Source organism: Ambystoma mexicanum, chromosome 2q (genome assembly GCF_040938575.1).
Source record: "Ambystoma mexicanum isolate Mex_15411 chromosome 2q, UKY_AmexF1_1, whole genome shotgun sequence".
Lineage (NCBI taxonomy): Eukaryota > Metazoa > Chordata > Amphibia > Caudata > Ambystomatidae > Ambystoma > Ambystoma mexicanum.
This window is the reverse complement of record NC_090924.1, coordinates 641142558-641286736: the sequence shown is the minus strand read 5'-3', so window position 1 is coordinate 641286736 and position 144179 is coordinate 641142558. Positions and strand designations below refer to the sequence as shown.

Sequence of the window (144179 nt, the reverse complement as noted above, 5' to 3'; positions counted from 1 at the left end):
TGGATGCATGATAGTACATTCAAGGGACGGGTGACATGTTACGATTTGCGTCAAATCAATGAATTGTGTATGAAAGTTATCCTGTAATACAGCCGGCTACGCTACACAGGTTTTGCTTTGGTTACCAAAACATAGATTGCATAGACAAATGTATGATATAGTTCCATCTTTCTCACGCTTTTATGTAAAGTAATTTTCTAATGATGTGGACCTTTTTTTGTAACAGAATTTCCAAAAATGCCTGCATGTACGGTTTACGGTTGCCGTTCTAAGACCCATAACAATTCTAAAGGCACTATAATGCATGTATTCCCGAGGAAAATAGATCTAATAAGAGAATGGGTCAGATATTGCGGATTTGCGCCGGAAGAGCTTGAAAGTAGAGCCCATGATGTCTTGGGGGACTTGAGGGGTGATCGATTCCGCATCTGCAGCCTGCACTTTGCCACAAATATGTCTGACCAATCGCAGTACACAAAGAACCATCGACTCAGAACGTCTCATAAATTGCTTGCAAATGCAATTCCGACTCTATTCATGCACACGCGGCCTCAGGTTAGTCACGGTTCCTGATTTAGCTGTAGGCCATGGGGTACTGAACAGGTAACTACTTGGACGGATTGGTGTTTTAGGTGTATATGATCCTTATACTACTTTTCATATTTACAAGATTGTATTGCTTTATAACTAAACCCCATTTTGCTATACACCTGTCCTTGGTTTTAGGAGCATCATAGAAAATGATTTATGGGCACAGATAACTATGCTATAGTGCCCTTAGAAATAAGCATAATTTTTTCATGATCGGTTGCTCTACATGTCAATTTTTTAGGTTAGAATTTCCAAATCAAATCTAATTTTCCCTTTATAACTCTATGACAATGTACTGAATATTAAAGAGCAAGATTCTGCATCCATATCTTTCCCTGAGTCAACAACAACTTTGAGCGCGTATCAGGTAGTTTTATTTAGCTATTCAGTTCCAGAAATGTTTTATGCATGGAATTTGAGATAATATGATAAAGTTTACGTATCCTGTTTGTTTACATAATGTTTTGGTTATGGGTTTTTATTGATATGTACCATTGTCTGCATCCCATTGTGTGTGTTCAATTTCACTTTTTTCATCCATATTAAAACAAGTACTGTGTTACAGGGTGGTGCTTGTATTTCTACTACAATTACATCATCTTTTCAAGCTGATCCAGAGCCTGAGGTATGCGTACTGACCGTTCCCTTGAATGAATGAAAGAAAGTATATCATACATCTGATACTATTAGACAGTGACATTATTATAAACGAGCATCTTTTGCAAAACACTTGAGTGTAATATTACAATCAATGGGTTTCGCACAGTGATCTCTGATCGAGTACACTAGCCAACAATCAGGTGCAATTCGAAATGTATATTTTGACTAAATGACGTACACAGTGTACGAGGGTATCTATGTAAGCCGTGTGTGCAAGGAAATCATTTGATTTCAAATATGATTTACTTTTTTTAAAAAAATATTCTATTCTAGAACGGGAAATAGAAGAGGAGGCACGTGGATCCGAGGTGGTCGAACAACTTGCTGGTGCAGTCGTTGCAGTGAAGAAAACAATTTCAAAGAAAATCAGGAAATCAAGGGTAACTAGCAAACAAGTGCAATTACAAACCTTTTGGGCAGGTGTCTTCATAACATGCTTTATTTTAAATCTAATTTACTATATACTGCATGTTGGTTTTACATTGAACATGTTTTTGCAACTCATCTCTTAGATGCCCAGAAGTACACAAACTTTGATGACACAGACAGCTACTGAAGCCAGAGATGCTGCTTGCCAAACCGATTTCACCATGGAGCAACTATTATTTGAGGCGCAGTGTGTTCAACTGAATAAGCAGACTCGAGATGCTTATGCCCAATGGCCAGAAAATAAATTGAATGTGACCAGAGAAGCCAGCAAAGTGTTGTTGGACCATTGCTATAATGCGAGAACTCCATAAGATGTAGACGAAACTGAGTATAATGTTGATGCTTATGAATTACTCGCAGACCACTTGACACAAACAATCGACGTTGATGTTTTCTCCTATTCCTGTTCAAATAACACAAGCTGAATTAACAGAGACTATAGCCTCAACACAATTGACCGAGGAACTTGCCATCTCGAGTACAGTGCGTCCTGTTCGGCTGATATGTCCACCACAGTTGAGTCACAAACCACATTCACGTAGGACGATAGTCTAATACAGGATCCCAAATACATTGTATTCGACAGCTGCCTGATGGAAATAATACTGATGCTGAAATGTGTTCCTCCAGTGAGGGGGAAGGAGGGAGTATGCGGGAAGCCATTGTTGAATGTGACTCGTGTATCACAAAGCACTAAATTGAAAATACAAGCCACCTGTGAACTGCTCCATGCAAAATTTTCATGGTCCGCTTAACAGATGCCGGGGAAAGTGGCAGCTGGAAATCTACTGTGTGCAGCAGATTTACTTTTCAGTGGCTCTACTTTTAATAAGTTGTCCAGTTTCTGTCAATTTGTGGGACTCCAGTTCGTTTCTAAAATGCAGTACTACAAATATCAACGTGAATATTTATTCCCTGCTATTAGTGAAGCATGGAAAGTTGAACATATGCCAATTGCAAGGACATTCTCTGACAAACGGTTCAGGCTAGCTGGCGAGGGACAGTGTGACGGCCACGGATTTTCAGCAAAGTACTGTACAAACCACTTTCAGGACAATGCCATGGGGAAACATGGTTTCATCAAATCCCTGGAATATCTCCAATCAAGGGGAATACAAATTGACCTCATAGCCACGGACAGACATGTTTCAACAGCCAAGACCATTAGAGAGCAGTTTCCAAATATTCACCATCAATTTGATGTATGGCACGTTGCCAAATCAATCAATAAAAAAATCTCAGCTGCAGGAAAAAAAAAAAGGTTCTAAAAATATTTTACAGTGGTCCCAGTCTTTCAGCAACCATCTTTGGTGGAGCTCCAAAACTTGTGGTGGGTCTGTGGAAATTCTACAAGAAAAAAGGCGGTCACTAATGCACCACTGTTCCAACGTTGACTCTTGGACAGAAAACCAACATTTCCACCAATGTACACATGGACCTTTGTCGCTGGAGCAGGAACGCAAGAAGAAGTGGTTGATTCCATCTTCACCTCCACACAAAGCTCTTGAGAAGATTTTGTTTGATAAAACTCTATCAAGAGATCTGAAGGGACTCACAGAATTCTGTAATACGGGAGATTTGGAGGTGTTCGACAATATGTGTCTAAAGTACAGGCCCAAGTGATTTCATTTTGGCATAGACGGGATACAATATAGGACATTACTAGCAGTATTAGCGCATAACAAGGACGTAGGGCATGAACAATCGAGGACTGCAGGAAACTTTGGGATGCTTTGTTACACAATGGGCTTTACGAAAAGAAGCAAAAAATCGGTGGTCAAGCCAATATACCAGGAAATGGAATTTGATTTTGTGAAAGATATAATTATGACTGTCTTGGACATACATACTCATGGAATCGCGCACAATTTAGTTCTGAGGACACATACATTGCCACAAAACATTGCAAAGGTGCCCTGTCCACCTAAAGCAGAGCTCGTGGAACAGTTCTCTTCCCGCTTCAAATGATTACCATCTATTTCTTTGTTCAACAATGTTTATATAAAGTGTCCAAATAAAGCGCCCAATTTGTCTTTTGAAATCTATCCTCTTCGTAAAAAATGTTTTCAACAAGTGCCTTTTTGAGAATGCCATACAATGTAACACTGTGCTTTCACACTTCCCAGTTCCATCGAGCTATTGTGGAACCTTCACAGATCATGGGAAGGTCAAATGGATAACAGCATGAAAGCAACTTTGGGATTCTGCAGTTGCCTTACCAAACACTTGCCTAAATAGCTGAATAACTACCCGTCCCACAAATGGAATGTGACCTATCACACAGGTTAGATAAGATAATCGACACACAATAACTACTGACTGAAAGCAAAACAGCGCATCAAAGGGGGTTGTTGGTGATAAATAGCTGCATTTTGATATCTGTGTTCATGGGGCCATGTGTGGGGGGGTCATTGCTAATGTAAGGAAAGAGTGGGTCGGTTGAACCCCCATCCCCCTCCCACATTCCACACGAAAGTGACACCTTGCTTTTGCACTCGTGGGGGACGCCTCCTTTGCTGTTCTATAGCCATGGCGAAGAAGGCCCTGACATAAGCAGAGGTGGTGCTATTGCTAGACACACTTGGATTCCATTTTGTGTTCCCTCGACCCCAACTTTGGACTAGGCCGCATTCTGGCATTGCAAAGTTTCCCCTCCCCCTCGGCAGCGATGCGCACAGTGAGAACTGACAGCCCCCACCTTTTTCCTCCTGCGCCTGTGCCTCTCAAAAGCCCTTTCTCATGGATGTGCTAAGACAAGATGTTGCGAACAAAGAATGCATTCATTTCATGCTTCCTCTGAGATCACTATCCTGTGTGTGATAGGGCCAAACCATGACTTGTAGTTGTCCATCGATCTCAACAAATGTGCTCCTGGACCTCTCACCCTGCTGCTGGAAAATTACTGCTTGTTCGACCTTGTGCCCCTCCAAAGCTATTCTTTTGATGTACCAGTAGTGTGACCCTTCCTTGCTGACCACCCCAGAGTGCCTCCTAATAGAACAAGACCCCAGTCACAGTATATACTGTCCTAAACTAACATGTGTCACTCCACCCCCTTTATCGCTCTGATGTGCCAGACCTGTCAGCTATCAATCCCAACCCCTGCACGTTACCTCAGGGGCAAGACCCCCCCACACCCTTCCAAAGTGGGATAGTACAAACACACATGTTCAATTTTTAGGCCTCTAATATATACTTAAAAGGTGTAGTGATGATCATTATGTAATGCATGTCTAGGATAAGTGTGTAGATCAGTGTGGGGAGTGAGCGCCTTCACTATAGGATGTCTTATCACAGGGGCCGATCTTTGATTTGCAGCCCTCGGAGTCTTACGATTTCAAACGCAGTGGGGGTAGGCGTCAGCGTTACCGGAATATATGACCAACACAGAATAGGTATATGGGGGGTGAGGTTGAGGTGGTGCGGGGTTAGGGTCTGGAAACCAGATGCGTTCAAGGAGAACTGGGGTCATGGGTTCAGGGAACCGCGGCCTGGCAGGAGGGGGTTGCAGCAGGGCTTGCTCACACATTCTCGTACAAGCACATTTTGTCAGGGCTTGAGACTCGCTCCTTGCGAAAAAAGTTTACGTGATTTGTCGTGAGAACAGGAGACGGGCTGAGCTGACGGGTGGTGTGGGCTGGCTGTGGGAGTCGCTGAGAGAGTGAGAAGTTCTCCAGAGGAACATTACAAATAAGGCTTTTGGAAGTAAACCAACTGTAACTGTTTTCATTAAAAAAAAAAAAATACGAGGAATTTAGTGCGGCATTGGTGGATGGCAGCAAACAATTCATTTGTTTTTCAAAAATATTTCTAATGCCACTATGGTCTGAAGGGCTATTCGCTCGCATTCGGAGCAAAGGTCAGCAGCTTTGATTTTTGCTTGCGAGCTGAGCAAACCCACGCATTGTACACAGTATAAGGTTCAATTGTTTTTTGACCTTGAAAGAAAGGGAGGATTCCGAAAGGAATGAATGAAGGGAGGGGTGTAATACCACCAAATATGATAAGGTTCACCATTCCAAAACAGGACAAAGGAACATGGTTTAATTTTATGAAAATGTATTGATCTGAACAGAGTCTCTGCGTTACGCCGGGAGAATTGAAATGCTGAATATTATGTAAGTTTTACTGTAGTCTATTTTATAGACCAACAAGACAACGTATCATTAGCCAACCGTAATTGCTGGCTTACATTGTACTGTGTTGTTCTTTTCGGCATATTGCAACAACACGCAAATACAACCTGGGTGTGTACTTGTCTTTGTCCCGGGCACATGGGCAGTCCAGCATCAAAATGCATGTAGTCCAAAACTGGGTTCCCCCAGGTTCTACAAACGCCAAATTCTACGCTAATATTTAGTTAAAATGCCATCCATGTGTTCTTCGAATTGTACCGTCAGCTTCCGCATCCCAATTCGAGTTGAACATACTCCATAGCACTAACCTCAGAAGAAAATTGTAGACTACTTTCCACCTTATTTTCTCTGTTCATCATTTTCACACGGTGCAGACTAGATGGGTAAAATGATAAATTGTAATGAAGATCGGTTACTGAGACACATTTCTGTTATGTTAGAACTACATCCTGCCTTTCTGCGATTGTCATTGATTCCAGATACCAAATGACAGGTTTTTTAACAGGCAGCTGCAGATACACTTAAATGGCTGGATCACCATGATGCTCTTGTGGGACGATCGCCATGGGCCGATATGCCCTTATGTGGTAACAGCGATAAGGAGCAACCTGACATCATTTAAGGTGGCCTAGCGCCACGCTGATACCTAAGCCTTGCGATTCACGGTGCGTCCAATGCACTTTTTATACCGAAAAGGAATACTGTGTGACTCACGATAAACATTTGTGGATAGAGAATAAAGAAAAAAATACCCATTTACCCATTTGCTTGAATATGGCAATCGACGGATGTTCTCGGAGCATTTATTGTGAAATAAAAGTACTTTACAAATTGTAGAGTTTTGCTATTTCCTTTAAAAGTATAGTTTTATATTCAAAATTGGGACGAGCTGTGTTGTGAGATGATGTGTGTTGATATTACGAGTTCTGCGTCAACACGTAGGTGATGGCTGGGTGCGTTTGGCTACGCTGCTCAGTAACCTCATGGAGATAGGCGGAGAATATCACTAGGTTTGGTGATGTCAGCCTCAGGGGCGGGGGATACAATTTAGTGCCGCCAGGGCAGTTCATTTTAGGGCGTTGCGGCAACGGATAAGATTAGCACAAAATGGCCGTGCCCTGCTGCCTGATTTTGCATGTGTAAAAGAGGAAAACTACAGTAAGGTGCATAGGAAATGTTTGTACGATCAATAAATATATGCTTAAAAACACATGCCCGAACATTCGGGACAATAATATTTTTGAGCGCACTATTCCTTTAAATACATCCACTTATAAGATGGCAAATACATTGGAACAATAAATGCAAATACAAAGTTTCGGCATGTGAGTTATCAAAAGCTCCATCTAATAAGAAATTGCTGCATAAAGTGACTCTACACAGGAGCCGTTTGTTGAGTATTTACAGTTAATTGCATGGGAAGTTGGGAATGTTTTTGGAAAAGCAACAGAGGAAGACAGCCTCTACAACAGTAGCAACAAGAGTAAAACCAAACTGTGGCTCTCAGCTCAAGACATCCGAGCTTCCTGAGACGCTGCACCTTGATGCTACTTGCGTGCTAGCACTCTGATTGCTTCACTGTATTTCTTTTTTCTTGTATATAATGTTGTAACCTTGACTGTTTTAGACCACACACGTATTTATTGTAATTTTGCATCATATAGCATGTCTGCTCACATCCTAGTATGTATTTTCCTGTTCACTGTATGTATATCATTTTTGACATGTAACTCGAGATATGCACCCAGGAGAGGGCGCTAGAAAGCTCTCCAAGATGGCGGCCTCCCTGTGAGCTCCGTGAAGCTCCCCCGAGATCCTGATCAATCGCAGCCATCGTGATGGTGATATGAAGCCCTAACGCCAGCAACATTTAGACGAAGCGTTTACGAACCCAAATCTGCATTTGATCTGCTTGTTATCTAACGCCTCGCCTCTAAACGCACGGCGGAAAGGACCCCCCCCTCCTCTTGCAGGCCTGAAGACGCGGCCTCTGCTCGGGCGTGGAGGGCCGGGGGCGCAGAAGGCAGCCAGCTGGGAGGAGCCTGCCTCCCGATAGCAACATCCGAGCGGCACCCACTTCAGGATAAGATCCGAGACCGCTGGATGGGCCCCGCGGTTACCGCTGCAGCCGGTGCGGCCAGAGAAGAACGAGCGGCCCAACACCAGCACCAGGAAGAACGTAGAGGCAACCGGCAGCGACCCGCAGGAGCCCAGGTACGAGCGTCCTGCGCACCCCTAAACCTCCTACACACGCACGGCAGGCAGGCTGAATATCCCGATCTCCCCCATGCGACAAGCAAGCAAGCGACACGAGTCTCGAGGCTGCATCGGCCCGGAAGCCCGTTCCCTAAGAACAGGAGAGCTGCGGAGGGGGTCCCAAGGCGTGACACCGGTGCGCACCTCGGAGGGGGCAGCGAGGAATACTCGGCAGCGAGCGGCTCCCCCGGACTCAAGCAACGAAATACAGTGGGGAGGCCTGGTGGCCCTCGAGTTCTGAATATCCTACAGAGGTACTATATACAGTCTTGAGTCCTGAAAATCTGCCACAACGCCTCCGGGGACACAGCCCGCCCTATCCACAACAGGAATGGGGAAAACCCATAGATCACAGAGAAAGCTGACCTTTGAAAGCTGCTCCTCCACCAAAACGGGGCCCCTCCAACAGTAGATCGCAATCCCCCACCCAGGACCCACCGCATGATGGAGAAGCGATGCAGGACTTTGACATCAGGGACATATTACTCGATCTTAAAGCCGGCATAGGTGGCCTGGGAAGCAAACTGGATACACTCTCCTCCAAAGTAGACCAGCTCCAACACCGGTTGGACAAGCACGTTGACCGCTGGATGCAGTCGAGCAGAGGGTCTCCGACCTTGACGACATGGCGTCAGCCCTGACGACCAGAGTGTCCTTACTCGAGACACAAATGAGTGGTAATGGCCAAACGAGGACTTGGAAGGTCGCTCCCGGCGCAATAACATAAGGATTGTCAGAGTCAGGGAGCACCAACCGACTTCCAAGATGGAGGACCACGTGGAGAAGATCTGCACTGACTTGTTTGGCCCTGAGATCCTGTCCAAGCTTTTTGTAGTTGAAAGGGCCCGCAGAATCCCCAACTCAAGACCTATCCCGGGAGCGAACCCGCGTCCCATCATAGCTAAGCTACTAAACTATAAGGATCGAGACACAATCCTCAGGGCCGCAAGGGACAAAGGGGACCTACTGTACAAGGCAGACAAGATACAGTTCTTCCCTGACTTTTCGCAAGCAGTCCAGGCACAGAGACGGTCGTTCACAGCTGTGAAACGCAGGCTGCAAGAAAACCAAATCCAATATTCGATGCTATTCCCGGCGAAACTTCCAATTCGAGGGAAAAACTCAGTTTTTTAGCACGCCTGAAGAAACAAGCGACTACCTGGATCGCGCTGGCTGCAGACCAGCCCAAAATAATGGTCTCCCACAAAGGGGACACCGAACAAGAAGAGAACCGCCATAACGTTACCTCCGGATGCAAAAACTAATCAAAGGCTTCCATTTTTCCATCGACGCAATACATTCACCATCACGAAATAAAAGCGTAACAGTGGGAGGGAGCAAACCTCCTCTTGGAGGGCTACCAGAGCCCCTTGCACAGCAATGTTGACAGTTTGTTTTATTTGGGACTGTTCATCGTGGGCCAGTTGGGGGTTGCTCATTCAAGGGAGGGATAGGAGTTCAGTGCGGCCGCCTTATAACCCGCACTCCCATTCCACAACAATCCGCTACACGAAGCAGTCCGATTAGAAGCCAGTCACTCATACGGATCAAGCCATCAGTCACAATATCCGGACCTGTCAAACATGAATTCACCGGATCTCTCTGGTGACAGTGCCAACACTTAAAGTCGCCACCTGGAACATCCGTGGGGGCAACCAGCCAGCGAAAGCAAGGAGAATCTTCCAGTACCTCTGCAGACACAAAATCAACATTGCCATACTGCAGGAAACCCACCTCTTGCCACAGTCGGAACTGCACTGGGCCAAATCCTGGGGCTGTCACAGGTATTTCTCATCGTACTCTTCCTATGCCAGGGGAGTCGCAATCTTAATAGACAGGAGAACGAACTTTAGTGTAATTGACTCGCAGAAAGACTCTGAGGGGAGAGCTCTGCTGGTGAGGGGGATAATCGCAGGAAAGGAAGTAATAATTGTGAACTCCTACGCACCAAATACTGACAGCCCAAACAACTTTAACTGGGTGATGTCCCAACTAGGAGAGACCAAGGCAGCAACCATTATATGGGGAGCGGACCTTAACACGCCAATTGATCCCAGACTTGATAAATCCCACAACACAGCGGGCAATCCGTCCAAAGCGAGCGCTCAAGTTCGGGAGATCTGCCAGACTTTTGGCCTATCCGACACCTGGAGGCACCACAACTGAGACGCGAAGGACTACACATTTTACTCCGCCGTCCATAACACTAGCTCCCGGATTGATTACATCTTGGCGTCCACCCACAGCCCATTCGAATGGGGGACGAGTCAAATTTTGCCACGCACCTTGTCTGACCACTCAATGGTCACTCTCGAGGTCTCCCTAGCGAACAAAGCATTTCCCGGCCTTAACTGGAGATTCAAACCAGGCACACTCGCCGATGCAGTTTTCTCAGATGAACTGCGCAAAGAAATAACGGCCTTCATCGAGACAAACAAAGGCTCTGTTGACTCGCCCAGTACCATCTGGGAAGCTCTAAAGTGCTTCGTCCGTGGCATATGCCTAGCTAAAGAAAATGGCTTACTAAAACGGATCCGCAAAGAGTTATCGGACAGTGAACAACGTCTAAAGACACTAGAGCTCCAGGTCCTCACCACCCCAAACCCGCACACCCAAGCCAAACTAAAGGAAGAACTTCTGAAGTTCAAGGAAACGGCCGAACGAGAGATAAAATTCTTGGGTCGCGGTCGCCAGGTCCGACAATATGGGGAAGGACAGAAACCAGGCGCTTTGTTAGCCCGGCTGCTGTCGATGGATAGAACCCCGACTTGAGTTGAATGTGTTAAAGACGATCAAGGGCAGCGAGTGTACACTGAGGAGGACATTGCTCTCACGTTTCGGAACTTCTATCAGTAACTGTACAGCTCCACAGGTATCTCAGATCCCAATATATAAGAGTATCTCGACGACACCCAGTTGTACTGGGTGGAGGCAGACCTGCGAGAACCTCTGAATGCACCGCTGACTGAGGAGGAAATTCTGGAAGCAATAAAATCCCTCCCAAACTCGAAAGCACCAGGCCCAGATGGGCTCATTGGAGAGTTCTACAAAGCCCACGCGTCCAACCTCGCCCCACTCCTGCTTCTCGTTTATGAAGAAGCAATCGAACGTGGAAGCCTTCCCCCACACTGCGCGAAGCCAACGTTATGGTGCTGCACAAAGCCGGCAAACCCACAGATGACTGCACATCCTACAGGCCGATCTCCTTAATCAACCTGGACAATAAAATCCTAGCCAAAATACTTGCATCAAGGCTCCTCACTCTCATGCCGGCTCTGGTGATTGAAGACCAAGCCAGATTCATCCCAGGTCACAGCACCACATACGGCATCAGGAGACTGTTCGGGGTCATCGAGGCCGCAGATCCAACGCTACAAGCAATTGCGGTAATGCTCGACGCCGAGAAGGCGTTTGACTCTGTAGAATGGCCATTCATGATGGCGGCGCTTAGGCAAATGGGCTTCGGCAGTTTCTTTATCAAGTTAGTATTTCTGCTATATAACGACCCACGGTTATATGTCACTATAGGAAACACTAGATCCACAAGCATATCATTAGAGCGGGGAACACAACAAGTTTGCCCGCTTTCGGCCCCCATATTCGCCCTTATCATGAAACCCCTGGCATCAAGATTACGAGAAAACCACCTGCACCAAGGTATTAAACTGGGCCCCCACAGGTTGATTGTCTCTCTCTATGCTGATGACGTTGTATTGTTCGTCAGTGACCCCCAAAAGAATCTTAACCATGTAATGCGCGAAGTGATAAGATTTGGCCAAATGTCAGGTCTCAAAATTAATCATTCCAAATAGGTAGTATTCCACTTGACTCCCAATACAACTGAATTTATTGATGGTCATGGTTTTAAATGGGAGCACTCAAAGGTGCGCTATTTGGGTATTTACATGTCACATAACCATCATGAGATCTATAAAGATAATTATGTTGCCACGTTAAACTCCCTGCAGGAACGCATACACAGGTGGAAATCGCTACCACTAACGCTTTGGGGTAGATCGTCCTTGACTAAAATGGTCGTTCTTCCTAAGCTTCTCTATCTATTCATAAACATCCCACTACTCCTACCAAAATCCTTTCTCCAGAAAGTCAAGTTGGCATTCCTAGAGCGAATTTTGGTGGGTAAACCGGCTCGTGTCGCATACAACACACTAGTTCTACCGAGGTGGAAAGGAAGTCTAGCGCTCCCAGACATAGTAAAATACTATTGGGCGGCCCAGGCTAAGTTCCTGAGCTTCTGGTATATGACTCACTTTGTTCGCCCACACGTGCAGGTGGAACGAGCCCTGGCCTCACCCGACTTACTAAGTGCCATCATCATAAGTCAGATCCCAGTTCCATACAGCACGCTTAACACAGTCTTGTCTACATATGCAATCTGGAAAAAGATGGCGGCCAAATACGGTGTAGACGTGAGATTCTCCCCGCTATCACCTATCAGATTTATTCCTGGCATCCCCCTCACAAATGAAAAAGTATTCCTTATATGGGCTGACAAGGTTGATGTCCACTCCTTCGGAGACCTGTTCCCAGAGGGCACCTTTTTAACCCCACAAATGGCCAAAGATAGGGGCGGTGACACTTCCCTGGATGTATTCCTTTACTTTAGACTACGCCACACCTTACACAAAATATTCCCCTCATTTCCCAAACAACCCCTTACATGGGAGTTATTGCATAACACGATTCAGGCGCAGGGGGAAGGGAGGTTAGTCTCGTTGCTATATAAATCCCTGGTGGTCGATATTGGGAAACCCAACCCTAAAACACAGCTAAAATGGCAAACTGCCATTCAGGAGACAATACCCACGGACGACTGGTCCTATATCCTATGTCAAACTCAAAAGGTCGCACTAAACACTAGCAATAAACTAATACAATTCAATTTTGCACACCAAACATATTATACCCCAGTTAAAAAACACAAGCTTCACCCAGAAACATCGCCCCAATGCGATAGATGCGTGGCGGCCCAGGCGGACTTCCTCCACCTAGCATGGGACTGTCCTAGAATAAGACGTTTCTGGAACTCGGTTTTGCAAACAATTGCCGACATCATAAGCGAACAGGTGACCCCACTACCACTGGGGCCCCTACTGGGTCTCACTAAATACCTTCAACCCGCAGCACGTAAATTAGCATCCCTTCTTCTGGTGCTGGCCCGAAGGAGGATCGCCATGCCATGGAGCCGAAGCCCACTACCTAAAATCGAAGACTGGAAAAAAGATATAACATACTGCCAGGACGTGGAAAACAAATTTATAAGAACCCTACCATTGCATGCACGCCCCCCCAACATCTGGGGACCATATATTGCATACCTGCTAAATTGTAATGAATCTTCTGACTCCAATTCAACTAGTACCTGAAAGGAGATTATGGAACTGAGATCCTCAACACTCCACGGAATTTTTAATTTATCAGACTATGATGAAAGACTGTTTCGGCCTTTTTTCGTTTTGTGGGGGTGGGAGGGGAGGCGGCCTTGAAAGGGAACTCGAGATTGGGTAATGTGATATTTTTCTTCCTTCTACCTTCCCTTCATTTCCTCTCATGCCCCCCTCTTTTTCCCTCTTCCCTTTTGCCCTTTTTAATGGTTTCGACAGAGCACCATGTTGGTGTGGTTGTATTCAAAATTCAAAATTAAAGTTTAAAAAAAAAAAAGTCCTCTCCAGATGGAGTGCGAAGACAGGCCATCATGATCAATGGCAATCCGGTTTTGTCAAGGGTATTGGCACTTCCGTTAAAACATTTTAATAAACCTTCTGAAAGCCAAAGTAGAAAAGAGTAAAGGGCAAAAAGTATACTCGGCTTTCATTGACTTGTCAAAAGCTTTTGACCTAATCAGAAGACCCAAGCTATGGTCAAAACCTGAGGACTGGAGATGTCCAAATGTGATCTTAAATAATGTCAAAGACATCCACCAGGACACATCAATTAAAGTTAAATTAGACAAATCAGGCCTACTCACAGAAGCCATCCCGATAAAAAAATCAGTGTGAAACAAGGATGTCCTTTAGCACCCAAACTTTTCAACTTGTTTTTTATCAGCCATTGAAGACCGTTTTCTGCAAACACGCTCATTTCCTCCCAGGATATCGGATACTCCCATTGGGAGATTACTCTACGTTGATGATATTGTCATCATTGACCAGACTCCAATAGGGCTGCAGAGTCAGCTGGATGGTCTCCAATTATATCTGGAATCTAATCATTTAATCAATCTGGCCATGTCACAGATAATGGTTTTTAGAGCATTTGAAAAGGTACGAGGTAGGCTGAGGCCCTCTTGGTTCCTAAAGGGACAAAGGATCAGCGTAGAAAGACATTTACTTACCTGGGAGTCTGTGCCAACACCAGTAGGTGTGAAGCCCCACGGATTGCCATAATGCGAAAAAAAACAAAATCTGGCTGCACAAGGAAAGATTTTATTGAAAATATATTGTCGGTTTTTATTAATCCCTCTAATATTTTATCGATCAAAAGTTGTGCCAATCCTGACGTATGGCGCAGAAACATCTCATGTTAGCGGATGACATATGGCCACGCCTCGAAGGAATTCTTTGGAGAACAGTATTGGGATTGCCAAAAAAGCATCCCGATTCATATAGTGAGATCATTTGCATTAACCTCCCTTAAAGCAACTGCCATTTGCAAATTGCTTTCTCTTTACTGCAAATGCCTTGAAGAATCCCCAAAAGGAGGTTTCCAACTCCTAAGAAAGGCAATGATCAATCCAAGAGAAAAACCTTAGAGTGGCAAGTCATCTGTCAAACGATTATAATCGACCTAAACGAGACATATGAATCATTGGTCTGTGATCCTGGGACGATCAAGAAGAAGCTTTACACCAAAGATTGGATTGAGACGCTTGTCACTATTCACAACTATAAATACTGTGAAGATTTTTAGTTTGGGTCTCGAAAGTTAAATGTGCTTTCTCGGTACATCCAAATCTTCCCAAAATGGTTTCTGAGATAGCAATAAATGCACTTCAGCTTCAATATTCTCCCGACAAACCAGCTGTTAAGCAAAAGGAAGGGAAGGCAGAGTGATTCCTCCTGTAGACTGCCATCAAGAAAATGTTGATAAATCTCTCAAACATTTAGTAATGATGTGTCCTGAAATAAAAGCTGAAAAAAATCAGGAAATGGGAGCTATAATCACAAGATACGGAGCAATGTCAGTGAACGACTGGTGCAAGATCTAAATAGAAGGAGAGAAAACTCACATCAGCCTGGCCTTGACTACATTTTTGCTGTTCATTTTTGCAAAGTTAGAAACATCTACAACCGAGGTCTTGAAATATAATAGCGACAAGCCAAACAACGCTGTTCAGTGCAGAAGAGGACACCAGTTCCAAATATAATACTTGGATGGATTGTAAAATGTAGATAGGATCCAACTATACCAACGATAGTTTCCGTTTGATTACTGCCTTCTCTTTTTTTTCTTGCTTAACCTTGAACTGTGAATAGTGTTATTGGAGGACTTTTTGATTCTTCATTCACCATTTTAACATATTGTGTGTGAACTGTTTCTCTGTTTTTTTTTTCTTTGTGTACTGGTTGGCAGAGAGGAGATTTGAGCCCACTTGGCTAAAGGTTTTCTAATTTTGAGCCAATAAATAAATAAAACAAAAAAAGATATGCGCCCAGATACCTTTGCGACAGGCGCACTATACAAATAAACAAAATACAAATACAAACAGGAGAATAGCTTATTGGCATTATACCTGGATATAACTGATGGCATTCCTCTTTAAGAAGGCCTTTTCCTGAGGGAGCTGAATACAGAAGCCCTTCTCAAGATATAACCAGATTGGATTAAAGGGATTTGGGAGCAAGGGGCAGGCAGAAAGGAAGAGCTACCTGTCTTGGGCCTTTAATAGACAAACCAAAACGGAGTACAATAGCCCCACTGAATTCAGATACATGTCCCAAGAATTAAGACTTAATCAAATCCCAGATAGCAATTGAAAGCATTTTGGGGGAACACTGCTTACAAGCCGTGCCACTAAATGGAGACAGGGTGTTTAAAAGTATTTTTGTGGAATTATATTAGAAAGAAAAAGCCCTAGAATCTATAATGTGCACAGTAACCAAGTATTCATTTATTACCCGAGTTTTCACAGCATCAATCTGGGAATACAGGTCTGTAACCACGGTGTACAGCGTTACTCTCAGATTTTCAGGGATTGATATATGTCTTGACCTGGGAAAGCCATAGAATGCATACAAAGAAAAAAAATGAATAGAGCTTCCTAGCCATCAAAATGGAATAGGAAGGAGGTTATTTCTTCCCATTCAAACTCAAGAAAAACATGTCAATTTATATAACAAATACACATTTTCCAAATAACCCTGCATGGAAATAGAATTTGCCTTAAGTGGACTCCTAATGACAAAGTTAACTTATGATTTATTTTCTATTTCAATTTTATAATTTTCTGATTGTGTGACCCATTAAAACATGAAGATATTTTGCCCTTCAAAAATAGTTTGTCGTCAACTTAAGTCTGCTCAATATGAATAGTCTAATTAACCCTATGAAACACCCTTTTAGCTATGTCCAAGCTAAACAACAATGATATCCAACGTATTTTTTTAATTTAAGGAATTTTATGTTAAAACAATATTTTACTCTGATTTCAACACTTGCTGATTTCTCAGAGAAAATTAAGTGAATTGCATTACTGTAAAGTGTGCTCAAAAGACACTTTTGTGTTTTCTCTCAATATGATGCCGGAATAACATTCTTATGTTTACATTGCAGACAATTTTATTCTTTTGACTAGAATAGTTATTCAGATTTGCTTTTACATTACATATGTATTTATGTGTTCATTGTGAATGTAAAAATTAGCTAAATAATGGCAGGCAGGTTGTATTTCCTTTCGGTAGGCAAGCTGCCTGCATTTATGTGGAATTTTGAGTGCGTCTTCCTAAAAAGTGAAAGTGAGGGACCACCTTTTATATCTTGATTTATTAGTTCACATAAAACAGAACATTCAGATTAAAAGCAGTATGTCTCTTGTCTCAGATTTTGGGGTGGGATTGTCATGGTGTGGGAATTAAATCAAGGACATTTCTCAGCAAAAGGACTAAAGGCCTCATCAGGAGTTGGGCTGTATCCCGGTCGTAAATCCACCGGAATAACACCCGATGCAAGTCCCCATTTTGTTTGAGTCCATAGGTCTTAGTGGGGCATTTTTGGCACAATTAGTGCTGCAGTAATTGCATCGAAAATAGGTGGAAAGTCAGCGCATTCACCTCCAGCTTTGAGCTGGAGGTGAAGCTTCTGACTTTCCATCAAACCCTTGATTGGGCAGTGTGGTAATGTAGCCGTGAAGCTATTACTGCTGCATTTTTACTGCACCGTCCAACTTCTGATGAGGCCCTAAATCTTTACAATGCAGATATATTCCACAGATTAAAAAATCACAATCCTGTGCTTATAGAAGCACATTCTGCGCAAGGCAAACTGGAAATTCAGCCCACCTGGTGCTACTAGTAACTTTATTAGTGTTTTAAAATGAAAGCTTGTTAATGAGGCCCACTATAGATGTACACCTGATGAAGGGGTCGTCAGGTCAGGTCAATCAGAGCCCAATTTCACTTTCATTCAGCCTCACGAGCATAGCAGCAGATGCTGATCCGTGAACAGCTAGCTAGGACAAGGTCTGACTTACTGAACTGACAACAGGAATATTTGTTTGTAAGTAGTATCATGTTTCAAATTATATTTGACAAAAAATGCTATATTGTGTAACATAACTTTTCGGTTATATGTGTTTTTATCAAAGTAAAATTCAGAGTGGTAAGTTTTGCCAAGGTAGAAAATATCTAAACAATACTGATTAGTTTACATTTTTTTATTTGGGGGTTCCCCCCCACAAACCCCTCATTTTCTTACACTTTTATTCCCATTCCCACCTACATATATATATATATATATATATATACTTATTTAAAATGTTTGAACATTTTTCGATATTTTTTACTTAGGTAAAACTTACCACTCAATTTGTTTCGGTAAAATGACTGGGTAAGAACTTTTCTCCCTGCTGCTGCCTCCACATCTTCCTGACTGTTTTTGTCAGCATGCACATGGTGCAATGATAAAAAGATGCAGCAGCATTTGGCACCATTTTACAGCTATTCAATTAATTCTGCCACTTCACAGCTGGTACATTTCAGTACACATTTTCAGAAATGTGCTCCTTTTGAGATTTACAAGAAAGACAATACTGTTTTACAGTAATACCAACTTCATAAGTGAAATCTAACTGCATAGACACTAAAGAATGTATTATTTTAGGTCTATTTTATTTATTTATACTTGAACTTGGGTTTGTTTGCCATGTACTAAACCTTAATGCCTTGAACTGGTTGTCTCGTTTGTTACGGTCATTAAGAGTAAAGCAGCATCAAAGCGTATTAATTCCTGATGGTATTGGGTGCAACCGATGGATAGGGTTTCGGTGTGAAGAGAAATCAGGCCTGAAATAAAAGATGACCAATCCATAGATAAAGGGGGTTCAGACTTGGATTTTGGTCTCATGGGTATGTGCTTTCTATGAGCAAGGGAAATTTCTATAACGTTTCCTGTTGCCACACTATCAATAAGAGCCAGGACTACTTCCAATTTCCTGGTCTCCAAAGATAGGTCTACTGAAATATAGAAAGGAGTAGCTTGACTAGACAAGATAGGGCATAAGGTTTTGAGGGAATCTATATGATATTCACTTGCAGGTACTCTGCCTCACTGAAAGGTGGCGTTTCCTTTACCCAATGGAGAGAGGGTCTACAGAAATCTTTTCTCCATCATCCGCCCCTCGTTTCGTTATCCCTTTGATCTACCCTAATCACAAGGGCAATTTACTCCAGGAGAGTGTCTGGTGGAGCTACTACTTGACTAAGTGCATTGAAATATAGTCCAAAGGCTTCTAAGAAGCCAGCATAATCCTGTAGCAGCGGGCTATTCTCATCTACATAAGGAGTGGCCCAAGCAAGGTCTGTCTTTTCTAGCTTAAATAATATGAAGGAAACTTTGGCATGGTCAGCGGCATAGAATTGTGGTCTATTCAAGTAATGCATCTGACAATGGGTTAAAAAGGCCTCAAAGTCTCTAGAATCACCCCCATCTTTGAGTGGCATGGGGGAAGGGACACTCTTTACAGGACTAGGTGGTTGTAAGATGGCAGGGGTAAGAATGGTGCGAGAATCAGACCGGATGTAGCCCCGGTTGCAAGACCAGTACCGCCTAATCCTCAGGGACTGCCTTCTGGATTTAAAGCTTTGGCTAGCTAGTCTACTGTCCCTTGCAATGCAGACATAGAGTGAAAGAGTATGGCATTTTCTTGCCGGAAAGTAGCTATTTTCTTATTCTATTAGACCTTTCTACTGCCTTTGACACCGTTGATCACTTACTCTTGCTAGCCTCCCTTTCATCTTTTGGTTTTATCCGGTTCTGTTCTCACCTGGTTCAAATCTTACTTGTCCCAACAGACATTCTCTGTTTCTTATGGTGGGACAACTTCTGATCCCCATTCTCTTGCTCATGGTTTCCCACAAGGATCGGTTTTGGTACCTTTTCTCTTCTCTCTCTATACTTCTCTTCGCAAGTGATTTCTTCCTATGGTCTATCCCACCATTTCTATGCTGATGACACCCAGCTTTTTCTTTCCTTCTATTCATTCTCATCTGACATTTATACTCGGCTGTCTTCATGCTTATCGGCCATCAAATAATGGATGTCCTCCCATTACCTCACACTTAACACTCCAAAAACTGAAATACTCTTTTTCCCTCCCCTATCCCTCCTCCATTTATTTCACTTCCCCCTTCTCAACTTCCCACTGTATCTATTGCCCGAAATCTGGGACTCGATTTGACTCTGCCCTATCATTTAAACATCACATTTCTATCTCCGGTCGTGCTTGCCGCTATCATCTATTTATTATTTCCAAAGTTAACTCTTTCTTAACTTTTGATGCAACTAAACTACTTATATCTTCACCAATTTGTTCACGTCTCTTCTATTGTTCCACTACACTTTTCGGCCTCCCAACCTCTCTACTTGCTCCCCTAAAATCTGTTTTCAATGCTGCTATTCGGGTACTCTTCCGTCCGACCTTACGTGACTCTATATCCTCAGATCGTCTCACTCTTGGTTGGCTTCCTTTCCTTGCACAGCTCAAATTTTACTTTCTATCCCTTGTCTTTAAATCTCTCTACGGTCTTACCCCAGATTACCTCTCCTCATTGGTCTCATTCTATACTCCCCCTCGCTCTAGCTTTCAGTTTCGTCTTGTAGTACCAGCCCCCCTCTGTGCCCAATCACGATTTTGCACATTTGTTCACCTTGCCCCCCTTCATTGGAATGTTCTTCCTCTTTCTTTACGCTCTATCACTACCTTTTCTTTATTCCGCAAATCGTTAAAATGTAATCTGATCCAGCAGGGTTGATCTCAGGCTCCTTTTGTCAAGCTTTCATTTGTTTACTATTGTGCCTTTTCTATATTGTTGCTATGTTGAGCGCTTTGGGTTAAGGCACTATATAAGTCCCAAATAAATACAAATAAATTAAAAAAATACAAATAGTTCTACCTGAAGTTTCTGGACTGATGGGTCTTTAAGTAATGCCTCCATGGCTCAGGAGGTAAAGGGGGTTCTCAAAATCTGTCAGTCTAATTGAACTCTTCCAGGCGGAAAGGAGATTCCTCGGGAGCCACAGACCTAAGACCCTCCAACCTCAAAGGATATGGCCAGCCGGCTGACTATAGCAACACAGCAGAGCAGATCCCCGAAGGCAGCAGTGCTACTTGACACACACCCTTTCCTAAAATGGAAATTCCAGGGCACACAGGAGCTGTAGTAAGGGAGACAAGAATATGTATAAGTAATGTAGAAAAGTAAAGGACAAACTAGCAGCACTAATTAAGATTCTTATGTGGGTGCTAAGTGTGCCCAGCCTTGAACCTGGGGTCTGGCAAGTTACAGAGATATGTAGACAGCTAAACATAAAAAACATAGGGGGTCATTACGAGTTTGGAGGTAGCCATGGCTATTCGCACCATGGCTGCCTCCAAACCCGGGTAAGGTCTGGCAGAATGGGGACTTACCGGGACATTCCGACCTATGCAGACACGGTAAGTCCCCATTCAGTTGACCATTCCCCATTCCCATTTGAGCCCCCATAGGGCTCAATGGGAATGGGGAAGGTGCTAATAACGGGCCCGCAATTTGCGGGCCCGTTATTATTAGCTCCAAGGTCCCTTAACGGGACCCGCAGAGAACGGCTTGTCAGACCAGCCGTTCCTGCTGGGACCCGCTAAGGGACCTTGGAATAGGGCGGTAAGGGTTACCGGCACCAGCATCATTACCGGTGACCCTTACCGGCCAACTCGTAATGACCCCCATAGACTTGCCTCATGACATCAAAAGGGCAGAAAACTCAAGAAACAAATGTGGATAATTACCAAAGGAGTCTTCTAACAGACAGAAAATCAGGACAAAGAAGAATGGTCTTTGCGTCTGATACTTGGAGAAACTGGATGTACATGGAGTCCAGGTCATGTGACCAATGAAAGAACGGATCACCACTGCTGTGATGCTTCTTTCCCAGCGTGTCTGACTCCGCCTCTCTTCCCTGTGTCCATCACAGTGCGTGTCGACACAGACTAGAGGAAAGGACCCACATGCGTCACCACGCACCGCGTCACAGCAAGGAAACTCGGAAGTTCCATGCTACAGAGACTTTCGTGGCTTTGCGACGAGGGAGTGGCTCACTATGCCCCCAATCTCCAGGGCAAACGGTGTGTTCTAGCCGAGCGGGGATAAAGGGGGTCTCTGCTCGTCTCTGGGGTCCAGGACCCCTAACAGTAGCCTGCTGATGCACATGCTGGCTGAAGTTAGACACTCACTGGCACTTTGTGTCTTGGGGAGAGATGGTTTGAAAGAGGCAGAGATGAACGTGGAGAGTGCCTCTGACTGGAAAGCTAGTGCTGCACTGCTGGTCACTGTTATGGCAGTGATATTGGAACAGTCAGTAGGAGAGCCAATGAGTTAAGCACTCGCTTCAGAAATCTGGCTGCAGGTTTCAATCCCCGTAGAGCCAACTCAGCCCCTCATCATTTCACAGTTGATAAAATGGGAATCAAAAGGTTGTGTGATAAAAATCATGACATGGCACACCAACTCAGTCATATGAAATAACCTGTGGACCTGGATAGGTTTTACCTTTTTTGGGGTCACAAGAGGATAAATATTCCATGCTAACCTTTGACTGAATGAACAATGACTGAAAAAAGCAACAACGGCAAAAAGTAATGTTGTGCAATTTATGAACAACAAAACGTTGCTTTATTTTACCCCTGCAAAATGAAAAAGGCATGTAACACTAGAATTGTAGCTGCTTTATAAGTTTCAAATTATGGAAGATCGTAGCCAAACTTTCGACTTGTACAGGAAACTATATACATTTAGTTTACACAGTGCTTGCTTTCTCAATCTTATACTGTCAAAGCACTAGAAAGAACAGGTCGCTTGCCCATCTCACATTTAGACATTTCTTTCCAACTCAAAAGGCATTCCTTTTCATCTCAAATGGCTACATGCCTCTATCTAGGAGCAAACAGCAATGCTGCTTCGGTGTGTGAAACCCAGCTTTGTTTTCTTCAGCAGTACAGCACTTTGCCCTATTTCCTCTATTTCTCCTGTTCCTGGCATTTGATGTTTTCTGATGTTCTTCTTAACTGCATACCACTTGCAATGCCTTTGTGCTTCTTTTTCCATCTGGCCAAGTCCATTCAGGGTACACCTAGAGTGAGGACTCCTTACTGTGAATGTATTACATGTAATCAGTGGGGGGTGGGGATATTTTATTGGAGGGTGTAAATATTTACAAATATGCACCATTGACCAAACATAGCAAGGGTTTCCCAACCAAATCAGGATATCTTGTGTGGTGTTTTCCTCTCTATTTGACAGCATATGTCACAATCACCTAGTCCATGGAATAATGAAGCATACAATCATGTACTACCAGGTGTTTTGTCTGAATTTGTTGCAGAGGGCCTGTGTGACATCATTAATCCAAGATGGCCACTGTTACGGATACTTATTTCGTTTTTGAGCTGTAACTGCTTTCAAGGTGGTTCTATGAAAAACTTGCCAACTAGGTTTTTTTGTTAAACATGATCAAATGAATAGAAACACACGCATGCATGCACACCGTACCAGCTGTCTGATTGACATGGAAGTGTACACATAGAAGAATATTGATTATCTGCCTTCTCCTACCCAAATTTAATGGCTCTGGGAGATTTGGGTGTGTTGATTATCACGTCACCACGATCTTGTTGGCAGCAGACGTTCACTTTGCATCTCTTTTTTTGGGAATATCCACCAGCTCATTTGACCAATGTCTGAAATCGTCGTTCCTGGTGAGTAGACTTCACAAATTAATCGCTCTCTATAAATCTTTCATCTTTCTTCTTAAATTCTTCTAGATATCCACGTCTTCCCAAGCTTCAAGGATTTCTTTTTCTGAAGTCTTGAAAAGTTTCCAGAAAGATAGTTTTTCTTTCTTCATAAAGCACATGGTAACATCACACCATCAAAGAGCATGAATGCCTAGTAATGCCTGCACTTTTCTAAGCCATGAGCAGGAGCACACACGTGTGAGATCTATAAATCTTGTATTTTATTGTTTTTTTATTTACATTTGTTTTAAAACAAATATCAAGATGTCACACTTTCCACTTCTATATAAATGTGAAAACCACAAGTTATTTAATAATTTACAAAAAAATTACTTTCTTTTAAAATACAGAATCTAAAAATGTTATGGTTGCTAAAACCAGTGGGACTGTTTCTCTACTTATTAAAATAATCCACCATTCTTCTGGGTTATAGTGCTACATTTTGCCAAGAAGGTCCCAACATGCGTAGTTCTTAAAAACGTTAGTCCTGCACAAAACAACAGAATATGGTATAATGTTTTCTTTTGCTTTTCTATCATTGCAGTATCTACACGAAGTATTTTGGCGCTGTCCCTGACTGGCGAGCTAATGCCTCTTTTGTTGGGAATAGACTCATCCGTAGTTTAAGAAACTGGTTTCTGTAGTAACTATTCAGAAATGTGCCCAGGTATCTGGGCACTGAGCCATACGATCTAACTGCATGCTACAAATAATAGAAAAGTTTAACCTAGTTTGCTTCATCCTGCGTACATATCCAGTCTTGTTTCCACAATTTCACCTTAACCATATCTGGGTTTGTGATCAGGTCGGCCTACGTAACACATAATTTAGCCAACAATCCTTTGCAGGGCTTCCCCTACTCCACTAGGATCCCTTCTATAGCACTGTCTTATGCACTTTTCATGATTTGGAACATCGGTAAAGATTTGCCTAGTAAACACTTTCGATACAGAAGCAATGTTTGGCGTATAACCTGGATTGGAATTGACCTTGGCAATCCAAGGACCTTCTTCCAGAACATACCTTCCAGAATGGGCCATAGGACATATGGTAGAAACAACAAAGATTCAGTTCTGTAAGTCAATACTGCAACCACTTTTAATTTATAAAACTGCAGTTGCGGCAGAGCGCAGAATTTCCTGTGCAGTATTCCACCCTGAGTGGCCAGATTTTTTGCTTTCGTTCTCAAGGCTTTCACACTCTGAGTGTCGTCCAAGCTTGTATTCACACATGTGCCCAGGTATTTGAACGTTTCTACTCGCTCCATCGTCTCCTTCCTTGATTGAAGAATAAGCACTTTCAATTTGTATTTTTCATATTTAAAGTTATATTCCGATGGATTACAGTAGATGACATCATATTATAAGTGCAGACACTCAAATCCAGGGACTAGTCTAGGAAACATGCAGTAAAGAGATGCAGTTAAACAATCCACCTTCACCTATACATGAAAATGACACCAACACCCATGTAATGATTCGACTCTGAACAACAAAAATAAAAGAAAACACAATCCAAACAAAATCAATAAGGTAAGTAATAGCGTTGAGACACAAAAACCCATCTGAACTTCTTTTTACTTTTTAACCCTTCAGACCCAGATCCCTCCCTCCCCACCCCCATGGTGCAAGGGAACCAACCACACCTAGGAAAATATAGTATTCAAAAGCTCAAACTGGACCATTACCATAGATGTTTACATTAATTCACATTAATTGCCCGGTTACTATTAAAACATCAAGCACTCCACAGGGTCAGGACACAAGGGAGGTCAACAGAACACTCTTACCAGGCCCCGACTAGAGTGCTACAAACATTATACTCTGCTCTGAGGGGGCCCTGTTAAATTCAAACATGCCTGATGATTGTAATAAGTAAAAAATGGCAGCCACTCCAATTCCCCATTTTTATGTGACTCAAATAAGATCGCTGCAAGGCTCCCCATCTCATAAATATCATGTGCTTTCTGCAACCATTCCCTATGTGTGGGGGAGGGGGATCGAGGTTGTTTAGAATATGTTGTTATACATGCCCTAGCCACTAGAAATAAATTGGCCACCATGTGAGGAATTCTAGTATATGTCTCCATCATCCAGCAGCCGAAAAAGAAGTAACAGGGGAGTTGGTGGCCTCTCAATTCCATCCACAGCCTTAACCCATGCCAGGACCTCCCTCCAAAAAGCCCGGATTGCCGGACAATTCCACCAGACATGCCAGTAAGTGCCAACATTGCCACATAACCTCCAACACCAAGGACTAGATCCCGGGAACATCTTCGAGAGCCTGACCAGCAAAAACTGCCAACGCTGGAATAATCTGTAGCCATGCATCTTGTATTGCAAAGCAATCGAGGTGGACCAAAAATCACTTTAGATTTTAACACATGACGCCAAGCCGTTATTCTGGACATACTCATTCAATGTATCAAGCAGGCGCTGTAATCCAATTGCTGTTTGGTGCAAAAGACCAAATCATTGGCATACAACATCCATCTTATCAGCCTCCCTTCTATTCGCGGTGGGAAGCATCTCGCCTGTCCTAAAGTGTCTCCCGCATCTGAGATACAAAGATTAAACAATGCATACGCTAAAGGGCAACCCTGGTTTAAACCCTTTACTGTAGGTATCTCTCCTCAGAGTTCAATATCACTCTCAGGGAGGTTGCAGTGTATAGAGCGTTGTTGCATCCAGTAGATCTCTAGGGCAGTTCCACTTTACATTTTGGCCCATAATAGCAGCGAATCAATGCTGTCAAACACTTGTTACAAGTCCACGAAAGCCAAGAATATTTTTGACTTCTTTTCCAGGGCTCTGCCCTTAAATATATTAAGGAAGAAAAGTTTTACGATTGTCCCCAATCCCTTGACAAAACCTGTCTGAAAGATGTCACTCCCTTTAGTTGACTCAATCCAGTCTGTGTGTCACATTAAAAAGGACGTAAATATTTTTCCAGCTACATCCAAAAGGGCAATAGGGCGGTAGCTTTTAGGATCCTCCCTAATGCCCTTACTAATTATCGGGAAGATAATGGCCACCCTCCAGGATGGTGGTATGTCCCTGTTCTTCACAACATGCTCAAATAGGAACCATAGAAAGTATGTCCAGAGCTCTGGGTCCTCTTTTAGCATTGCATTTGTCAGTCCATCTGGACCCGGCGCTTGGGAAGCACTGGCTGTCTTGATTAGCTACATAACGTCCTCCCTCTCATGGGGGATAGACCATTCTCTTGCAGCCCAGGTTTCTTCCCCATGGATTAACACATGCATCTTCTATTAGTTCTAACTCCTGTGACAAACACGCTGTCAGATGGGAAATAGAAAGACCACCAAAGTGAAAGGACAAAAACATGGGTATCAGGTGAAAATAATGGGAGGGTAATAGCATAACGACGTGATACATAAAGGGAGTGAAGAATTTTTTTTGTCTGCCTCCTCATGTGTGCTTTCAATGTCTCCAACATAATTTCCATCTGATGACTTGGCTTCATAATAATCTTGCTAGAGCCTGTTTCTTTTGAGTAATATTAACCACACCACCAAGTACTTTCATTGCCCTGTTTTGATGTTCCAGAGATTCATCTGAACCTAAAGCACAAAAGTGTACTTTTGTCTTGCTTACTACCCAATTGCTTTTCTGAAACTCACTCCACAGGTTCGGGTGTTTGCTTTAAAGCTGTTTCATTTCTGCTGTTCCATGATATCATACTTGCGTAGTTTATCACATCACGGGCGACAACTTATTTAACAAACTCTTCATGTGATGAAAGGTGTAAATCACAGTTTGCCGTTTGGACGGAACTGATAAATAAAAGGATTGTGTCCACCATATGAATGTACTGAAGAGCGACTCTAAGTGTTGTTTTTTCTTGAGATTCTTTAGCCTCAAAGGCTTCCATTTTGGTTATCACATTACATTTTGCCAGAATGTAATTAGGGACTGATTTTGTTTCTTGTTAATCATCCACTTGTAAACATTTAAGTAACTCCTTAAGCTCGGGTTCCAGCATTTCCTTAATTTCAACATACTCTTTCTAGAATTCATCAATGATTATTATAATTATAATTGTTCTTTTATAACACGCTTAATACCAGAGATTGGTTTCTCTATACGTGGGATCGGGATTCAAACCTGTGATGTGCTGCTTTGTTTTGCTTCCAAGACAAACGCAATTCCCATGAGCTATCCCCCTCACCAATTATAGATTTGAAAAGTGCAAAGCATTAGTGAAGTGTGGGCTTTAACCTCTCTCCTTTTGCACTTCCCTGATAGAATCTTCGACACAACATTTGCATCATAAAGTATATTTAAGGTGGCCTCAATGCCGGTACCATCCAAGAAAGAACCAATAGCTCGAAGCATCACCATTATTATATGTAGCTCACGTGGGCTAAGCATCCAGTTCTTTGACAAGTCTTTTTTTAGCCATAGTTAATTTTAAAACAGGCTTGTAAAAGTCAAGATCAATGTTACAAAAGTTTTTTATTTGGGGTTGACAACAGATGTTATTTTCTCCAACTTCTTCATGTGTGTGTGTGTGTGTGTGCATTAGGAGTACACAGACTCTGGGCGTTCATCAGGCTTAGTTTCTTCAGTAAGACTACAATGGGTCTCATTCTAAGTTTGCCTGCCATGGCCGCTGTGCCCGACAGGTATGACCCTGCCTGGCGCAGTGGCCACGGTACGCAAACACTTCACGGAAGCGCCGGCACCGTTAGAAACGGTGTCAGCGCTTCCATGTCCTTCTTACGGGACTCTATGGGAATGGGGATGGGGATTTCCAATTTACCAGCACCTGACTTCCCGGGCCGTCGAACCCGTAAAAAGCTGCTGGCACCAGGAAGTCAGGCACCGGTAAATTATAATGAGTCCAGCAGCAACCCGCCGGTAGCACCGGCAGGGACACCGCCGGACTCGTAATGAAGCCCAAGGTGTATCCAGCAACTCCTCATTGAAACATTCTTGAAAATCACTCAATGGCAAATCTTCCGCCATCATCCAAAGTAGGTCCTCAAACCTGTTGGAATCTAAAATAACCTTAATCCTCTCTGTATATTCAGTTAATTGACTGCTTACAGAATTCCTTGGTCTACACACTTTGTGAATGTTGTAAGACATGCCCTCGACAGGGGTTTAAGAATCTTCTGCAGTGATTGAAGTGATGAGGCTCCTGATATTTCAATTGGGCTTAAGACATCTGACTCCTCCTTCTCCTGATACACAACCATAACTGTACTGTGCAAAGTTCCTTTACCATACAGAGTATCCTCAAGGAAGTCAATGTTATCAGCAGCACCATAGAAAAATCTGCCTCCGATCAAATCTGAGGAAACGTAAAATCCACCACTCTCAATCAATGCATTTTGTCACCTCTGTGTCTCAAGCTCAAGGGCTCTGTTGTAATCTATAGAAGCTCCAATGCGATGCAGAAATTGAATGATTAATCTGCTGTGGGTAGCTGTGTGGTAGAAGTGATCACGTAGGAAGCTTGTTGTGGTGATAGCATTTCATATGAAAACATCTCTGACAATTTATGAGCCCTGTTCATTACATTGGTATCCCGGTTTTCTGAATTACTTTTCATATCCATCTGTCCTTACCACAACTTCCTTTGGAATAACATCTGCCAAATTCACTTCTTCAAAACTTCCAGTGAATTTCCATTATTCACAAGTTAGTACGGCCCTCTGTAAAATTGTACCTGATTCAAGAAGGGTTCCCATATTTTTCTCATTTCCTCAAATTATTCTTCTGCATGAGAGCAACATCTGCTGTTACTTTCAGTGAGACTCGTTGTGGTTCATTTACCCTTTTGGGATAACTAAAAATAACGCCAATACATTCAAGCTCTTCTTCCATGAAACCTTTGATTTTTATTGTTTTCATCTGTCCTTCTAAACCATTGTTAGCTGCAAATTTCCAATAAAGCTTTTCAATTTCCCCCACTGTTACGTTGCCTTCAAGGAGAAAATCATTGATTGAAGATACAAATTCAATAGTTGTTGCATCGTAAGAGGGGGAATTTGGCAGCATCTTTCCGCTTAGTGTAGGCTTGCATCGTAAGACATTCACTACATGTGTGTTCCAACATAACTTATGATATGCAATTTCCTTTGCATGATGGTTTCCAGGATCTGTACAACCGCTAAAACGAATCTTCAATGTATCATTGTTAGACATTTCTACTGCTCTCTTCAAATGCATTTGCCTGCTGAATCAGTTGCTATCAAATATAATTGATTTCTTCTTTTTCCTTATTTATTGCAAAGGAAACATTTATTTCTATCATAGATAGGTATGTTTGATTGTATAGTGTAGCTTTGTTCTACTTCTTCCTCTTCTTCATGGCTGGAGATGACAGCTTTGGCTCACATAACTGCTCTCCATACAATATATTGCTTCAATCCATGTTTGCCTTATGAGTATATTGCTCGTAGCATTCCAAATGCTGTGATGCTTTTTCATTTTTCAGTTCTTCAGGTGTTAAGTTGCCTAATCGTAGACATATGTCCAAGTATTCGCTATTGTTCAACTCGGCTCTCTTCTTAATACACTCTAAAACCTTTTCATAACATTTTGGAATAGCCTGGGGGGATTTCTTTCTTTGTTGACATAAGATACACAAGAAAAAGTCTGCTATCCATTTTCTTTTTTGGCTGATGGTGGAAGTTCTACTGTTAAATGACTTCCGAAATCTGGAGATAGCAACATTTTCAAAACATTGATTTTACTGGAAGATAGAATTATATTTTACGCTTCAACTGCTCTTAAATAATTGTAAACTTTTCTTGCCAATTACCACAACCTGTAACAAATTAGAAAGAAAAAATGTTAGAAATCATGAAAAACTAACTGCGAACAGAAACTTATAAACAATAAGAGATATCAAATTATTTTATGGACTTTCTTTATTCAGTTTTTATGCTGAACAATAAAGGTCAATAGAAAATATTTGATAGGACCACTCAGAAAGGAGTTTATTTATTTATTGTTTGCTTGTTAGCTGCTTATACAATAAGAAAATACTGTTTCGAAGCACCCACAGGGCAGGAAGTGAGCAAGGTTGGGAGAATAGATTAAAAACACAATATTTAAGAGTAGTGGAGGGAAAAGGGTACAAGGGATGAATTTACCATGCCTTGTGAGTATTCAGAACGTTCAAGTGCAGCAAGGAAGAGGGATGATGGGGTAAGAGCTCAGGAGTTCGACCTCTTGGGTGAGCCACAGATGACGTGATAGGAATGTTGAGTGCTATACGGATGTTGAGTGCTATACGGACTGGAACCACGGAAGATGTAAGTGTGAATCTCCAGGGTGGAGAGAGGGCAGATGCAAGCACTGTGGATAGACAGAAGCTGGACAAAATTGGTATGGGAGGATGCATAATGGCCCAGGGCACCAATTCAGCAACTGTGGGATTAGCAGAGGAGAGAAGGAAGGAAGGAGGAGGAAAAGAGGAAAGTATTAAGGAGCTTCCGGAATTTGAGAAGATCCTGCTCAAGACGCAAGGGGGGTGGAGGCTATTCCATGAGTGAGCCCACTGAGGAAAGTGAGCGACCCCCGCCCTCTGTTATAGATCAAATTCTGATTTATAAATTGTAGCAGCGGCCATCTTGGATCAATGATGTCACACAGGCACTCTGACACAAATTCAGACAAAACACCTGTTAATACATGATTAAATGCTTAATTTGCAATGCACACACAGTATTCATAACTTCCCTTCATTCAAAATCCCACATAATTACGTATGGCCCTCAATTACTCGTAATTTTTTTAAAGTAATGAGTTAACATGGCATTTTTACAGGACACCTTTTCTGAAAAATTGAGTAAGAAACCATAAAAGTGAAAATATGCTTGCTATGGTAACACATGAAGAAATACAGTAGCTGTCAGGTCACCAACAGTACTCCCAACCCTACAGATAAGGGGTCTATCAGTAACTTTAAAAATACTCCCAACAAAAAAATAGGAATCAGAAACATGGAACATTGTGCCCCTGCTTTCACCCACAAAGCTCCATAGATATGTTTGGACCCATACTGCATGTAGTAACACAGGAAGAAACTATTATAACCACCTTATTGGAAGAAGTAAACATGTATCTTTTAACATGCATGAATAACTAGATGCAAAGAAAGAATTATTACAAAAACATTTCCGTTTCCAGTTAAAACATATTTTTACTTGCATATAAAATACTCCAATTGGGAATTGGAATGACATTTTTACTCCCTACAAAATCATTTTACTCCCAAAAAAAATAGGGAGTAAAATACCCCAACTTCCAAATTGTATCTGGAGCACTGAGTACACCAGACCATTTTTCAATGCCTTTTCTTGATGCCTTTGCCCACAATAAATGCAAGTATTCTGTCAGTGCAAGAAGACATATTCATGCTGGCTGAGCGCACTAACACAAGTATTACCGTTGTAAGCAAACAGTGGTGATTCTGATTGTAGAAAATATATGCCAGCATTTTCACATCAGAGCACACTCATGTTGGCTTTGACGAAATGCAAGTTATGCCACTGTAAAAAGACATGTTGATACTGGCGGAGGCCAAATAAGAACACATTTGTGTTGACTTTGCCTATAATGCCACTGTGCTAAGAGAAGTACAAGCTGGTTTTGCCATTATATACCAATTTTCCCATGTAACAGCACACTCATGTCGGCTTTGTCCATAACGACACAGTACAGTGATGCATCTGTAAGAAGTCAAATCAATGCTGGCTGTGCCTTACATCCCCATGCCCAACACTGGCTCAACTGATCACCCTCAGTGGTTTGCACCAAGTTAGTATCACACATATGCACACATGTACACACACACACACACACATATAATCACACAGACACACCTTAACACAACACTTAAAAACAAATTTGTTGAAGCATGCCCCTTATCTGGACCCTCAGCTCTGCTCTGTCTTTCATGGACCCGCACACAAACATGAACCACGAACTAGAGTTGATTGACACTTTCCTCCCTGAGTTATGCCTCAAGTTTGGCCCAGAGAAAGACATGAACAGAGCCTCATGGCTTTTTATGGGCCTTGCTGTCTTGCACCAATTACTGGTTGAAATTACATGGGTATGAAAGTCTGCAGGGATTATCTATCTACAGAGAGTAAGAATTCAGTCTGTCATGCACAGTTCCCCTGAAATGAAGCAACATTGCAAGACAGGTTGAGTAACAAAGGCTGCACTTAAGCACTCAATGTCACCAACCACCACTACCTGCAATACATTTGCAGTAGTCAATAACAGTTAGAGTACTCCATGTGATGGACCTTAAGGACGCTGCCCGTCCAAGCCTCATTACATGAAGAGGAAGAAGCAGAATCGGCCCTGCATCGGCATCCGTCTCCCTCATCTCCAGGCACTGAGCCCGACCATCAGGGCATGAATAATCTCAATGAGCCCACAATACGCTAAGAAATGGCCGCCATTGTAAAGCTCTATGCTGGGGCTGAATGCGCCGACACTCTTGCCCTGACCACAGCATCTATGGCTGCCTTATCCAACCAGATGACTCCCCCTGCAACATCCTGAGTGGAAGCTAGCCGGCAGGTGATGCCGGCACTCACGAAGGACCTCAATTAAGGACCCTGCCTGTCGGAGCCGGGAGGTCGCCGAGAAGCCAACACCATGCCTTGCCGCCATTCTGAACTGTTGCCGGGTCCTCTCACTGAGACGCCACCTTATGCCCAGTAAGCTCTCATGTCCGACAGCTGTTGTAAAACTGTACTGCTCTGCTTGTATTACCCTACCCCCAACCACATATTTCCTCGCTCCACTTACGCAACCCCCCACGCTACCTCCCCGATTCGTACAAACTCCATCATGGGAACTACTTCCTCCGCCAGCTTCAGATACATTACCATTACTGGAACGGCCCACTGCTATCTACCCCCACCCTAACCTAGTACCTTACCGCCCCATTCACCCCATAGCCTGCCACCTCTTATAGAGACCCCAGGAAAATCACCCCCAATCAGCAGACTGGCCTCATTCCGACCCTGCCACTAAAATGCGCCCTTATCAATGCAAGGTCCATCTCCGCACACACCCTGGACATCAACGCATCACCACACTAAACATAACCATTTTAGCTACCTCGGAAACATTGCTGCACTGCGCATCTGGCCCTGCCTTATACTTTGCCATCCCACAAGGGTACACCATCCTATGATCGGACAGACCAAATGCCAGAGCTGGAGATGTGGCTCTCATTGTCAAGGACACACTGCCGATTAGAAAACAGAACTCCACCCCTTTTGATAATTACAACATCCTGTCTGCTAAACTGACCCTTTCGGACTCTGACACCATCATTCTCCACATTATGTAGCGTCCTCCAGGCCCAGCCCTTTCATTCGAGGAGAACCTCCTTCACACTTTAGGGGCCCATATTAAGCCCTCCACCAAATCGATCCTCTCAGGAGACTTCAACCTGGGTTACAAAGACCTTTAAGACCTTGCAGCTACCTCACTCTCAAACTCACTGAGCGCACTCGGCTTCCAGCAGCGCATCCGTAACCCCACACATACCAAAGGGCACAGCCTAGACTGGAATGCGGACCTTAACTGCCAGTTATCCATCCATTCCAACAGCCCCTGCTCGTGGTCGGATCACAACATTGTGCAGTTCTCCATTCCCCCCAGGGGACGAACTACATCAGATGCTGTTCCACTACCATCCACTCTCGCCCGTAGCACCAGAAACATCACTAAGGAACACCTTGCGCCCATAATCGCCACACTACTTCCCCCACCCCCACCTTTGCTAAGACCCGAACGCACTCGCTGCCCTGTATACCACAACTCTAACAGCAGCAGTTGACGCCATAGCCTCACTGAAACCTCACAAATTTAAGCCATCCTCGCACAGAAATTTCTGATTCACCCCAGAACTCCAAACACTCCGAGACAACAAATGCCCATCAGAAGCTAATTGGAAGAAAGAACCTTCCACATGCAAAAAACTACCGTTCACCGTAGCAGCAAAACATAACAAAAAAGACATCCTCTCAGCAAAAACCACACCCTATAATGACGGCATCGATAAGGCCAAATCCAACACCCAGGAGATATTCAACATTCTCAAGGAACTAGAAACACCTACCACCCCCCCAGTCACTATAACCGAAAATGAGACATGGTGTTTAAACATCCAAAATGCTATGCTCAACAAAATCGACGCCCTGCACACAAAAAGGTAGACTCCAACATATCCCTGGTCGAACCCGTGCCAGCTCCACCAACGACTCTACCCCCTCCCACCTACAGTCCGAATGACCTCCATATGTTTTACTTTACCGGCACCTCGGAAGACAAAGTTATTACCATCATAAAAGGCCTTAAACCTTCCCATTGTAAAGGAGATACCTCTCCAGCGAGCCTTATCAAAGACTGTTCTGGCATACTAGCACCCCTCATCACCTCCTTCATCAACGCATCCTTCGCCACAGACACAGCCCCTACTAACCTCAAAGAAGCCTGGGTGCTCCCTCTTATCAATAAACCCACCCTGGACCTGCCATCCCCACCAACTACCAACCAATCACAACTGTACCCTTCTTGCTAAAATTCTTGGACAGAGCAGCCTATCTGCAAATCCAAAAATATCTGAAAGCAAACCATATACTGGGCATATATGCCAGTCAGGGTTCCGCCCATATCATGGGACAGAGTCTGCTCTTCTGTATCTGAAGATCCAGATTGATGAAATACGAGAAGAAGGCAAGCCTGCCATGCTGCTACTCCTCGACCTATCAGCTACATTCAACCTAGTGGACAACGAAATCCTAGGCTGGCACCTTTTCCACTCAGCTAACTTTAACCGCGAGACTCATGCGAGTCTTCTCAGAGAACTCCAGTGCTCCCCCCAGCACCCATCACCTTTGCAGTGCCGCAAGGGTCCTGCGTATCACTAACCTTGTATAACATATTCACGATTCAACTATTTGCACTTCTAGATTCTATTGGTGTTACTTATCCAAGCTATGCGGACGACACGCAGATCCTTCTCCCACTCACTGGCAACTACACTACAGACGCCTCTTCCCTTACTTCTGTGTATTCAACCATCCAGTCCTGGATGGCCACTCACTGTCTCTGTCTGAATGATGAGAAGACCGAGATCCTCCTTGTGGGGACCCCCCACACAGTAATAAAAAAAGCTTTACCACCAATACTCCACTTTTAACACTGATGGCATCCTAGTCTCGGTCTCCCAATTTGTGAAAACACTTGCAGTGTACCTGGGCTCTACCCTTTCACAACATGTCAGTGCCATTGCCTCCTCCGCTGCCTACACTACTAAGTTAATCAATGTATCCATACCCTTCCTATCTCCTGAGAGCTGCCTTACCATAACCCGAGCAACTGTAGGTTTGCGGCTTGACTACTGTAACGCCCTCCACTCAGGTACTACAAACAACATTCAGAAATTGCAGGTGATTCAACCAACGCACTCACAGCAGCATTAAATATCCCCAAAATTGAACACATCATTGAAGCAAGAAAAAAAGGCCACTGGCTCCCCGTTCGTGAACGAATTCGCTTCAAAATCCTGCACATCACACACAAATGCTTGTCCAAAGGCGCCCCCTTTATCTATCCTATGAAGTCAGCAAAGTGTCCTCCCTCAAACTCCACATGGCGGCCTACATCCACCGAGACACCCAGCCCAAATTCAAACGGGTCAAAGTGGGAGGCTCCAGTTTCCCCGCCGTTGCAGCCAACCTTCTCCCACCCTCCTTGCGAGCAGAACAGTCATATTGGGCTTTTCCGGAGAGAGAGCTCTAAAAACATTGCTCTTCAACTGACCTCATCAGGCATTCATCAGCTCAAGAACTGTCCATCCTAGTACGCCGTACATTTATCATGCTTGTACTACCCTGAACGCTCTATACATGTAAAAATATATAAATAAACCTTGTACTTTTTCTGTCGATTTACAAATTAACTTTTGAACTTGTTCTGGCACTGATCCATGACTACACTGCTGAGGGTGGCTTGAAGGCTATCAACTGGCATCGGGCAAGCAACCGTTGACACCGTTGGCTTCCGAGCTACCTTTTGGCGACAGCTGCTTTAAAGGCAATACGCCAGATTGAGGAAACCCGTAGTTTCCAAAATGTGTGACTACTTAATGGGTGACTGTGTGCAAGAGTCTAAATCCAGGCAAATGAACCCTGATGAGCAATTACTGAACCGAACAATGCATAAATCCATTTGCAATTAAAGAGTAGTCGATAAACACCTACTTGGTTGAATGCCACATCCATATAAACACCCAAAAGCTTATCTAAAATCTCAACAACTAAATATCGCCTTTCACACTTAGTATAATCCCAATAGTCAAATTATAGTTGTGCCCAAAGTACCTTTACCAAATGAACAGCCAAACAAACAATTAACCAACATGCAAAAATGAACACATAGCTCACGCAAAGCAAAAGGGCCAGGAGCAATGAAACAGGGCTATATGTGGCTCTCTCGAGAGTACAGTACTGTATGTCTCTCTATCTAGGTACTACAAAGAGATCCTTGAATAAGCTCCAAGCAATCCAAAACTGAGCAATATAGATGGTGGATCGGTTAAATAAATCTGACCCTATGACTCAACCCTATCTTACATTTGTTTTACTGTCCATTGAGGACCAAATCTAAGCTCGGGTTCTTTTTCAGACTTGGAAGACGCTCAACAGATGTGCCCACTAGTAGTCTGTATTGCAGAGATATGCTCCTGCACACACACTAAGATCAAGGACAAAGAATCTGTTTTGGTGGGAAAATTCAACAGCACTCAGTATGGTAGAGAAAACAGCTGCATTCTGAGCGGCCATCAATGAGAAGTACTGCGCTCAGTAAATGTTAAAGAAATCATACACTAAAGCCTAGTCATTCCATTGAGGAATTCTGATTTACTGTAAGTTTCCCTCATTTTGCATCACAGGCCCGCCCACCTACCGATAGCGGACTAGCACGGACTGACAATGCCAAAAGTGTCACCCGATCAACCGTTCAGAGCCACAGACAACCACTACAACAGCAATGCTAAGACCTGGCTGAGGAAATTAGGAGAATAGCAGAAGTGCAGGGGATGAGATAACAGCTCAAAACCATTATAGTCAATGGACACTTCTTCAACAATCTCACCACTGCATCCATTTCCCTTGACTTGACTACAAGCATTATTAATCCTTGGTTACCGCCAGTGGCATAACCACACCTACATGTCCCACCCAAAGACTTTCCCAAAGCAGACAATACTTGCTCGACAACGGTCTATGCCAGCCCATCACTAGCTACCATCAAAGGGGTGGTCTGGACAGAATCCGCCTGTATCTTTTCCACTGACATGCTTGCTCCACATGCTAATTCCTGAACTGGCCCTGGAGGGCCTGAAGCATCAACTCCAGTGCCAACTGTGAAAGCCCTTGACCGAGGTGTAGTTGCACCAGACATGCCTGTCTTGTCTGAGCTGTTTTATCCCTGTATTTGCCATTGGACCCATGTTCTTCTGGCATGACCTGTTCGGCCGCCTGCTCAGCCAGTGTGTCAAATCTCATGAATTTAATATTTCTCCCTTTTGATATACTCCTGAGGCTCCCCACCTCAGCCATTACCTGGCCTCTGACCCTCAGATTTCCCATCACCATCATTGCCTCCCACCTCAAAAAAGACGTCATCTAAATTTGGGGCTCCTTGGATCCCTCAAACAGTATGCTCCCCAGCATGTCGAGGAGGATGTAACATTGTTGACACCACCACCATGCCTGTTGTTCTGGGCAAAGACAGTCCCAAATGGCGCAGCAGCCCCACCTACTTGTCCAACTCACACCTCCTATCCTGGAAGCATGTTGCTTATACTTCCATACAATTTGTCAACTCTCCAGTGATGCTTGGCATATCTTCTGTGCAATGAAGAACTTTCTCCGGGCCACCGTGCCAATTGGATGCGGGAGCGAGTACCTGGTGGCTCCAAATCTGTGCAGACGAGTGTGGAGATAGGAGGTTTAAATGCTTGGGACATGGGCTAAAGGGCTGCCATACTTCACAAAGGGCTCATCAGCACTTGCATTATTGCATCCCCCGAGGGGGGGAGAGAGTGGGAGAGAGAGGGAGAGAGTGGGAGAGAGCGAGAGAGAGTGGGGGAGAGAGAGAGTGGGAGAGAGAGAGAGAGAGAGAGAGGAGTGGGAGAGAGGGGGGGAGTGGGAGTGAAGGAGAGAGAGATGGAGAAGGAAAGAGAGGGAGAGAGAGAGGGGGAGAGAGAGAGAAAGCGTGCTCGCGCCCTTTGACTGGTCATTTCAGAGGGTGCCATCCACACCAGGCTTTGTGAATGCCCTATTGTTTTCTGGCGCGTGGTCTTCCCTTGTTCTTCGTCATTGTATTGATTTTCTATCCATCTGAGCCTGAAACCTTAGTGCTGCGCGATACTGCCACCATGTGTAGGTGTGTGCTGAGCACCGTGGTCACGTGGAAGTGTGTTACTCATTTTACACTTGTGCAGTGTGTTTTTTGGTTTTGTAGTTCCCCAAATTATTGTTTTGTCCCTATGTCCTGTTTTCAAAGTAACATTTTTAATTCCCTGTGCTTTATCGCTTTAACTGATAGCTAGAATTTTTTGGCTTTTATTTAAGACCTATGGTATATTTTTGGGCATGTATCGGTGGCCGTTATACCTGCTGCAGCTTCTATTTCATGATGTTGGACTATCGCTTTTATCATAAAGTAACAATATGGCTGCGTACAATATGGTTCAGGCTGCCTGACTGTGCAACGCATGCGTGCTGAACGGCCTAGTAGTGTCGGTTTTCATTCCACCATCTTAGATTTTTTGGCAAGCAATGTTCTTGAAGTAGTCAGAAAATCGTAGGCTCGGATTAAACATTCCCATTACTATCAAACACATTCCACGGCAGTGGAACAAATGACCATGTGCAATGCAGACTTGCCATTAAACATCAAAAGGCAGCTGGGAAACGAGGCGATGTTAACTTTGCTGAAATGGCGCCAGGTGTTAGATGGTCGCGTCTGGGAGGGCTGACTACAATCGCCCTCCAGTTGAAAAAATCCAGATCTTATTTTGCCCGGAGTGGATCAATTACCCAAAGTGAGTTATATGTTCACCCCGCGCCTTTCCCGTTACGCGGGAGGCAGAGGGCAAAACGTTAATCTATGTCACCTCTGCTCAGCTTGAGAGTGCAAGACCTGTGAATCATTCAGAGGAAACCGTGATTCACGTGCGTTCAGCAGCTCAAAAAGAGGCTTCACGTCTAGCAGGTCCACTGGCCCACGTGGCCAGGGCAACTCTGCCTCTCGACCTGAAAGAACTTCTTTTTTTATGTTAACCCACGGTCTTGTAGATTGAGAGGGTTGCGCGCCAGACTTGTCCACTCCCTTTATTTGCACGCCTCAAGTCTTGTAGTCTACAAATTCTCCTAAATTGTCCTAAACTGTGATTCAGGAAAACCGCCCATCCTGCCATTAAAGATTACCTATTGTAATGATATGATAGGAGTTTATTTATATAGCTCCTATACACAATGTGTTTTGAAAGCGGTTCACGATAAGGGAGGGAACAAGGGAAAATACAAAACATTCTTACAGGCCATGAACAACAAGAATGTGAAATTACCTATCGTACTTGGCCTGATGACATTTCAGATAGTGCAAGTGCTAGGAAGGAAATGGGAACAGACAGGCGACTACCGTACTAGGCCCAACGACATTTCTGGTAGAGCCGGAGAATTACACAAGGTGAGGGCGAGAGGAGGGAGAGGAACAAAACAAGCGACTATCGTACTAGGCCTGACAACATTTCTGGTAGAGCCGGAGAATTACAGGAGAGGAACAAAACAAGCGACTATCGTACTAGGCCTGACAACATTTCAGATAGTGCTGGGGACAGGGGATAACAAGTGTTACTATCTTACTAGGTCCAGGGACAATTCTGATAAGAGTAAGTGCACAGAAAAATGTAGGTTATGGGGGAGGAGAGAAGGAAAGGGAGAGGAGAGGAGAAGAGAATAGAATTAAAACAGTGAAAAGAGCAGAGAAGCAGAGAGGCAGGTGACAAAACGTTCAAACTGCAATGTTCAGTCAGTGGGTCTGCATCACTGTTCTCATCTAAGGCTGTTCATGGTATGGGCATTGGGAAAAAAGTGCAAGCCTTTTTATCCCTTGAATGGCCTTCCAGGCACCAAACCATTAAGTAGCTCCTCTCACATTTTCCCGCTCTTTTCTGAGCTTGTCCAATGAATATTTTAAAAGCACATAGAGATGGTTTTCTGTCATGGTTTAATGTCCCTTTAATGATACGTGTCTGCTCAAGCAGACGCACCCCGCGCAGAGATGCTACTGTGCACCGTGGTGCGTGCACAGAGGACCAAGTAACACACTGGCGGCGACGACACGGCACTAGCAGCAGGAGAGGAACAGAGGGCCCAGGCCCTAGGGCAGCATGCATCTGTACTCCATAGTTCAATAAAGAAGACTTGAAGACCTTAAACCTATGAGTAAGTCTTCACTGTGCATGGAGTCTGAAATGCCTGAGATATAAACATAACAGCATACTGGTATTAGCTAATAGAGGAGGGGTTTCAAAGTGGTGCCCCAAAAGCAGGCTGTGTCAATTTTTTAACTGAAAGAAAATTGGGTAGAAATCTCTAAACAAGTATATTGATCTTGGTTTTCATTGCGTATTATGGCACATATGTCACGGAGATTGTATACCATACTGGTGCCCTATAGGTCCCTAAATATTTGGACATTCATGTATCTCCAGCATTCAGGCCCAAAGATGATACCATACGTGTGATCACTGCTTTTATTTCAAACTAAATTGGAGTCAATTCATCAATCAATCCAATAAATGTATTCTTAACATTTCCATAAAACGTGTACTAATGCAATAAAAACATTTAAATATGACATTCTAACCGTATAGAGTGGGGCCCCCGGACCAGCAATAAAGATATTTGATCATTGGAATGAGGCTAAATGATCGAACTCTGTGTAGGAATGTTATGCCTGAGCTTCATGGGTGTTGCACAAGTCGATGTGGGAAAGCTGCCAACACTCATGTTGTCTCATGGAGGAAGTACTCTTGGAACAACATATCTCCGACATTGTTGCTGATCTATACATTCTCTGAGATTAGTGACAAATGGTCTACATAAAATGTGTCCGATAAAGGCATGATCGGTATGGATTTCAAATAGTGCCTAAAAGTCAGGAGCAAGGGGCTATCATGTTTTCCTGCCTAGAGCACTCTTCTGGTCTGATATACAGGCAGTGCTTTAAGTGGGGTAAGAAATTGAGGGGGGGGGCTCGTTTGGGGCGTGGCTTTCATTGTGGGCGTGGCCTAAAAGTGCACAAATAATAGTAAGGTGCGCAAACAAATATATAAATGTATGTGAGCATTTATATGTTTGTATGCGTACTACTATGGTGTGTGTACTTTTCAAGCCATATTTTATAAACATAGCAATGTTACATATTTCTATGTTTATAAAAGGTGGCTTGAAAAGTGCACAAACCATAGTAAGTTACGCACACTTGTGTGCTTACCTTACTATGGTTTTTGTGTACTTTTCAAGCCACCTTTTATAAACAGATATTTGTAACATGTTTCCATGTTTCTAAAAGATGGCTTGACACGTAAACAATTCAAGGCATCTTTTATAAAGCGTTGATGACGGACAAAACAAACCGCAAGGTGGCTTTGTCCGTCGACAAAGCTTTATAAAAGATGCCTTGAATTGTGCACGTTTCAAGCCGTCTTTTATAAACATAGAAATATTTCTACCTTTATAAAAGATGGCTTGAAACGTACACAGTTCAAGGCATCGTTTATAAAGCTTTTTAGCTGACGGAGAAAGGCACCTCGGGCTCTGATCTATCTGCTCAGAGCGCATAGATCACTGAGCCCGAGGCGTCTTTCACCCTCTGCGAACCCGCGGGCTCCGTGATTTAATCTGCATATTAGATCACGGAGCCCGCGGGGGTCAGTGACCTGGGGAGGGAAAGCAAAGGGACAGTAACTTCCTCTGATGACCCGGATGAGGGGTCTTCAGAGGGATTTACACTAACTGACAGAAGTGCTGCCAGCCTCAGAGTCGCTGTGGCTGGCTGGCACTTCTGTCAGCTTGGCCGACATAATGACGGGCGCATCTCCCGGCCGGATAATGCATCCCGCCAATGTTGTGTGGGATGGGGGGCCCCGGCTGGGCCCGGCTCAGCCCCACTTTCTGGAGACTGCTGGGGCCCAGCCCCGGCCCACTTAAAGCACTGTATACAGGGCTATATAGAACATACACCTTATTAGCAAGCAACAGAGCCCGGTACAAAAAGATGTAGGAGATGAGCATGGGCCACAGAAAAAGTGCTCAATGTGGCCAGGTATTGGTTGAACACAAGGGTTTTCAGTGTCTTCCTGTAGCATAGAAAGGTGCTTGCCCCTCTTAATACAAGTAGGTCGTTTGTTCCAGAATCCAGATTTGTAAAAAAGAGAAGGCATGCTTCCCGTTTCCTCCTTTTTTGTTGTTGCAGTTTTTGGTTTCCGACCAAATATATTGATCTTGCATTGTGTGAACCAGTGCGGCAAATGCCTCACAGACAGTCTTCTCATTTTATTATTCAGTACCAATGATTTATTGGTATTAGGTAGTGACTGATTGGCATAGTCACACGAATTTGAGTATTTAACTGTGTTTATACTCTTGCAGTTTAGTATGTGTAGTTTTTGTTAATTAGTTGTAATATATTTATTAGTATTAGAGTGGTGATATATTTTGTTTTTTCACTGTTAAGATTTGTTTTTTGCATTAGCTTATATTATTTGAGTGAGTATGGTGATGTGGTATGAGTGAAGTGAGGATGGAGTTTTTGAGAGTTGATGCCAGTTCTTTTCTTGGTTTGATGCGCAATTTTATTTAAGGTTCGAATTAATTGATTTTGTATTTTGTGACTAATGTGTTAGGTTTTCAACTTTTAGTCCTTTTTTTCATAAAAACATTTATTAATTGTTACATTGAATTTATATATCCTGAATTGGATTTTTATGAATTTTTTAGGAATCAATACATTTATTGTAATATTTAGTGGTTTGGATGTGAATTGAATTCTTTCACCTCCTGGTTTACTGTAATATGTCCTGCTTGGATGTATTAGGGTTCATGTAGAATACATTTCTGTTACTTGGTCTTTCACTTAAAAGAAGCTTACCCGACTCTGGTCTCATTGTACTCCTATATATAAAGGTTCTCTCCAGGTATGACCGGAGTTTAGATTTACCTGGCATCCCCCATTTCTTTGTGTTCTCAGTGTCGCAGACAGTCACGCCCAATATAGTCCTCAACAATTGAGCTACGGCCTGCAGGACTAGCAACGAGAAAGGGCTCTACAGATCTCAGAATTGGATACTCTTAGAAAGGAGTCCACCGAACACACAAATACCTCATAGGATTAGTGTTTTAAAAAAGTTAACAGATAAGGGAACTGAAGAAATGCCTTTCAAATTAGATAGAAGAGAGAGGATCTAAATGCAAGCAGTGTCACGATACGCCAAACAATACAATGTATCCCCTGCTCTACACTGACCACTGGTCCTGAGCCCAAAAGTCCAGACTCTGCTCTAGAAAGCATCATTCCCAAATACCCTCCTTCCTTAGCATGGATCACTGTGTCCCCCTAAAGTGACCCCTTCCTGGTCATTGGCTATGTCTTCAGGTGGCCCTCCTTGTCTGAACCCTCCTGCTCTGGCCCACCTCCCCCTTTCCACACTGGAAGAATGTCTTCTCCACAAAACCAGAGCAGAATGACCGCCTTTATATGGGCAATCATGGTTCTAGGACCTTGCATGCACCTCCTCCTTTTGGTTCCATGTGATAATGTCCCTGCAAAAATGTCGCCTGACAAAAAAGTCACCAAAAAATTGCCGTTTCTTGCAGGGACATTATCACATTGAACATGCAGGGGACGCCCCTGCTCCCCTTGACTCTATATATATGGTCACCAGAAATAATGTCGCGACAACCTTTTCCCGGCAACAATATTTATGGCGACCATGTATATGGGGACAATATTACCCGATACCCTCCTTTTGTGGTTGGACTGTTCTCCTCCTTCATTTTAGCTGAGGGTAGTTGCTAAGCTTGAAGTTCGGGCCATTGTAAAAAAAAAAAAAAAAAAAAAAAAAAAAACAGGCAAGTTCTTGTCTTCTTGTCTTCCTTACAAGACCTTTTCCCCTTCACATTTGCCTGTTTTTGGCCGACTCCTTGTCCATTTCTGGCTTATTGTCTGTACCGTTCGTGTCTAGTTCCTTACTACCTCGCACTCTCTCTTTTGGTAATATGCCTGTCTCCTGACTTCCTACCATTTTGCCCTTTCACACTGTAGCTGCCTTGCTGTTCTGCCACCTGCTTCCATCCATCCACCTTAGACCCTTACCCGCAGAACCCTCCTCACTTGGGCTTGTCTGGAGATTTGCTCTGCAAAAATCCTATCCATCCAGAACCTTACACCATAGACCAGCCAGGACCCTGTGAAGTGAGGCCTGCTCCTTTGCATAATCTTTTGGACTTCGATTCCATGCATCCTCGTTCTGTTTTGTTGTGCACTAGCATTCCCTTCCCTGAGTTTCTCTAGAGGAGGTCTCCTGCACTGTGGACTATATGACAGGTATTCATGCTTTTTGATTTGGTGAATTCTTAGTTGTTTTGTGAATTACACTAAACTGCTTTTCTCTTTTCTTGTTGCACCATAGGGTTGGACACCCCCTCCTGTGTCACTCTCCATGTTTTGCTTTTGCCCTTTGTTGATATGATATGGCATTTATAACGCGCCTGTACACAAGTGTTTCAAGGCGCGACGAGGCAAGGGAGGGGGGACAAAGGGAAGGCAGACAACGATATTACTAGGTGAGGTGTCATTCAGATCGCACAAGTGCATAGGGAGGGGGAAAGGGAAAAGTGCATGGGGGAAGGGAGAGAGGAAAGTGCATGGGATAGTAGAATAAATAAGATAAATAAAAACGGCCAGCTGGTGGCAAGTGCAAGGTAAGTGCAGACATAAGTGCTGGTAGGGGGACTGTAGGGATACAGAAAACAGTCCGCAGGTGCACTGGTTGCCAGGGAGGCAGTGCAGGTGGGCAACTGGCGGGGCCTGGACCCGAGATCAGAAAGAGTGGCCAGGTAACCAGTGCAGTTTCTGCCAGGAATTCAGCAGGCGAGAGGGGGAGAGAAAGCAGAAGCAAAGAGGAAGGTTTTGAGGTGCTTCCGGAACCGGAGATGGTTCTCCTCAAGTTTCAGGGAGGCAGGAAGGCTGTTCCAGAGGGAGGTCCCTGCCGAAGAGAGATCTACCATCAACTTGTTGCTTAGAGAAGCGACTGACCCTGAGGGAGTTGGATGTGGATGAGTGAAGAGCTCGAGAAGGAAGATATTTAGGAAGAGAGAGTTGAAGGTATTGTGGCCCCAGGCTCCAGAAGGCCATGTGGACAATGCAGAGGGTTTTGAACTTAATCCTCGCAGCCACTGGGAGCCAATGCAGAGATTTCAGTCCTAGAGAGATAAGATCCCTGGGCTTGAGGCCAAGGACAAGTCTCGCAGTCCTGTTCTGGATAAGTTGCAAAGGGCGGAGAGTAAAGGCAGGCAGATTTAGATAGAGGTTGTTACAATAGTCCAGCCTAGAGAGAACCATGGCTCTGGAGACAGTGAGCTTCTGGGGGAAGGAGCGGAAAGGAAGACTACCTCTGAGGAGGTGCAGCTGGTAGTGTGACTTCTTAGAGATGTCAGATGTGAGGAGAGAAGGAGAGTGTGGAGTCAAAGATGACCCAAAGGTTTTTAGCCTTGCAGGTGGGAGTAGGAAGAGGGCCAAGAGAGGACAGCCAGAGAGCTGCAGGGAAGGAGGGAGTGGGTGTGCCGATTAGTAGAATCTCAGTCTTACTGGCATTAAGGCAGAGGTCATTGGCGGCACACCACTCCTCGTTGGCAGACAAACGGTCAGAGATGAGGAAAGGAGAGGAGGAGGCCGAGGGTAGCCTGAAAATGAGCTGGGTATCATCCGCATAGCACTAAAAGTTGGGTCAGAGAGCGATGATGCGGTGGGCAAGGAGTGCCTAGTATTGGTTGAACAGCAAGGGAGAGAGGTTAGATCCCTGGGGGACACCACAGGTAGAGAAAAAGATACTGGATATCGGATAAAAGCAGTCACATTTCTTAAACAAAGTAATGAGTCATGCTGCAGCATGGTTGACGATGTTCAGGGGAGTCGGGTGGATGGGAATCCAGCAAGGAGAGATTTGCCACTATCCTGATGAGGACGACTAGGGCTTGGGTGGCAGTTTAGAAGTTTACTGTAGGAAGGAAGATTTGGCCTTTTTTGAAATAGGAATGATGCCGGAGATTTCCTTGTGATATGAGTTTTGAATGAAAGCTCATTGTCAATGGGAGATTGAAGGACTTTGCATGCAGTACTAGGCGGGGTGTGAATCCAACAGGATCCATGTCGTTCTGCCACGTTGGGGAGGGGGGGGTGGATTGAGTTGTGCAGGTTTTCCAAGGAAGAGGAACTCAGTATTAGTTGGATTAAGTAGACTGTGTTTCAGAAAATGGATGTCATAGGAAGATTTGATTTTCATAACAAGTTGAGTATCGTTTGGATACTGGTGCATCATTATGTCATCTTCTAATGGCCATTGCCCTAGGTGTTCATGTATACTTTGAGGTCAGTGAGAGTATGGGGTCTTCTGGGATGCTGAAGATGATCAGTCCATTAGGTCACCCTCTAGCCTGGCTAAATACAACCAATTGCGACACTCTGTCTTTTTGTTTGGTTGTATCCTATATATGAACTATCACTAGTCACTATAGGTGGTGGTTATACACAAAAATCAAAAGCACAAATTTGTTTTAGCTCTGTACAATTATATTGTGTTACCAACTCAGTTACTATAAAGGTTTCGTGAATGTTAAGAAACAAACTACACTTAATAAACTGAATTTCAAAAACATCATAAAAAAGTTAAAATTTATGACTATGAAATGCATGAACATCTAAATAAATAAAAGCTGTATTTATTTTCTATTTTTGTCTGCACTCTCAATTGCTTGCTTGAGTACTACTACATACAAAAAAGATATTTGAATGTATGTTACATGACAGAACAACTTCAGGTTTACAGCAATAAGAAAGTAGACCGTAGAAATACAGTCGTCAGGACAACCCCCCTTGTACCACATTTTAAATTTGTGAAGGAGCACATCTGATAATACTGGTGTATGTTGGTGAGATAATTGAGAGAAAAGGCATAATGCTGAGCTATGACAAACCTGGCATATTGGGAGGATATCTAGGATGGCTTTGTGGTGACCCATCTTAAATGAAGAAACATGCCTGACATCACCCTTCCCCAAGATATGCAGAGCATTAACATCAATGGTAACCTCAGCTATGCATTTTGGGTAGAATCTGGATTTTTTTATCTCACAGGAGATTGTGGTTTGACGATGTAGTTTGATGGCAACAGGTTTTCAATTAACTTGCTGATAAATGGCAGGTGTGTGTTGCGCCACTAACTGGCCATATAGTCTGGGTTGAGAGTAGAATTCTTGAGTAGAAGTCTGATGTGACCTGTCAAATATGACACATAAAATACATTTGTAGAAGTTGATTATATATAGCTCCTAGCTGAGGGTTACCCCTGTGGTGGATTTGACAATGGAATCTAGTAGGATGCTACCATCATCAGTGGTGGCTTGGCTTCTTCATATAATGGTAATTAGGATCCTTCACAGTTGGAAAGCTGATGCTAGTCAATTGGGTTCTGCTGCAAGGATTAGTGATTCTGGGGAGGCTGGTACGACCTAAGTCTGACCTTATTCATTTTGTTGATGAATGAGAAAAAATATAGTGTTTCATATGAAATAGTGGGTTATTGTGGTGGTTGATCAATTGTTTGATGGTCTTGAAGAGCATTTTGCTTTTTTGGTGACGTCTACAGGCTGCACACAGACACCTGAACGTGGAAAGTTGTTTAGGTCATGTGTTTTGGTGAATGGACTGTTTACTATTGATGAGTTCCACTAAGACAGTGAAGAAGTCTGGGGTACATTTTGAATTGGTGCATGGGCACTGAATGTCTGTTAGGGTGTAACTGAGTGCTTGAAGAATGATGTAGGTGTTGCTGTTCGAGTTGGAGGTGATCAACAGGTGGATAAGGTTTTGTTCAAGTGTGTACGAATGGCAGTTTTTGCAGCATTGGTAAGGTCTCCTTAGAAGTTTGGGTTGGGCCAGGTCAGCTGAGGAGGATGTGACATGGGGTGGATATCATGATATTGTTCTGTCTAGGGGGAGAGACGTTAGGCATTAATGTAAGATAAAACTGTGAACACAAGATCAAGTATGTTGCCTTTGTGTGAGTCGCTCACTGATTAGTTGTTTAATGTGTGCCAGCACCAACGTTTTGTCATGTATTCATGGTAACTATTGTGAAGAAAAGACATGGCATGTGCAAGAAAGATAAGCGACCATCAAGTTGCCCTTCAGGCACATTAGAGAGGGAGCTCAAGATTTGGTCCCTTTTTGATGTTCCTGGGAGCCAGCAGGAGACGTCTATGGCAATTAGGAGATGAGAGGCAAACATTTTAGATTTTCGTGGGCTAGGAACATTTGATGAGATCTTGGGAAATTGCGTGTCTCAGGAAGCAGACAGCATGCCGTGGAGCAGCCTTCATCTTGCTCACAATGCATACCTTTACCACCAAATTTGCCCTGTGATCTGTACAAGCTGATGGGCTGAACGATTCGCCTGTATCAACTCTCGGTCAGTTATCATGCTGAACCAAAATCTCTATCCTCCATCGCTGAGGAACCTCTTGTCAAGGTTTGTCCGCTATAAACATTTGGAGGAGGAAAAACTTTCATAAGCTCAGTCTGATGTAAACAAAGTTTCTCTATCCCAGTGACACCCTGCTCGCTGACTTAATTCTTCCAGGCATTGCCACACTCTAAATCACCTGTCACAAAACAATCTCACTATATACATCAACTCTCATCAATCCATGCAACAAGAAAGTTCATTTACTTAAGATGTTGAGACACTTGGTCCATCTTGATTTACATAATAAAACGAGCCGTCATTGCTCCTCTGGTACTATTCCAATAGCACATCTCCAGCTGTGTTTATAAATGTATTCCAACGATTTTTAAATGAGACTGACAGGGCTCTAATTCGGACAACCTTCAGAAGAACACATAATACCAATACTGTGAAGGTCTGCTTTGCAGGAGTATGAAGTACCCCACTTGCCCTTCAAAAAGAGTGTTCGGGAAGTGCATGGGCAGGGAGGTAATAGGAGCACTGGAATGAAAGTTAGGGTATTTGTGATATTAGAAGGGGAAAGAGGGATACAAGGGAAAATTGCACTGTGGCTTGTGTCACTTGAAATTTCACAATGCACTTCTCAGCTTGTGTTTTTAAAAAAAATATTTATTTGTTTTGGTTTTAAAAAGAAAACCTTTACAAAAATAAAAATAAATGTTTCACAGTTGAACTCAATGAAATGAAAGAAAACTTAAAACTACAGCGGGCAGACAGAAGGAAGAAGAATACACAAAACAAGTAAAAAAGAATACAAGAAGAGCCCAGGGGCAACGAAGGGGACCAATCACATCATGGCAACACTATCACAGCGCGGATAATTTCCTTTATGATAGAAAAGAGTATTTTTCCATGACATCTACTATTGTTGCCATCAACATGGTCTCCTGTCCGGCAATCAACTTGTCCCAGAAAAACTTTGATGTTAGACTCTCTTTCTTAGCCGCAAATCTCCAAAGCAATAGTCTTGTTTCCCAAGTTCCTTCACAATCCAATAGAAGGTGTTTTAGGGATTGTTGGCTTGGAGAGTCACAATGTCTACAGAGTTTTTTGGATTGGTCCCCCAAGTTTCTTCTGGCCAAAATTTCCCCAATGTGGGCTACATTTAGCCTAAATCTCAAAAAGTTATTTCTTGTTCCCTTGTCTGGAAACTTTTGAAGGTAGCGAGGAAGAGAACCAACTTTTATGTCCACCTTTAAAAAATGATGAGGGGGATTGAGGTTCCTCACTCCCTCAATGGTGTCGATCCAATCACTTATTTCTAGGGTCTTTTTCACTTTCAAGGGATTGGATATTAGGGTTTCTAATGACATGTCGAGCCTAAGCAGGATACCTCTGACTTTCTTCTCTAAACCAAGAATTAACTGGGATTTTGAGTCTTTGAAATGTTCATTCACGTCGGAGTAGAGAGGTCTTGCTTGCGATCGTTATTTCACGGAATAATGAAATAATTTTCCAGTCTGCTCGACTTCCAAGAGAAACAAGATCAAGTTCGAAACGTAGGCTCACCAGAGGGGTGCACATTGGAAGAGCCAAAGATTTTTTCCACAAGAGACCCTCTAGTATGTTCCAATTGGTGTGCCATAGCAAGGGTTTTGCTTCCAGGCCATAGAAAAGGACTGGAACTGCTTTGGCCATGTAGAACTTAAAAGTGGGAGAATAGAAAATTTACAACATTTTTCATTCAGTTTTTTCATTTGAGGAGTAATCTTTTTGGCTTTTTCCAGGATTACTAGGTTCACCTTGTAGATTGCGTGAGAAGCAAAGATTTCATAGCCCAGATAGGTGAGGTCTTCGACGCGGGGGACTGCTCTACCATCCAAAACCTGTTACCGTAACCCATTTTCTTTTTCGGATGTTTAAATATAAGTATCTTGGATTTCAGAGGCTTGATTGAAAGCCCGTTTAGGGTAGCATATTCCCCGAGTTTATTAAAGAGGCGCTGAAGACCAATCGCCGATCTATCCAACAGGACTAAATCGTCCGCATAGGCGAGCCAATGTATTCTCCTCCCGTTAATCACTGGACTGACCAATGACGATGAAAACAAAAAATATAATATGTCTGACAGAAACAAGTTAAAGAACAGGGGGGCTCCTAGACATCCTTGCCTCACCCCTTTGAAGACCTGTATTAGATCTGATAGGTGACCCTGAACGTCCCGCCTCAGTCTTATGGTGGTATTCTTATGAAGTTCAATAAGCATTGCTAACAGGGAGGCTGGAATCCCCCAACTATATAGTTTGTGCCAGAGTAGAGATCTGTCCACGTGATCAAATGCCTTAGAAAGGTCTACCCAGGCCCCATAAAGGGGGCTGCCCTCTTTCTCATTTGACTTTTCAGAAAGAACGTTCAAAATAAGCCCATTTAAACTTGTGGAGAGACCTTTTCTAAAGCCTGTTTGATGGTGTGAAAGTATCTGCCTTGAGTCCACCCAAAATGAAAGTTCTCTTAATAGAAGCTGCATAAAAAGTTTACTATCTATATCAAGGAGGGCGATTGGGCAATAGTTTGCCGGGCTTAGCCGATCGCCCCCTCCATTTGGGCTGGACCATAATGGTGCTGCTTCTCGGATGTGTGGAAATTGACTGGGAATGCCTGTTCCCAACAGTGTAACGGATTTTACAGTCTGTCTCAGAAAGATTGGTGCCCAGTTTCACAGGGATCTTTGAAGCTACTTTTAAGGATTCTGGAGCTATACTTGTTTTTTTTAGCCCTTAATGCAGCATTTTTCAAAAATATTGGGGCTATTTTGATGCAGTTGACCCAATGTATGACATTGCCTGCTCAGAGCCTTATGCAGAGATTTTACTGGATCGGTTTGCAGGCCAATACTTGTGCTGTTTGGCTTGCTTCCCTTAGATCCTATGCGTTGTCTCAGTTGGGCCTTTTTCCAATCTTTTTTCCAGTACAGGTTCAATCGGCCTATTTTGGTTTTTTGCTTGAACTCTGCACCGAGTCGGGGATTGAGGAAGCAGAGGTGGAGAGTTCCGGTGACTTATTAACATTCGGCAGAGACAACTTTTTCAGAAATAGGTTTACTCCTGTGTTCTTTACAGCAGGGTTTTCTGATTTTTTGGCTTCTTCTGAGTTTTTTTCTGCTGTGGCAGCGGTGGTTTATTCTCCTGTATTTGAAAAACAATACAATGCCAGAATACATCACAGATTCTCGCACAAGGGTTTGTAGCCCAATCCATCACTAAATGCATGCAGCTGGTGGAACAGACAGCAGGTTTAGGATGCCATGTTTGCAACAAATGTAGCGGTCATGTGTGGCGGGTTTGCACAGACCTCATGAACTGCGGGAATGCCTCCATTCACTGAAGGCAGTCTTTATGGGGAAATGTTTTTTGCCTGCAATTGCGCTCAGTTTATGTCATTATTCTGGAATAGAATGCTAAAGAATGTGCATATTGTTGCACAGGCTTTTCTGTAATAAAACTGCACCACCCAATGCATCAGTTCCCACTCTAAATGGCTGGGTCACATCAGGGTGCTGGCACATAGCGGCAGGGATGAACATTTTGGAAGCCTAAGTGTTTGAAAAAAATAGACCTTGGCTTGTGTGAAGACCATGCAAGTGGCCACCAGAATGGGAGATGAAGGTGGAGGGCCTTGGAGCCCCAGAATAGGTGTGTGTTCCAGTGAAGAGGGAGTTGGAGGGTGAGCCCCTTCAACCCAAGAAGAGGGGTGTGCTCCAGTGAGGGTGCAGAGAGCCCCTCTCAACTAGAAAAGGGGCAACCCCAGAAACCCTGGAAGAGGGAAACGTTAACAGAAGAGGGGAACATCTTTGAACACCAAAAGTAGGGTATGCACCAGCGAGGGGGAGAAGAGGCACCATGAGCCTAGAAGATGGGTGCTCCATTAAAGAGAGCACGAGTGACTGATCTCCAGAAAAGGGGATATGTAGCAGAGGGGGAGCGCCCATGGACCTGGAAGAGGGAAGTAAGTGGCAGAGAAAGTGAGCCCCAGTGAAGGGAGGACATTTGAGATGACTGCCAAGCGGAAAGAAGCTCCAAAATATCATGATAGGCAGACAGGCCGTGTGGCCCCAAGAAGATAGGATAAGGAATGAGCGCTAAAACAAATTAATCAGGAGACCTTCCTGTTTGGGACTTTTTTTCTACACCTTGTTCTTTGCTGTCCTATTTGAATCTAGAGGTCAAGGATTATGGTTTCCCAAAGACCTTTATGTTAGAGTAATTCTGAAGCAATTTCCATGCACTAGTTTTGTTCTACTGCTGCCTAATAAACCCCCAATATTCAGGTGTTAATAGTTGTGTGTTCCCTTTGTTTTGTGACATTGTGGATTGCAGAACCTGATACCAAGTTCGGCACATGCCCTAAGTAAAACTTTGGCCAAACTTAAGACCAAAGAACAGGTTAGATTATGCCTGCCTCGGAAAGCCCAACTTAGCTTGCCCAACCATGGATAGGCCTTGACACTACTGTGTTAAGTACGAAATCTAGAATACCTGGATTACTTTTTAACTTTCCAAGCCCGACTCATCCCCCCTTTAGGCCCACATCCCAACCCATAGCTCACCCTATACCTACACATGCAGTGCTGACGAATACTGGCTACGCGGGAGAGAGAATGAGAAGGCTTTAGTGAAAACTAAACTGAATATAGAGCTGCCCCTGCAAATGCTGTGGCTACTTCATCTCTTCAAATGCTAGAAGTCACAAGGTGTCAACTGTATAGGTGCCTACAAACCATCCAAGCAACCAGCCTGTTCTTGCAGTACGTTTTTCCTCCATAAAACAGAAGATTAAGAGAGCTATCATCACCCAATTCTACTGTGACAGAGTCTGGTATACAGTGCCCTTCCAAGAGCTGAAGGAAAATCATAGCAAAGAAGAACTGGGAGGCGATAACACTTCCCTACAGAAGGTCTCCAAACCAGAATAGATCCAGTGCTGTCCCATAGGTCCAGCTGAAGGCAAAGAATATGGAAGATTCCAAGCAACTTGCCAGATTAAAGACCATTGGCAATCAGGTTTGTAATATTCACCATGGTAAGAGGAAGTCATCTACCCAGGGAGCCAAACAAATGGCGTCCAGATGTTGGAAAAGGATATCGGAAGATCCCTGCATTTGGATGAGACAGCACAAGAGCGATGAAGCCAATGGAGTATCAGACCTCCAGCACAGGAGGCCGCTAAAAGTGTTTTGATAATTACCATTTCAAAGGATCAGCATCTAGTACTCCTGGAGTAGGTGCCAGGCAGAACACTACCAAAAGTGGAAGGGGGTGGAAAGAGAACAGCTGCCTATTACACTAATCGGCTACAGCCTGATTTTCCTGTTGTGATCATGGAACAGGATTTTAAAGATTATCCAGAGAAGTGGACTGCCAATGAGGAAACCGATTCAGGGTATGAAAGCGGTCCAAGACCAGAAGATTGAATACAATTCCCTGAATTCAACCAGTGGTTTGGCTATGCGTGCCAGAAGAAAGCTTGAAAAGGGAGAAGAACCCGACTGATAAGAAACTCATGTTATGATAAGAAACCTGCAATGCAAGTAGAATAGGCTTTTAGTCAACCTAACGATACATTAAGGAAAGGTATGCCACATATATCTAATGGGTCTATGTGAGAAAATCACATGTATATCCTAGTATCCTGCCCACTGTCTTCCTGAAATGAAGACTGACCGGACCCCAAAGCTCACCCCAAAACATCTTATGCTACCCAGTGCAAGGAGAAGAATGTCCTTACAGACTAACCACACAGGACTCTCCCCAAAGATTCTAATGGAGAGTCTGTCTAAATTAGACCCTAGATGTTAGGCAGACCCATCCTTGAACTATTGCTAAACCTGTTGGAAGAACAACGGTTTCACAACTACCAGGTTCCAAAGAAATAGGAGCTTCAGGGCTGCATCTCCCATCATGTAGATAACATGTAGGGATCCTTGAAGGGAAAACCGTACCCATTCTGACCTGGCCTATCTCAGTAGCAGTGCGTGTACAGAAGAAAGCCTTTCCCTTTTCCCTGCAGCATTTAAGGAGAGAAAAGTCCCGGGTGTTACGGGTGAATAAAGGAAGGCGGCTCCTTTAAGAGAGGAGAGCACGCCAGGGCGGGAAGAGGGCGGAAGGGGATGGACAAGGGAAACGTTAGGCGGTTAAGGTTGGAGTTGAATAAAGAAAGGTAGGAATTACGAATGGCTCCTGTTTGTAGGCTGTAACATGCAGGAGTGAATGGAGTGAGAAGCCAACAACTGGCGACGAAGCCGCCGTACCCAAGGCGTGCCGCAGGGTGGGCGTGTGAGCCCAGCAGGACACCGGAGTACAGTGGTGTAACACAAAATGTGGGGGCCCCCCTGCGAGCCATGCTGAGGGGGCCCCCCCAACTCGGCAACAAATCATGGGTCGCGCCACACTCTGGACCGGCCTCGATTGTCACGCTTGCGCAATATACACGAGCATGCTGCGGAAGGGGTATGCCACACACTGCACTAGGAGAAAGATATAAATATGTATTTTAATGCAATATACAGCACACTTTGAGAAAAATTGACTATAAAGCCACAGTGTTTGCAATTGTTCTGCAGGGTAACACTGTTCCAATACATGCAAGTCACCAACAAACCACAAGAACATTAATGCTTTGCTATTAAAAATGCCATGCCACAATGAAAACATGTCCAACTGGCTTCACAATGTAGGCCAGTGTAGACATGTAATAAGATTACAGTAAAGCATGCCAGGCCACATTTAGACATACCTAGACTGGTTGCACCAAAATGCCAGTCAAAGCAATAACACTCATCAAGAAGAGAGCACACATTAAAGCCTGCATCTCCGCGGCCTCTACCAACATGGCCAAACTCTTTAAAATCTGCAAGGAACTGGTCAATCCTGTTGTGGTCTCTTGCTCTCTTGTTCCCTCCAAGGCCCTCTGTACGGCTCTCCGCTAAATCTCAGGACATCCTGTCCTCTATCTCCTCTTCCTCTCCCTCTTCCTCTCTCGGCCCCCTTCGGCCATCTCTACCTCTCCCCCTCCATTTTCTTCTTTGTCTCTGACAACACCTGACAAGGTTTCTTGACAAGTCCGATCTATGAAAGCGTTGTCTAAACAGGTGCTCCCATGCTCCTCCAGAACCATCAAGGACCATATTGACACCCTTGCTGCAGCCTTGGCCGATTTCTGTAATCACTCTTTAGCCACTGGAATGTTCCCCTCTCCCCTTAAGCACTCCCTTGTGCACCCACTCCTCAAGAAGCCGTCGTCTGCTGATCCTACTTGCCCGGAAAACTATTGCCCAGTCTCCGTCACCCTTTTCTTGGGCAAACTCTTGGAAAAGCTTGCTATCTCCCAGCTTACTCTCTACACTGAATATGTTGCTTATCTCCACGACCAGTAGTCTGCCTTCAGAGCTGCCAGAGGCATTGAAACCGCTCTCATGAACATCTGTGAAGATTTGCTCTCTAACTTTGATTCCAGCATTCCTTCTATCCTCACCCTCCTTCATTCCTCTGCTTTCAACACGGTCAACAACGCTATCCTGATCAATCGACTCTGTGAGAACCTGGGCATCACAGACCAGGCCCTGGAGTGACTGACCTCCTTCCTCTTGGATCGCCCCTGCCCTCCCAGGTCCAAACTGGTCCCAATCTCTCTGCCACCTCTACCTGTGACGTTCCCCAGGGCTCTATACTCTCACCCTGGTTTTTCAACCTCCACTTGGCCCCTTTGGCTCACCTGATCTCTACCTTCTCCTCAAACTTTCAGTGTTATGCAGGGCTGGACTGGGAACTAAAAGAGGCCCTGGAAATAATTACTGGGGACCAAAAGAGGCCCTGGAAATAATGTTCAAAGTGGCCCCATATGGCACCTTTTCAGCAAGCCTAATGCTTTTCCTATGAGAAAATTTGGAAATACCACTCAAAAGAGGCCCAGTGTGCAGAGGCCCACCGGGAAATCTCCAGAGTGCCCTATAGGCCAGTCCACCCCTGGTGTTATGTGGATGACTCTGCTTTCCTTCAGGCTCCCCTCTGCCTCCTCTCTCGCTCATTCCTGACAGTCTATCCGTGATTCAGGATTGGTGCGCCTCCAACGATCTCTGCCTTAATGCCAGTAAGACAGAGATCCTTCTCATTGGGACCCTGGCACCAGCTTTCCCTCTCACTCTGGCCGTCCGCCTTGGGCCCTCTTCCTTCACCTTCCTACAAGGCAAAAACCTTGGTGTCATCTTCTATACCACTCTCTCTTTCTCTCCTCACATCTCGGATGTCAACAAGAAGTTCCACTACAATCTGCTCATCCTCAAAGGGACTCTTCCCTTTCTCACTTTCCACCAGAAGCTCTCCGTCTCCAGAGCCCTGGTTCTCTTTAGGCTGGACTTCTACAACAGCCTCTTTCTCATTCTGCCTTCCTCTACTCTGCGTCATCTGCAACTAATCCAGAACAAGACTGCAAGACTTATCATTGGCCTCAAGCCCAGGGATCATATCTCTCCAGCCCTGAAATCTCTCCACTGACTCCTGGTGGCTGCAAAGATCAAGTTCAATACCCTTTACATTGTCCACAAGTCTTTCTGGGGTAGGGGCCTGCACTACATCCAACGCTCTCTTCCAAAATACCTTCCTTCTCGAGCCCTTCGCTCAGCTACCTCCAACTCTCTAAGGGTTAGATGCTTCTCCAGGCAGATAGTGGGGGTAGATCTCTCTCCTCTGCTGGTCCCTCCCTCTGGAATGGCCTCCATGCCCCTTCAAACTTGAGCCAGACCATCTGAAGTTTCGGAAGCAGCTCAAAACTTTCCTTTTCTCCTCTGCTTTCTCTCTCTTCCTCCCCTGCTGACCTATCTGTCTGCTGCTTTTCTGGCCAGTTGCTTGCATACCCTCAGAGTCGGCATGAGTCCAGGCTCTTTCTTGATCGGTCCCCCTTACACTGTCTCCGTGCCTATCATGCACTTAGAGGTTGTAACGGTAACCCTGCAGCCCCTTGTTCTCCTTGCACTACCCATAGCTGCGCTGCCCGGCTGCACTTACTCAGAGCATCGCAACCCTGTTTTGCCCTCCCCTCTCCCTTGCACTTCCCCCCTCCCTTTCCTCTTGCACCTCTCGTTCTCACAATGACACAAGGCCTAGTGAGATCGCGTGTCTTGTCCTCCCTCTATCTTCCCTCCCTTGTCTTGTCACGCATAGAACTACTTGTGTACAGGCGCCTTATAAATTACTTTTATCATATCATTTTATCACAAAGGCCCAGAAAAATATTCAATGCCGCAGTAAGAAATGGCTAGACTGGCAGGACCCAAATGCCAATCTAGCCAGGTAATTACACTTAGCAGGACTGCTTTATCAGAAATTCCCAGTTAAAAGAAAGTCATACCAAACTGAGGAATGACTAGACTGGCTGCACCAAAATGCCTCTCTAGCCACTAATACTACATATCATGCCTGCTTAGCCTGGACATGGACAACCATTATGATTTATTGCACAATCCCGCCCCCCCACACATCCCCTCACCCCCCACACCCCACCCCAACCTCAACCTCCAAAATGAGCTCATTGGCCAAGAATTACCTCCACGTCCCTCTTCCTTGTCCCAGAGCTTACGTATGAGGCTCCTTGCCTCATAGCTAAGTACTGGGATGAGGAAGAGTGGGACTAGGAGTAATGAAGATTACAGGTAGCTAAGTCTGGCATTACCTCCACGTACCTCTACCTCATCCCAGTACTTGTTTAGGAGGCAGAGTACACAAGTACTGCCTTATACATAAGTACTGGGACGAGGAAGAATAGGTCTAGGCGTAATCGAGGCATTAAACAGAAGTAGTAGCACAACACCATTGAGTTGACTGGGCTTCAGCACTCCCCCCCCCCCCCCCCCGACCCCCTGACATTCTGGGCTATATTGACATAACCTGGCTGACCTTTAGAGCAGTTGCCGAACAAAACGGGACACAGATGTTAAACGGTACCTGGGTTTTACTGTTAATAAGGGCCCAGCAATTTCCAACGTAAAGCATTTCACTGTTTGTACCTGCATTCAAATGCCACATTTTTTTAGGCAATTGAAATTGCGATGTGGGTCTAGTACTTGCGTGCCAGGGGAGTGATTGGAAGGGTAGAGAGGGAATAGGAGACTTAAAAGAGAGAGTTAACTGCTTGTAACATTGAAGCTGCACTAGAATAGTCTCATTAAAACGCGTGAAGAAGTTAGATACCCCCACACAAATAAGTTTGCCCCTCCCCACCACCCGTAAAGTTAGCGTCTCTCCAAACATTTGAAGGGTTAGCCCCCCGAAATCCAGGTTTTGATGTACCCCTGTACACAAGCGCACACACCATTCACCATATACACACCCATCCATTCATACATTTAAGTGTGCACCCTTTCACCGTACACGCACACCCAGCGACCCATACATTTGTGTGCACCCTTTCACCATACACTCACACAGGCAGCCACCTACACATTTAAGTGTGCACCCTTTCACCATACACTCACACACGCACACGCATACGTCATGGGGTTCAGGGGAGCCCTATTACTTCAAGAAGAAATCAGGGCTCATTACGGGTCCGGCAGTAACCGTGCCGGCAGGTTGCCGCCAGCCCTGTAAAAAATTACCAGCGCCTGACTTCCCGGTGCCACCGGGCTCTTCCAAGTCCAGCGGCCGGGAATTCAGGCACCAGTAATTTTGGTAATCCCCATTCCCGTGGAGTCCCATAGGACTCCATGGGATTGGGGACACGGAAGCAGCGGTGCCGGTGCTTCTGTGACGGGTCTGCCTACCGTGGCCGCTGTGGCCGGCAGGGTGAGTCCTGTCGGGCACAGTGGCCCCAGCAGGTAGACATGTAATATGCAGGTCCGGAAACAATGGTGCCGGTAAGCTTACCAGAACCGTTGTTTCCGGGCCGGTATGGTCACAATGAGCCCCATTGTTTCTTTTTGAAGTCACTCAAACTCGTTAAGAAATTAATCAGTTAAGGAGCTAACCATAATGGAAATCATTTCTTTATGAAGGCAGAGTGACTTCAAAAATAAACTATTTATTTTTGAAGTCATAGGGCTCCCCACCACCCCATGACATGCAGCCCTCCAGCCTAGGTTCTTCCATGTCATGGGTTGGGGGAAGCCATCAACCTTCAAAAAGAAAGTTTTTTTGTAGTCACTCTGCCTTCATAAAGACATTATTTCTGTTGCAGAAATTATTTCTTTATTAATTCAGAGTGAATTCAAAACGAAACGTATTTTTTTTGTTGAGAAAAAAAAAATATTTTGAATTCTTTTTTTTCAAGTGTGGCCCCCTCCCAAGACATGTGCTGGCGGGGCCCCCCGCCGAGCGGGGGCTGCGGGGGCCCCTGTTACGCCAGTGCGGAGTAGCCGCGTACCCACGGTGTGCAGCAGGTCGGTGCGCAAACCCAGCAGACGGGAAAGGGCCGCTGCACCCACAGCGTGCAATAAGGAGGGTGGAACAACCCAGCAGTGCCGGACAGTGCCAGCCGCAGGACGGGCAGTACACCCAGCAGCAAGGAGGGCAGAAGTGCCCAGCAGCGCCGGACAGTGGCAGCCGCGGGACAGGCAGTACACCGAGTAACATCGAGACATGTAGGGCCAAGCGGAACACCCAGCAGCAGGACAGCGGACTACCAGCATAAGAGGAGGACCGTTGCAGCGGCAACAAGCCTAGCAGGCACCAGGAAGAGAAGTAACGTGAGAAGCAGACATACCACTACAAAAGGGGGGCCACCGCAGTGGAGAGACAGCTGCCGGTGGTGGAGCCCTGCAGCCAGGAGAAAGAGATGAACGCAGCCGGAAGAATCCAGCAGCCGGAGACAGGACAGAAGAGCCGAAAACCGCGGCAGTCATACAAGGGAGTCACTGGGCACAAGTAAGGAGTCTTGGCCCCTCCCCGCCCACCCCTGCATGCAAGACAAAGGCCATTGGGTGAACCGCAGATAGAAAGAGGCCCGAACACACGCACGCCCTCACACCAGCAGCTGAGGCTACGCAAGGCCTCGGGAAGACCCAGGGCGCACCAGTAGGAAAGCCACAGCCGCACTCAGAGGAGGAAAGCCCACATCGGTGCGCTCCAACCTCCCATCACATAACACAGGAGGACAAACCCTGTGACCCACAAAAGGCCCTCCCAACAACAGCCCGCCATCAAGACTGAGCAAGATAGACCATAAATGCCACGCAAAACGCAGAAACAAAACAATTAATGACACCCGCAGCACAAGAGTGTCATGCAAGAAAAAAAACACACTCAGCGCTGGACAACAAAGAACACCCGCAAAAGGCCCCCTCCTTTTGAACACTGCTACCAACCCCAACAGATAGAAGAGCTGCCCACTGACTTCACCACATCCAGCACTACCAACTGAACAACCATGACAGACCAAGCACAGGGGGCCACTGTGTGAGAACAGAAAAAGAATATTGAGGCTGAGTACCCCAAAAGGAAATACACCGAACACGGGTTACAAAGGAACATACAAAGTACTTTATTCTATACTGAATCCAATTACAAAACAGAGCAAAATCAGATAGCTATCAGCCGTCAGTACAACACAACGAACTCCAGCGTGGTGCAGTGTGTTCAGTGAGGGACGCTGTACATTAGAATGCATTTGCTTGCTATACATCTAGTAGGCGCGATGCCCAGCCCCACTTCGGGTTAATATTCCTTTTAATATATCACCGATCTAGGGTTCGTGCCAAGTCTCAAATAACCGCATATAACTGGTTTGCCTTTAATACATGTATCAACAAGCGTATGCAATAGCTGTTTATTCTAAAGTTTTCCATGCAGGCCTTCTTAAACATTAATACAATGTAGTTAAACAGATGTTCTTTGTTCAGTATTTGAATACATTGTCTCAACATGTGCCCGTGGATTAGTTTTCATTGCACGAGTAATCCTTCTACACATAGGTCAGTGAAGGAGAAGGTCTCAGTTCATGACCTCACCAAGTGGCCTGCAGGCAAATTACACATTAGCTATGTACAGAGGTCAAGACGGCCATGTTGTATTCTGCAATGACATCGTCCACCATTTTAGCTCACAGGGTGACTTTTACACAACGAATCCTAAAATGGCAGTTTGACCCAAAATGGCGGCCTACATGGATTTAAGGTGAGGACCGTGCAACACAGATTTCTTTCGCAAGCGACTTTCGAGCAGCTTTGCGTAGGCCAATATTAAATATATTTATTACAATAGGAGGCACGATATACTTTCTATTTCGACAGCTGATGCTGGAACACCCCCAACCACCAACGCTGGCCCCACATCCCACGCCAGCCTCATGAGAAGGCCAAACCCATTTACCCTCAATCCGCACCATGTTCAGGGACAACAGTCGGAAGAATGGGTGGAGGAATTTGAAGACTTTGTAGGTGCTATTGGCACACAAGATCCATCCAACAAAATTAGCATCTTTACCAATGTTGCAGGAAGAGAAATCAAAAAATCATACGAACAATTCCATCGCAAGAACGTGCTACATATCAGTGTCTCCTAGAAGCCATCATGAAAAGTTGGTAATAACGGCCAATAGAGACTACGAACTCTATACCTTCAACCAATGTGCCGAGCTAGCTCATGAATCCATTGGTGAATTCGTCATCCTCCTTCAAAGGAAGATCATAAAATGTGACTGCCAACTTCAATGACGTTTAGAAAGCACCTCCTGAAAAAACCTCTATCCCTCAAAGAAATCCTTGACCTAGCCAAAGTATATGAAAGGATAGACGTCCAGGCCGCAGCCATCGAGAACCCAAAAACGGGAGACAAACGCTGCCATGACACTACACCAGATACCAAAGCCCACAGAGCCGACAACCCTTTAGGAACCCCCCACAACAACCTCAGAGCGACAAGCAATGCTACCGATACGGATTTGAATACCCCCCCCAGAGGACCATGCCCTGCAATTGGCCAAAGATGCATGCGCTGTGGCCAAGAAAATCACTTCCAAGATGCACAAAATCCCGGCCGCTTCCCAGAACCACAAAGAGAACAACACGACTGACGACTGGTCGATAGTGGAATGACATACCCCACAATGGCCCACCAACGCCCAAACACCGTAAGAGCCCTGGAGGGCCTACAAATAGAACCTGACAGGAAACCTCATGAACTGTATGACTACCAACACTACGACCAACCCCAAATGATCACCATAGATGGGGCCTATACGAGGGAGAACGCAACAGCCCAGGAACAAGGAAGCATGACCCCTACAACATCAGACTATGACCCATACAACAACTCCCCGCCAAGGACTTTAGTTACAGAAGAACACCAACCCTTATACCTGCAAGATGGCTATGATAGAGAGTACGTCAGACTCCTCAGCATAAACACCAGAGACACACCTGCTCCCAAAGTGACAGTACAAATGGGGAACACCCAGAACCAATTTGGCGTTGACAACGGAGCCACCGTTAAAGTGATGAATGAGGAACTGCACCGCACAATAGTGGATCTCTACCCTCTACGCCAGTCGAAGACACACATCTTCCAGTGGGGAGCAGCGCTACCCCTGACATCCAAAGGCCAATTCCTCTGCGACCTAACCCACAGAGGCCTCACGATACCAATGACAATACACATCATTCAGAGTCCCTCTGTAGGGCAATGCCTCCTCAGCTACAGGACAGCCAGAGCCCTAGCACTCGAAGACTTACAATACGAACCAACAGAGATAATAAAGGGTTACCCCCCGGACAGGCATGAAATCTTGGCAATAACTTGCCGGCCCCTCGACAAAGATGCCCTCAAAACCCAGTTCCCCAAACTATTTGAAGGGGTAGGGATGCTCAAGAACTCTCATTAAATTACACATTGACCCCACAGTAACACCAGTGCCACAACACCCCCGCAAAGTGGGATTTCACCTCCAAGCACAAGTGTGCAAGGAACTGCAACTTCTACTACAGAACGACATCATTGAAAAAGCCGACGGACCGACGCCATGGCTATCCCCCATTGTACTCGACCCCAAAGACAACGGACGACTACGTATATGCGTCAACATGCGCATCCCCAATGCCGCCATCCAAAGGAAAAGACATACAGGACCAAGCCTAGAAGACATGCTTGTCAGACTAAACCAAGCGACAAACTTTTCCAAATTAGACCTCAACCAAGGCTAGCACGAGCTTGTCATAGATCCAGCCCCTCGACCAATTACCACCTTTGCCACACATGAAGGACTATTCAGATATAAACGCCTCAACTTCGGCATATCTTCAGCAGCTGAGATCTTTCAAGAAACTATCAGACGGCTAATATCAGAGGTCAACGCCTTAAACTACAGCAATGACATCCTCATCTTTGGGAAAACCCAAGACCAACATGACAAGGCACTCCTGGCGGTATGCAAGATTCTACAAGACGCCGGCCTTGCACTCAATGGGCCCAAATGTGACATCAATAAAACCAGCTTCAGATTTTTCGGACACATTTTCTGATAGAGGTATTACAGTCGACCCGGACAAAATAAACGCCATCACTGACCTTCATGCCCCCACAACAACAGCTGAGCTATGGTCGTTTCTAGGAATGGCTGGAAACTGCGCACGATACCTCAAAAATTACGCCACCACCCCCGATCCACTTGGGACTCTCCTCAAGAAGGACACCCCTTTCGACTGGGACCTACGGTGCCAATCAGCCTTACAAACCATCAAAGAAAGCCTCGCCAACTAGCGTACTTCCACCCTGAATGGAACACCATCATCACAGTAGACGCCAGCCCAGTTGGCATTGGTGCCATCCCAGCCCAAACTAGCCCCAAAGACAACGCCCAATATGCGGTAGTTGCCTACACCAGCAGAGGCCTATCCCCCACCGAGAAGGCCTACTCACAAGCAGAACGAGAGAGCCTAGCAGCTGTATGGGCCTGTGAGAAATTCCACCACTTTGTACTTGGTCAAAGATTTACACTGGTCACAGAACACCAAGCACTACTATCCCTATTTTGAAACCCCAAAACAAAAATGCCCCCCCGAATAGAAGGCTGCGGTATAAGATTTCAAGAATACAACTACAACATAATACACAAACCAGGAGATGCCAACCCGGCTGATTACCTGTCACGACACCCAACAGCAGACAACGAAAGCCCACTGGCCTGCGAAGCGGAAGAATACATTGCATACCTGTCCTCCAACGCCATGCCTCCCACCATCTGAACAGCAGTCTTCGCAGCCAGAAGCAAGGCTGACCCCACCATCAAAGCTGCCTTACACCTCACCCGCACGAACAAATGGAAAAACATGCACGAAAGAGGTAATGGAGGGGAGGGGGCAGACAAGAAGGACCTAAACCGCATAGCCAAGATACACTCAGAGCTAGTAGCCACAGACCAAGGCATACTGTTACAGGGCAACCGACTAGTAGCTCCGAAGGACCTCTGGAAAACCCTAGTAACAATAGCTCACGAGGGGCATAGGGGAATTGAGAACACCAAGAAAATCTGAAGAAGCCACATATGGTTCCCCTACATGGACATCATAGTAGAGGACATCCTAGCACACTGTGGACCCTGCCAACAAGCGGCAAAAATGACAGACCCAAACCCAATGCGACCGATACCACTCCCGGAAAGACCCTTGCAAAGGATCGCAATGGACTTTTACAGACCGCTAGAGTAAGGAAGATACCTGCTCCTAGCAATTGAAGAGTACTCACGATTTCCATTCATCAAGCAGATACCATCGACATGGTTCTACGAGACGGCGCCAATCATAGATGAACTATTTAGCGAATCGGGCATTCCAAGCATTGTAAAGACTGACGACGGTCCCCAGTTCCGGGGACGCAAATTCGCCAAACTGGCAGACCCCCTCGGTTTTCGCAACCAAAAGATCACGCCACTCTGGCCCCATGCCAATGGAATGGTGGAATGCTTCATGGCGACCATAAAACTAACCCGGCAGAAGGCCCTTGCGGACCAAATGCCACATCCACAGGCAATCCGCTGCATGCTCAGGAGCTACCAGAACACCCTGCATGATGCGACAGGACAAACGCCAGCGGAGCAAATGGTAAAATACAAACCGCAAACAGGCTTCCCTCAATGGGAAGACTATACCCCGGAACAAGATGCCGCCCTAAGAGAACGAGATGCTGAGAAGAAAGCAAAGGCCAATGAATGGACCGACAAGAAAAGGAATGCAAAAGTATCACAGCTCGAGTTAGGACAGACAGTCCTAGTCTGACAAAGACAACTGAGGAAAACGGATACTCGCTACAGCCCAGAACCCCGAGTTATCACTGCCATAAAAGGACCCATGAAAACAGCAATGGGAAAGCCAGGCGAGATAACCCGGAACACGCCATTCTTCAAAAACTGTACTTCGAAGACCCAGAGGCATCAGAGAGTATGATAGAGGGCCCAGAACTTGAAGAGAATGTAAGCCCTCTGACTGAAACAGCTGGTGAAACCAGAGAGTCCCAGGGCAGACCCCAAAGAACTGTGCGGAGACCCGCAAAGCTCATCTAACAAATGTAAACTCCCAGCTTTCATGTTAAGCACAGGGGAGATGTTACGGGTGAATAAAGGAAGGCGGCTCCTTTAAGAGAGGAGAGAACGACAGGGTGGGAAGAGGGCGGAAGGGGAGGGACAAGGGAAACGTTAGGCAGTTAAGGTTTGAGTTGAATACAGGAAAGTTGGAATTACGAATGGCTCCTGTAGTTTGTAGGCCGTAACATGCAGGAGTGAATGAATAGAGTGAGAAGACAACACCGTCCCTTTCCTAAAAGGAAAAACGATTTTTCATAGGAAAAACTTACTAGAGGTGTTCATGTCACATGTGTTGGCATTTCAATACCAGAAGGAGAAATTACTACCAGTAATGTTCTTTCTACTGATTCTTCACCCACAGATTCCTCATCTGATAGATGCGCACTGAAGCCTTCGGGCTTGTTGCACATACAAAAGGTAATTAACAACAATAGCCCTTCTAGCAACAGCTGCTAAAAAACCTTTCAACGGGGGCACAGTTAAACTCAATGTCGGCAGTCTCCTCTTGATTTACTCACACCACTCCTCGACTAAGGACATGACGTTGGCAGTACATAGCACCCCCGTACCTCATTTCCCCATCATCATACCTGCACTGGAGCTCAGCAGCTATGGAGGAAGAATCCATAAGGATTCGGCTTAATGAAAGCCAAAAAACACATAATTATTGTCTTTCCAATTTCATTTTTTGTGAGGAACATCCACCATACTGAGAGCAACAGTCTGACAGTAAACATCGAATAAAGCACCTGCGAGTGAAGGGCTGTGAACTTCTTTCCTGCTGTTAGGCTGTGGCGAGCGCCTATCTGGAGTGCCTGGAGTGCCTTTTGGAATGGTAACTGGACTACGAACTACAAACTACGAACTCGTTTCCATTGAGGTGCGTGTGCCCTTAAGGGGAAGTTGTTGCTGTGTCACTTGACTGTGTCACCTGACTTCACATGCCTATTTGTGGCCGCCTCAAGCGCCCTTGCGGCGTTAAGCCCTGCGAGTGAAGGGCTGTGAACTTCTTTCCTGCTGTTAGGCTGTGGCGAGCGCCTATCTGGAGTGCCTGGAGTGCCTGGAGTGCCTTTTGGAATGGTAACTGGACTACGAACTACAAACTACGAACTCGTTTCCATTGAGGTGCGTGTGCCCTTAAGGGGAAGTCGTTGCTGTGTCACCTGACTGTGTCACCTGACTTCACCTGCCTATTTGTGGCCGCCTCAAGCACCCTTGCGGCGTTAAGCCCTGCGAGTGAAGGGCTGTGAACTTCTTTCCTGCTGTTAGGCTGTGGCGAGCGCCTATCTGGAGTGCCTTTTGGAATGGTAACTGGACTACGAACTACAAACTACGAACTCGTTTCCATTGAGGTGCGTGTGCCCTTAAGGGGAAGTTGTTGCTGTGTCACCTGACTGTGTCACCTCACTTCACCTGCCTATTTGTGGCCGCCTCAAGCGCCCTTGCGGCGTTAAGCCCTGCGAGTGAAGGGCTGTGAACTTCTTTCCTGCTGTTAGGCTGTGGCGAGCGCCTATCTGGAGTGCCTGGAGTGCCTGGAGTGCCTTTTGGAATGGTAACTGGACTACGAACTACAAACTACGAACTCGTTTCCATTGAGGTGCGTGTGCCCTTAAGGGGAAGTTGTTGCTGTGTCACTTGACTGTGTCACCTGACTTCACATGCCTATTTGTGGCCGCCTGAAGCACCCTTGCGGCGTTAAGCCCTGCGAGTGAAGGGCTGTGAACTTCTTTCCTGCTGTTAGGCTGTGGCGAGCGCCTATCTGGAGTGCCTGGAGTGCCTTTTGGAATGGTAACTGGACTACGAACTACAAACTACGAACTCGTTTCCATTGAGGTGCATGTGCCCTTAAGGGGAAGTTGTTGCTGTGTCACCTGACTGTGTCACCTGACTTCACCTGCCTATTTGTGGCCGCCTCAAGCGCCCTTGCGGCGTTAAGCCCTGCGAGTGAAGGGCTGTGAACTTCTTTCCTGCTGTTAGGCTGTGGCGAGCACCTATCTGGAGTGCCTGGAGTGCCTTTTGGAATGGTAACTGGACTACGAACTACAAACTACGAACTTGTTTCCATTGAGGTGCGTGTGCCCTTAAGGGGAAGTTGTTGCTGTGTCACCTGACTGTGTCACCTGACTTCACCTGCCTATTTGTGGCCACCTCAAGCGCCCTTGCGGCGTTAAGCCCTGCGAGTGAAGGGCTGTGAACTTCTTTCCTGCTGTTAGGCTGTGGCGAGCGCCTATCTGGAGTGCCTGGAGTGCCTTTTGGAATGGTAACTGGACTACGAACTACAAACTACGAACTTGTTTCCATTGAGGTGCGTGTGCCCTTAAGGGGAAGTTGTTGCTGTGTCACCTGACGGTGTCACCTGACTTCACCTGCCTATTTGTGGCCGCCTCAAGCGCCCTTGCGGCGTTAAGCCCTGCGAGTGAAGGGCTGTGAACGTCTTTCCTGCTGTTAGGCTGTTTGGCGAGTTGGGAGCCATACAAATCGCCGACGTGAATTACGACGGTTACTACACCATCATTACCGGCTCCATCAGCATCAAGGACCCGCGCACAAAAGAAGCGAGAGGCACCCGTAGAATCTGCTGTACCTAGCCACAGGGGGCCGACTAACAAAGTAAGTCGTTACTTTTCTTGTGTTTCGAACTCAGAGGACCTTGATTGTCCACCCTCCCCCACCTCTCGCGACTTCTCTAACTCAAGCATGCCAGCGGGTGTGTTTGTTCCACCAAACTTGACTGAGTTACAACCGAGCGAGCACTACACAGTCGAGACGAGCGGGCCCGATGTTCATACATCACCTGGCCCGATTACAGATGTTTATAATGATCAAATTATACAAACGGAACTATCAACAGATGATAACCAGAGAAAAATGGTCACCGCAGGCAGAGCTGCCACAAACTCTGTCATAAACTCTGCCGCACACTCTGAGACCTCGCCTTGTGTGGAGACCGCCCCTCCCCCCTTCGCATCCTCTGAAATGTTTGGGGCTGAACCGGTGGTCGGAAACAGCAGTGCATGCAGAAACTCAACATCAGGAGGGGGCGCTCGGCCTGTGGTGTCCGCGGTATGTACTGAAGTTGCAGAGCGGCTGTCAACGCTGGGGGAGTACGGTTTGCCTCCAGCAGATGGCGATAGTGGTTGCCCTGAGGGTGTCCACCCTGAGAGTGAAAATAAAGCAAGCGCTCCAACGAGCGAGCCATTGGAATCTGGGGAGGGAGGGTTGGGCCCCGCGGGGGAACGCGCAGCATTACTGACAGCTGGAGCTGATGAGGTACGTCCCCATGAGATCTCGCCCCGCGCCGCCCAACCAGTGGGATGGCCTGATAGACTCCAGGGCGAGGTGTTGCAAGACGAAGTATTTGCGGAGCCGCTTCCTCCGACAAACTGTTCCACAGGCACATATGTCAGAGAGTTTCCCAAGGACGATGATCACGTGCACGAAGACAATAGGAGAGACTCCTTGGGAATCGCTGACAAAGTCCTGGTTAACTTGATAGCAATGAACAAATCATGCCGTCAACTCATACACAGGGGACTACTGCAGTCGCCACCTTTAACGGAAAGACTCTTAGTCAAAAGACCAAATTGTCAGCTGTCAGGAGCAAATGAGGACATTTGGCACAAAGTGTGCTATAAGCGTGCAAAAATTGACGGCTGTGGTGAGTCTAATGTTAACCTTGATGACGCATCTACTCACTTACAATCCTCTCAAAAGAGGCTAGTGTCGACTCGACACAACACAAACATTGTTAATGATTTGTCTACGGCTATGTCAGTGTCTCCTGGTTTAAACGGGACAAACCGAGACGAATCTCAAGACTCTTCTTTCATGGAACGGCCATTCCCTAAAATCCGTCAATGTAAGGAAGGTCCAACAACAAACACTAGGGCCTATCAAGTTCATGAGTCTTCTCCTAAAGAAGACACCTGTACATCTCCGAAAGACCTTCAAGCCATCCTGATGTCATCAACGACAATTGCGTTGGCTCCATTTATGAAACTATATGAAAATTTGCATGAAGCAACTAGGGATCTATCAACAACGGTGGCCTTAGTTTTATCCAAGTTAATTTACTTGGAGCAAGTATGTGAGCGCTCATACCATACTCATCATGAAGGATTCAAGAGACTTGACTTATCCTTTAACCTCTTAAACGAGCAAAGGAAAAATGACACTCTGGACAAAAAACTATTGGCAGATGTTGCGAGAGAGGCACTCGCGATATTTAAATTCGAAGACCGCCTCTCATCCAGAGAACGTCACTCTAAAGAAGGAGCGGGCGAAAAAACTCTACCGGCCCCAATCATTGACTTACGGAGTGTACAAGGATCGCTTGTGACTAATCTAGACAAGGAAGCAAATACGGCTCCTGAGCTTAGGACATCGTCGAAAGTGGGTGACAAGCCGGGAGCTCAGTCGGTACCGCTGCTTGCTTCAATTGTGCAAACGAAGGAATCCTTGAGAGATACAGATCGGCAACAAACTGACCACCAAAGTAAAGCTCCTCAAACCTCTAGGAGCACAGGATGTGACCCTTCTTTAGACATCTCCTTTAATACTGCATTTGAACAAGCGCGGAGCATCTCTAACCAAGCGCAAACGGACATTCAGGCGGCAGCTTGCTCGCAGCAGGCTTTGAGTGTAAACTCTTCCGCCGAGCCAACTTCAAAGAATTTGGAAAGGTCTCAAACAGCCATCTACCCGTTATTTAATGGAGGTCACCTACCTGTGACAAACCTACCTCATTCAAAACGGACAATTGCGAATCAGACAAATCAACCAAAAAAAACAAAAAACCAACTGAGCCGGAAACATAAGTCCTTAAATGGTGCGCGAACATTTTTGCGAAATATCAACGTTGTACAAAACGTAGCCAGCACTTTAAATAAAGGCATACTCGAGTCAGCTCTGCCAAACAAGCCATCACAACAAACATCAGCTAGTCAACCAACTTCCACATGCAACACTGATTCGGTCTTAATAGACCAAGCTCAGGACATTTCAAGCGAAATGTTGAATATGTCAACTTACGAAGATGTAGACTACATAGATCTTGAAAATGAATCGACACCACCTGAGAGAGACGTGCCCACTGGCACTGAGCATCTGACGAGCATAAACGCACAAGACTGTCTAAATGGACACCAGGCACCTGCAATGGAACCGGTCATAATAAATAAAACTCAGAACCAAGAAGAGTCTCCTCAAGAGGTGCGACGGCAAATGACTCAACGTGGCAGAATATGCCAGATCATCAACAAAGACAAACGCGTGTCGTCACTCTCAAATGGCCCTGAGAGTCCACCCTTTTTAACTTTACAAGAAAAAAGGATGCGGTCCTTAGCTGTCCACCATCATGAGCTCCTCAATACTGCAGAGTCAATTGCATCAGATGTACCTAACCCTGTGACCTTAGAGAAAGAAAATGGCCAAATAGGCTCTACTGGATCGCAGTTACCAACACGAAACATGTGTCGCCCTTCCAATACAAAAGAGGTGCCAAAACACGTGCGATTTAGTAAAGGCTCATCGTCTAAAAAGAACTTCTCGACAATGCTGATTCATAAAATTATAATTGAGAGGCTGGAACTCTCGGACAAGCTAATACTGAATCGAGGTAACATTGTTAGACTTCTTCATTCGGTACCATCACTACGGTCCATAAGTTCTAACGACTTGAAGATCGTGGAATTCTACGATGAGAACAGAAATGATAAGGTAGTACTCCACGTGTTGTCCTCACTAATTGTGACAACAATCTTGGAAGCGAACGCAGCATTATTTTCATTGGGCTTCGATGTTTATGCACTGAATGAATCACAGCAGTCATTGGTCATCACAGACGATGCTTCTGTTCACCATAAACCTGCAGCGCGAGTATCCATCTTGAAAACATTGCCAGAGAATAATGTGCTTGAAGAAACCGGAAAAAAAGCTCTTGCCAAAGCAACAATAAAAGCCCAACGCTCGTCATAAATAATTCACTACCAATCGATAAGGAAGCACTGACACAAACTATGGTTTCAATGACTCAAAAAGACAAGATAACCATAACAATAAATGGAAATTCATCTCAGATCTCCACCAAACTCTCAGGAGCTCAACCTGGAAATCCTAGTACAGAAGCCCTGGAGTGGCTCTGGCTGTCCGAGGCTTTGGGTAACACATCCCATCAATAACGCCAAAAATGTACTGCACGAAATGTGTGCAGTTTTGCATCCTGGAACACTCGGGGATTCTTGCACTTATTCAACTCAAATTGGACTAACGAACTGCAGATTATCTGCTTACAAGAAACGTGGCTAACAGAAGCCCCGGTTTTGAATGACTTTGAGGTTGCGCTCAATCCTGCCATAAAATCTAGGAAAGGTCGCCCTATGGCAGGGTTGGCCACCATGATCAGAAGATCTTCAGGCTGGAGACTTGTAAGCTCAACGACTCGCCATTCATTCAGTCTACCTCCTTAGAATGGTCTGGCCCAGCAGGTTCGCCGGCCGATTCCCTAAAAGTGGTAAACATCTACTGGAACCATAAAAGGGCCGGCGAACAAGTCTTTATAGACAAGACTATGGAAATATTGGACTCTCTCGTGGTGTTATCAGGATGGCCTAACATAATGATATGTGGAGACATTAACATTGACCTGATGAAAACATTGAACTCGATAACAAAAAAACACCTGAAGCAGTCGTGGTTAGAAGAGATGGCTGCACGCAATTTTCAAATGTTAAATGGAAACATCCATAATGACGTGCCCCTCTGCAAACACTTTGCACCGTGCAAATCAGGCCTCTATAATTGACTATATGTTCGTTTCAGAGCTGTTACACCCGCGAATAGTCTCACTGAAGGTCACAAAGAAAAACAAAAGCGACCATATGATGCTGGTAGCAGAATTTTCCACACTTGAAAAAGTTCCAACTTGCACGTGGCAGCACAAAATTCAGGCTACCTCAAATAGAGTGCGATTAACATTGAAGAGAGAGGAGACGGAGAATCTTACCAGTGAATACTGCAGTGTTAGTCAGCATTTGGAATACGAGCAGCTGCTGAAGCAGTTTAAACCTAAATTAGCAGGATTAAAAAACAGTAGCTATGTGCGTGCTCACAGCTTCGACTTGGAAGTGCTGAAACACAAGCGTATGCTACGCAGCGATCTAAGACACGCGAAGTCCTTAGGTAAACAAGCTAGCTTAAAAGCTGCTAAGGCCGCCAAGCAATCGTATAAGAACTGGTTAAAATCGCACAAACACATTATACTCCAAAACGACGCCGAAGCGATGATGAGGACATTACAAAATAAGAGCACATCAGCCTTTTGCTCTCTTATTAACAATGTGCACGCGGCCCAAGATGCAATTCAAGCTTGCATGGTGTCAGAGGCTGACTGGATATCGCACTTTGGAAGCTTATATATCTCAACTGAGCCTGTGGATGCCTCGACGGAGGAATGTTCCAAACCATGGGATCTAGATTTTCGAAAAGAAGAGATAATAGACATCATTAAGAAAGCAAAAAACTCGCGTGCACTGGGACCCGATGGTCTCACGAATTTTACAATGAAACAGTTCCCAGAAATATGGGCACGATTGTGTGAGACACTCTTCAAAAGAATAGCACAAATTCGGCAAACACCTAAATCTTGGAAGTGCGCGATTATTGTACCAATCTTTAAAAAGGGCGACAGATCAGACCCTAAAAATTACAGGCCTGTTGCACTATTGGACGTGTTAGGCAAAGTCTATGCCACAATGCTACAAAAGAAACTACTAGCTTGGTCAAAATCATCATCACATGTTGACAAACGTCAATCAGGTTTTGTAAAACAAGTGGGTTGCTCGCTAAATCTTCTATTGCTAAACATAATCAAAATGGAGGCAATCAAAACGAATACAAAGGTATATTTAGCATTTATAGATTTCTCGTACGCATTTGATACCATCGACAGAACGCTCTTGTGGGACAAATTGAAGAACTGGGGATGTCCACCAGACTTAATGGCAGCAATTAAGGAACTCCATTCAAAGACCTCCATTCGAGTGAGACTGGATCGATCTGGCTTGTTATCCTCCTCCATTGACACATTCAAGGGAGTGAAGCAGGGCTGGCCACTAGCAGCAGCCATTTTTGGGTTGTTCATTTCTGACATCGGCGACTCAATCAACGAAGTAAAATCCTTTCCACCTAAAGTGGCCAATACACATCTAAGCTGGCTGCTTTACGCAGATGACTTGATCGTAATGGACGTGACGCCGATCGGGTTGCAAAGGAAACTAAATGCTGTGCAACGATACCGTCACGTCCAATAAGCTCACAATTAACACCAAAAAATGCGAAATATTAGTCCTGCAGAATTTGAACGGCGGTGGAGTAAGGAACAGAAAAAGCATAACATTGGCTTTGGGACATGAAACGTTGCAGATCTCACAAAGTGTCAAGTATCTGGGGATGATAATAAGTTCGGCCATTAATGACAGGCCCTGGCTTGCGGAAACCAAAAGGAAATGCAACCAACTAGCAAACCAAGCCCTGATAATCAACAAGAAATTTGGCAAATTCTCATTACGTCCAGTCTTGGCCTTTTACCAACAGAAGGTCATACCGGTTGTGACATATGGCGCAGAAAATGCGCTGGGATGCCCCCATGAGATCTGGGCCAAACTGGAAAATTGTTTCTGGACAAGAGTTTTAACACTTCCTAGGGGTGTGAAAACCTCTTGTATAAGATATGAACTGGCTTTAATATCCTTGCACGCAAGAATATGTTGGAGCCTGTTGTGTTTATATCGAAAGACCTGTAGTCGGGCGCAGATCCCACAATTTGAGATCTTTTGCAAACCCAACCTGGAAATCACAAAATTATCCAGATGTGGTCGAACAGATGCGAGGCAATCTTGAAAAAATACGACATAACAGTCGATTTGCTTCATGAGAATCCGGATGCAGCTAAATTAAAGATCTGGCGTACAGATTGGGACGAGACTTGTGCGGAAAGAGCTGCCGCCAGTAGTTCGCGCAACGCTCCATTAGAAGCACGTGCCTTTAACAGCCTTCAGAAATATGTGCTTCTATTTCCTAATCCACAGGCACGCAGACTATTTATACTGTTCAGATTGAACTTGTTCAAAACGAACGATCGCCTCCGCTCATGGAGGGGTTTTTCCCACCTGAGACCTGAATGTAGGTTGTGCTTAAAGGGAAACGAATCACTAAAACATCTAGTCCTATTTTGCACAAAATTAAGATCTGAGAGGACCATACACTTGGGGCCCTGGAGCTTAGCTCATCCATCATTGTGTGCGGACGAGTGGTGGAGCTCAATGTTCCAGGGAACTGACTTAAAACTAATCCTGCCCTTAACAAGATTGCTGGAAATTATAGAAGCACGTCTGCTACCAATATTTGAAAGTTCTCTGGTAAACGGTGAACTTGGTTGAATAACCATAGATGGAAAAAAGTTGACAAAGTTATAGTAATGGATGTTACGTGGATGGGTCTAAGGATCTGTGATAAAGATGTGTGGTTAACTTGTATCAGATTTTAAAGGTTTGTAAAAACCAATAACATTAAAAAAAATTTAAAAAAAATAAAGCACCAAAACGTGCCTAACAACCTTCACTACAACCTCAAGTTGACGTTCCACTAGCATAGAGCAAACAGAAATGGCAACAGACCATTTTCATAGCTGGGCAGGCTGGAAGGGTGAAGAAGAATCTGCGGGAGAAGAATACATAAAAAGAAGATTACTGGTAACTAATTTCTCCTTCTCCTTCAATCGATAGCCTCCTACCACAGATTCTTAATCTGATAGACTCCCAAAACAGTACAGATTGTGTTGCTGGGGTGAAAGTCCTCCGACAAGAAAACTCTGCAATACCACTCGGCTGAATCGAGCATCAGAGCCATACGCCACACTCAAGTAATAATTCTTGGTAAAGGTGTGGATGACGTTGCTGCTCAACATTTCTCTCTGACATAGTACTTTGCAATGGGGAGGATGTAGCCACAGGGCCGATCTTTGCATCAGGCAGCCCAGGCGGCTGCCTGACGTCAGTCAGCTTCTAGGGGGCGCTGCACCAGCAGTCCACAGTGCCAGTGCTAGAATACACGTGTAACACGTTAGTTTCCTAGCATTATAAAAACGAATGTGCCTGTTCATTTTTATAATGTTAGGAAACAAACAGGTTACACGTGTATTCTACCACTGGCACTGCTGCAGGCTGTGGCCTCGGCCAGGGCAGTTTCTAGTCCATTTGGTGCCCAGGGCGAAACATTAGGAAGGCGCCCCCCGCACCTTATCCCATGCACCACTCCCACTGCACCCCACGCTCCACTCCCGCCGCACCCCGCGCACCACTCCCACCGCACCCTGCGCACCACTCCCACCGCACCCCGCGCACCACTCCCAAACTACACAGTTGAGGAACGCCTACCCAAAGTCAAACAGTTCGTCACACAAGGAATGAATTGCCATTTGCAACGGTGGCCCACTTTTTCACTGGTGCCCCAGACAATTTTATGCCCCAGTCCCACTTAGACTGCAGATAATGAGGACCGGGCACACCAAGAGACCATGAATATGGCATAGGATGCAGTATATACAACCAACAAAGAACACAAGATGCTAAAGGGGGTTTGGAGGCAACCTAAGCCAAAAGGGCAATGACAAGGAGACACCTGAACCCAATAAACAATCACTTTAACATTCTTTGAATGGGAATCAAGTGTATGCTTTGATACAGTAAAGTCTTGACTGTTGTAAGGATACATGGAGACGGATAATTTATTTATTCATGCAATGTTTGTTGGGTACCTGCATATTTATTTATTTATGCAATGTTTGTCGGATACAGGTATCCGACAAACATTGCATAAATAAATAATCCGTCTCCATGTACCCGGCAAACATTGCATAAATAAATAAACCGGTTCGTGGCTTAAAGAATATTTACTCAGAAACACTGGTCAAAACTATTATCCGCATAGTGAAGTAACTCATCACCATTGCCATGGAAGTGGTTTAAAGTGTAATTGATATATAGTTTGGAAAAGAAGCGGCATGAAAGAAATAGCGCTGCTTTAAACTATTATTTTGACCATTTTCTGGGCTTGCAGGGACGCACCATTGGCCCAAACGGGTCTCCGTTTATACCGTGCCGGGGCCCACGGTGCGTCCCTGCAAGGCATACCCACTCCCCACAGCCCACTGCACCTCCCCTCCCATCTCAATGCCAGCACGAAACCATTTAGTGACTAATGGGCCACCATTAGCAGTTTCCTGCCGGCATTGTGATGGAAGGGGCTGGTCTTAGTTGCAGGGGGACCTAAAGTGTTTTTATTGGTGTGCTTACGCCCCCGACCCCAAATGACGCGAAAGTGGTCAGAGGGAGACTATGACTTCTGTAATGTCACGTAGTACATTTGTACTACGTGACATAACAGTCGGAAGGGGCAGCGCCAGCACCTGACCTGCAGAACTTTCCCCACGTCAATGCGCCGTCCCACAAACTGGGGAATTCCATCCCCTCCAGAGGCTCCCGGGGACAGGGCAATTGCACCCCCCGGGGCTATTGCACCCCGGGCAGTTGCCCGCCTCGCCGGGGCCAATAAACGGGCCTGGCCTTGCCCCTCAGGCAGGGAAGGGCATTTGGTAAATACATTTGCAACATTTGGTGCTTTATTACCTTCCCCCGGCTCCGGGTGGTGCCGGCACCGCTGGCGCCAGCCAGGCCCATGGGCACACGTGCGGTGTGCCCTCCTCCAGGCCATGGGCGCGCACTGACACTGAAGTATGGATGGATTGGGGCTGGCTGGTGTCGTCGGCCCGGCCATTACAGAAAAGAGGAGCGATTGGGTCACTAAATCCTGAAGTTGTACCCATCACAAGCACACACTGCCAAGCAGCAGCAGAATCAGCAAATACAAACAGTTGCCGCATCCTGCCCTTGCTGATTGGCCTTGTTTCAGGAAATCCGGCAGTAACTACAGCCGGCCGAGGCAAGCACACTTCTTTCATCCTGCTCCCGTCCTCGCGGGTGAGGCCTATTGCTGCATAGGTGTTTTATTTATTTTAAAATGGTATTGCGGAGATGACTGGGCCAACCAAGAACAGTCTCTGGAGGCCACAAAGCTAGACACTTTTGTCAAGGCTCAAGTAGTCATGAAAAAGAAAGCGAGCACTGGTGGTGGACTCTCCTCAGGAGATCAAAAGGCCAGTTCTCGGAAGACCTGGGCAGAGTGTCACCGTCAGCAGATCTTAGACAGTTGCACGTTCCAGCAGGGTTGGATTGGTCCGTCCGTCGGCCATTCGGCCCGTGGCCATTCGGCCCGTGGCCATCACAAAATCACTTTGAGGGCGAGGCCCTGGGGGCCAGTACCACGCGTGAGCCGGTTTAGAAGTTACTACGCCCCCATAGTTCCCGCTCCCGAGCATATTGTTCATCATTCCCTCTTTCCTGGGCATGCACTGCTGACTTTATTTTAGTGCAAGAGTTTCATACATTTCACTGTTCGCTGAGTCTTGTCTTATACTCTTCTTTGTCGCTGTGCTCCTTTTGTTTGGAGTAGCAATCACGCTAGTCTAACAAGATAAACAAACACCTACACAAACGCGCCTTGTGAATGATGGTGTGAAGGATGGATGCAGGCGCTGCACCAAAAGCTGAGCGAAGTCTGCACAGCAGTTGACTTGGAAAAGTGACTCAGCAACTATAGTAGAAACCATCTCCGTGGACGCTTGGCCCGTCTTCCGTATATAATACCCAGACTTGCAGGATGCATGCTTCACTTTCTTTGTTCCATTGGGGGCGACATGCCGTAGCATCAATTAATGGCCTTTAAAATACCCCGCACGGTCCAGCTTCCGATCTCCTTTAACACAAACGTTGGGGAAATGGCCATGACTAGCTAACGCCACATTAATCAAAGCCAGGTATCTAAATAATGGTTCAAGTGTTGGGGAATCACCTGCTCACACTCTGTCGTGTGACCAACCAGTGCGCAAAAGGTGTTTCAGAGCGTGGGGCTCTTGATGCCACCCATTTCTGCATTTGATACATCAGCAGCTAAACACACCCTGGGGAGGCAGCTCCTTCTGCATAGTCCATTTCTCTCCCAAGCTTGGGACAATGTTCTTTACCGTAATGGAGAATGTGAAAAAGCGCAGGGCTGCAAGGCTTGGGGGTGAGGGTGGAGGGCAAAGGGCACTATGCTTGGGGTACACTGGAGATGCTTCCCCTAATACCTGCAGTACTCCAAGACCCTTGAAATGAAATTTGTCTATACACTGCACAATGTGCAAAGGCCGCCGTTATTCAAGCAGCACACGACTAGTAATTTGCAAAAAGTAAACTTAATGAGTCCCAAGAAAAGGTTGCCTTCCACCCTTTAAGAATTTGATTGTTTTCGTTTTTATGTTGGGATGGTAGACATCGTTTTTCTTTACGATCTTACAGTTTCATGGTGCTGTTGGGAGCTAAAATGAGTGATCACAAAGGAAAAATTTAACAATTTTGAGAGTTCACGAGCATGAGCAAAACAAACCCCAATACTCAAACTGCCATTTTTTCTGCCACGGTAATGCACTGCAGTGTGTTTCAATGTAAAGTCCACATTGTAATGTCATAATTTTAGAATGCCACCTCTCCAACATTAACATAGGGAGCTATGTTGAATTGTACATGCATGTCAACTCTCTGCATATGTTAAAGTAGACTTTACCACTCACATGGAGTAGTGCTATTGTTTACGTGTGTCCCTCCTAAATACATTTAACTTCCCGTGAAATATTTGATGCAATACATATTGCATAAATGCATGTATTTTAATGCTGAGATAGACATGGCTTGTACTGCTATCGGTGGGTTTGTTGCTGGTGCTTGTTCTTGGAGGTTCGAGTAACACTGTTCAAGTCCAGTTCATCACCTTTTAAGAGTGGCTAAATGTTTGAGTGCATTAGAATGACATTAGTGTAGATCGGACATTCTCTGACCTGAGTCACAGCAGCAAACTGGTCATTGTTACTAAAAATGAAGAGCAAAAGCAGACTAACATAACCAGCCCTGTTTGGGTTTGACCCTCTTATTGCTGTTTTCTGAGGTTCATGAAATTCAGCTGATGCCAGCATTGACAATTTTGTTAACTCATAGTCCCCACTCCCGCTGCTCAGTCCATGACACATGCATGAGATCACAGGTTGGGTGAGGGAGGGGGGGCGCCAACGATGCTTCCCGCCTGGGGTGCAATCTGTTGTAAGACCAGCCCTATGTAGCCACGCCCCTGCTGGAATGTGCTGTCATGCCTGGTGGTAATCCTTTAACTCCTTTTTGTTAGCACTCTGCAATGGAGAGAATAATCCAGTGGGAAATCGTCTGCTTGGATACTGCCAGATCTTTCCTAGATATTGAGAAGGCCAGAAACAGTTGGTAGTCATGCCTAAACTCTGTCGCCCTGGCCACGTAGAAGCTGAGCACCCCCTTCAGTTCCAGCCTGTGCAGCCTTTCTTATCCTTATATGGGTGAGGTGGAGAATAGAACACAGGTAGGTCAATGCTCGAGGTATGTGCAAATCTGAAACCACATTTGTCAGACATTTAGGTGAAATATTAAGAAAAGACTTCTCTTTGAAAAAGCATAGGAAAGGAGGCCTGCACGATAGAGCCTGAAGCTCGCTCATACTCCTCGCTGAGGTGATCACCACTAGGAAAGCTGTCTTAAAAGTGGGTAACCTAACAGAGTAAGAATGCATAGGCTCGAACGGAGCTGCCATCAAGAAGGTCAATACCAAATTGAAGTCTGAGTTCTGAACCAGAAAGGGTGTAGGCAGAAACCTATTTACAAGGCCCTTCAGAAATTGAGTCATTCCTAGAATCGTAAAAAGTATCCCTGATTCAGAGACCTTTTAAACACAGACAAAACCGCCAAGTATCCCTTGACTGTGCCTATTTGAAGGCCCGATGAGGCCAGAGATAGAAGGAATTCCATCACTGTTGTGGTGAGGCATGCAATAGGGCTATCCTGTGCTGCTTAGATCACGACGCCTCAAGCTTTCTCCACCTGCACGCATACAATGATCTAGTAGAATGTCTGCATGCAGTCAATAACACCTGAAGTACCACACATATTCTCAAGCACCATGTATGTAGATGGAGGGACTCTGGGTTTGGGTGGAGCACCCAGCCTTCCGACTTGGATAGGAGTAGGGGGTCCAGCCACCAAAGAAGCCAGATAGGTTGGCAGATGGACAATTCCAGGAGCTTTAAGTACTATGTTCTTCTCACCCAGTTTGGGGTGATCAAGATCATGGAGTTTCAAAATCTCCTCAACCTCCTGAGAACCCACAGGATAACCATTATCGGTGGAAAGTTATAGTGACGGTCCACCAGACATTCATCTCCTAGTGCACCCCTCACCCGAATTCCCTCAAGCAGGACTGTCTGCACTTCACGTTGGCCCTCGTGGCAAACAGATCCACTGTAGGGGTACCCACAGAGCGAAGATCTCTTCCAGAACTTCCTGGCACACTTCCCACTCATGTGAAACCATGCCATACCTGCTCAGAGCATCCACTAGACCATTCTCTGCTCCTTACAGATGGACTGCAGAAGAAAAGATCTTGTTCTCCAATAACCAGAACCACAGTTGCAATAGCTTCCTGCATAAGGGCAGGGACCGCACACCCCCTTGTTTGTTGAGTTATTGCATGGCCTCTGTGTTGTCCGTCAGAATGAGGAAGTACTTCTCTCTGAGAGAAGACGCAAAGGACATCAGGGCTTGCCCGATCGCCTGCAGCTCCAGTCTGTTGATGTGCAATTGGTATTCCACTGGAGACCAAAGTCTGCAACACTGCAGATCCCCGCAGTCAGCGGCCCATCCCTTCAGAACGCATCCATGACCACTTGGGCCTGTGGCCACAGTAGCCAAAAGGGTTTCTCTGCCATCATGCTCACTTTGCTGGCACACCAAGAGAGGTTGTTGGCTACCAACCTCGACACCCTGAGAATGTCCTCTATGGTGTCGCAGTACTGGCACCACTGATCCCTCAACAGCCATTGCAGGGATCGCATCCACAGTCTGCCCTCTGGTGCCAGAAAAATGTAGGAAGCCTTGAGACCCAAGAGGCGGAGGAAGGAAGCCACTGGTAGACTGTCGTCGTTTTGGAAAAGCTCGACCATCTTCCTAACACTGGCGACTCTCTCCCCAGAGTGGAAAGCCCCTCTCACCCATGTGTCCAGGACTGCTCTGATGAATTGGACCTTCTGCCTTGGTGTGACGTGGGACCTCTGGAAGTTCAAGGAGAAGCCCACACCATTAAGCCGAGTACAGGTTTCCTCAAGCTGCTTTGTTTCCTGCTCCTGAGACCTTCCCTGGATCAACCTTTCGCACAAGTATGGGAATACGTGGACACTGGATCTCCTGAGGTGTGCTGCCACCACTGCCATCAACTTGGTGAAAAAACTGGGCACAGACGCTAAGCCACAGAGGAGCACCTGAAACTGATAGGGAGTGTCCCTGATGACGAATACAGGAACCGCTTGTGCTTCTGATATATCGGCACATGCAAATAAGTGTCCTTAAGATGCAGAGATACCAAAAGGTAACTGTAGCTGCAGAGCCTGGAGAATTTCTTTCAATGTCACCATCCTGAACTTGTCCTTCATCAGGAACTTGTTCAAGGTTCTGAGGTCCCGGATGGGACCGAGTCCTCCTCCTTTCTTGGATATCAGAAAATATCAAGAGTACCAGCCCGATTCCCTCTGCTCTGTGGCACCCTTTAATAACAGAGCCCTCCGTTCCTCCTGGAGATCCAGTTCCAGCTGTTGTGGTGAGGGGGGTGGTGGTCTGTCTGGAAGATGTTTTTAAAAAGGCAGACAGTATCCCCATCTAATGAACTGCAAGGCCCAGGTATCGGAAGTTATCTCCTTCCACCTTTGCCAGTGCTTGGAGCTTCTCCCTCCAACCAGGGAATCATGCTTCCACTGGTGATCCTGCAGCATTCTGCTGACCCTTAGAGACCCATTTGCCCCCGTCTTGGAATGTGAGAAACATCTCTGCCCTTGCCCGCCTTGCGGGAGCTGTGCCTTCTTCCCAAACTGGACATACCTGCCGTAATCGCTGCCTCTAGGGGAGAAGCTGAAGGATTGCTTAGCCGGCAGTTGCACAGCTAGATCAAGAGACTTAGCAGCTAACTTAGAGTCTTTACATTTCTTCAAAGACTCGTCAGCTTTCAGGCCAATCAAGTGCTCACCGGCAAACGCCATGTTCAAAAGCCTAGCTTGGACGCTAGGTGAGAACCCCGAACTGTGGATGTAAGCCAACCTCCGCAGCACTGCGGACATCCTCATGGCACGGCCTACATAATCAACAGTGCCGAGCCCCACCTGCAGTGCATGACACACCATCTCCTTCACCTCATTAATGAAATCCCAAAAAACATCCCCTACCTTTCCAATAGGGAAGTGATTTGCAGCTTCGCTATTAACCTCCACAGACAGTGGGAGTATTTAGGTGACAGCACAGGAGGCATTGGTTGATCCCTGACACAGAGTTTTTTGCCCAGTTTATCTGCGTTTTTGAACTCCCTGTCCATGAGTAGGATGAAGGTGGATGTGGCCGGTCTAGAGTTCACTGTGATGGCTTGAACCACCAAACCGTCTGGTGTATGACGAGACGAAAGAAATGGTAAATCTATCGTTGCCGGATTGTACTTTTTCATAAGCTTGGCATCCATAGCTGGTGTGGAACATGGTTTCTGCCTCAATGTACCAATGGGGTCCGATATGGCCGTATTGAAGGGCAATGCCCGCTATCTGAATTCCTTTGTCCAGAAAGTCTGAGTTTGTATGCTGCAAGGGGCTTGGCTCGGGTGCTTATACGCAAGGCCAAATCCACCTTTTCCACAGTTATTCTGTACTGGGCGTTGGGGTGTCCATAAGGGAATGTCTGCTGTAAGTCGATTGGAGATGTCAGGCCCACTTGCCCCCTGCAGACTGCAGCCAAAGCCAGCAAATCAGCCTGGTGTGTGAAATAAAATCTTCACCCACGCTCATCAGTTGCATGCCAAAAAGGACGGGATCCCTCTCCCTCTTTTCATCGCAAATCAACCTCATGGAGTCGAAAAACTCAGATCGTGAATCGGGGACAAAAACGCTCGACCACTGGCACAGACGTCAAGTGGATCATTCCAACGAGGCCTCTTGGTGCTGATGCCTTGAGGGCCACTGGTGCCAGTACAGTCTTTGCAGTTGTTGAGGTTGAGGGTGGAGGAACCGATGTGGTCACCTTGGTGCCAGAAACTCTGGGGGCAACTGGTGATTTACCTGTCTGTGGCATCGAGGATGGAGCCGTACCCACTGCAGCCTTTTGGAAGAACAGGAGCATTTTCTCCTTAAACACCTCTGACTCTTTCCTTGGGGCACCTGTCGGCAGGATTTATCCCACCCATCCGATGAGTCAGAGTTGTGTCTGCACCAATGGAGTCGCTTTCTTATGGGAGGATGAGGAAGATAAATTGCACAATCTGCTTCAATATTGCAAGCGCTTCTTTGCTTTCTTGCAGTGTCTCTCCTTCTCTGCCATGGGATCTTCAGTGTCAGGACACAATGACCTGACGATAGAACGTGCCAGAGACTTCGACGGAGGCCGCCCGAGCACTAGCTTTGCCAATCGTTCCCTGAATGATTTCGGGTGCATCTGCTGACAGGAACCGCACTGCTCGACATAGTTTTCCTTCCCAAGACACCACATGCAGATACCATGCATGTCCATGATGGACATCTTCGAGCCTCTGTATTGGCAGGCTTTGAATCCCAATGCTTTAGGGCCCTACATATCCACGACGAATGTACAACAATCTTTCTCACTGAAGAGTGCGGTTCCAAAAACAGCATGCTCAGTGCATGTAAAAAAGGAACTAAGCTGCAGGGGCTCAGTGAGGCAATATATGTACTGCGGTCCTCATATCTGGAGTCGAGGTGTGGTGCGGCCGAGTCAAGAGGAGTCGACGGTCAAGGCTGAGTCATACTGCGCCCCCTGTCAACATTTTCTGAGCATCTCACACTGGATGTTAAAATGCAGTCCATCGAAACCCCCCCAACAACGTACCTTGCAAGAGAACTTTCAGGCAGAGAGGGAGGATCAGAGCTGCAAACAAACTCCAACTCGTGCAAAGAAGAATGCATGAAAGAAATACAAAATGGAGGCAAGCCTTTTAAAGACTTTCTTCCCCTGGCTTGGGATAGGGTCCCAATTATCCAACCAATTGGGAAGTTTTGTGGAGTGTGGCGCTCGTGCATAACTAAGAATATAGTCTCATCCTCCGATAGCTCCATAGAGTACCGCTTTAAAACCTGTTTTTAACACTTTATTCTTCCTTGTTATCATCGTCAGACCTACTGCAGCAAATGCCACACATAAAGGAACGTCATCCAGTGGTCGCAAGATACTGACAAAGACTTTGAGAACTTCAAACAGAGCGGAGCCCTGGATTGGCCTCGTCTGCCACAACTGACACTGCGCTTGTGCACGGCCACCTAGTGACTCAGCAGTTGAGGGATCATTGGACCGTGCGGCCAACGCACTGTCTGGGCTCAGCTTACCCTGACCACCATCTGGATTGGTGGTGTGGCAGACAACCCTCCTGCATTGTGGCTGTGCAGAAGATTAATCTACCTGGTGAAAGTGGAATGCGAACAGGGAGACCGACATTCAGGGCCTCATTCCGAGATTGGAGAGTAGTCATGGCGCTATTTGCGCCATGACTGCCTCCAATAACGGTACCGGCACCGGTATGGTTCAATGGGGACTTACCGTGTAGTCCGACCTTTGCGGGACCGGTAAGTCCCCATTGAAAAAGGCATTCCCCATTCCCATTGAGCCCCTATAGGGCTCAATGGGAATGGGGAAGGCGCTAATAACGGTACCGCAAATTGCGGTACCATTATTAGCTCTCAAGTCCCTTAACGGGTCCCGTCCATAATGCCTGGTCAGACCAGGCGTTAAAGGAGGGACCCGCTAAGGGACCTCGTAGTAGGGCGGTAAGGGATTACCGGCACCGGTCTCCTTACAGGTACCCGGTATCCCTTACCGCCCTACTCGGAATGAGGCCCTCAGTCTCCCGTGGACAATCCTCTGGCGATCACTAATCTAAGGCAGCCACTGAGTCCTCTCAGACGAGGCAGTAAATCTATAGGGCCTCTATCAGAATGGCTCACCTGGGAGATCGCCAGCCTACTGGATGAAAGGCAGACAGGAGGAGGGCTACGACGACGTGCTTGAAGGAGCATACCCAAAATGGCCTACGTGATTGGAGGGCCCTGAGATGTGTCACCATTGTCATTTGTGACCTTGGCGAGGCTGCATCAAGAGGGAGGAGGAAAAGGAACTTAAGAAGCAAGGAGAAAACTAAATTGAACGTATAAGGAAATATTAAAGGGAAAACGTACATGATGTTACACCATTAAATGCCAACTCGATGCATCAATGATTTACAACTCTGACGGACCACATCTCATCTGGTGTCGATAACCATGAGGAGTTGAGGGCAAGAAGAAGGGAAATGAAGAAAGTGTGTGTTGAAATATAATTATTCAGTCATCTCCTTCACCTCTGTGCGGTATCCCTACATATTATCCCCACCAAAAACAGCGGCGTACATATGGTCGTCTGTCTCGCCATAGGCAATATTTTTTGGGGGGATACTTTGTGGGACCGGGGGTTGCAGGGGTGTCACCGCACATTTAAAAATAATGAGGGTTTGCAGGGGTGTCCCCCGCAGGGTCCATGGCTCAATATCACCACAAAAATATGGCGATATTTTTGTATCGCGATATTTTTGCGAGGATATTAACACATGGAACCCTCTGTGCATCCTCGGGGAGGAGATACCAGAGTCCAAGCCAGTTGGTGCTTCGTCTGGAAAGTGATCTAGGTGTTCTCAATCGGACTGCACTTTACATATGATCTCCATTACACATTCTACATTGCTGCTCCGAGTTAAAGCATGGCAAGTATGGAAACACACAATAGCAGATTTGCTTCTCACTGATGGGCAAGATATTGGGTATGCTTTCCATCAAAGCTTGAAATTATTGCTGGTAAACTCACATTAAATAGTGCTGGCACATCCTCGTACCCCAACCCAATAACCAGGGTTGATTACAATGGCCAAAGAGAAAACAAAGAAACAAGGCCTACTAAGAAAGATCGATAAGTATGCTCCATCAACTCCAGCTGTGACTCCCAGGAGAGACCCCAGTGAAGTTTATCCTAGAGCATAGCAAGGAATTTGCACCCTTCCTCACAAGACTGGTCAACTCCTACTTTGATTATGCCTCAGTTCCAAAAATAAAGAAATAAAGATAGTTACAGTCTCGCCATTAGTGAAGAAAGCAGGCTTAGACCCAAAGGAGGTGAAGAAATTAAGGCCCATCACCAATACTAACTTCCTGCAAAAGCTCTTTGATGAAATGGCCACAAAACAATTCCAGGGATACCAGTACACAGCACGAATACTCCACAATAAACCATCAGGCTTCAGGGCTCACCATAGCATGGAGACTGCCCTCTTAGACCTGCAGATAAACATATTCGAACTAGCTGATCAGGGAAAGAATAGACTATTGATCCCTCTCGACCTATCAGCTGCGCTTGATCTGTTAGATCTCGATTATCTCAGACACACTCCTTAAGGTAGGGAAGTGAGAGTTCCATGCTACAAACTGGTTTAAATCCTTTCTATCAAACAGGCAATCCACAATCTCATGGGATGGTGTCCCCTCCCAGTCAACCTCCATTTGGTGAAGAGTCCCGCAGGGTGCTTGCGTCTCACCAACCATATTTAATCTGTACATCAGGCCTCTGTGACCTGCTTGAGTCACATGGGGTTATGTTTGCCAACTACGCTGACGATACCCAACTGATTCTGGAAATCGACGGAGATCATGGGAAGGACACCAAGAACTTGACCACAATTTTTGAAGGAATAGAGAGTTGGATTACAGAGGATCGGCTCTGCCTTAATGAATCTAAGACTGAACTGCTATTATTCGGGAGCTCAGGGGCCAGAGCAAAACTGGGTCATGAATACCGATATTTTAGCATCAAAGACTCCGTCATCACAGTGGCGGACAAAGTTAAGACCCTAGGGGTATTCTTTAAAGCAGACATCATTACGGAGGCACAGACCTCCTACATGGTAAAAATTGCAACTACTACCTCAAACTGGTGAGGAATATTAAATCATTCATGTGAGAAGAGAACTGTGCCTCGATTGGTAGAGCCATCATTTTATTACGTATTGACTGCTGTAACTCCCTGTTGATTGGGGTGAAGAAAAAATGCAACCAACGGCTGAAAACGCTCCAAAACAACACTGTCAGGATTATTAAGGGCATCCCCAGATGGGAACACATTTCCGCAGGGAGAGAATCCCTTCATTAGTTGCCCATTGTGGCTCGTATCCACTTCAAAACAACCAACATTGTCCATAAATGTCTTTATGGTCATGCCCCAAAGTATCTAAAGACCTGTATGTTCTCCTACGTTCCCAACCGGCCCCAAGATCGGCCAACTTGGGGACAATTAAAACGCTCAGATTCAGAAAGGACAGAGAATTTGACAGAGCCTTCCCTACGAGGGCCGTATAGATGTGGAATGTGCTTCCAAGCAAACTTCGACTGGAAAAAAACATCAACATCTTTCACACTCAATTGAAAATGTTACTGTTTAAAATGGGTTAATTGGCACCGCCTAGTGTAACCTTGAGATCCCCACATTATATGTCCTATCCTGTCTATTAAATGTCCTCTGTGTCTTTGTGCGCCCTGATGCCCGAGGGTTCCCAGTGCTATACAAGCAAATAAATAAAATAAAGCATAGTGGGTCACTGCAACGCAGAGCCAGCAACCTAGGATATTCTTTCCCTCATGGACAGGATGCAAGCTATCAACGATTCGAGAGCCTCCCCAGAAGGTGAGATTGATACCATTAGAATTAATGCATCTCTGCGTCAAGACCTGCAAAAAATGTCTGCATCAGTGGAAGCTGTAGAACAGCGAATATCAGACTCAGAGGACACCCTGATCTCAGTCAAACACCAGTGGTCAGAAGTGCTCAAAATAACCAAGAAATTGGATGAAAGGGTGAGAGGATGTAGAAGGTAGATGAAGAAAAAATCTACTCATCCTCAGAATGCCAGAAAAAAATGAAGGCTCCCCAATTGAGCTATACCTCAAAAAAGGGTTTGCAGGTAGAAGATGTGATGGGTCAATAATGCAAGGCGGACAGCTGCTTGTAGATTTGTCAAAATAGGCCATTTTACTAAAGAAAATATAATGAAATAGTATTGGTGTTACCTTACTCTACAGAGGAATTCCATACCCACTCTAAAGACTAAGGGAACATTCTCTAGCATGGGTAAATTGGCCCTCACGCTAAACAACCCATATACTAAGAAAACGATATAGCAACAGTATAATAAACAATATAAACACAATATGACATATGATATATGGCATTTAGAACATGCCTGTACACAGGTGTTTCTAGGCACCACAAGGCAAGGAGGGGGAAACAAAAGGGAGGTCAAAACAACGATCTTACTAGGTCTTTTGCATTCAGATCACAGAAGAGCAGGCAAGGGGGGAGGAGAGAAGTGCTGAGGGTGGGGGAAGGATGGAGAAGTGTGTGTAACGCTCACCTGGTATCCACGGGGACGTCACTCAGCCTGTTCTGACCTCTTACGACCTTGAACCCTTCCTTAGAGTCTACTCATCTGGAGACTGGTCCTGAAACACATGATTGGTAGAGTTTAACTCCCTATTGTCTCTGTGTGCTTGAACCCCTTCTTCCCCGGGGTCCAACCCTCCCCTTAGATCCACAGCTCACCTTGTTTTCTTGGAAAGTGTGCTCTTCGTCCTGCTTTCAGCGCAGGGGCGCGTTGATTGATGCAGGCTCGTTGCTGCCTAGTTACTTCACTGGCAAGAGTCCGACAGGTAAGTATAATGAGTCTTTTGAACAGTTCTCCAACTTCGTTCCTTTCCTTCCTTAGATGATGGCCGGCGTCCGGGGATGGCGACATGCTGCTGAGATGAGTAGCGCTGAAGGTGAGTGAGAGCGCGATGCGCAATCTGACCCTTTCGTATTTGTATTGAACTGAGTTCTTTTTCTGTGTCTTTTAGGTGCCGCAATGTTTTCAGCGTGGATGCCGGTTATGAAGAAGAAATGTGGTGAGTAAGCGCGGTATGCGGCGCCACTAGATGTTTCCACGCTAACCTGGAGTGTCTTTTCCCTCTTGCAGATGGATGAGAAGTTCCGGAGACAGAGTTCTCCCAGAGTGGCTGGGATTCAGGTAAGCATTTGAAACTCGTACAGTCTTTAAAAATAAGCGAAGATTTGCTGAATGCTTACTAATGCCTTTTTTCTGTTCTTTTCCTTAGGAAGCAGCGTGCCGGGATGGGAATGACACCGCCAAAGATGCCCCCAGAACAGAAGAAGCGATGAATGATGGGCAGACCGCCGGAAGGTAAGGCTGTTCCTAACAGTGTTCTTGCAGGAGCTGAGCGCAGAAGAAAGATGCAGGCCTATTGGAGACCGATCCGAACACGGTGAGTGTCACGCTACAGGTGCAGAAAACACAAAGCATGTTTCTCAGCCTGGGCATGGCTTAAATAGTCTCTGGGTATCCCAGGTGTCTCTGGGCTGAACCACACCCAAAAGACTAGACTGCACATGCAGTTCTGGGAACCGAAATATGTGGGGGCATACATCTTGTCCCCATCAATGCACTACAAGTCCAATCCCCAATGTTATCCTATGGGAGTGAGTGAGTCTGGTGCCACAAGCGCCAAGTCTGACTCCAAGTGGGTCTTTGGAGGGATGGAGAGGCCCTTGAGGGCCATGTAGGTGATCGTGGCCTGGCTCCAACCTGACATCTTGGAGGGCTGGGGTCATGAGGGGCAGGAATCATGACAGTGTGGGACAAAGGAGAAAACAAGAGTGCAGCCAAAGGGTGGCAAATAAGTGCACGAGGGGACTGTAGGGTTACAGATACAGACCACAAGTGTAGGGGAGCCAATGGGCAGTGCGGGATTGCAGCTGGACAGGCAGGGACCTGGCCCCGAATTTGGAGGATGACTAGGTGACCAGTGCATGGATCAGGCAGGTGATCAGCAACGGAGGGGAAGCGAGAAGGCAGAAGCAAAGAGAAAGGTCTTGAGTTACTTCCTGGAACCGGAGATGGTTCTGCTCTAGTTCCAGAGAGGTAGGGAGACTGTCCCAGAGGGAGGCCCCAGCCGAAGAAAGAGAACTGGCCCCAACTGTTTGCTTGGAAAAGTGAATGACCCTCAGAGAGTTGGAGGGGTAGGAGTGGAGAGCTTGAGAAGGCAGATAATTAGGAAGAGAGAGTTGGAGGTAGTGTGGTACCAGGCACCAGAAAGCCTTGTGGACAATGCAAAGGGTCTTGAACTTGATCATTGCTGCCACTGGGAGCCAATGAAGGGATTTCAGAGCTGGAGAGAAACAATCCCTGGGCTTGAGGCCAAGGACAAGTCTCGCAGTCCTGTTCTGGATGAGTTGAAGAGTACGGATAGTAGAGGCAGGAAGATTGAGAAAGAGGCTGTTGCAGTAGTCTAGAGAGGACCAGAGCTCTGGAGACGGTAAGCTTCTGAGGGAAAGTGAGGAAGGGAAGAATACCTTTGAGGAAGTGCAGCTGGTAGTTTCACTTCTTAGAAACATCAGAGAAGTAAGGAGAGAAGGAGACTGTGGAGTCGAAGATGACTCTGAGGTTCTTAGCCTCACAGCTAGGAGCAGGAAGAGGGCCCAGGGTGGGCACCCAAAGAATGAGAGGAAAGGAGGGAGCTTGTGGTCCGACGAGGAGGATATCAAACCTACCGGTATTAAGGCAGAGATCATTGGTGGCACACCACTCCTGAATTGCAGAAACACAGTCAGGAATTAGAGAAGGAGTAGATGTGGCTGAGGGGAGCCTGAAGGAGAGCAGAGTGTCATCCGCATAACACTGACAATTGGAACAATGGGAAAATTGTGCCAGGTATTGGTTGAACAGCCAGGGAGAAAGATTAGACCCCTGGGGAACACCACATGTAGAGAGAGACAGAAGAGAGGAAGGACCCCTGTTGGACCTGGGAGGGTCGGTCACTGAGGAAGGAGGTCAGCCAGGGCCTGATCAGTGATACCCAGGTTATCACGGAGCTGGTTGAGCAGGATGGCATGGTTGACCACATTGAAAGCAGAGGAAAGATCAAGGAGAATGAGGATAGAAGCACGGTTAGGATTGAGAGCAGGTCTTCACAGATGTTCAGGAGAGCAGTTTTCTTACTTCTGGCTGCTATGAAGCCAGACTGATGGTCATGGAGACAACCAACAATCAGTGTGAAGGTTTAGCTGGGAGATGGCCAGCCTTTCCAAGAGTTTTCCCAGGAAAGGAGTAATGGAGATCGGGTGATATTGGCCGGACACGAGGGGTCAGCAGAAGGTTTCTGAAGAAGGGGGTACACATGGGAGTGCTTCAGAGGGGAGGGGAAGGTTCCAGTGGCGAAAGTGTGGTTGCACAAATTGGCCAAGGCTGGAGCGAGGGTATCAATGTGGTCCTTGATGGTTTTGGAAGAACAGGGAAGAACCTGTTTTGACAAGACTTTCATAGATCGGACTGGTCTAGAAACGTCATCAGGGGTGAACAAGGGAAAGGAGGAGAAGGAAGGAGGAGAGGCGGCCGCAGGAGGGCCAGGAAAGGAGAAGGAGGATGGAGAGGTGGAGAGGGTGGACATGATGTCCTGGCTTTTAGTGATGAAGTGAGAAGCCCGGGCCATGCAGATGGCCTGGGAGGGGACAGGAGAAGTAAAGACTGCAGCAGGATTGCCCAGTTCCTTGCAGATTTTAAAGAGTTCTGCCGAGTTGTTAGATGCCACAGAGACGGAGGCTTGGATGTGCGTTCTCTTCTTAGCAAGGACAGAGTCTGTATTGTCTTTGGAGAAAGCGGCAGGCCAGTTTGTCAGAGGGTCTATGTCATGATCTCTGCTTCTAAAAGGTCAGGGTTTTCCCAACTCCCTTGGAAGCAGATCCATAACCCAGGTTCCGAGTGCCAACCAGTCCCAATTGGGACCTTTTGGACCCAGTCCTGGCGCCAGTGGCACCAGGCTCATAAATATGCCCAGTCCCAGCGCTGGAAGCGCCGGGCTCATAATGCTTGGGTGGACTTACCTGCAGCAGACCATGCTGCTTACTTGCCTGCCAGTTGAGCCTCTGATCCTCTTCTGTTTGGAACTACTTTTCCTGTTGGGTGGGGCAGGAGCCACTCCCTAGATTCAGAACACTGGAACTCTTCTGGAAAGCAGGAACTCTTTTCTTACCTAGGCGTGGCTGTGGAAGGAGGGACCTAAGCACTACAGGAGGCTATTTAAACCACACCCGATGGATGAATCTTGCTTTGCGTTATTCTGCATCCTCTGCAGCAGAACGCTCATCGTGTCTTCTGCATCTGATCCTGGGCCTAAGGAAAAAGGCTTACCATCCTGAATCCAGTCTTCAGCAACACCTATAAAGACAAGAAAGAACAGGTTAGCATTACGGTCTTCAGTGACAGCTCTTCACTTACCTGGTCCATCGGCTGTCACCAACGCCTCGCGCTGCATTCCGGCATCTGAAAGACAAAAGCTTACCAACTCTTCGCACGCTCCGGAGGCCTTCGGCGCTGCATCCCGCATCTGAAAGACAAAACAAGGTGCGTTTAAAGACATAGGGGAACTTTAATACTCACGTGCCATTACTCCTTTCCACATCTAACCCAGTGGGTATTCCGGCACCCTGCAGCCGCTCCGAACTTGTACCTGCAAAATAAAAAGACAGAGCGCATCGTGAAGCAGGCAACAAGCGCTTACTTACGTGCTTCCAGGCGCTTCTATTCATCACACGGGCTCCATCTTCAACTCACTTCAGCCCGTCATCCGCCATCGCCGGAACCCTGCAAAACAAGAAACATCATTACTAAAGACTTTAAAGACATTAGAATTACTCGAAACTTACCGTTCGTGCAGTAAACGACGGACAGCAGTCCTCTGAAGTCAAGAGGCCTCCTCCCCTTATCCAGTGAAGAAACTGGTTACAGCACCCTGCCCCGAGGCAGATGGAGAGCACGGCGTTCACTTACCTAACACATCTTACCCTTCGAGTCAGACATACAGTGCACAGAGGTCCAGCCCAAAGAGCCAGCCGTGTGTTACACATCACCTTTGAAGATACGGTATACGCCCAGTCAAGACCGGCGCCTCTACGGGAATCAGGTGAGCGTTACAGTCTACCTGTTGCCCTCCACTTCTTCTCAGCCACCTTACACTTGTGTTTAAGGGTGACAATGCCCGAGTCATACCAAGAGTTGCAATTGGATTTGGGCTTCAAGTGGATCCTCATGACAGGGGCAAGAACATCAAGAGTGGCAGAGATAGAGCAGTGAAGGTTAGAAAGGGCTGTGTCAAGGTGTGAGTCAGCCAAAGGTGCAGAAGGAGGAGAGAAAGTGGCGGCGAAAGCCTCAACTGACACATGCTTCATGGGTCGGATGACCGAGAAGGTGGGTGGCAGAGCTGGAGTTGGCTTGGTCTGAGGGGTGGAGAGAGAGATGAGAGGAAAGGAGAAAGTAATCACTTCAGGAGAGAGGAGTGGTGAGAAGGGTTAGAGACAGGGAGGTCTGAGGAGATCAGAACATCCAAGACGTGCTCTGCAGAGTGAGTCAAACCAGAAGGGTGAATAGAGAGAGAGAGTCACAGAAGTTGCAAAAGAGTCCAGAAGGAGGACCGGAAGCATCCAGGTGGATGTTGAGGTCTCTGAGAAGGAGATGTTGAGAGGTAGAGGCAAGGACGGAGGAGGTGAGGTCTGCTCACTCAGAGATAGTGGCCACAGTGAGAGAGAGGCCAGAAGAGGGAGAGAGTCTGCAGACCAGGCATTCAGGAGGAGAAGTAATCTATTTATGGCTTTTCCTGTCCTGGGTAAACTGCCTTCGCCAGGCTTCAGAGTCACTTCCAAATATTCAACAAAAGAAAGTTTTCAAACCAGTTCTTGAAAGTTCAAAGTTAAAACAAAGTTCACCAAACAAAAATCCACTGATAGCCACGCTTGATCCTTGGATGAAAAGATCCCCTTCCAACTTCCAGGAAGAAAAACAGCACCAATGGTAATCCTGGTTATGATGATCACTGGTCTCTACTTCTAGGTAAATTGCCCCAGTTCAAAGAAAGTGTAATATTCTTCAAATGTCCATAATATACACTTCTTTTTACTTCTTTATTTAGGTTCAGCGGTCACAAATGGCAAGAATACCCAATCAGCATACATAGAGTTATTCAGTTAGCATGTCAGCATTATTACACCGTTTCAACAATGCCCTGCTGCTGCACCACAACATTTAACCTACATCGGATTGTTATCTTTGGCCAAGTACACTCTGAATTCATTCATATGTCCTTGTGTAGAGACGTGCATGTTTGTGTCAATACATACATGTCTCGGCATTCATTAACCCGGAGTCAACTCCCTGAGTCAGTCATCTACCTTCCGTGGATAATGGTCTCAATTTTTTCAGAATACTTCTTTTCGCCACCATTCATCCCACATTCAGAAAAACTCTCAGTCTTCTTTCCCGTACATCCTGCCACAATATAAATAATGCAGACATCAGATACGTGTGCAACTGTCTTTCTACGATCTCAGATATACTAGCGCATACCTGTTCGCAGTAACGAACCAGGTCTGGGCAATTCCATAACATATGAGCATATCCAGCCTCCACTTCTCCGCATCGCGCACATATGCCAGCATGGTCCGGGTATATTCTCCTAAGCTTTTGAGGTGTATAGTGCAGCATATGTAGGATCTTATATTGGATGAGCTTCATGCGCATATTCACATAGTGAATCTGTACATGGCCAGCCATTGCCCATCTGTGATCTCATGCTCTAGCTCGGCTACTCATTTACCTCGTGAGGGGTCCTGCATCATTGGAGTTCCAATTAGTATTTCCCTATATAGGGTAGCCAATATGTGTCGACCTCTGCCCGAGTTAGAAATATAAGCTATTAAATTGTTTTCTGGGGGTTCCACGGGGTAGCTTTCCCACCCGTTTCATACCACTGCACATAGCTTATTAAACTGCAGCAGTTCGACCGCGTGTCCCCATGTTTTCTTTTCCAATCCTCCAGAGTCAAGAACTTCCCATCTGGGAACAGGTAACCTATAGTGCGATAACCCAGTGTGTCCCATCACCTTTTTATTGCAACATCCCGATAGGGGAGAGGTGTGGGAAATTCCGTACTGGCAACCAACAATAGTATGGGGCTTTTTCATTAATTCTAAGATGTATTCGTCTACAGGCTCCCAGTTTAGTCTACGCTGAGTCCTACGGACAGTCATCTCTGTATGTATTATCGAGTATCAGTGTTTTCATCTCTAGGCCACCCGCCGCCTGCCTTTCCAACTTAACGTGTGGTGGAGCCCCTTCAGAGCCATACCAGTGGGTGGTGATTAGCGCCTGGTCTGCCATCCAGTACACTTCCATGTTGGGTCCATTAAATCCAACCATGTCATAAGGCAATTCGATCGCAACCCATTTCTTTCATACACCAGCGTGCCATAGAACTTAAGACAGGTCCTCAAATAATCGCCTACATATCAGTACATTTACAAACATTTTGGGTACCAGTATCATTTTAATTAACGCCAATCTACCCACCAGTGACATAGGTATCCGCACCCATTTAGCCATTTAAGCACTAAAATTCCCTATCAGGGTTTCATAGTTTTCCGCCTTGGATCTAGATATTGTAACTCCCAGGTACTTTAAGGTATCTGATGCCCATTTCAGCAGAGCATCTACCAGAAGTCGGGAGGTATAATCTGTTGAAAGAAACATCTCAGATTTCTTGCAGTTCACTGTGATTCCAGAATACGCCCGAGTCGAGTGATATCCCGCATTATAGGGTCCAGGTTATGGTGTGGGTCTCTAATATACAATAGGACAACGTCCGCATATAATATGATCTCTTGGGTCCCATGTATGCGAATACCCTTGCCCCTCTGCCATCATCGGATGAGGTCCGCCATAGGTTCTATAGCCAAAGCAAAGAGCAGAGGTGACAGCGGACATCCCTGTCTCGTGCCTCTGTCGAGCTCAAATGGGGCTGACTGAATCGTGTTGGTACGGATAGTGGCCATAGGTTTCGTATATAAGATCCTAATATAACTTATAAAGGTATCGCCCAGGCTGCACTTCCGGAGGCCAGCGAATAGAAATGACCAGGACATCATATTGAATGCCTTTTGGGCATCAAGTGTAACAGCCACTGCATTGGCCTTAGGCGAAATATGGGCCATGATATTAAATAGTTGCCTAAGGTTGAGGGATGTCGCTCTCATGGGTATAATGCCTGCCTGGTCATGTACCAAAGCCGGCATGAGAGGCAGTGACCTATTGGCCAACACCTTGGCAGATATCTTGGTGTCAATGTGCATCAATGATAGTGATCTCTAGGAGCCACACTCCTCACTCGTTTTGTTTGGTTTAAGCAGTACGACCACAACGGCCTCGCATAGTGACTGCAGGAGTTGACCCTCACACGCAGACCCCCCACTATAGCTTTAACAAGGGGGGGCACCAACAGTGCCCCAAATTCCAAATAAAACTCTGCTGAGAGTCCATAGGGGCCCAGTGCCTTGCCTTTTGGCAGTTCATTGATTAGGCGCAGGATTTTCTCTGCTGTAAATGGGATGTTTATTTCAGCACGAGCACCTAGCAATAGTATGGATATAGGGATGGATTCCATCAAGTCTTCAAGACCCCGCTCATCTCCCTGTTCTTCTGCTTGATAGTGTGCCCTGTAAAATTGTACAAATGCCTCATTGATGTCCTGCTCAGAGTGGCGCAGCACCTAGTAATCATTGCTAATTAGACAGTGCTCTTCCTGACTGCTCTCCTTCACAATATCGCCTCGCTGCAGCGGGTCTGGCAAAATGCTTCATGCCCCTGTATGCCAACTGTCCGAAATCCTCTAATTGAGTTTTAATAGCAGCTAGTGTAGGATGACTAGGTGATGCCGCGTAGTCAAGCTCCAGGCTTTTAAGCTACGTTAGGTGCATGTGAATTTACTAACAGCACTTCCGTGTTGAGCAACTTACAATGTACAATGACATAACGGCCTTCTGGATCTACATGTCAATGTAACAGAACAAAGGCAACACTCCTGTGTATAAGTGGCAATATGCCTCTATACTGAGTCCAGTAATTGTGAAGAATCTATTCAGTCCCCACCCTGCAGCAAATGCGACATTCATGCCCCCAAGTGCGTGTGTCTCTTGTAGGAATAATATCTGTATGGCGTGTGGGTTCACATAGGACATCACTCTCCTTGCCTTGCATAATTCGCCTGGCCACGTACATTCCAGCTTAACATGTTAAGAGTCACCAGGGCAGTTTGAAATGCAAATATACTTTATGCTTGCATAATCCAGTCTTTATATTTTCCTTGCAGACCATATACAATCATGGTTTTGATTCTGTGCCTGTCTGAACAATTTTAACCCAACTTTTCTCCCAACTCCCCTTACTCCCCCCACCCCCACCATCATCATTGCCCTCACAATCAGGACCATACATATCCCCCCCTTCCACTCCACTGCCTCCCCCACTGTGGCACACAATCCCCAACTTGCGCCAGTATCGAAAAACAATCAGCAGCAACCTTGCCCAGGGGGGTTACTGTCTCTGCCACTAGATATCACAGCCGTGGCCGCTCTCAATAGTACAGTTAAACACGAAAGGATTTACGAGTCTGTGTTGAGTAGGCACATCAAATGGTGTGTCTGGTTACTAGGTTGTGGTGGAAGTTGCAAACACACCAGCATTCAGCCAGTGTCACTAAATGCAATATGAAGGCATAACAGAATAATTTCAACTAACGTCTCCACAATTCACTGACAACCGGGGGTGATTGGTATGTTGGCCTCAATGTAGGCCGCAGATTCCTCCAGGATTGTAAAAAATAGAGTTTTACCCCAGTGTTGTATGCGCAACTGCATGAAAAAGCATAGCATAAGGAGTGGCCCTCTCAAGGAGCATGCGCTTAAAACCCATGAAAGATTTTCGTTCCATCTGGACAGCAGCAGAGAAATCCGGGTAGATATGTATTGTCTTGTTTCATAATTAAGTGGACGCTTCCCTCTGGCAAGGCGTATGATAGCATCCCGGTCTCGGTAGTTCAGGAGCTTTGCGATGATTGCCCTAGGTGGGCTCCAGGTCTAGGCCATGCAGTTGGTGTTCTATGGGCTCATTCGACAACAAACATGGAAGAAAAGCTCTGGTCCCCAAGCAGGTCTTTCGACAGCTTTTCAATAGCTTTTCAATAGCCATCCCCATTGGGCCTCGGCCAAAGTCTTTCAAGAGTCCCACAATGTGTATACTACTCCTCCTGGATCTAGACTCAAGGTAGTCACACTTAGATAGGGCCTTTCTTTAGGTCTGTGGCCATTGTCTTCATCTGGGGCTTAAGGGTATGGATATCATCCTCAGCTGCCCCAATCCGCATTTCAGCCTCCGTCATACTAGCACATACACATTCCATTTTGCCCTTGAGGGTATATAGGTTTGTTGTAATGCCATCTAACTTATATGTCATGGAGGCAAAGCTAGCTCGCATGCTTTCCATCAGTTGTTGAAGAATTGGGGGCATCAGCCTGCGGATCAGTGGTGCTCACTTTCATCTGGGCAACAGGGGATGTCTCCGTCCGGGACTGGCTAGATTGACGAGCAAATAATATATTGTATTTTGCCTTCTATGGCTGCCTCACCCTTGGTCATGGTTGCAAGTGTGGGTTTGTTAATAGGCAGGCAGTTACACAAGTGTGGGATCTGACTATCTCAAGAGGCCCTCAGCTACAGGCAGTCCAGCGTGTTACCCAAATCCAGTCTTCCCCCTCAACGTTGCTTGGGCTAGAGGATACAGCCACAAACAGCTTGCCCGTAGCCTTAATCACCTTAAGTATTCCCTACTGCAGTAACTTCAGAGCCTATGTGATCCTGCCATCCCCACAAATGTGGCAGCAAATTATCCCTCAATTTAGAGAGCAATCCCGCCTGCATGTATTCGTGTTTCTGAGAGGGCAGGAGGCTGCGACAGGCATCAGGCTCCCACTATAGGCGCTGCAGTAACAGCGTCCTGATTACGTGGCAGTCTAATTGGAGCAGTTCCCTGCCTGCATTTTCAGTATTCTCCTCACACAGAAGCCCGCCAGGGTTCTCCTTCCCCCAAGGGCATTTAGAAGTGTATATACACAGCACCCAGCCAGAGCGCAATCTTCCCACATGTGCCTCTCTCCCTGCAGCAGCCCCGTACCTCAGTCTCCTCCACATTATTCACCAGGCGGTCAGAGCCTTCACACCGCGGTTGGTCCCCTGGAGACAGCTGCCACATCACCATCCTGCAGGCTGCTCAGACCGAGTTGCTGAGAGAGGCGAGGAACACCAGCTCCCGGGTGCGATGAACACCAAAGTTTCCAAAAACAAGTAATGACTCTCCTAACGGCGACAGCAAGTATTATTTCACTGCTGGAACCCCTACAAGCAGACTCTGCAGCACAGATTGCGGGCCGGCCAGCGCCGGAGCTCAGAGAATGGCAGCCATCATGCAGCTGCCCAACATTTCCCCCCCATAATATACACTTCTTGACAACTTCTTCTGTTACAACTTTACTTTTGGTATATTTGTCAGAATGTTCTGCTACTTCTACTTCCAACAACCGCACTTCTATTGCTGGTAATATGAGAACAGTCACCTTAGTCTCATAGCACCATACTGCTTCAACCACTTTGATGTGACATCTTCTGACAATTATATACACCACCACAGTTCAAGTGTAACTACTATTGCTTCAGTATTTATGACCTTTTGGTAGATTTGAACCAGACACTCAACCTCTTGAGGTAGGCAAGGCACTCTTCCTTTTAATGGCTTTCTTAAAAGGGCCAGCCTCTTTGCCTCTTTACTCGGTCTTACTACCACAAGAACAACCTTCTGATCACAGGACCATTTATCTTCTATCTTCAACAGTCTTTTGCACCACAGGTTGTTTTCTACTTCAGGCTACACTTCACAATCATTGGTTACCCCTTCCACCAGGTATCAGCCCAAGTAGCTACCCAAAAGCTTGTCTGTTACTTTTTTAGCTTCAGGCAATAATGGGGCACTTGCTTCATATGCCACTTAACTGTTAACAACCTTACAAAACTGTTGGTTCCGTAATGCTTGGCAAAACAAGTTTCACTCTGAAAAGGGAAGGTCTACTGGCGTGGGTAATGGTTGTTCTTCTAACAGCTTTTTAGCCCCTAGCCTTAGTCTTCTAGCCTTAGTCTCGTGCAGCACTTCCACAGGTCTGCAATCACTGCAACATGGATCACATGGGGAAAACGGAGTCTTCTGCATGTCTTCCGCTGTGCAGCCTCTGCAGTTGAGTTTGACAGAAAAGGACTCTCTCAGAGCTTGCAGCTGAAATCTGCTGTCTCCACACTCCGGTATCCCTTCTATTCTGCAAATTTCTTGTGATGTGCCAGTCTTGTGCTTCTTCTCTACTACTGCTACTCCATCCAGCCTTCCATTCCTCGTTCCAGCTCCTTCTACTACTCCTTTCTGGCTGGGGCCTTCTATGCCTCCCAGCTTGCTTAACAGGCTTCAGGTGTGAGCCATTAGGTTGAATTGGCTGACTCCTACAATGGCTGCTAGGCTTGATTGCCTGACTACATCTGCATGTCTCTTCAGCCCTCTTCTTTGTCTCAGTCCCTCTAAGATTCTGGGACTTGTAGTTTTTCCTACAAGTTAGGTTTTTAACTTGGACAGTCTGGCGAAGAGCCATTAAAAGAGTAGGATAACAGGCAAAGTTGAATAGGGGGTTATCCCAGTATTCCTGGTCCGTTTCCCCCCCCCCAGGTGATCCTCCCACAGTACACCAGCCACAGGGTCAGGATCCAAAAGCACTGGCCTTTCCTTGGCCACATGAGGAGGGTCCCAGACCAGGTTTCCGGGGAAAATCATCTCCGATTCATCACAATGACCTCTTGTGGAACTGATCACTGCCAGCACCTTCCCCCTCCTGCTGTGATCTCTGAAATGAATCCCCTATCCTGCAGTCCTCTATCACTTCCCCTCTTTATTTATTTTCTTCCCTTCTCAGGATACACTACAATAACGGTGCTTATGCTGAAACGCTGATCAGATTCACTAGTGCTCTTTGTTCTTTTTTGGTATATTGTCCTATTTGAATGTTTGGTAGGGGGTATTGGGTGGGGTATTTGGGATATCATGACTAAGAAAAGCGTTAGTGGTTTTCCCTGTCTGAATTCGAATGGAAATGGCCTTTGTAATAAAATTAAGTAAAGCATTGTTCTAATATTTCTCAATAGACATTGACCAGACTTTGGTTTCCTTTAAGAAACCCACTTAATGGGTGCAGACTGTACATTTTACAGGTCTCCTGAGGAGGGATGATGTTGATCAAGAAGTAATTCTACTGGAAACTTGTAAAGGTCATTAGAGATACTAATGGTTGCTATTTTTCGGTTATTGGTGACCTATGGGAAGAACCTGTAGAGTGTATCAACACATGTGCCCCTCCACCACGACAAATGGATCTACTACACCAAATTCAAGACCCAATTACAGCCCACACTGTGGATATTGAGCAGTGGCCAACGATGTCATGAATCAAGTATGAGAACGCTTTAACAGGTGTATAGGGGGCCCAATTAGTCACACTAAGCTATATAATTGTATAAACACATTCGACCTGGCTGACCTCTGGAGAGCATTGCATTCCAACCAAAAAGGATACTCGTTTCATTCAGGAAAACATTTATCTATGTCCAGGTTAGATTATTTTTTCACCCCAAATGACACTACACATAGGGTCTATAGCATGGTCTTCCTTCCCCAAGGAATCTTTGACTGATCACCTTTATTGCAGTCAATACACCGCCATAACCTAAAGCTGGACAAAAAGACAAAAAAAGAGTGGCGCTTAAACGCCTACTACCTGGGTGACCCAGTAATAATGGAAGCTAAAAATAGCAAGAAAGCAGATTACTACGATCCATGATAGACCGCCAGGTGCTATCAGAAGGTTACAAAGCGGTTCTAAGGGGCAAAACTCTTATCAGTACTATCTGCAAAAAGGAAAACAAGACTTGGGAAAAGTACAGCCACAGAGGCTGAAATATGGAGGGTTAAGTAAGAATTTCTGTTGAAAACTTGACAGAGATTTTGCAATTGGTACATGGAGAGAGGTGTTCTGGGACTCCAAGGGGTGAATCTATGAATCCAGAGACAAAGCAGGAACACTGATTGCTTGTCTTGAGCATAGGGAAGCACTTGGACACTTACACAAACTACTTGATGATCGGGGTGACAAACTATGAGGATGAAGCAATCAAATGAGTTTTCCACATATAACAGCTGTATCAAACTCACAAAAAACCACTTGAAACTATTGTGGGACAATTGATATGCTCAAGTGGTCAGAGGAAAATATCTGAACAGCAGAGGATTGATTTGGATCGGGATATTACTGAGGAAGGCATTGCTTCAGCAATAACTGACCTCCAACCAGGTAAGTCTTCAAGGTCAAAATGGGTATCTGATAGATATCTGCAAAAGATTAGGAAATAATATCACTAATCCCTTGCTACAAATGTTCTATAAAAGTATGGAGGAAGGTGAATAGCACCCCGATTTGCATCAGGCGATGATCACAGTACCAAGATAGGCAAACCCCATAATGTTCAGGCCTCACATTGACTGACATCTCTCATTAATTCCAAAATTAAATACTGGCTAAATGACTTGCTGACTACTAAGAGCGATAGCCACCTTGATCAACCCAAAGCTATGTGGTTTCATGCCACCAGAATGAACATTCAAGGAATGGCATGGTAACAGATTTCGCCCCCACCATTCAGACAACACTCAACTCAATTGACTTTGAAAAAGCTTTTGCCACAGTGTTGTTAAGTGATGATGGAAATGGGGTTTCACAACCAGTTGCTGACCTGGAAAAAAACTCAATTAAAGTCAATGGGAGAACCTTTCAACCTGTTCTACTGAAGAGGGGTACCCGACAGAGATGCCCACTGTCCCCCTTTTTTTTTTATGATCGCCCTTGAACCACTAGCGCTTTAGTTTAGAATGGACCCCACATGGTCCAATTTTATATGGCCGAATGGATCGGAGCATAGTATCGCCCTGTATACAGATCTAATCTTTGCAGGTGACCCAAACAGACCTATCCCAAGAATCATTACAGTTCAATGACAATAGGTTGGCTATAGTGTCCTTCAGGTGAATTGGAGCATTTTCATTCCCCTGATAGGGTGGCCCCTTTGCTCTGCTTAGAGATTACAACTTCCAAATAGACGAAGACACATTTAAATACCTTGTTATGTTGATCTGCAGAAACCAAACAGAATTCCAGGATCCAATCACTGAAAGGTTTAAGAGAAATGTAAAGCACTGTGCATCACTGCCTCTTTCAATACTTGCCAGAACTGACCTGATGAAAATATTAATGTTACACAGATCCTTGTACATTCAACAGAACACATCATAAAAAATCCCCCAATCAGAATTCGATAAATTCGAAAGCATTCTCAGGAGTCAACTTTGGCAAAACTCCCAGCCTGAAATCACTTTGCAGACACTGTATCCCTCTGCGATAGCGGCTTGCTGGTATTGGACTCCCAGATAAAAAAAAGATTATTGGTCCGCTCAACGGATTGGTCCCAACGACTGGATGTACTCCAGTCTACCTCACATTAGAGAGGAATGTGTGTGGATGGAACCAAGTTCCCCTTAACAGACAATATACGGCAGACAGAAGTCATCACTACTCTCGGTGGCAAGCCAGCAAATTATTTGTATAAAAAACTAGGGCAATGGGAGGGTAAACTCACTTTACGCACATCTTTATGGTACAATAATACCCTGCTCTAAGTTAAACAATTGGGGACGTTCAAGGAGTGGGTTGACAATATTATTTCACTGAAAGATGGTATTGATAATGGCTAAATCATCCTTTTCCCCGATTTAGTCTAGAAATTTGGAATACCCCTCACAGTGCAATATCACTATATCCAACTCACCCACGGACTGAAATCCTAAATTGGCAACTTTAATTAACTCCCTACTCAATCCCCACTAGAAGATAACCTTATTGTTGATAGACAAGCCGGAAAAGCAACATCCACATTGTACCACGGTATATTACTGTTTGCCTCCCGACCTGGGTTAAAGGTGAAGAGTAAATGGGTTAAGGATCTAGATCCTATTGATTCCGCTGAATGGGCTGATGCTCATGTATACCCCAGAGAAAGCATACCTTCTAAAACCAATAAAAACTTGTTTCAGGAGAATTTGGGTAAATCTCATCAGCACTGGGTATATTATTTTTCTAACTGCAACTCATTGTCTATGGCCGAGTAAAGGCTTCTGCCCTCAATACACCAGCAAAGTTAAACATAACACATATACATTACTTGGAGTATAATTACAGTGCTTTGCTCACATCATTAATGCTTATGCCCAGTCTTAATAAGCATCAGAAGACACAGCCATATCATTGTGTTGTACAATTTGATATTCATCACCTAGGTAGGGGAGCCCAGGTTGATGCTCGGGGAAATACGGCAGTTTAGACGCGGTAACATCGCAGGGTGGACGGTGAGGGGAATGAAATTCCTGAGGCTTTTATAATCTATTCCCTCTTATCATCCATTCCACATATTGAATCTCACTTACCCAAAGGTAAATCCAACAGCACATTTGCATCTGGTAAACTTGCTACGAACCACAACTCCCAGAATCCCTGGTTTCCTGTTTCCTATCCGAACACTCCCGGTCACTCTTCTCATCCCTTTAATTATTATTTTCCAAACTCCCGGTCCTCTTTAACCAAACACTACCATTCCCACAATTCCTCCTGTTTATTTTAGGATAAGACTCCCTGTCATTCCTATTTGTTTCATAACCCGTACAAATCCTACCTTTCCGAGTTGCCTAATCACCTTCTTTCTCATGACGCATGTTCCCCATCCTACCTCGTAGGACACTCAGAAACTCGAACCCCCTCTTTTTCCAAAGCAAACACTTTTTTCCACTGTGATAAAAAACAGACTAATGTTAGAACTGTGTACCTGACATGTCCCAACCCAAGGGTCAGGCAGAGTCAGGCAATTAACCCAAATCTCACACACCTGGCGGCTCTTTCCTTTCCCCGAGGAATGAAAGGCCCGAGCAAGAGAGCGCACTACGAGTAAGGGAGACTGCACGATGTGAGAGCTAACTCAGCATAGCAGTTCAAGAGGAGGCGAAAGACTGAGCATATAGAGAGAGTGACAAGGAGAGAAGCAACCTTGCCCTTTCTGACCAAGGCCTGTGAAACCTCTGCAGATGGAAACATAAGGCCGAGACCCAGAACAATAGCCAGCATGCATTGCAGAAGATGTCAACGGTACACAAGACCCTCCTCCGGGGATTACCAAGCCGGGGTGAGATGCTTGTCTCGGAAGTACCAATCTTGACTCCAAAGAGGAGGAAAGCCAAACGGTTCATCACAGCTGGTGATTCGAGGGGAGAGCTGATAAGAAGCCGAACTGTGTTGAATGAAAAATAGCCAAAGGATCATTTGAACTTTGAAAGGTTTAAAAAAACTATTGATGCAAGAGGGGGAATACCACAGCAACAGAGGCGTCCGGCACCACGTGGGTGCTCACGCAGGAAACTGGAGGCGAGTACCCAATGGTAGAGACTACCGTAACCAGAAGGCCTTGGGAAGAGGCGAAGAGAGGTCAAAGTAGTCATACAGGGGTCTTCTAAAATCCGCTGTACCGTCAAAAGTCTTTGACCAACAGATGATTGTGAAGGAAAGGGAGATGAATCCCACATGGTGAAGTTAGCGAATGAACAGTGTGATACAAAAGTCGGCAAGATTGAACCTGGCAAAGGGATGCTGACAAAAAGGGGCGAAGCCTGAAGTGCCTATGAACAGTGGGTTGACAAGAGTGAGTCCAACCAATGGATGTCCACAGTAAGTTGTTTGAAAAGACATTAAGACTTGTGAAGGGAAGAAAAGCCATAGTGATCCCGAAGGAGGGAGGCTGATGTTTGATAACGGTCCGAACACGAAAGAGGTAGATCCAAGGGTGGAAAGTCATCAGCCAAGTTCATTGAGAAAGGAACTGATTGTTGATTTGTTGAATATGACTTGAAAGGGGTTTACGCCCGGCAGAGGGGGACATAGGGGTGAAGCCTTCACCAAAAGTATATGTGGAAGAGAACTTTGTGTTTGTTTGTAGAAAGCATCAGGCACTCGAAGGCAAGAGGCTTCTTTTTTAAAAGAGACCTAACTATTGAAGAAACTGATAGCTGATGCAGAACGGTTGGCTTGTACTAGGAATGCTCGAGTGTGTGATGTGTTCCAGAGTCCCACCTTGTCCCGTGCTAAAAAACGTGGGCAAGGGAGACCTCAAGGCAATCACATCCATACTTACTTACTATACAACATATGAACTGGTTGACCTGCCCAACTTTGAGGTTAAGTACCTAGAGCATAAGTGTATGTAATGGAGCCCTTTTGATACCACTTGAATGTTGAAATAAAAATAAGTTACAAAGGATAAAGGCCAGCATCAGTGACTACGGTTGAACCCAACATACATGACTGCTTGCTTCTCCGTGTGAATGATCAAAACTCTAGTCCACCAATTCTCTGGCAATGACATACACCGGAGTGCTTATGGGCCCGTGCATGGTGTCATTGTGTGCTTTTTGGACAGGGCATGAATGTGCAGGCATGATAACACCAGTTGAATGACCACACAACTCTTAATGGAGAAGAGATAAGCCAGTGCCATGCGCAGCTGTAGAGGCAGCAGCTTTGGGAGACTTTATAGCCAAAGTAGCAGCCTTATGGGTCGATGAAAGTTATATTTTCAGTTATAAAAAATGAGTTATACATTTAAATGTTGCTCTCAGGTACAGTATGAATAACCTTAATGGTTTACTAAATGTAAATAAAATTGAGAAAAGAAGGGAGTACAGTGGCACTTCAGATTGAATGTCAGAGGCTGCTGCCATTTGTTGTTGCTACACTTCAGCCAGTTGCCAACAGAGGGTTAAGGGGAGAGCTAATCAGTTTAATATGCTGCACCCGTGGCCAGGCCACTTACTTACTGGTTGGAGCTCCATCCACATCCCTCCAATTGTCACGACTCCTGTTTCTCACTCCTTTATAGGTCCTCCTGCAATTCAGCATAGCTGATCTCTCCATAGTATTAGTAGTATTCCCTACACAAAATGCACTCATAATGGATCATCTCGGTCCCCTACAGCATTGTCTAATACAGTGTCTTCCTTTGCTGCTCTGCGTGCCACTATGTCTCCACTCGAGAAAGCAGCCTCATTTAACCCTCTGGCCCATCGTTCTCTGGGGTGTTTTGTATGCCTGTTGCCCCGCTTATTCTTCCTCCAGACATACGTGCCCAAATCGAAGATTCAGCCACAGTTTGTCAGTCTTCTCTGCATGGTTGTCATGCAGTTCAGGGTTTTACCTCCTATACCAGACTCGAACGTTTTGATGGCAATCACCAGTAGTGGTGCTACAGGCCAGGCCTCCCAACTTGATCAGTGTCTTAAGTGGCACTACAAAATGAGCCGGGGCTCATCAAAGGGGCGTGGCCTAATGGTGGGGGTCACCCGCTGGCTCATTAGGCCACGCCCCTTCACGAGCACCGGCTCAATGGGCTACTGGCACACCTGCCAGGCAGCCTTTTGTAGAGATCAGCACCCTCTCCCCTATAGGGAGAGGCTGCTGATCTCTGCATTTACTTTCTATAGGCTTGCCTGGCAGGGGACAGCGCCTCGCCCTTTCACCCTTAATGGTGGTGCTGTCCATTGTCAGCTGAGGAGGGGCAGCGTCACCATTAAGGCTGAAAGGGTGAGGCCTCTGGAAGCGGAGGCCTTTTTTCTTAAGACAAACTCCTGAGAATTCGCAGGAGCTTCAGGATTAAGGAAACAAGGCCTCTGCTTCCAGAGGCCTCACGTTTTCTCCATAATGGTGGCGCTGGCCCACAGGCATCTCTTGCTTAAAGGGATGCTCACAGGTGCAGCGCCTCCATTATGGCTGAAGGCATTTTTTTCCTGAAGCCTGAATCTCTTGGACACGAGTGAGAGCTTCAGGCTTCAGAAAAAAGCCTTTCTGTCTATTGGCCAGGGCTGCCAGGGCAGATTAGTGGCCCCCGGCAGGGCCCCGGCTCAAAACGAGATTTCAGAGCCTGCCGGGGAAAGCCCTGAACTTGATAGATCCTTTTCCTAAAGCATTGATACACTTACAGGGAGGGCCTAGGGAATCAACAACATCCTAACACTTTCCTTTCATCTTTCTCAACTCCACTGCTTTGCCTCCACTGTTTGCACCATCTTGTCACCTGGCTCAATCCGCTGAAGAAGTTCCTATAGAACTTCCCTAAACAGAAGTCCTGCCCTGATGCTCATCTACATACACTCCTATACCTACTGGAGGGGGGTCTAGAGAGTGGGCGGGTATATGGCTGCCACATCCTCTATTCATGTGTGAAGTCTGGAGAGTTGGTCTTCACACAGATAGAAGATAACCTAGAATTTCCAAATTCTAAGGATTAAACAGCCCCTAACGATAATTTATAGTATAATATATATGCACGTTGAGAAACCAAGTGGAGGTGTTGCAAATGTTGTACAAGGAGACCCCTTTAAGAGCAGTTCATATAGTTGACATACGCCACTTGGCCACTGTAACTGAGTGAGCCTTAGAAGTCACAATGTTTGACCTGCAGTCGAAATTGCTAACAGTCCATCAACTGAGCTCACCTACTGAAGGTTCCCCCCTGTCCTTTAGATGAACCAAAGGTAAAATAAAATGCAAAGAAATGGGTCAAACCTTGTAAAGGATTGCGGTCTACAACAAAAAGTGGTAAAACCACATACTGTCCCTCATGAAACCTGTACGCAAATGTTGGTCTGAATCTGGGCCAAAGTAACACTATTAGGGAGGAAACATACATATGGACCATGATCTAAAAATGCTCCTTTTCCCCCCCAGTCTGCCACCCTGACATAAGGACTACTAAAACAAAGCTACTTTCACTTGCAAAAGGGCTATTGATGTAAAGGTTGAAATAACTCTTTCTGCACCCCGACCAAAACCAATGGAAGGTCTCAATAAGGACATCGAGTATAGAAATGGTCTCCCACTGTGAAAGTCGTCTATTGGTGAGGGACTCGATAATAAACACGCCCATCTCAAAGTCACTGCCTCGGATTACTGTCCATTGACCACGGAAAATGGAGAGAAAGGTTTAACCAAAAAGACATTTTTAAAAATCCAGATTTTCTGCGGAATCACAAGAGACCGGAAACCACCACCTTTGGAAATACCAAATGGAAAAACCTCCTCACATTACATGCATAGACGAAACACTAGCCGTTCTATGAGATACCTGGATATTTGTGGACATTCAGGCAGACATCCCTGGGTGTTTGAAGTTTCCCTTTCAACTTCCAATTGACAGTTTCTACCAAAATGGGCGCAAACAGAATAGGGCTATGGCTGGAGCTGGAGTTCAACCAAATGCCATGGATGGCCTAATCCATATATTGGAGAAGAGAACACTGGGAGGTGACATGGCCCTCAGAAAGGAGGCAATAGAAGAATATCTGCCTGGTCTCTGAATTCTCAGGATTTATTTTCAAACCGGTAAATATGAGGAGCGTCATAAAGAAGTGCTAAAGGCCATGGCAACCAGAGTGTGTCCATTATCCACTCCTGCGAGGGCTACCTTGCCCAACAAACTGGGGCCATTGGCATAGCTGGTAAATACAGTCACTTCTCAGATCCCAAACTGTTCAAATAGAAAGGGCAGAGGGAGGAATGTAGAGACCCTGCTTCAGTGATTCATGAACCCATTCTCCTTCCACAAAAGATAAGGAAAGTAGTTTCTCCTTTTCCAAGAACCTATCTCGGGACACATTTCCAGAGCTATATCACACATGCTTGCCTGCAGACATAAGACTTCCCTGTCGTAACTGTCATATTTGTAATCTAGACTGGCGGACTATGCACCCTTTCCACCAATAGTGATCTCTTATAAATGTATTTCTTTTTCCTCCATCGCTGATAGGCCCACAAAGAAACAAATGGAACCCCTCAATTATGTGGCATTACATGGAAACTGCGCTGTGCAGCCCTCAGTGCATGGCGATATAGATTTATGCGTCTAGCTTTGTTAAATCTCATCAATGCTTCTATAGCTTTTTTTTCAACAGTACGAATATTCAAGCATACAGTGAAATGTTATTTGCTGTGATGTTTACTATGTTTATTCACATGCTCTTTTCAATTTTCACACGTTCATATAAGCAATAACATAATTCTCTGCAAATTTAACGCCAAATTATTTTGACTACTATACTCATTAGCCCTAGCCAGGATATTTAAAAGGGGGGGGGGGGGCGGGGTGAACGGCAGTTGTAGCCAAAGCATCTGTTATAGATTAGTGATATAACGTGCCACTGATGTGTCATTAGGTCAATGGAAAATCAATTCCCGCAGGTGGGTTCTCGGACCCTGGTTGACCAAAATGTAAAAAAATAAAATAAAATGAACCACTTGGTTTATGGTTTTTTCATATGGGCATATGGATTTAACCAGAATTCATTAATAAATGAAGATGTAAATACACGAAGCAATGAATCTGCATTCATCTGGGGTTTTGTGGTGTGTTGAGGAAAGTCGCATGCTGGCCCAAGGCGGATTTGGGAGACACTTGCCTTACTAAAGAGTGGTCGGGGAAAGCAGATGTGTAGGCATGAAAAGCTGGCCACATACGTTGGCGAAGCAGCCACAAGAATTAATTCCTTAATGTGCTGGGTTTGATCCGCAATGAAGTGTGCATACACAAAGGACAGTATTGTGTTCCTCGGTGTAAGAGGCGGGGACTCATTGTTGTCCGACCCAAAATTGAGCCCCTCTTTCTTGATACTATTCAAAGGCGAGCAGCTGTTTTACCAGTATCTATACCATCTCAATGAGGTTGCCAATGATGACCTGCTCATCCTCCGGGGTAAGGGCCTCTGGGCTAAGGACATTCAATGGATAATGGGGCAACATTGCTCTACTTTCTTGTAACCACGTTGCAGGGTGGGGGGCGACTGTGATACCACAGGAAGCAACCAGATGGGTTGCAAGGAGAGGCAGAGGTGTGAGGTGCCAGAATAAAGGGCTGAATTACAGTATGTGAAACTGCTATAAATGATGCTATTAACGGTATGCATGTCACAGGGGGTGTCATAAGGGGAGGGCAGTCAGGATAGGTCAGATGGGTCAAGGAGATGGGGACCAGGTTCATGGTTAAACGGGTGGAGGGAGTGCAGGTCCCAAGATCACTAGTAGTGTATGTAGAAGGTTCCAAGGTGCAAGTCATGGAATGCCAGGGTACCTGTCATGGGCTCTTCATCTTTGGGCTGGTCCTCGATGATCTAGCACAACTTTATAGTTGACTGCGCCTCTGTTGCAGCTGGAGGTGAGAAACAAACCCCTAGACTCTCTGTGGCTTGGTACATTCCTAGGTTGTGCAAATGTTCCTTCAGAGTGCACAGTTCTGAGAATATCCTCTGCAACCAGGAGTTCAGGGTAAGCAGGCGACCTGTAGGTGCTAGGAATGTTTGTGAGTACATATAATCCCTTCTTCATATGACTGACAATCCTGCACTCTCAGAACATCACAATCTGCTCTTTATGCCTTCACCCCGTCACAGATATAGACAGGTTGGTCTGGCCTGTCACACCCTGAGGATCCACAGAAAATGCCAAACTGATGTCTTACTCTTCGTACTGGTCTTTAACTCTCTTTTAAAATGCTGGTACTTGGGGTTAAGGTGTATGCTTCTCTCTGCTTTGACAACAAATCAAAAGGATATATTACTTATCGGTAAGTTCTTTCAATAGATTCTTCTACAGCCGAATTCCCATCTTGATAGATATCCAAGCCACCCATAGCTGCTCTGAACATTTAAACAGGGGGCATATCGTCTCCCAATTGCACCACTCCTCGACTTCAGATGTGACGTCAGTAGTACACCTCTCTACGCCCCCATACCCAGTTCCCCAACTTTTCCCCCCATGCTTAGCCGCAGAGGGAAGGACTCCCATACACAAATCAAAACACAGAGGGGAGAATTCCACTTCTCTAAAGAAAACAAAAACATTTTTTTTAAAAATTTAAGGTGAGGAACAGACATGAAAAACTAAAGGCCTAAATGGCGAAAATTACACCAAAGTATTTCTCTTTCTCTTTCATTAACAGGAGACACAAAATGTCGATCTATCCTCGGAGACTCATCCCACAAAAGAAAAGAAGCGACATAGTGTTGCAAACTAGGACACTTTCATAGCGGGGTAGGCTGGCAGGGCAATGAGGAATCTGCGGGAGAAGAATCAATAGAAAGAATATTACTAGTAAGCAATTCCTCCTTCAATGGACTGCATTCTCTCGAAGATTCCTCGTCTTGATACACGCCCAAAGCAGTACCAGCTTTAGGTGGCACGACGAAAGCTTAGACTAAAGCTCTGCAGCACTGCTCTCCCAAACCAGGCATCCATACCACAGGCATCATCCAGACTAATGCTTAGAACAAACATGTGAAGAGAGGACCAAGTTGCAGCCTGGCAGATCTCTCCAACTAGCCCTCTTTGCAGCACGGAGGAAGTCGCCACACCCCTAGTAGAGTGGACCCCTATGCCCGAAGGCAACTCTTTCCCCGCCTTCTCCTAACATTCAGCAATGCAGAGGATTATCCAGTGAGAGATCACTTGCTTATTCACTGCTTGCCCCATTCTAAATTGGAATAAGGCAATGAACAATTGATAGTCTCCCCTGGAGGTTGCCTTCCTAGCGCCATAAAATCTCAGTACTCTTAGGCTCAAGCCTCTCCTCTTTGGATGGATGAGGCAGAGGATAAAACACTGGCAACTCAACGTTATGGCATAAGTGGAATTCTGAAACCACTTTAGGCAAGAACTTCGGGCGCACCTTCATAGAAACATTTTCCTTGAAAAAACTCATGAAAGGTGGCCTACAGGAGAGAACTTGAAGTTCGCTCATGTGCCTCGCTGAAGTGATAGCCACCAGTAAGGTCATCTTCAGAGACAGCAACCTACTGGATGTAGAATGCAAAAGCTCAAACGCAGTCCCCATGAAAAATGTAAGGACCAAGTTCAGGTCCCAACACGGAAACACAGAAGGCCCCCTCAAAAACTGGGCGACCACCAGAATAGAAAAGAAAGAGCCTCAAGATGGGGATCTCTTAAACAGGGACATGGCCACCAAGTAGCCTTTGAGCGTGCCCATTTGCAGACCTGACGAAGCAACAAGGAGTTCCATTACCATGGAAGTAGGGTATGAAACGGCTTCCACCCCTCAACCCCTACACCATGACTCACACCATCTCCACCTGCATGCATAAAGATAACTGATAGATGGCCTATTTGCAGCCAGCAGCACCTCAAGCATCTCCTATGATGATCCCAGTCCTCATATCACAGCCTCTCAAGACCCACGCATGCAGATTGAGAGACTCAGGGTTAGGATGGAGCATCTAACCTTCCATCTGGGAGAGGAGATCAACCTCAGAGGAAGTTGGCAAGGCGAGCAGGTGGCCAACAGCAGAAGGTCTAGACTCCACATCCACCTCGCCCAAACCGGGGCGATCAAGATCACGGCGGCCCAAAACATCCTAAAACTCTTGAGAACCGACAGGATGATGGGTATTGGGTCAAACGCATAATGGAGGGTTCCCCACAGGGAGGCGATCTCTGCAATGACCTCCAAGCATATCTCCCAATTGTGGGAGACCGTGCTCTGCCGGCTCAAAGCATCTGCTATTCCATTCTCTGGAGGTGGAATCCTGTTCTCCAGAAGCCAGAACCAGAACTGCGTGGCCTCTCTGCACAGGGGCAGAGAGTGAGCACCCCCTTGCTTGTTGAAGTAATGCATGGCCACTGTGTTGTCCGTCAATATCAAGACATATTTCCCCCTGAAGGATTGCACCAAGGACATCAGGGCTAGCCTGATAGATCCTATTTCCAGCCGGTTGAAGTGCCAGCAGTGTTGCACCTGGGATCAAAGACCGCTCACATGCAGTGCCCCCAAAGTAAGCACCCCAGCCCCTCAGGGACGCATCCATGACCACTTATGTCTCCAGCTAACTTGGCCAAAAGGGCTTCCCCTCCATTAAGCTCTCCCTGTCGTCTCACTAGGAAAGGTCGCTGGCCACTGTCCATCATATTCTGAGGACATCTGACATGTCACTGAAGTACTGTGACGATTGACCCCTCAAGAGCCATTGGAAGAATTGTATTCATAATCTGTCCTCTGGCACTGGGAATATACAGGAGGCCTTGAGACCCAAAAGGCAGAGGAAGGAAGCTTCTGGAGTTCTGAAAAAGTGTGACCATCCGACTGATGCTGACAACTCTCCTTGGGGTGGAAGGCCTTCCCCGCCCGGATGTCCAGGACCGCTCCAATCAATTGGAGCCTCTGCTTCTGTGTAATAGGGGACCAGCTGGTAGTTCAGGGATAAGCCACAGCTGTGAAGCAGGGAACAGGTGTCCCCAAGGTACTTTCATACCTGTTCTGGAGACCTCCCTTGGATCAACCAGTCATCCAGGTAAGGGAACACATGGACTCAGCCTTCTGAGGTGAGCCACCATCAATTTGGTGAAACCCCTGGGAAACAAGGGTAGGCCAAAGGGGAGCACTTTAAAATTTCGAACTGGTAATGAGTATCCCCAATGACTAACCTCTGGAATGCTTTTCTGCAATGCGTGCCTTTTTTCCTAGGCGTAGGCCCTTCTGTGTCAGCACCCAAACGATTGGGCAGCCAAATGGGTGCGGAACAAAGGAATTGCGGTATGGGGGCATAGGGACTATGTATATGTGATACCAAAGTCACGTCCGAGTCATGGAGTGGCACGGCCGAGGCATGCAGAGGTTGAGAGACGACAGTGCCTTACTACAACCCCCGTAGAAATGTTCTGAGCAGCTGATGCTGGATCAGATATCTATCAAGATGAGGAATCTGCAGGAGAATGCAATCCATTTAAATATTTTTAAACAAAAGGCATTCAAGGACTGCATTAAACTTAACAAGGTCTTCACCTCAGACTTAGGTACCTACAGGACTAGAGTGTACAGCCTGTCCCTCTTTAGGGTCAGAGTTAACAGCCCTGTATTATTCAAATACACAGTCACAATATTTAGGATTTATAGTGACCCACACTTCTTTCTTGGCCTCCCTTGGATCTTTCTTGTCTGTTGCTGTGTTAGCCATGTTGAACATGCTATATGTTAAGCTGCAACCGCAACCCTGGTGACTTGGGTCCTCTTGACAGGGTCAGGCATCAGCTTTTGAGAACTGTTGGAATCCATACTTACCCACCTCATTGTACGACAACATTGACCCAGTGGTTGAACCATACCTTTAGCACCACAGTATATGGAGCACCTTTTCAGCCTGCCTCTAATTCTTAATTATTATATTTACACACTCTGCTGTCTACTTTAGATTAACACACATCTCACTCTTGGGGGCTTCTTTTCCCTTTTTCTCAAACTTCCACACTTCTTTTCACCCAGAAGTGGCGCTAGTTGAAGTTTTTGTCATTCTTTTCTGAACAGCACTGTCCACCGCTTGCACCCTGTGTGGATCCCTAACCTCCTCCCAGTCTTGTTTCTTGCTCTGGGACATTTGTAATCACTTTCCATGCTTGGTCTTCTCCCAGGCTTTAGCCTACTCTATGTGAGATCCTCTCTCCTGTAGGCGGGGGTTACCGTCTGGGGTTGTGGGTGATGAAAAGTGGGGTTTTGGGGGGTAAACCTCCACTCCTCGATTTACTAGAAATCGGGCAGGAGAGGGTGGGGGCAGAATGGATAGTTAGAATGTAATATTTTCGGCATTTTAAAGGCCACACAAAACTCAGGTGAAAAAAAATCAGTTTTTTGTGGTCGGCCTTTAAAATGCGGATTTATCACATAGAACCTCCCATTGCACATTTCTCTTTGTACATAACCTCTCCCTCCTTACCTCATTCCCGCCCTACCTTTTCTTTCCTTTCCCTTCCTCTCTTCAGCTCTCCTGCTGCATCTCCTTACTTCTATTTCTGCCACCTTTCCTTCCTCTACTCCTAGAACCCTTTGCTACCATTCCTCCATGTCTCTCATTCTTCCTCGTTCATGCCCGTTCCCTCTTGCCAGTCAGCATCCTCTCCTCTTCCTTTTTCTATCCCCCTTTGCTGCTTTACTGAACTGATTTTCAGTTCTCACCTGAGAATTGGCCACTCCTTAATGGTGCCACCCCATCTCTTGGCGAGGGGGGCCTGCATCTGCACTGTCCCTATTGCAATCTTGAGGTTTGGCAGGCCACTTAGGAAGTCTGCGTGACTTCTCTATAACCCCTGGCCCAAAAGTCTTATTTCCCTGTAACCAGGCACCTGTAAGATGCTTTCGATCTAGACTTCTCTGCAGGGATCTAGCCCTCAGTACCAGCTGCCTCCATTGTGCAGTCCAGGTGTATGACTCGGCACCCCAAGGAGCCCTGTTGTCCGAGTCCTGTAGATACTTCCAGACCCCTACACACCCCCATATGTTCCCAACAGCTTCACCCAGCACCCCAATAAGGAAATGGTTGATAGGGGAGAAATGAAGGACGGTCATTCAGTGACTAGTGATCCCCAGCACTGCATCTCAATGTAGTCTGTTGACTTACTCCTGGCCTGTGACAACACAAATGGAAAATGTAATCATTTACAATAGGGGAAGAGACAGTAAAGAGACACGCCATCCCTTACAGAAGAGGGCAGCGACTTACCTAGAGCATTGAAGTGGACCGTGTTCTTCGCAACTCAGATTCCTTGTCCTTTGGGGGCACTTTCTTATATGCCTTCCGAGATCTCTTCGGTTTCATGGCAGGCTTCGGATATTCCACAATTGGTCAATCAAGAAGGTAGGCTTTGTGCAGAACATTCTCCGCAGCTTTTGTTAAACCCATTGGTCTTTATTCAGAGTTCTTAGCCATTTTATCAGACTTTTGCCAATTCTACATTCAGAATTGAACATGCACTTAGATATTCTTTCCTCGGTTTTAAAAGCTCCACAGTCATCAAATATTCTATCATGCAAATTCCTTACTTTTTTCTGTTTCAGTTGCCACCATACCCTGGGAGGGGCTCTGTTTGAGGGCTTTAATCATACGAGGAAGGCACAGTATTGCCATATCGCCAAGCACCCCTGATGGGCCACAACTGTAGGCGGTGGCACTCAGTGTTGATTCAGGTGTGAACGGATGGGGGAGGGACGTGGAGTCTCCACAGGGATTTTGAAGACGCTGCTGCTGTTAGGGAAGAGGGTGCATTGAGAAGTGCCGATTCTTCAGTGCACAGTATGACATGTCTTTCTAACCACCAGCACAAGTTCTAAGCGTCAACAGAAGAGTTGCATTGTAAAATGTAAAATGAAATGGCTTATGCGAATATGTTTGCACTTGTTTTAGAATTGTAGTACAGTATGTATATAGCCTCTAACCTGGTACATTAGCTGGATAGCCCTTGAAAAGACAAGGTGGTGTCCATTTTAGAAGAAACCTATTGTTAGGGATGGACTCCCAGGTAGGGCAGAGTGATGCTGGGGGTCTGCGGACTCGGAGGGCCCAACTCACTCCCCAGAATAACCGGAGGACTCAGTCAATAGCAACTTCAAACTGCGGCTGATTACAGCCAAATCCAACAGGGATGGGAAGAACTCCGAAAAATTACTCCGAAAAATTCCAGCATGTCTCACAGTAAATGGCGCGCAGGCCACTTTGGTTAAAAAAAAAACATGTCACTACTCTGTCATTACTCGGGCACTCTCCAAAAATCTATCGCTATGTGAGATTGGGGGTCAGGAGCATGATAACCTATATGAGCAAATATATATGTTATTCTACTGGCTCTGACCCGTTACATTCCCAATTCACCAACAATAACATTGTTGGTGTGTTGTGGACTTCCCATTGGTTCCTGTCCGTTGCTACCCACCCCTAGGGTACTAAACTGTGATTGGCTAGAGCTGACGTCCCCAGGCCTGGAACCGGACACAGTTCTCAGCTTGCTTTGCACCTTTTCAACGGGACGAGAACGGTTAGGTGTCTGTATTGTAACTTGTGTGCACCACTTTTGCTTTATGGGAATATTCTCCTGCTCGGCGCAACACTTGTTGCATACTTGTTGCAGTCCGTGTCTGGCTGCCTAGGATCGGCTCTCCTTTCTCACCACCGATCACTGTCCATTGTCTGCTTCAGGTGCATCACGTGTGTCGAGACCACGAAATTGAGCTCTGCAGCTAAGAATTATGAGAATTTATTCCCTCTTTCCGCAGTTGGTCCCTTTGTCGTCTGGGGACTGGAATGTCTTTCTTATCTCTTGACCTTGGCTCTGGGTCCTGTCTCACACGTCTTGCTCTCTTTTCCAGCCTGAATCAGCTCAGCTCATCTCCTGCTCAATGATTAGAGGGCAAAAACAAAGAGGTGATGGCTGGAAGGTTTAGAAGGAATCTTAACCACTGGCATTGCTCTGGGCACTCTCCAGACCATCGTTCTTCGCCTGCCAAGCCATTACAGAAGGGGAAAGACCATATGCAAATCAGGCTTGGTCCCACCCCAAAAGGGGCAGTCCAGCCCGAACTGCTAGGTCACATCCCTTCTGCACGAGACCACAAGCATCCCCAAACATGTTTCGGCCTTGTTGGGCCTCATCAGTGAGGAGTAGCTTGGGTCTCTAGGCCCAGCAGGCACGGGACCTACGTCTGGGCATACCGTTCCCACTCGGGGTGACAAAGCAAAAACAATCACTTTTTTGGTTTCAGTTTGTCTCCCTATGTGAGAGAGGGTATGCCCAGACGTGGGTCCCTCGCTCGCTGCGCCATAGGGAACCAAGCTGCACCTCACTGAGGAGGCCCAACAAGGCCGAAACATGTCTGGGGTTGCTTGCGTTTCCGTGCAGAGGGGACCTGGCCTAGCAGTTCGGGCAAGGCTGCTCCCATTGGTGGCAGTACCTGGCTGATTTGCATATGGCTGGACCCCTTTTGCAATGGCGCAGACGGGCTAAAAAACGGTGGTGTGTAAGGTTGCCCAGAGCAACGCCAGTGGTTTAGATTAATTCAAAACCTTCCACCCATCACTTTTTTGGTTTCAATGATTAGAGGGCTGCTGTAATTTTCCTAAACCAGCTAATGCGGTTTCTTCATTGTTCACACTATACTATGTTTTCCATAGGTTAGTCACACTTGGTTCTGTCAGGTCCCATAGGTGCTCCTGCAGTTCCAGTGGGTTATTCGCATTTAAGCATCTGCAAGCTTTGCTCAGGATCTCGTGTGTCTTGCAGTTTTTGCGTTGCTGCATTTGGCTAATGGCAAAAATAATAAAAGTAATTACAGTATGTATATGTACCTGTTCTATAACTATAGAACTGTATGCTCGTTTTCTCCATGTATTCGAGTGTATGTTTGTGTGCTTCATGTCTAACGCTGCTATGTCGTGGTTTCTCTAACAACGTCAGCAACATGGCTTCTTGGTGCTTAGTGTAGGATGTCCAAATGGGTGTCTCTGACCATGGCCTGCAGCTCTTCATTCACACATGAACGTGCCAGGTCAGTAGGGCTGACTGAGAGGATACTATCTCAGTGTGTTTATCAATCATTGGTGCATTTGTGATTCGTCCGAAATAGAATGGGTGATTGTGGTGCTTTCTGGCTTTTCCGCCTTGTCATGAACTTGATGGGAGGGGGGGTTGGTGGCAAGATCCCGACTCCCTCTTCACTATAGCATGCACATTTCAGTGCAGTGCATGTCAATATGCCCGATGTATTCTGGACATGTAATCCTAAATCTCCAATGGGAAAAGGAAATGCAGCTTTGAGAGTGTCTACTACAACACACTGCTCCAAGATGGAATCGTCCAAAAAGACCAGAAAAAAAACCATTATGGCTACACGAAAATTTCATATAGCCTAAAAATTCTAACAAATATGCTATACAAACATTACATTGAAGAAGGGCAGCGGGGGCTGTGGGGTGTCCCCACTCCCTTCTCCACTGTAATGTAAGCAGGGGTTGCTCCAGACTCAATAAAATTAAAACAATTTAAAAAAACAAAAAGCGGACCCTGCGGTGCCAGTTCCCATACACACACACGTGAAGGGAACCGGCGTCGAAGAGGGATGTTGGTGATGGCAGCACACAGGGAGGTGAGCTGCCCGCAGGTAAGTAAGGGGGTGGGGGCAAGGGCAAAGTCTGAAATGTTCAGGGGACAGAAGATCGAAAGTTATTTTCATTAAAATAACTTTCAGTCTTTTCTCCCTCAAACATTTCAGCTTCGATCTTGTAACCCAAATCCCTCCAAGACACATGATGTTGAATGACCCCAGCCTGTCCTCTAGATCACACTGTTTACATAAAATTCTACCACGTATGTCCAGGTTATCTCGGTATTATTTTACAATAAACTAGAAAATAGCGAACTTCTGTACAGTGCTTATAATCAACATCTGCAATATCGGGCAACATACGATGGATCCTGTGCTCAAATACAAGACACATTTTCTCGGTGAGCTGTCTATGGTGAATTTACTATAGTTTATTTTCTTGCATCAACAGCATAAGCCAAATGGTACAAATTCTTTGATTTCACAGAGCTGTGCCCAAATTGCAGTTTTACAGTTACACTGTGAAATAGATTCGTGCATACAGGAATGGATTTATACTATATTGTGTTTGAAAAAGCTTAAGAGCTTAGAAGAACAAATTACTTCCCAATGGAAATGTTCTTTCTGATGGATGTTCCTCCCACGGATTCCTCATCTTTGATATATTAGTATCCTCTTTGCAGTCTCTGCACATTTTATCACAGCAGGGAGTGCTGTGCAGCATCGTCATCAATGTCCCCCACGGTTACCATACGTGTGTCCAGACACGACATCGGTGATAGTATAAATAGCATGCACCAAGCCTGTTGCATAAGTTCCTAGTTTTTCGCCTCTTTCTGCTCAGCCGTCTTGAGGAATAAAAACCTGCAAGGGTGTTGAAAGAGAGAAATAATCTAAACAATAATTCACCCACAGTCAGAGGGGTAGGCTGGCAGGGCAATGAGAAATGCGTGGGAGGAACATCCATCAAAAAGAACATTACCAGGGGTAAGTAATTTGTTCTTCTAATGGATTGTGTCATCCCACGGATTCCTCATGTTTGATATACTCCTATAGCAGTTTTGGAGTATAACCAATAAATAGTTGGTCATCTTGCCAGACATTTGCCATTCTAGAAATCTAGAAACTAAGCATACTTTTTGGGTCAAGTCTGTGTAACCTCGCTTCATCCTTGGAAGAGTGAGGAGGTGGAAACAAAACAGGTAAAGTTATTTCCCGTGTTAGATGGAATTCAGACACAACCTTGGGAAGGAAGAAGGGATGAACCTTCAAAACTACCTTCTCCGTAGAGAATACCTTAAACAGTGGTTTGCATGACAAGGCTTTTAGTTCACTCACTACGCAAGCAGAAGTGATGGCTACCAAAAAGATTGTTTTCAAGGTTAATGACCGAGTGGACAAGAATGGAGAGGTTCAAATGGCGCTCCCACTAAAATACCAAATACAAGTCCCAGGACGGAACCACAACAGGGACCAGTGGGAAAGAATTATCAGCATCTTAAAGAGCCTTATTCTAGCGTGTTTAAAAATTGAGACCACCATCAGGAATCCCTTGACGGTAACCACCTGCAGCCCCTGATCGGGTAAGTGTAGTAAAAAATAAAGCACTGCAGGTGTATTGCAATTGAAAGGATGTGTATCTTTAGCTCTACACCAGCTGCAAAACTTGTTACAACGGCAGTATTATAGTGCTTTTGTGGCTGGTCTTCTAGCTAACAGCAACACCTCCATCACCTCTTCCAGGAGGTCCTAATCTTCATATATTAAGCTCACACACCAGATGTGATGGTTCAGCATTCTGATTCCTGGGTGAAAAAGACTAATTCCCACTTGTGAAAGTAGGTCCACTCTCTAGGGGAAGACAGAATGGAAGGCAGATGGACATGCCTAGAAGGTCCAGGTACCATATACTCCTGGTCCAAACTGGAGTAATCTGGATCATGGATTTTCCTAACTTCCTCAACCTCCTGAGGAATGACAGGGACTGGTGCGAACACGTACAGGAGTGGAAATTCCCACTCCAATATGAATGCGTCCCCCAAAGCTCCTCTCAGAGGAAATTCCATGAAGCAGAACAGGTCACACTCCCTGTTGATAATGGATGCAAGCAGATCTACTTTAGGGGTTCCCAAAGGGCGAAGATCTCTAGAAGGACTTCCTGAGCCAACGCCCACCCTCAGAAAATCAAGCTCTGCCTGCTCTGAGCGTCCGCCATCGTATTCTCTTCTCCGGCTAGGTAAACAGCCGACAGAGATCCTGCTTTGTAGAACCCAAAACCAAAGCTGCATTGCCTCCCTGCACACTGGTAGTGACCCTACACCACCTCTTTTATTGAGCTAATGCATGGCAACTGTGTGATGTGTCATTATTAGGACATTCTTCCCATGTATGTACAGGAAAAAGGACATCAGTGCCTGTCTGTTTGCCCTCAGCTAAAAGGTTTATGTGTAGTCTTGATTCTGCAGGGGACCAAAGCCCACGCAATGTCAGATCGCTCATGCAAGTTCACGATCCCATGAGGGAGTCATCCATGACTACAGTTCTCTCTGGCCAGAGTTTCCAAAAAGGTTCTCTGCTCAGCACGTTCTCTTTACAGGCCCAGCACAGGAGATCCTGTGTGACCTTGCTCGGGGCCTGAAGAAGGTACATCATCCTATGTGAGAACTGTGACAATTGGGATATGAGGGGCTACTGAAGGGACCTCATTCTCAGACTGGCCTCTAGCACAAGGAAAATGGAGCATGCTTAAAGGCCCAGCAACCTCAGAAAATCAAATGCTGGTAGATATTGGGCGTTCTGAAATCTCGTTACCATCTAAAAGATATGTTGAGCCCCCAACTCGGGAGACAAAGCCTTCCCCGAGAAAGATTCCAGGACCACTCAAATGAATTGAAGCTTCTCAGAAGGTGTCAACTGGGACTTCTTGAAATTGAGGGAGAACCCAGTTTGTGGAGGGTGTGGCTGGTGCTGTAGAGATGTTCCAGAGACTTTTCCAGAGAACGAGCTCTGGTTAGCCAATCGTCTATGTGGGGAAAGATGTGAATCCCATCCCTCCCCCTCCTTAGATTTGCTGCTACCACCGCCATCAACTTGGTGAAGACCTTTGGGGTGGAGGTGAGCCCGAAAGGCAGAACTCGAAATTGATAGTGAGAACTATCAAGTGCCTATCCAATACAGCGCCCCAATACCTCATCCAAAGATTCACCAAAGCTCACACCACAAGACCCACTAGGACTCCTTGCACTGATTGACTTGCCATTCCCAAAGTCAAGAGATGCAAAGCTGGAGGCTCAAGCTTTCCCTCCCTTGCAGCCAAACTCTGGAATGACCTCCCACCCATCCCGAGGGCTGAGAATTCCTACTGGATCTTTCGGAAAGCTCTCTAAACTCAGCTGTTTGCCTAAACTCGCAACACCACCGACTCACTGCCCCATCTCATCAAATATGATTACCATCTCCCCCACACTATATCTCTAACATATTTGGTATTGCCTCTCAATTTAATAATTATGTTACATCTGTAACAGCACCCATGTTACCCCTGTTGCTTGGCAATTCCTCTCAATCATGTGATTTGTACAACGGTAACTGTACCTAGGCCACCTTTCGCAATTATGTATTGTGCTATATCAGTAACTGTCCCTATGCTAGCCTTTTTGTTGCCTGGTAATGCCTGTCAATCTTGTAATTGCACTACAGCTACAAATTCAACTGGGACCTAGGCTACCTTATGTCTTTATGCCCAAAATCCACAATCGTTTGACTAAGTTTGCTCTCGACATATACCTGCAACAGCGCCTCAATGCCTCTGGGTTGTATGTGCGCTTTTCAAATGAAATAAATAAACTACCAATATCGAACCTCAGGTATTTTCTGTGTTTGTGATGTATAGGAACATGAAAATAAGCATCCCGAAGATCAAGTGATACCATCCAGTCCTGGAGTTGAAGGGCCTTGAGGATCTGTGAAAGAGTGACCATCTTGAATTTACACTTCCTGTGGAGCTTGTACAAGTACATCAGGTCCAGGATGGATCACAATCCTCTGTCTTTCTTGAGACCCAGGAAATAGGCTGAGTACCAACCGTGGTTTTGTTGCAACACAGATACCTTTTCCAGGAGAACTTTCTCTAACAGGGAAAAAATCTCCCTTAGGAGGAGCAGAAGAGATTGTTCGCTCGGGGGACAATTTGGGGGAGGGTGGGGGTCTTTGTAGAAATGGGAGACAGCACCCTTGGGCCACTATCTGTAGTATCCATGTATCTGAATTAATATGATGCCATTCTTGCAGATGCTGGGTCAACCTGCCTCCCACTGGGGTTCGGTTAGCAAAGTTCTCAGAGAGGTTTTGGGGCAGTGGCAAAGGGCAATGAGGAGGTTGTTGCCTGAGCAGTTTGCACTCGACAGCCCCTAGGGTACATGTGAACCTTCTTTGTCCTTGTTTCTGGGTAGTCTGACCTCTTCCCCTTTGGCCAAAGGAGGAGAAATGGAGAAAGGACCGTCCTCCTCCAGGCTCGCAAAGGTGGGTGTTGTTGCAGCTGGTGAATGGCTGCCCCCAAATATTTTATTGCAGCCTTGGAAGCCTGTAACTTCTGTAGCCGGTCATCCGTCTTTGGGCCAAATAGTTTGGACCTATCAATGGGCATATCTAGGAGCCTTGACTGAACATTGGGTGGAAACCCAGATTTACGCGGCCAAGCACATCTCCAGATTACTGTGCTAGAGCCCATACATCTGCGGACACAGTCTGACGCATCAATGCCTGACTGAAGGGATTGACAAGATGCCTCTTTACCATCATTAATGAGGTTGTTGAACCCATCTCACATCTCGCCTTCAGGAATGTTTTTTGTGGCTTGGTCAACTACATTCCACAAAGTATAGGTGTATTCTGCTAGTGCACAAAATAAATTAATGGCTTTTAATGCCATTTTTCCAGCAGAAAATACTATTTTCGCAAGAATGTCCTATTCCTTACGCAGCTATTCAGAGGGATGGTCTGATAAGCTGCGCCCTTTGAAGTTGAGGTTGCCGCCTGTACAACCATTCTCTCTGGTGTTGGGTGCCTAGAGAGGAAATCAGGATCCACAGAAGAATTCCAATACTTCTTCATCAAATCTTTGATAACATTCACAGTGGTGTCAGGTTTTTGCCATGTTTCCAAAATGTTTTTTTAGTGCTGTATGGAAGGGAGGCAAATTCTCTTTAGGAGGGCTTCTATCCAAGATGTCTGTCTGATCATCTTGGGTAATGTCCTTTGCCGGACACCCCAACCCAAATATTCAATCACCCTGTTCATGACAGTTCTATAGGTCACATCTGGGTGAGAGTAGACAAATAGTGTGTCAAATTGAACTTTAATGAAGGTATCCAGACCACCGGCTTCCTTTAAACAAGAAACTAAGTCTTCTAGATGAGATTGATCCAAAATCAATTCTTCTGGAACATTAGGGGTTCAAAAACAATCATATCCGAAATGTATGACATCGTCTTTCTCCTCATCTTCCTCGAAGTTGAACCCAAAGGATTTGAAGGAATCCGTCCTAGATTGGGGTTTAAATCTCACAGCAGACTCAGAGGTCAAAGGTCCCATCAACTTTGTTTCCTTCGAGGAGGAAGTCACAGAAGCTTTTGACTTCGATGTTCTCTCAGCAGTCCACACTGTCAACGCCACTCGAGACAACAATTATAAGGTCCTCAGGGCGCACAGGTCGAAGCCTTACTTAATTCCCTGCCGTTCTTGAAATGGTTGGATCAATGGCCGTTTTTGGCTCTTTCGAGGGACTAGGAGGAGGCCACCTTCGAGGACACTTCCATTATTTTCTCACATAAATGTTCCCATTCTGCTACATAGGCAGTCTTTTTGGGAAAACATACCAGATGTTTGTCGGGATGAGGAAACTTAAGACAACAAATGGCATTTTTTTTAGACTTCTTCCATGGTAATGAAGAAGAAAAGTGACAGGAATCACTCTTGGAGGTCAATCGCTTAAAATGTGGAGAATTTTTGGGGCCTTTCTGGTGACTTGTCTCTGGCGAAACGCCAACCTTTGGAAGATTTTCTTTTCAAAGGTATGGAAGACAGACTTAGAAACCGGGTGACCTAGGTTGAGCTTCAAGCTTCTCTACTTCAAGGACTTACTGGCATTAGATTGCCAGGAACTGCATTCAATGACTTCATGTTCTTTGCTGAGGCACCAGAGACACAATCTGTGCGGATGAGGGATTGACATCTTTGAGTAACAGTCTGTACATCTATTAAAGCCAGTATTTGGACATAGACATTGTGGTAAATCACAGAAAGTATTACAACGTTAGTCGAAGAGGATTGCTAAGGCAAGTCGAACTGTTCGAAGAGTGTGCTGTGCATGCAGAAAATCTGAACTAAGACAACGGGTGAAGTGCATGCTATTTATACTAAATTCAACGTCACGACCAGACTGGAATGGTAACCGCTGAGGGACATGGACGATTTTGCCGCACAGTGCCCCCTGCTGTCGAAAATTGTTCAGAAACGGCAAAGCAGTATATGAATAGATCAAATATGAGAAATCCTTGGGAGGACACAATCCATTAGAAATAAAATATATAACTACCAAAAAACACAATCCTAAATAGTATAGACTACAGTTGCGGCTTGTCCATAAAGGGTGACGTGGTGCCGACAAGCCACTCATATGGAGGAGCCAAATCAGCCCAGTGAAAACACTGAACGTTACCTTAGCTGCAGTAAGCTGACTATGCTAGGGAACTTGGTTTTCCCTTGGCTTCCAAAATCCCTAACGTGTATACCCAATGGGCCATGCAAGGCCATGTGCATTCTGCTATTCTAGCCCTACATGGCCCTTTGGGCATGTAGGCTGGGGTACTGCACATCCAAAAATATGTAGAGGGCACTCCTGCACATCCCTGAACATTAAGAGGGCATGTGGAGGCGAGTGGTGGCCCTCCAGCTCCATTGCACATGTCAGGAACCAGGAACAGAGAGGTGTATGACACCTATCCCCCTGCATCCTGTCAAAGGGGTGCACAGAGCTTAAGAACCAGCCAGGATGTGGCGGTGGGCTGAATTCCTGATGTGTAGGTGGTGTCATGCAGGTAAGGAAAACAAATCTGCTATTGCAATTGTGTATGTATTTCTCCATGGAAGGTATTGGGTGTCCGTAAATGTGCATGTGTGCGCGTATGAATGAATGTGCAGTATGATAGTTATAGCATTTAGGTGCACCTGTACATGAGAGTGTATAATGTAGCGTATAGGTGAAAGTGTGAATTAGTGTGTTTGTTGTAGCATATGGGTGACGGGATGGCAGACTGGGAAGGTTATCCTCTTGCGGGGGGCTGTGGGGGTGAAGATCAGAGGGCCTGTAGGTACTAAACAGAGTTTAGTATTTTGACTGGCAGTATGGTCAAAGCCAACATGTCAAGTGTTCTTATGCGGGAACATTAACTTACATTGATGCAGCATTATGGACATGTTTTCTTACAGTGCCATGGCCTTTATACTGGCATTATAGGTGATGCCAACATGAGCATTCTTATGTAGGGATACAGCCTACATTGATGCAGCCAGTGTGGACATTTTTTATGGCAGTATGGGCAAGCCAACATGATAGTGTTATTACAAGGGGAAACAGGTCTGCCTGCATTGGTACACCCAGCATGGACATGTTTCCTTATAGTTTTATTGGAATTATGGGAAAAGCAGATGTGAGTATATTCTTAAGTGCATTTACTGAAATGGATTTTGGCTCAGCCAGCATCAACATGTTTGTGACCAGTCACAATTTACATTGGCAGAATACTAGCATAAAGTGTGGATCGAGGCATCAAACATTTGTTGGAAAATACTCCTATTTCTTCATGTGTTACTCTAAGGGGTCATTACGAGTCTGGAGGTAGCCATGGTGCTGGGAGGACCATAGCTGCCTCCAAAGTTGTGTTCGGGTCCGGGGCCTTTGAATGGGGACTTACCGGGTCATTCCAATCTTGGAGGACCCGGTAAGTCCCCATTCAAAAAACCTTTCCCCATTCCCATTCGAGCTCCCATAGGGCTCAATGTGTGAATTCACAACAGCCTTTAGAGCATCTGAAGCCTTTTGCATCTCCCACCTATCTTTCCGATTGACTGTTAGTGCATACTTCCGCTGGATGTCAGCCAAATCATTTTCCAGTTTCCCAATCTCTACCCCCTCTCTTCTCATATGACAGACGCGACTAATTAATTCCCCCCTCATTGTTGCTTTGAAGCGATCCCAGATCACCAGCTGATCCGCAGAGCCACACTTCTCATTAAAGAAAACCTTGATAAATGTAGACAGAGCGAGCCCACATCCTGATCCTTCAACATCCCAGTCTTCATTCTCCACCTATGAAAGCCACCCTTTCCTGCATCAGCATATCTTTTCACATCCATGAATGCATGGTCCTATATCCCCTTTTGCCTAATGAAAGCACTCTCCACTTTTTCCACGACTCTGTTAGAGATCAATTTTTATGATCCGGAACACTTAAAATCTCCTCCTATAATCACCTTCTCTCCCATTACATTCTGAAATAAAGTTGACAGTGTAGTAAAAAAAAATTACACCCTGGAGTCCAAGCTCCGTATACTGAACCAATGGTGAATAGGACTCTAACACATCAGCCAAGGTAATCCTATCCTCTGTCCCTGCATACCTTCTCAGAAATTGCTTTCACACCATTGCAGATTAGGATGCACACACCTCTGGGTTTTACTGTGTAATTGTTCAGCAGAACCTGTGAATACCTTCTATTCTTCATGTTGTTCTCGCCATCATCTATTAGATGAGTTTCTTGAAGAAAAAAACACATCTCGTCTGTTTCTCCAAACCCTGGTCAATACCTTTTTCCTTTTCCTTGGACAATTAAGGCCTTTTACATTCCAAGATACAAAAGAATACGTTATCATAATACTACAGCTCTTAAAATTACTTTGTCAATAAATCAGGTATCACATTCATTTTGACCAACCTACTTAAATCGGGACGTCTTTTTACATTAAAACATATATCCTTTCTTAGGAAGCCAATAAACATCCCACATAAACTCCACACTAAACCAACAACACAACAGCGCACAGATATCAATATATAGACAACCACCTGCATAATAACAAGCAGATTATAAAATTCAAACTTAAACTCAGAAAAATAATTTCCAGATGATTCTAAGCCTCCAAACTAGAGTTTTAAAAATCAGGATAAAACACTCCTACCACCCTTGCACTTTGAGTATTGTCACTTTTTCCCTATTCCCCCCTTTTCGGTTTTTCTTTCTCTTTTCTTTTTAAATGAATATGATTTAAACTACCGTGACCAAGCTAACTATAGGTCTAAGTGAGAATAAACATTTTAACAGGTTTGTCTTTTTCATTGAATTATTCCTGTGTGTTGTCACCAAGGTTTTTAGATGCAGCCTTGCAAGTGCTGCAATCACAGCCTCATAATACCAGAGTATGGTCATTTAATGGCAGATAATATCTCCTATGCATTGCCATCATATGCCAAGTGCAGCCTCAAATTTATTTTATTGGGCATTTATAATGCGCCTGTACAGCAAAAGGTGTTTCAAGGTAATGCTGGTTGATGTCGTATTTAAGGTATAGTCACCATACGTAATATTCGGCCATCAAATGGCAGTTGCAGTTATAGCTGAAACACATTATGGGGGTTGTACCTTTTTTTTTTTTTTTAGAAATTACTTGATTTGAACACAATTCTTATGTGAATGAATTTAGCAAGTTTAAGACAATTTCAATAAAAATGTGTTGTAAAAAAAAGAAATCAAAAGTTAGCAGTCAAGTAACATTGCCAACAGCCTGGTGTAAAGGAGAGAAGTCTTATTGGTCCCAGTTCCCTATCTGGTACATCATTCTTCAGTTAGAACTTCTTTTGATGATTTTATGTGAGAGCGATATGAGTGGATGACTTCAGGCTCTATAGGCTGTAAACATATGTGCTCAGTTTTTTTTTTGGTCTATATGCACTATGCAAGATGGATTCTTGTCCACTTACATGATGGAGAAATTACTTGCTGGTACTCTATGGATTATTCTCCTGCGTATTCCTCATCTAATAAATATCCCCATCCAGCAGCTTGGAAAATCTTTTGTAAGGGGGAGTAGTACGGTTCGGCATCGCACCTTGACCCAGTCATGCCTCGATCCCTCGATCGCACCACTCTGCACGGGACATCGGCGGTGCATATATGAGGGCACTACACCCCCACACCTCTGTTCCCCACCTTTTATCCCCTATGCCCAAGCAGTCGCAGGGAAGAATTCAATGGAATTCAGAAACGAGAAAGCCCCAAAACATCCAATAATACTGTAGGGCTAAAGGTCAACAATACCACAGTGTGTATAAACACATCTTTGTGTGTGTGTGTGTGTTTTTTTTTTTTTTTTTTTAAATCAGAGCAGCACCAACCTTTTGTTGTTGTCCCACAAGAAAAAGGGTAATTGAGAGTGAGATCAGAACACTTTCATAGCGAGGAAGGCTCGAAGGGCAATGAGGACTCTATAGGAGAAGAATCCATAGAAAGAACATTAGCGGTAAGTAATTTCACTTTCAATGGATTGCCATCTCCCGCAGATTCCTCATCTGCTAGACTCCCAAAGCAGTACAGTATTCAGAATGAAAGTCTAAACCAGAAAGCGTTGCAACAGCACTCTCCCAGGGCCATGTCCAGGCTGCAGTTCTTTGTGAATGTGTGAAGTGATGACCAAGTCACTGCTTGGCAGATCCCACACTAGCACTCTCCATTGCAGAGCAGAGGAGGTTGCCATGCCCCTAGTGGAGTGCGTCCCAATGCCTGAACGCAGTTCCTTCCATGTCCTTTCACAGCATTCTGCGATGCAGAGGACTATACAGCAGCAAATCGTCTGTTTAGACACTGCCAGTCCTTTCCTCGACTGTGAAAAGGCAATCTAACCTGAAATTGGCTGTCCTGGCCTAATAAAAACCTCTTCGGGTGATATATGATATGATAGGTTATTTATTACGCGCTTAATAACCAAAGGTTTCTAAGCGCATACCTGGGGATCGAACCTGTGGTGCTCCGTGTCGTCTTGCTTCCAAGGTGAGCACGTTGCCCCTGAGCTATCCTCCCGGGTTCAGGCTGAAGCCTGTGCAGCCTCTACTCTTTCTTAGAAGGGTGAATTGGTGGCGAGAACACTGGCAATTCCATGCCCTGTGTGATGTGAAATTCTGACACCAACTTAGGACAGACTTTCAGGGAAACCTTTTTCCCTAAAGAATTGGAAAAATAGCAATTTTCTGGAAGAAGCCTGCAGCTCACTAACAAGTCCCACCAATGTGCCAGCCACCAAGAAGGCTGTCTAAGGGTAAGAAACATGATGGAAGTGCAATGCATGGGCTCAAACGGAGCAGCAATAGAAAAGGTAAGAACCAAGTTCAGGTCCCAAGCCGGAATCACAAAAGGCGTTGGCGAAAATGTATTTACAAGGCCTTTTAGAAATTGGACCATCGCCGAGATTGAAAAGGAAGAACCATGATTCATTGACCTCAAACAATGACTCAGCTGCCATTTAGCATTTGACGGTGCACATCTGTAGGCCCGAAGAGGCCAAAGAAAGAAGAAATTCCAAATCCATCACTGTGGTAGTGGGACACAAGATGGCGTCCAACACAAGAACCTCTTCAGAGAGGTCCCAGTCATATCTAAGCGTCTCAAGAGCCACGCAAGTAGATTAAGAGGCTCCAGGTTCGGGTACAGCACCAGACCTTCCGACTGAAATAGGAGGTCCGGTCTCTGAGAAAGCTGCAGTGGTGGGCAGACGGCCATTTCAAAAAGGTCTGGTACCATGTTCTCCATGCCTAATCTAGGGCGATCAAGATCATGGGGGCCCGGAACCTCCTCAACCTCCTGAGAACCCATAGAATGACCGATATCAGGGGAAGCAAGGAATGGAGGTTGAAGACCCACTCGACCAGGAACGCGTCTACCAATGCCTCCCTCACAGAGAATTCCCTCAAGAAGAAATACTTGCATTTTGTGTTGGCTCTTGTTGCAAACTGGTCCACTGACAGGGTTCCCCACTAGGCGAAGATCTCCACAATGACTTTTGGGCGGATCTCGCACACGTGGGAGACAGTGCTCTGCCTGCTCTGCTCCTGCCAGATGAGCTGAAGAAGCTGAGACTTTGTTCTCCAACAGCCAGAACCATTGTTGCATTGTTTCCTTGCATAGAGGCAGAGACTGTTCAGGTACAGGTTGAGGTAATACATGGCCACTGTGTTGTCCATCAGAATCAGGACATGCTGCCCCCTGAAGGATGGTGCGAAATTAGTCAGGGGTACACTGGTTGCAACCATCTGCCTGACACTGGTGATGCTTTCCTCAGGGTTGGGGGGGGGGGGCAGAGGGGAAACGTGAAGGGGTGGAGCCTTCCCCACCCAGTGTCAAGGACTGCTCCTATGAATTGAAGCTTCCGTGTGCTTTGGCAATTCAGGGATAAGACCAATACATGTTCCTGAGATTTTCCTCGGATCAGCAAGTTGTCCAGATAAGGGAACACGTGGATACCAGATCTCCTGAGGTGAGCTGCCACCACTGCCATTAACTTAGTGAAAACCCTGGGAGCTGAGGTTAGGCCAAAGGTGAGCACTCTGAAGTGATGGTGCCTGTCCCCAATGACTGGCCTTTAGGAACCACCTGTGCTTTCGGTGGATCAGCACATGGAAATGGGTGTCCTCAGACCCAGTGACACCAAACAGTCCTGGATTTGTGGAGCCTGGAGAATTTCTCTCACTGTCAGCAGTGGTTGAAGTGAGCGGGAGCGGTGCTCCTGTACTTTTCTAAATTACCTTTTATAGCTCCTTGTTGTGTTTTTACCTATCCTGACTATGTGGCTATTCCCTGTATGTATGTGTGCCTGAGTCTGGAATGTTTGGTATGGAGTGTTCTGGTTGGAATGTTTGGATGTGAGTGCCTGTGTTCCTTTATTGCCAGTTGGAAACTTAAGCTTGGCACAGGGGGACCGGTGGGTGCTTTTATCCTATGAACTTATCCTATATTATTCCTAATGTACTTACTTGTGTTTCTACGAACTCACTAAAGCTACCTAAACTAAACAAGGCTCCTGAGTGGTTATTTCAACCCTAAACTTACAACTTAACACTGGCGACGAGGATTGTTGGACACTGAAGGGAGCAGGAACAGAAAAGGAACAAGGAAAGAAGCAGCACAAACAAGGACGGTTACCAGGAAACAAAAAAGTGGCAAGGAGCTTGCCCATCAGGAAGAAACAAGAACCACAGAGGCATCCACCGGCCCCCCCGGCCCCTAAGGCAAGCGTGCCGTGCCTGCATTTATGAGTGAAAGGCTCAGCTCAGTGACTTTGCAGGGCAGCGCTGCACGGCTCTCAGCATATAGGAATTCGGCCTTTGGAGTGAGCATTGGCCAATAGAGACAGCGCATAAGGGGCCGGGGGAGATATCAAGGATTAATGTGGCCAGCATTAAAGCATTGCAACAATGAGCGGAGACTGCAACGTTTACTGGCGGTAGTGATGCTGATGACTTTACCTTTGGAGCAGCTTTAAAGTGGCGTGTGAGTGTTCACACTCTGTCAGCATCTTTGAGGGACTCCTCCTGGAGTAGTGGAAATATTAGTGCGTGTTTTAGTTGCTCTATGGTGAGCATGGGATGCTCAATGGTGAACATTTATTAGCTCAGGCATGGTGCCTGGAGTGGTGGAAATTGGAATATGCTCAGTTGTGATCATTTGTTTCTCTTGAGGGTTTTTTGAAGACGCCCATAGTTGGGTTGAAATATTATGCTTTAGGCAGATAGTGGGGTTACCCCTGTAGATTGTGTTAGCACAACTTGTTGTTAGTGAATGATGATGTAGGGATATTGTTGTGAGGTAGGTGGAAATGGTTGTGCATGAGATTGTGGGCTGGTTCCCTTGAAGTGAGTTCCATAAAAGGCCTGTTATGGTTCTAATGATTGTTCTGGAAGTGAGTGGGCTAATTGGCATATACTCTAAGGACTTGGTAGGGGATAGCTTTATGCTAGGAGCAGTTTGCTGGATCGATGTTTAGAGGGATAGTTTTTTTATATATACATATATGTTAGTAACACTGTTCCTTCTGTTTCTTCCTTTGATTGCATGGTTATGTAAGGGGGGAGATGTGTTGTGCTTTTACCTATCCTGATCATGTGGCTATTCCCTATATGTATGTGTGCCTGAGTCTGGAATGTTTGGTATGGAGTGTTCTGGTTGGAATGTTTGGATGTGAGTGCCTGTGTTCCTTTATTGCCAGTTGGAAACTTAAGCTTGGCACAGGGGGACCGGTGGGTGCTTCTATCCTATGAACTTATCCTGTATTATTCCTAATGTACTTACTTGTGTTCCTACGAACTCACTAAAGCTACCTAAACTAAACAAGGCTCCTGAGTGGTTATTTCAACCCAATACTTACAACTTAACACTCCTTTACTTTTATTTAAAAAATAAAACGTTCTAGAATGGTTTCGTTTTAAAACAAAAGCGTGGGAAGAAGTTGAAACTTGCACTTTCAGTGCACTGCACTGAACATTCCCTTAAACACCAGGTACAAGTGTTTTGGGCGGGGGGGAGGGGTGCACCCTTTAAAAGCAAGTCTCTCCGTTCTTCCTGGAGCTCCTATTCCGGTTGCTGGGCAGGGAGTGGAATCTGTCCGGTGGTCTTTTCCGGAAGTGGAGGCAATATTCCCATCTGACCAGCGGTAAGGCCCAGGCATCAGAGTTTTCTCCTTTAACCTGTCCTGGAGATCCTCCCTCCAACAGGGGATCAAGTGGTGAGAACACAAAGCGGTTTAGCAGGCACCACACCCCGACCACTGCCAATTAAGTCATCTGACTCTTATAGGTACCCCTGTCCCTTCCGGGACGTGAAAAACACCTCTGGCACTGTTTGGCCTGCGGCAGCTGAGCCTTCTTCCGAAAGGAACAGTGCCTGTAACCTCTGCCTCTAGAACCAAATGCGAAAGATTGCTTGGCCGGCTGCAGCACCACAATGCCCAAGGACTTCACAGTGAGTTTAGATTCCTTGAATCGTTCCAGGGATTAATCAGCCTTCGGCCCGGAGAGGTGCTTGCCATCAAAGGCCATATCAAGCAACTTGGCTTGCACATTTGGGGAGAACCCCGAACCATTAAAGTATGCTGCCTTCCTGAGCACCCTAGAAGTCCCCAAGCAATGGCCAATGCAGTCAGCAGTGTTGAGACCTGCCTGCAGGGCTTAACATGCCACTTCCTTCCCATCGTTGACAATATCCAAAAATCCATCTCTCACCTCTCCCACTGGTAGCTGGTCCGCTGCCTCTGCTATTATCCTCCAGATGATGTACGAACATTTGGCAAAAGAAAAACTGTTGTTAATTACCTTTAGCGCTATACCTATCGTGGTTGTCTTCTTGGGTAGAGCAACTGTCTTTTTGGACTCCCTATCCGTAGGCAGGTTCAAGGTGGACAATGCAGGCTGTGAACTAACCGTGGCAGCCTGGACCACGAGTTCCTCGGAATTAGGGTGAGCAGATAAAAAGGGCACATCATCCATGGCCAGATTGGTCCTTTTGTGTCTGCTCAGCACCAACTGCGAGCATGGAACACAGTGGTTGCCATAATGCCGTGATGGGATTAGATATAGCTGATTTGAAGGGGTCCTGTCCGACTGAGGACTCTTATCAAGGATGTCCATTAGGTTGTATAACTGCATTGTTCCAAGGCCCAAAGCCAGTACCACCCTCTCAACTGTTTTTCAATATTAGACATTTGGATGGGTGTAGGGAGCCACTTGTGCATATCGAGGTCAGGCGAGGTGTGAAGCCTGCTTGCATCTTGCATCTCTTCGGCCAATGTCAGGAGATCAGCCCGGTCTGTGAAGAAGTCTACACATTTGTTGCCTACTCCCATTGGCTCCATTCCAAAAGGGACTGAATCCCCATCCTCATCAAAGATGGTCCTCATTGACTCAAAGAACTCTGCTCTTGATTCCGGTAGGAACAAAGAATCCAACATCAGTGTCAATGGAACTGCCCGAGGGGGCCTATCGATGCCTATTGGGCTGTCAGCGCCATGGTCGGGTTCGAGAGCATTGAGGTTGAGCCAGAGGGTGTAAGACCCAACACAGCAACCTTGTCGCCAGGGTGCAACTGGTACCTGATATCGCCTCAGACATCGAGACCGGAGCCAAACCCGCTGCAGCTTTCTGAATCATCAGAAACATTTAGGTTCTAAACACTTCACACGCCTCTGACTTTCAAGCAGGCCCTCGAGCGCTAACTTCACTGATTGTTCCCAGCGGGCCTTCAGGTTCTTCATGTGATCACAGGAACTGCACTGCTTGACATCATGTCTGATCCGGAGACAAACTTATACCAGGAGAGACAAAGAGGGCCAAATTACGGACACCAGGATTCAGCCCCACTCAAGTCAAAGGACAAATCAACGACTCAAGAATCCAAGTGCCCCTCAACACCCTCTCTCTAAGTCCATGCACCAAATAGGTACCGAGTCTCAATTTAATCATGAACATACAAATTTATTAAGAATATTCTAAAAAGTATCACATAATACAATTTAAAAAGACATAGCAAAAATGACATAAAAGCACTGGTACAGTACATTACCCATAAAAAAATGTTTTCATAAAAAAGTTTTTATTTATACAACCCTAGTGTATACTATGAAATCCTATGAAAACACCCTTCCTATACAAATCTAAAAGACAACAGTGGTGCAATATCAGAACCATGCAGTACAATGATTACGTGCAAAAACAGGTATGTGCAAAAAAAAAAAAAAATAACGATGGTTAGCACTATTCAGGGATGTCCCGCTGGGCCTAACAAGGTTTTAAGGATATGACTTCCCCATATCTGCTTAAGGGGATGAAAACACAACTTAATATGTTTGTAAAAGACACTGTTCTTTTTACAGTGTACCTAAACCCAATATGTTTCGTCCATCTAATATTGGTGAGCGATTATCAACGTGAATTTCATCAGGGGAACCAACTGCTATTTTTGTCAGTCACCAAACCAAGGTGCCCTCCTATGTCGGTAAGCAGGCGAAAGTTAGAACAACAAATATATGGAAAATGGTAGTCCAAACCTAAAGGGGAGACGGAGGAGAAAGAATGAAGTAGCGGTCAGCACGTTGCCTCTAGTTACCAGCTACTACACCTACGGGGCACTAGAATTTACCCACGTCAGGCTTACCGTGTCAAAAGGTGTGCTCAGTTTCCTTTACATGCTCCGGTACAGGTGTCTTCAATTTAGAGAATATATCTGAGGAAAGAGAAATGAATCAGCAGTCAACATCATGTATGTTCTAAAACTAGCACCTATACCTCATATTAAAATCATATCATCTACGTGCAAAACTTTAAGGACACCTCAATCTGGTCCTACACGTTATCTAGTCTAGGTCTCTTTCTGTATCTGCAAGAAACGGGCGAGTGGTTATCCTAATGCCACTGACACGAGTTTCTAATGTGTCACTATTCCAGACATATTTCATGTAGTAAACTCCAAAAACCCCTAATTAGTCGGTTTACCTTCCATAGTCAAAATGTGGAGAGAGGTATATCTTGACTGAGACCGTCAAAAGCTTGTAATTTGAAGAACTCAGGGTGAGTAGGCAGCTGTACGCTGTGTGCGACCGCATTCGTCTCTGTATGATTACGTGACTCAGACGTTGACATGCGTACCTACAAACAACAAGGACTCAGTTATGAAACTGACAGCTTTTCTGCTATAACTGCCACAATGGTCAACCCGTGTCATACCGGATTCCCATAGGTTCCCTCACTTACCGAGGTACCGCTTCCTCTTCTCGTGTCGGCAAAGTTCATGCGCCTTCCACGTTGGACTGGCCGTAAATTACCTTTCGCTTAGTGAGTGAGGAAATATTGTCGGGGGGGGGGGGGGGGGGGGGGGGTCACGTGACGCAAGTCAGATGTGCTGCCGTCTGGTGCGTGGAACACTATCACATTAGCAAGCACTTTGAATTGGTGTACGTCTCTGTTTAGGTTCGTAGTAAAGCAAATCCCCTCTACATGTGGACGCCGCCACTGATGTGATCCTGGGGAGATACAGTGATGGGTCTCCACCACAACCGATGACCAATCTCCTCTAGCCACAACTCTGTGCACGTCTACCAGGTCCACTAACGTACAGGTATATTAAATGGTTTGCCTATGTTACACTTAACCGTTTGTGCTAAGTCTGGTGATCGTAATCATAATGGGTCGAAAGTGTTTAAAAAGATGTCAGTTTGAGTTACATCCATTTACAATTGGGCACGGAGGGGAGACATATTTCATCCTGTGTGTATACATGAGAGTCCTGGGCGAACCTCAAGAGGTAGCCCTGATTAGTTATATGGTGTACTATGTAGAGGAAAACACTCCTAATGATCCGAATCGGTCTGGAATGGAGGCCTTAGTGACATGCGTCATAGATTAGGTGATCCTGGGGTATGCTCACTAAGATAGAAGTTCTATCTTAGAAGTTATTCCATGCAAATTGCTCATTCAGGCCAAGCTCCGACACATTGGTGAGAAAAATCAGCCATTGTTCTTTATAAAAGAGTTTCCTGGCGTCTGTCTCCCTGTTGTGCGATTTCACCAACTGCCATAAAACAGTCCACTTCAATGTGTCACTATTGTGCTCCATTGCTACAAAGTGATTCACTAAGGGGGCTGTAAGAACTCTTTTGTTGAAGCAACTTCTATGTTCACTAATCCGTTGTTTTACCTTGCGTTTAGTCATACCTATGTACAGTTTGGGACACGGGCACCAAATGGCATGTATGACATTAGTGGAATTACAGTTCGTGAAATGTGTCCTTCTCCATGGTGTCTCCAGCCCTAGGTCAACTTCCTTCATGCGACTGGTGAACTTACAGTTGACACACGGACCACAGGATGAGTGGCCTGTCAGAGTGGGTTAGCCCCCACTGCTCAGTAATACTTTTCTGTATGTCAGATTTTAGTGAGATGTCATTCTTGGAAAGCAGTTCTTTGAGATTAGGTGCCCTTTTTACGTGCACAGTGGAACTGTCAACGGGCAATCTCCCCCATCAAGTATGTGCCAATGTTTGTTAACGATCTTCGTGATCTTATTGGATCGAGAATTGAAGGTACTGACAAACACAATCTCTGCGTTTGTATTTGTTCTGGTTTTGTACTCCAATAGTGCTTCTCGGTTGTTGTGAGTGGACCTCTTCAAGGCTCTCTTCACTATTTTTTTAGGGTACCGTCTGGTCAGTAATTTTGAACTCAACAACCGTGCTCCTGATAAAAAAAAAAAAGTTTGGTTCTGTGTACTGTTCCGTTTTAGCCTTAAGAACTGTCCGAACGGCAGATTTTCACATGTGTGTTGTGGATGACAGCTGTCGAAGCTCAGTAACGCGTTCCTATCTGTAGGTTTATGGTAAGGTCTTATTTTAAGATCCCGGTGGTCAACCCAAATAGTAATGTCAAAAAAATTGATGTCCCTTTTGCTGTACGTGGATGTGAATTTAAGAAATTGATTCTGTTGGTTTATCCATTTGGTGAATTCTAAAAACGAGCTCCCTGAACCGTCCCAAATCAGGATGTCGTCAATGAACCTATGCCATAGAGAAATCGGATCAAAGTATGGATTGGTAGGACGGTAAATGAGTTGTGTTTCAAAAAACTCTACATACAAATCGGCTGCAGTAGGGGCAACGGGAGAACCCATGGTGGTGCCGTGGATTTGATGATATAGTACTTGGTTGAAAAAGAAATAATTCTCTGTAAGTGCCATTTCAGCACATCATAGTATACAACTATTTGGAGTCAAGTCCATAGATCATTTAGACAGAAGAACTTCTTCGAGTACGTCGAGTGTATCTTTCTGCGGGCTGCAAGTGTATAAAGATACAATGTCAAGGCTGCCAAGCAATTGTGTACCAGAGTCAAACTTAAGATTTTCTATAAGGTTGATAGCCTCAGTGGTGTCCTGTATATATGAAAACATAGTGGTGACATATGGTTTCAAGTACTTGTCCGCAAACTTCGATAATGGCTCCAACAAGGAGCCCTTTCCTGAAACTATAGGGTACCCGGGAGGGTTAATCAGACACTTGTGGATCTTCGGAAGTATATAGAATTTTGGTATAGATGGTTTCTGAACAGATATACTCATATTCCTGTTTGCAGATCCAATCCTTCTAGTACACCTTACCAAGTTTATTGGAAATAAGGATAGACAGTCTTTCAGTAGGATCTTCTGCAGTACGTGCCTAAAAAAGGTGATCATCAAGTTGTCTATTTCACTCACTGATATAAGCAGATCTATTCTGTAACACAACTGCACCACCTTTGTCTGCCTTGCGTATCACTCTATCACTGTTGGTAGCTAGACTTTTGACCGCTTCTTTCTCCTCATTGCTGAAATTGGGGAAAATGACTGGTGCCTTTTGTCGTTCCAACACATGAATATCATGCCATACTCTTAGCATACACTACGGCCTCAGGTGTGGGACTGGTCACCGGCAGATTGAACTGAGACCGGTTCCGTAATCTGCTTTCATTTGTGGGTGTGCCGTACGTTTTGTCATGAAAACAATTGTCATAAGTGTATCTTGCGTAATAGATTCTCTACCTCTATGCGAGTTTGAAATTTGTCATACAGGGCTGTAAGTACAAACCCAAGCCCTTTGTTAAGAACAACCTCCTCAGAAGGATTTGAGACATAGTTTGACAAATTCACCAACAAGGGTGACTGCTGAGCGTTCTCCTTTCCTCCTATTCACAATTGTTGGGCATTGCACGCTGGTCTAAAAAAGAGACCGAAGCAGACGCCTGTTGTTGCTGTGGGGGAGGTTGACCTGAGACAACTTGGTTATTAGTGCCACCGCCCTTCTGCGGACGTCTATTCCGGTTGCTGCCTATTTGCTGTCTTGCACAGTTCCTATAGGGTCTTTGGCCCCTGTAGTTACTTCCATAGTTGCTCCCATCGCTAGAATTACCGGACCTATAGGAGGTATAACCTGGTCTTCCTGGTCTTTGTCGATTGTCCTCTTTGTTGAAAACTGAGGGGAACATACCCATCCTTTGTATAGTGGAATGCGTTTTTGTGATAAAACTATATTAAATCCTTTTTCATTCTTGATACACGGTCTTTCGTACAATACACTTTAAATTCAGCAATTTCTTGTGTTATTTCCTCTAACCGTTTTTTGTAAGTGTCAAGTGGGACCAACTTTTTAATTTCTTCCTCCATTTTGTCCAGGTCACCGTAATCTTAATCAACATTTCCTGCACTGTATCTATAATTAGAATCACCCAGTCACGCCCGCATTTGTTAGCAATGTATCCCCATTGTAACACACATTTTTTATCATCAAGAAATAACCGTGGTTCGTTACGCGCCATCAGACCTTGCAGTAAGGTACCCGAGCGCAGATATTCAATCATAATCGAACCATGCAGTTCAGTGCGGATTATTCTTTTTTTGATCTGTAACAGTTTGTCCCAATTGCTGAGATTTGTAGCAAGTGGACCTTTGCCTTCTTCTAACAGGAAGGAGGCTTTTGCTAGCAGTTCAACATATTTATCGACATAGCTTTTAGTTTTGTCTGTAGTCATCATAGAACCTGTCCTCAACTGTTGGATGGAGAGAACTGTCAGGTCTATAGCGAGTGAAATGTCTGTCAAAAGTCGTGGACAGCTAGCTGTCAATGAGACTGCTACTCAAAATACCTTTTCCTCAGGAAACCCCAAACCACAACAACAAGTCTCACGGGGCACACCCACGCAAAGACAAACATATACCAGGAGA

The 144179-nt window shown here is 45.6% G+C and overlaps 1 long non-coding RNA gene across 1 annotated transcript; it reads right to left on the bottom strand.

Moving 5' to 3' along the window:
* Window positions 1-25205: 25205 nt before the first annotated feature.
* Window positions 25206-140253, bottom strand: LOC138569654 (uncharacterized). The gene is made up of 4 exons (XR_011303292.1): window positions 140183-140253; window positions 139925-140077; window positions 139587-139655; window positions 25206-30378 (listed from the first exon to the last, which is right to left on the bottom strand). It is a non-coding gene; the product is annotated as an uncharacterized lncRNA (long non-coding RNA).
* Between the last annotated feature and the right edge of the window lie 3926 nt (window positions 140254-144179).